Below are 142099 nucleotides of genomic sequence, written 5' to 3'. Positions count from 1 at the left end.
TATTCATCAGACAGCAATTATTCATCAGCTGATCTTTATCTGCCTCCAGTCTTTAACTTTTTTAGGAAAAAAAAAAAATGCTCTTAATTTGAATCTACACTTATACTCTAATTGTGTCATATAGAAGATATATTGGTTGAGAGTTCAAAAACTTATTCTAAAGCCACAGATTCTTATTTCCAGTAGGATTTTCTTTGCTTAGCGCTTGGGGTGGCTTAGGGTTGTGTGATGTGTGGTTGTGTGCTTTAATTATTTTTTTGTTATTTGAATAGAATTTCTACAGTTTGAATCTTAGGTTAAGTGCATGATCAGTTTGACAATAAATCTAATCTGATAATTGATTTGATTTGATATTATTGAACTATTGAATGACTGATTCAGTTTTGTCAGGTGTCCCAAAAGCCTCAGAAGGGAAAGTAGTTTATTGACTTTGTACAAATAGGTGAAATTGTAAAATTCAAGTTTCAGAAATGTACATTGCCTAGATATGTTGAACTATCATCATGTACAACTTTGTGCTGTTTGAAGTGTCTTAATTTGTACAGGAATCCAGATTCACAAATTCATACACTGTAGGTTTAAAATTTATAATTGTCCCAAATGCAATAACTTTAACTAAGATAAACTCACTTTCCCAGCAAGGCTTTAGGGATATCAGTGGCATCCTTCATAAGATGACACCTACCAATGAACCCCAAATTGTTTATTCTTTTAGGACCCTGTGGTTTCTAAAATCTGGGACTGATGACACACAGACAGCCAGCAGAAAAGAACAGGGTCTGTGTCCTTCATTTCTCACCATCTATCACACTGTCATGCACTAAACCACCCTGTGTGTGTGCATGTGTGTGTGGGTGTTTGTGTGTGCATGTGTGTGTTCATCTACGTGTTTATGTGAATTCTTGAATTTATTCAGTATTTTTTGTGTGTGTGCCTATTTTCAGCTGTGTGTATGTACGTGTGTGTGTATGTGGGTGGGTGGGTGTGCGCGCGCACGTGTGTGTGCATAAATATGCATGCACTTGAATTTTGTATCTATAATATTTGCTTCTGCTTGTTTTCTGCAAATGAGGCATAATAGAAAAAGCTAAATGTCACCATTTCATACTGTAGCTAGTTTACAGAAAGACACAAACACACACACACCAAGAAAGATGGACCATCTTTTCAGCAAATGGTCTTACAGAAATTAGAGTGTGAAAGAAAAGCAGCGACTCAGAAAACAGATATGAGAGTAGAAAATACAGGGAAGAAAGAAAAGAAAGAGAGGCATATATTGAAAGTCATCTTTCATCGGACTGATCTCATGTTTCTTCCCTGAGGCACTCAAAGAAAAATAAACCCTTTTTTTGTCTGCAGCTGAATCAATATAAGTACCATAACTGTCTCCCTGTGCAGTGTGTGTGTAAATGTGTAAAAAGGTATTAGATTTAGTAACAAAAATGGAAATTATGTACCAGTTAGTAGTATATGTCCCAGCCATTTCTTCTTACTGAATTGTACCTCCCTTTTTTCCAGCACCAAGGGCCTTATCACTTTACAAGACAAAATGATTAAACGTTTTTCAGCTTAAACTGTTAAAGCCCACAGTAAAGTAATAGCAGTTTATGTGAAGGTCAAGTAATCAGAACACATAACTATTTCAGCAAATGTGTGTATTTGTTTTCTTGAAGTTCAATATCACTCTAATGTCTGTGTGTTAAGTATGAAGCTGGAGCCTTTATGGTAGCTTAAAATCCACCTAACCTCTAAAGATCACCAGTTATCGTGCTGTTGAATTTGTTCAAATCTTGCACCAACATAAGGCTTAAAGAGTTCGTAGTTACAGTAGTCTCATTGGACATGTGCGGAGAAAAGAACCCTCCAAATGTTTGTTTAGTGTAGTACACTGGTAGCCTGTATAGAAAACTTGATTATTTAGATTTGGCCTACTCTTTACTTAGCATAGTTTACATTGAATTACTATTTCAAAAAAACAAAAACAGTAAGTTCCTTAAAATATACTGTGTGTATTTCAAACACATTAATTTGATTTGTTTGTTAAAATCATACAAAAACTAGTTGCCCTTAAAATATCATTTATGCATCTGCACAGCTAATGTTTCAACTGTACCCTGGCAGTAGGTTTGTGTTCATGGGTTTGTCTTGAGCTCACATTAGCTCCGAACTCACCAGAAAGCTCTTCTGATCTCTTTATGTCCTGGAAGTGTACATACATGTGGTTTGCATGTTGTTAAATCTTGCAACATTTTCATTTCCTACGGCTGCATCTTCATCTCACTTTGTGGCAGGCAATTTTACGTCTAATTCTCCCAATTGTTTGTTCTTTATATGCTGGTGCACTGCCTCTAAAAGTCACCGAACTTTATGTCTGAACAGTTAGAAAGCAGAGCAGTGTAACTGTTCATTGACTTTTATTGAGCTTTACAGGTCTTTATCTGCCTCCAGTCTTTATGCTAAGCTAACAGGCTGCCGGCTCTAGCATCAGACTAAACAGACAGATTTCTAAGGGATATTGATCTTCTCTGTTGGCAAGAAGGTTGTAAGCAGCAATTTAAAAGCAATGATTCAGTGTCCCCACAATTTGATGGATACTAGCCATAATCAGTAAAGTGAAATTTTAATTAATCAGTGTCAATAAAGTAGCTCTTCTTATTTTATATCAGGAATAAGATATGGAATATCCCTTTCAAAACTCTGCCGCTCACCTAGATGCATATAAATGAGGGGCAGCTGTAGATCAGTTGGTAAGGCAGTCATCCATGGACCAAAGTGTCAGTCGTTCAAACGTCACTCCCGCCTACATGTCGAAGTGTCCTTGGGCAAGACACTGAACCCCAAGTTGCTTCCAGTGGGTCAGGTGAGCACCTTGCATGGCAGCCACCGCCATTGGTGTGTAAGTGTGTGTTTGGATGGGTGAATGGGAAACATCATTGTAGAGAGCTTTGGATAAAAGCGTTATATAAGTGGCCATTTACCAAATATTTGTGACTGTGAGCCTGTCATAAGCCATTTCCTTGTTTAACAAGTTTGAAACATATGCCGTGTTAGAATTCCTCTTTTAAAACGTTGGAATTTTAAACTCGCAACCTCTCACAGTGTATAGACATATTTTGAAGCTTTAAAGGCTTGAATATATTTTGTTACCTGTTCATCGTTTACCTGTGCAGTTTAGTAATGTAGAAAGATTAGTGGGTTAATAGTCTAATGTTGAAGAATGTGGATTAAGTTACTTAAAGCTTCTTTTAATTCTGAATTAAAATGTGCCTTTTGTCTTGCACATGATTAGACAAGTTGCAGAACATACTTCACAACACAGTGTCCATATGAACAAAAGGTTTAAGTGTTAGGATTGATAAAAACAGCAGTCACAGCAAGGTCTCATAAATCTGCTCTAAGTTGTTTGGGTGTGACTGACGAGCAGTGCTGAATAGCTGCACAGATTCAGCCTCTGCATTTCTGTGGTCAGAACTCCACCTCTCCTTCTCTCTCTGTCCTTCTCTGCAACTCTGGTTAACTGGTGATTTAGTTATCTCTCTGCCTGTCTATACAGCGTGCCATTCAAAGACACAGTTAAGTTATTGTTCTGTTCATCAGAAGAATACTTATGATATTTAGACTGAAAGGGCCGCCATCTTAAAGTGAAACATTCTGTCACAATCTGAGTTTCAGAACATTTCAGAAACCTAATTTAAATTGTAAACCTCTCACTGAATGAGTATTTCTACATTATCAACACAAATTACGTTTTTTTAAATGCTGTTGGGGAAAATCCTGTCTTTCCAACTTCAATTTCATCTTAAACTGAAGCTTTTACTGGGTTGAGTAAATTTCATTACAGTAAAGCTCAGCGAAAAAGCACTGACATGTTTTTTTCTTTGGGTGCTCACTGAATAAAAAGCTTTTCCCCATCCACAATTCCTGAAACTTTGTCCTTTTGGCAGATACAACATTTTTCATCCAAAATCAGTGATATTCCAGTCATTTAAGTTCAAAGGTACCTATCAGAATGATGGATGGAGCAGCAATAGATTGAAAAGAAATGTGCCTTTTAACTCCAACACACACACATACAAACACTCACACAGTTCTCCAAGTGCTCAGCAGAAAGGGATTTGGTGGTGAATGATGAGCTGGCACTGAAAGCATTAATATATCATTAGTATCGATCGTCATCAGACCTCCCAGCTTCACACACACACATATTCATAGACACATTCAGACACTGTACAGGCACATGTGCATGTGCACAAACTCGCACATGCAGCAAATCTGCTGCAAGTTCATCACCTCATCACCATACACACACACACACACACACACACAAACACACAAACAAACACATACACACACACTACCCTCTCTAGTACTGAGTTGTGGTTAAGCAGCCTATAGTGGCCCATCAGACCTCCATCTGTGTGTGGATCAATACAGAAAGCTCTCCTCGTGCCCTTGTGATTAGCAAAGATCACTCGCTTCCGAAAAGACAAATGCTAAACTACTGGCAGCCGTGCTGCAGCAGCAACATCGCTGAGGGAAAACAGAGTTCTTCTTTTTAAGTTGGATTATATTTCAATTATGTCCATCATTTATGTTTATTTAAAATTTATTTGAAATCTCATATTAGAGTTTGCTAAATGTTAGACTGATTGTTGTAGATTTTGTCCCCCATGCCTTAGGAAGAGTTGTCTTCAGACAGTGTGAACAGAATACAAGATTACCAAAGCATTCTTCATTGCACAGGTGGACGTATGTGACCTGACACACACTGAAACAGAGAGGGTGCTGTATTGAACAGTTAGCGTTCATTCATTCATTCCCTGTGACTCCACTTTGATCTGCAATCAAGTTGTTCTACGTGAGCCACACATGAATATTTGATGGCAGCAGTTTTGATAAAATAACAGAGAGCTTTCCCCGGGAGACAGACAGAAGGTGGAGTCAGTCTGGCTGTGAGGAGTCAAAATGGTAGCATGACATACTGTATGTGTGTGCATGTGACTATGTGTATGTTTCTGTTATGGTGAGTCACTGAGATGAGACAAACTAGATTCCAGTTGACCTAAGCAACCCCTTTACTATCTCTGTCTGCATTTCTGTCTGCCCTGCTCTCCGCCTCACCTCTCTCCCCGCACATTCTCATGTCCCTCCCCTTCTCCCTCTCACCTGACCTCGCTAAATTCCCTCAGCTATCACTTAGCCTGAGTGTAAACATGTAACCACTTTTTTTTTACAACAGCAGCAAGTCATTTCAGGGGCACACAAAATCCCACACACATACACTACACCCAGTCATGAAATATATTTAAAAGTCTTGTCACGCTGATGGCTTATGACCTAATGATTCACTTTGTGTGTGTGTGTGTGTGTGTGTGTGTGTGTGTGTGTGTTTGTGCATGCATGTGTGTGTGTGTGTGTGATTTTCTGTGTCAGACTGTCTCTAACTCTGCCTATCTGTCTGCCAGCTACCTTGACTAAAATATCAACATTAGGAAAGTGTATAAACAGCAGCACTGAGCCTTGTAATGATAAAGCTCTCTGGCTTCCTCTAGTGACACTTTGGAAAAGTGCAGCTTCATTTTTTTTGGTTTTTAATTAGTCTCGCATCCGCTTGCAGTAGTTCATTTTACCTAGTGCTATTCTTACATGTGGTTCTCTTTGGTTACTATATGTTAAAAAAAAACTGTGGAAAAGTATGAAAGGAATGACTGTACTGATTTTGAACTTGCTTCTTTTGGTTCTAGTTTGAGTAGTACATATACATAAATGCCATTAAACTCACCTATGACTTCACTATCTCTAGCTGAAAAATGCCTCCAGATGACATCACTTGAAAGGAACCTTGAGTTCAGATTATGTCATCTCGTTTCTCATACTATGGAGGTTGTAATCATGGTCAACCTGCTTTTCCAGAGCTCCACCAGATGCCATCATCTGAACTCCTAATGAAGAAACTCCTCCAACTGATGTCACCTGGAGTAGTTTTTCAGCTAGGAGCAGAGAAGTATTTTAATGTAGGGAAGTCAGAGGGAAGTTTAAACTAAAGCCATAGAAAGCAAGTTGAAAATTGGTGAAGTCACCCTTTAAATGTTAATGTGGTAAATGTTTTTTGGATATATACTGTATATATTTTTTAAATATATACTGTATATATTTTTTAAATATATACAGTATAGTATAGTTCTATACTTTTTATTAACATGTACAAATTAATGGAGAACTGAAGGGGTCTATCAGACCCACAGCGGAGGAGCCCGAGAGGTCAAGGAGCCCATGAGCCAGAGTCTTTGAAGTTCCTGTTCACATTTTTTGTTTGAAATAGCTCAGGTTAAAGACACAAAATGACCACAAGGAAATACACAACAACAACCTAAAACTATCCCAAAGAGCCTCAAAATCACCAAGAATAGACACAAAACAGACACTTCATACAGGTTTTATTACTTTTGTTAGTTTTAAGTTATTTCAGAGAAAACTGCAGGCTTTTTTGGTGAATGGTACCAACACCTTGTTAAGGCTTGAAAAATTGTACTTAATGTATCGTGTCTTTTTCTCCAACTTCTTTCTTGCTGTCCTTCACAACTCCCTTTTCTTATCTTCTCATCTATATGATACTTGCTCTTCTTTCCACATCTCTTGTTATCAATCCCCCCCCACCCCCAACCTCTATCGTCTTTCATACTTCCATCCCTGTCTCTCCCCAGTCCAGACGACAGCAGGACCCCAGCCCTGGCTCAAACATGGCCAACGCTGATGTGGAACACAAGATGCGCTAAGGACAAGTGGAAAGAGGAAGAGAAGAAAACCAGGGCTGGCAGACGATTCACTTTCAATCCAATCAACTGAAAAAACTCAACCAAAAATGCAGCTGTTGGCTACAATTGTTCACCATTATTTCTTACAGGGCTGATAATATCATTTTCACTTGCCAAACACTTTTTAAATATTTGAATGTAGAAAAATATATACTTTCTGAGTTGATTGAATTGAAAGTACCTAAGGGCCCTCAAAAAGAAGGATGAAAAGACTCAATGAAACCACAGACCTGGAAAAAGAGTAGTTGATTATATTTAATGAGGAAGGAACATGAGCAATTAATTAGCATTACATTGCAAATGTGACACATTTTGAGTTGAAGTTGTTTCTTAACTCAAATGTGTGTTTTAGATACAGAATATAAAAATCAAGCCATTAGAAAGTTTTTATGTTTTTAAGGTCTAAAAAGGTTTATTAATAGGTGTAGTTTCACCTACCACAAATATATTAAATAGAGGGTTTGTAAAGGGGTATAGATGTTAGGCAGTATAGGCAGTGGTGGAAGAAAGAGAGATTTGTTTGGCTCAGGGTCACGGTCAGGGCTTGTCGGTCAGGATTACCAGTCAAGCATGCATCAAATGGGAGGTGTTGACAGTTTGTAAAAAAAAAAAAAGATTCAGCATTGTTCAGTGTTGTGCAACACTTCACATTTGTAAACATGCCTGTGTTACACCCCCACTAGAACTAGCTCACTTCCTAAAACCTGCTGTTTTCTGAGACCAAAGTTCACTTTGCTGGAAAGGGGAGAGGGCAGGGAGGGAGGATGGGATTCAAAGAATGGGAAACTGACATGTATTTGTTTTTTAAACAGGCAGGTGAGAGCATCCAAAGAGCATTCTGCCAGGTTTCAGAATTAAGAACAGTTTGCTCTAATATAAAATTCATTAACTCTTTAAAATATCACCATGGTGACAATGGATTCACAGGTTATGTAGCAACGGCCTCAAAGCAGCATGGTTAACAAAGAAAATTGCTAGAAACTTGGCTGTCTTTGGCTCTGGAAGCAATCTGGGAAATAATAGGGTGTTTATTTGGGAAGGTTGGGAAGGGGACAGGGTCAATTCAGAGGTCCTTTGTCTTATGAGGGGTTTTGCACTATGTAAAACAATACAGTGGGGCCGATGTAGCTCAGTTGGTACGGCAGTAATCCACGGGTAAGTGGTTCGACTCCTGCTCCTTCCTGGCTATGTGTCGAAGTGTCCTTGGGCAAGACACTGAACCCCAAGTTGCTCCCAGTAGGTCAGGTGAGCACCTTGCATGGCACCCACCGTTATCGGTGTGTGAATGTGTGTGTGAATGGGTGAATGAGAGGCAGCATTCTAAAGCGCTTTGCATAAAGCACTATAGAAGTAGACCATTTACAATCAGTCTTGTTCCCCACATTGATTTTCTTTAAATGCATGAACCCAAACATAGGTCTAACTATGTTCCCTATGCAGCCTATTTTGTTACAGCTCTTTGAGAGGAATAACTTGGTGATTGGAGGCTACAGTATGTCATTATGAAGCTAAATTGAGGTCAAGCAAAGTTTCATGTTTGACTTTATGTCAGGCCAGGCAGGCTGAGCACCTCTGGGTGGCTAATGTGTCACCTGTGATAAGCTCAAGTGCTGCTTCAGTGTGATGGTGAGCCAAAAACAATAATGGATTTTCATTCTCCTGGGATCATCATAAAAGCCCTGCAGTAATTATAACATAGCACTGCTGTCCAGTGGAAACATGTTTTCAAATCTTTGAAGAATTTACTTCATGACTAAATAAACTAAAATCCCTCAGCATTTTTAAAAAAATGCTTTGCCAAAAACTAATGAGCTATTGAAAAAGAATGACAGGTAACATACTATAAAATGCAAGTTAATAATCAATGATTATAAGCCGAAACACTACTACTATGAAAAAGTGGGAATGTGTTTAATGACAACACTTCAACAGCTCAGAACAGTCTATGGTACATCTATTGATCCATCAATCACCCAGATCTTCCTCATCAAAAAAAGATGTAAAAGACGAAATGCAGTCTGAATTCTATTCCCTGTCCTGTTACAGCACTAGCTTGATAAAAATGTTTTGTTATTTGATCGTTTTGTTTGTGTGAAAGTCATGATGTTTACTTTTTGTAATACTTCTCACCTCTGTATATGTATTCATTTTTGTTCATCTTACAGCTTTGTTATCAACTAGTGGCAATGTAGGTTATTTTATGTCAAGTTGAGATTTGGGAGTTTTAAGGACTTTTTGTTGCTTTTGTTTTTCATGTGTTCTTTTTATTATTATTTTTTTAAATCCACTTCCTGGGTTAAATACATTGAATGTGGATTGACTCATGACCTGTTCTTAGGAGACATAAATGTTTTTATATTGTGCATTAGACATTCATTTCATTTCACAGTGTGTTTTACATTTAACGGTTTTATTATAATTATTATAACCAAAAAAATTTTTTTCATTGATGCTTCTCTTTCTTCTCAGTCTGAATTATTAAGAATTGTAATCAGCTTTACATGGACTAAGAAAACCAATGACAATGACACATGAGATGAGGTTACCATTTCATAAGACATTGAAAAATGCATAAAATTAAAACTGCAAAGTGTAAATTTCAGAGAAAACTCAAACTGCATGATAAACTAGATGGCAGGGGCGTAGACAGGATATGTTACTTGTAAAGAAAAAGAAAAACCTCTAAAGGAAACTGTTTAAACTGCCGTGGTAGCAAAAAGTGTAACGTTTCACAGCTTCACAAGCAAGAACTCAGAAGGCCAAATCATTAACCTCAGGACATAAAAAATGCAGGATTTCCTTTGTGATATACAGTATGTTTAATTAGGTTGACCTAAGGAGAGGAATTTAACTTTCCCATTGGAAGCTTTGATTCATTCTTTTGATCAAAGATTTGGAGAACTGGGCAGAAAAGCCACAATACCACAAAATCAGCTGGCCCTGTGATTCTCCATTCAGTTAGTTCAAGGATAAGAAAAGTGAGAAAACTCTCGTTCTGTCGGAGGCCACCTTCTGCACAATATGGGGTGGCTTTTGTGATTAAGCTGAGTTGGATATTGTCATGTTGAAAGGTCCAGCAGATGAGATGCAGCAGTGAGGTGGCATTAAAGGGTTTAACTGAGGATGTGAATGGGTGGAAGGATGGAGGCCATCATTGTCCATGGACAAAATGGCTGGTGGCCCAAGATAATTCTCAGGTCATGTTAGTTAAAAATGTTGCAGGTTCATGTGAATGGTGTGTTTGATTAATTGAGTAGTAATGCAGATTGGGGAGCTTTGAATCTTTAATTCAGACAGTGTAGACATTTGGTTACCAGTATTAAGATAATGGGAAAATAAATTGGATATGAACCAGTACAGTAGTGTGAGAGGCAAATAGTTAGGTGGACCTTGGGATGTGTTTTGGGAAATCTGCAAGTTGAGTTAATTGAGTTAAAAGTGTTAAATGCTCACTTTCCCATTAAAATGTGTTGTTTTAAGACCACTAGTTGGTGGCTTCAAAGAATTTGTCATGTCTACAGAAACTGGCAAAACTCTATTGTGGGACCTTTTTATGCATTCAAATAATGTAAATGGTGCTCAAGGGAAGGTGATCTTAAAAGGCAAAATAGATCGAATTCTGTGATAAAGTAATGACTGTACCCCCCCAGTCCGACTGTTTCATTATGCCAATATTTAGATGTTTGCCCATGTATAGGTGATTTGCCATCCTCAGTTTTCTTAATGCAGGCATTAAGGCAAAATATAACACCAACACATTTCTCTTTTTTTTATCCTTCTTATTTGTTTAAGTTATTTATACTTTGGTTATTATTTAGAGATCCAAGAACTCTGTGATAGTTAGTGGTATGTACACACTCTCCAAGTGTCTAAGTTTCTCTTTCTTCCATGTGCGGCTTTTCTTTCCTTCTGTTTTAGGGCTGTGCTTGTCCTCTTTGGAGGAATTTGAAATATGAGATAATTCAGTTAAATACTGTTGAATGTTTTTCATAATAAACATGCATAAAGTCTTCTGTTTGTTTCAGTTCTTTACAGTGGAACAGGTACTTCACAGTTGCAACCACACAAGTGTTTTTACTTTGCCTGATTACAGACTGGGCTTAACCGGCATTTAGCTCACGCTTCAATTTGGTTTGTTTATCCTGTTAGAATGGGACTACTTATGGTTTTATAATATGTGGACTTTAATAACATGCTCATCTGCAATGTGAGCACTCTAATCAGCCAGAATAAATGAAAACACCTGTGTAAGTGTGCTGGACCTTAAATAATCACAGCTGTTTTCACAGTTTTGATTGTTACAGAAGAACAATCCCCGTTGCTGCTGATACCACATACAGCTGTTTCTAGTAAATACCACTATGATTATGAACCAGCCTTAAATAACACCCTGAAACTGTCATTGTTCATTTTATTGTATACATTTGACCTTTTCCTACTATAATAAGTCAAACTATAATGTGAAAAGGGTCCCTTTGAAAACAACTATCATTTCTATTTTAATTATATTTTGGCCTGTTTCAATGAACAAAATCGGTATAACAATTTATTCAAACACTGATAACTAAATTACAAACCACTAATTCAAAGCTGTTATGAGTGTATTCTATTTCGCCATTTGTAATGCCACAAGTGCCACTGTTGAAATCCTATGTACCACCACTGTGTAAGAGTGTTGGCAGAAATCTCTGAGTATCCACATGGTCTGACATCACTAAAGGTAAGAGAGAAAAAATTTCCGTGTTCTGTGTCTTACAGGACAATGTTTATGCTGGGGATAAACAGAATAACTGCACCAATAACAAGATAAAATAAAAAGAACAGAGCCCAACTACTCTTCAGGCTGCAATGGAGGACGATATTAAAAATATGATTGGAAAAGAAGGGAAAGAGGTCAGCAAAAAATAGATGAGTAGTGGCAAGAGAATAGCCAGTTCAAGAAGCAGCTAAAAACAAAAGGTGATTAGAATGGTCACAAAGATGAATAAAGATGACAGCTCACACATAAGTCGAGCATCGAAAATGACTCTTTCTCAGTGGGAAGAAATTAGAGAGAGTCTAGAGGGGGTGGGGGGTATTCAAATTCAAAACTCAACGAAGTACACACACACAAAAGACAAAAAGCTGAAAAAAATGTATACAACCAACTAATATCCTTTAATGTGAAAGTCTTACTGACAAACGTTTTAGGAAGAAGAAACTTGTGCTTTGGATTATGACAAATTACACATATTTAAAAGAATACGTACCTCAACAGCCATAATTTTTGTCTTTTGTTTGTATTCCTTTGTAGTTTTTCTAGAAGACACTGATAGAATTTTTACAAATTTTTTTTATTTAAAATTTTTCTACTAAACAAGGATGGCACCTCAGAAACGAATAATAACCTATCTTAAGAAAAACATGTGCAGCCTACAAATGTGGAAACTTCTAAACGAAGGCTCTCTGTAGCACCTGGATTGGTCGATTATATCAGCTGACCATGACGTCCTTACGTCTCCCTAGAGTTGGCGTCCACCACAGGAAGTTGAATTATCAGCTGATCCTGCTGGCTGTTGTTGATGCCTGAAGTTGCTGTTGTTTGGAGACGGTGTTGCTCTTATCAGCTTCTGACATTGACGGCACATTAAAAACGAGGACTGCACACGGTGGTCATTTACTGGACGAGGAGCTTAAAGTAACAAACGAAGTGTGCTGCAAAGAGGACTTTGTATTTACGCTCTAGCGCCAAGAGAGCTAGCTCCAAAGCTGGAACCTTCGGTGCAAGGAAGAAAGAAAAACAGCAGAAACAGCCGACGGCTTGGTGTGCTTTCTTTGTTTTTGTTCTGAAAGTCTGAATCGCGATATTAATTGTTTTGCTCTTGTTCTTTCTGCACATGCATTATTTATATTTACTTTATAACCATTGTGCAGAAGGCAGCTAGCACATCAGCTAACGTTAGCCAACGGCGCAAAGAAATAACGTTAGTTTTGTTGTAAAATCTTTGACGCTTTCGTAACCGCCCGACTGTGACCGATAACGACAGCTAACACTAAGAATAGACGGGTTTGATCAATTTTTTGTGCCTCTGTTTTTTGTTTTTTTTTTTAGCTGCTTGTCACAGGTTTGGTCGCTCTCTCGGTCCTCTGGAGACACAGGACAAAGCACTGTAGCCGAGCAAGTTTGATGTTCAATCGGTAATTGAAGCCTGTTAGAGACGTGACTGGCTGTTGAGCAAGTTTGACCTCTCTGTTTGTTTATCATGACTTTAAATTGAGTGTATTTAGGTTGTTTTGTATCCGCATCGATTTTAGACCACACAAACAAGTAATAGGTAAACTGACAGCTGGCCTTCTGCGTTTTAGATTTGCTGACAGGTTGCGTAAGTTGTTTGTGTGCAAGCTGTTTGTCTTTGCTGGGAAACCTGTTAAAGTGTTATTTAAAACTTTTATGTGCTTTACTAAGCCTTAGGTTTTTGGCCTCAGGTGGCACTGTGGATATCATTTTACATATTTAACGCAGTTATCAATCATTTTAATGTCAAGAACATATGACATGTGATTCATGTGTTGTTTTTTACTGTAACCCATAGACAAAGTATCTATTTGATGCAATTACCCATGCATTTTATAGGTTTAGAAAAATAAGTAGATAGTTATGAATTAAAATACCCTATTGTAGAAGAGTGTTGTGATCAGGGAGAGACAGGTGGAGAGAAAGGGTCCCTCTGAGGGTCCCATTGTGTCTTGAGGTGAGCTGCACCCTACTACTTGCCAATGCTGGATCTGGAGGTGGTGCCTGAGAGATCACTAGGAAATGAGCAATGGGAATTCGCCTTAGGTGGGTTTTACAATTTATAAAAGCACAATTTATTGAAGAAAAGAATGAGGCTGTGAACCATGCATTAATTTTGCAAGCCACATTTGAATATTGTTCTTTGAATGTGCCTGTTATGCCTGAGAAATACTGTGGCTTTCCTAATTTTTTGTGTCTGCATGTGTTTGCCTTTAGGGATGCCATTGGCCCAGTCCATCTCTATTTTACAGAAACACTGCCGCATCATCAAAAATGTCCAGGTGCTATACAGTGAACAGGTAAGATCTCCAGCTATTTTCATGATGACCTCTGTTTTTTTAATTTAAATTCCCATTTATGTGTACATCTGTACATGAGCAAATAGCAGTTAAAGAACTTGACTTGAGATATGTTGGAGATCATTGAGAAACAGCATTGTCATTACAGTTTTTCCACCACTAAATCTCCTGGTTAATATAGTTCTTACATTTAAAAACAAAATAAATGACCTGTATAAAAATGTTTAAAAAAATATTATATTGATGTATATAAAAAGGATATAGACCTACACACACACACACACACACACACACACACACACACACACACACACACACACACACACACACACACACAATAAATTTTGCCCTAGGCTCAGTAGCTATAAAAAAAACATTTCGGGATTGTTTGTGAAGTGCTTAGGCTCAGATATGAGGTCAATCTCAGGGCAACTGGAATCAGTCCTTTAAAAGGCATTTGTTGTCCATTAAAATATATCTTCAGTACTTTCTGTAAAGTCTTGGTGTATGTCCAATATCCTGTAGGTCATCTTCAAAATCAGCTTATTCTAATTGTTTCTTTACCTATCTGCATATCTGTGCATGCAGGCACATCCCCTTACGTCTCTGTTAATAAGTCTGTTTATCTCCCCCCCTTCAGACGCCACTCAGCCATGACCTCATACTGAACCTGACTCAGGATGGGATTAAACTGCTGTTTGATGCCACAAATCAGAGACTTAAGGTGAAAATTGTGGACTTCAGTTGAGATGAGGGTGGTTAAATTGTGAGCAATATAAAAGAAAAGCTGTACACCAAGCCAAACCAGGACCGTGTGGGCAATAAGACTCAAGCTCTAAGAGATTTGAGATACTCTTACAAAGACATTGTTAGTGTTTCTTAGTGTTTTTAAAGATGCTGCCTGTAAATATATTGGTAAAAATTTCCAAGAATTTCAGTGAATATTGCAAACCAGAGATGGTTTTGGTAACAGCAACTCAAATCAATTGCATAGCTTTGCTCCCATAACTAAGATTTAACACATAACTAATCATTTGCACTTTAACAGTTTATTTCTCTCTGTGTGACAGGTGATTGAAGTGTATGACCTGAGTAAAGTTAAGTTGAAATACTGGTGAGTAGAAATATAATGCCAATAAGAACTTACAGTCAACATAAATCTGTTAAATAACACTTGATGCAGCTAGAGAAAAAATCTTCTCCGCTTTCAGCTTTACAGTGGCTTTTTCTAGAAGCACAAATCTGTAATAACAAGAAGTAGTCATTACACCTCGCTTTGTGCTGTAGATTTAATTTTGAATGGATAAAATTGCCATTTTGTGTCTCCACAAGCTTCTCACAATTATGCAATTCTTCCGGGTGTATGATTTCAAGCATCCATCAGATTGGATAAGAGGTGTTTAAACTTTTCTCTCATCTTAAATATCACCTTTATTATCGGTGACTTCACCAAACTTCAACTCGCTCTCTATGGCTTTAGTTTATTGTATTGACAAACTCCATAGTATGAGCAACAAGATACTGTGAACCGAAGGTTCCTCCAAGTGATGTCATCTGGATCCATTTTTCAGCTAAAAGTAGAGAGATATTTTGATATAGGGATGTTAATGGGAAGTTTAGTGGAATTTATGTACATGTACTACCCGAACTAGTTCAAGTTCAGAATCAGTGAAGGCGTCTTGTAAGTGTACATTAATAGGCAAAATGCTAATTGTATCCATATAAAACAAGTGTGCAAAAAAATGAAGGTTCTGAATTCTTTCTGTGGTCACATTATGTAGCTGTTGAATGTACTGTATACAGTATATTATGTTGCCTTTGAGACCATGGCAAGTCACTGCTGCTGTTCACAGTCACACTTTAAGACTTGTTAATGTGTGTGTGTGTGTGTGTGTGTGTGTGTGTGTGTGTGTATGTATGTATGTATGTGTGTCTGTCTTAGTGGAGTTCATTTCAATTCTCAGGCCATTGCCCCCACAATAGAGCAAATTGATCAGTCATTTGGAGCCACGCACCCTGGAGGTACATTCCAAAGCACAGAATATTTGTTTGCACAAATTTCTTAACACCCCATAAATGAGAAGGTACAGTTTGCGAAAACACAGACACATTCATTGAATGTACTGAAATAATTTTTTTCTCTACCATTGGCCCTATAGTTTACAATGCTGCCGAGCAGTTGTTCCATCTCAACTTTCGAGGACTGTCTTTCTCTTTCCAACTGGACTCATGGAATGAAGCTCCAAAATACGAGGTGAGAATTTGATTGACTATCCTGTCAGCATCCTAAATAAGAGCTGAGTGGTCATTTCTTTATGTCCTATAGGATTTAGAGCAGCCTTCTGATTTAGTGAATCCCCTTCATATCGACAAGCTGAGGTCAAGCCCTCAGCCCCCTGTCATCCTGATGGTGCTTTAATAAATAATGCATGGATGTCAGTTACACAAACCACATAGAGAAGTGATCATCATCCAGCTTAAGCGTGCAAAACATTTGTGGGCGATTTGCTTGAACACCAAAATAATAGATCTCAAGAATGCACCAGATGTTAATTTCTGTCGTTTATAGCTGAGATGTCAAAGGCTTGTTGCAGTGTTATGTAAGCAGGAAAAATCTGACAGCAGGAGGGAGTCTAGAGACTCAGGTTAGCTCAGGAACAGGATTTAATAATTCAGTTCTCCCAGACAAGATAGACTCACAACAGCTAACCATTTTTCAAGAATAAGCAAAAACTGCATGCTTACATGTACTTTGTGATAATAGTACAAAGTACTATAATCCCAAGCCCCTGGGGGATTTTGGTTTGATGCTTGAATAATTAGTCCTAAGTGGATGTTTTGGGTTCTGCTTGTCCATCTGCTCTGCTGTTTTAAAGTAGTTATGTCTTTAATGCTCCCTTCCACTGGTTTACCTTAGTTGACTTTGTATCCAACTGATTATCACCTTGATGAAAGCAGGATTTACTGCGGGACTTATGTATAAGGCTGGATTTGTTCATCTATGTGTATCTAATAAACTGCCTTCATTGTGTGTATATATGTTGTAATAACAGTGTAGTCTGTTTTGCTTCTTTGATGGTTATGGAGAATTCACTCTTATGGCAACTTGTACTCAATCCTCATACATAGCTCAGTTGCAAACGCAATAGTTTTAGTCATTATAATGGCTGTAGATTTTTTTCCTGTTGCCCTTCTGAAGTTCACAGTGTTGTACGTTCTAATCTCTTTACTTTGTGTTTCTGTTTTTAAAGAATATTTCTGACCTAAAGCAACTGTTCCTTTTCTATTCAGGTGAAAAAATCTCCTCCAGAAACATTTGAAGATAATACATGCAAATCAATAAACTTTTGTGTCTGATGGTTTTTCCTGAAAACAGTTCAATTACCTGCTTAAAATTTTTTTTAAATGACATATATGCCTCCTTGCTCATTAAAGAAATGACTATCCAGTTATTTTTCATCTTAAATATGCAACTACTGGATAAACAATGTGAAAAAGTGATTACACATTTGCAAGAGAATACTTCTGCTAAGAAGGACTGGGCAGCTGTAGCTCAGTTGGTTAAGGCAGTTGTCCACGGACCACAGGGACCACAGGGCCACAGGGTCAGTGATTCAATCCCCGGTCCTAGACACTGACACTGAACCATTCCCCTCCCCAGCTGTGTAGTGCCGTTCCAAGCCCGGTATAAATTGGGGAGGGTTGTGTCAGGAAGGGCATCCAGTGTAAAAACTGTGCCAAATCAACATGCGGACAGTGATTCGCTGTGGTGACCCTGAACCCACAGGATAAGCTGAAAGGACCAAAAAATATATATTCTGCCATGCTAAGAAGAAACAAAGACACACAGTATATACCAACCCTGTACTACTCCCAGTTGTTTTGCCTTGGCAGCCTAACTTTGCCCTGGGTTTGGCCTCCCTGCAGATTCCACATGGGGCCATGGTCAAGAGGATGCACATCTACACTGGTAACAACCTCCAAGAAACGAGGTAACACAGCATTATTATTGTTCATGATGGTAGTTATTTTGTTATAGTTTCTGGTTTATTTTATTGGTCATTAAACACAATCATAATGCTCGCATGTTGCCGAAAGAGAAAATAATCTTATTCCACATAGTAAAATAACTTCTCAGAGCCAAAATGAAAGAGAAGGAACAGTAAAATGAATACACACTCTCCTCTCTCTGTCCTCAGAGCTCCTGTGATGCCGTTGGCTTGTTTTTTTGGCAACATCTATGCAGAGTGTGTGGATGTTCTGAGAGATCAGGCTGGGCCTCTGGGGCTCAGACTCCGCCTTCTCACTGCAGGTAGAGTACGTGTTGTAAAAATATGGCATATGTGGACAATGCACATATTTTGAACCCTTTTATACATTTGTGTATCACAGTACTTGTCACCAGTTGCACTAAATGTAGTGCCACTCTAGATTTTTCTATCTATATGTAATCTTTGTAAGGATAATTGCATACTTAGCTCCAGACACCTATGTTTTGAGTATTTTCCTGTGATTTCTTTACCTGCTGTTTTTTGTTTTTTTTATGCAGGTTGTGGCCCCGGTGTAATGGCTGATGCTAAAGTGAGGTCTTTAGAGAGGAGCATCTTCTTTGGAGATTCTTGTCAGGATGTTCTGGGTGCTCTGGGTTCACCACATAAAGTCTTCTACAAGTCTGAGGACAAGGTACGAAGTCTTGCACTGCATGTTTTCTTGTCATGCATTTATTGTCACGTAATGTTTTATTTGTTTATTTTAGATGAAGATCCACTCTCCGTCGCCTCACAAACAAGTCCCTTCAAAATGTAACGATTACTTCTTCAACTACTTCACGCTTGGAGTGGTACGTAAGCTCAACCTTAGCTTGATTGCATTAATCCTATGTTTGTATGTTTGTACTTTTTAGGGCATATTTTTAAGTAGTTTGTGTTTTCAGTCGTGGTTCACAAAAATATCCTCTTACCCGGTATCTTGGACCAAATTGCTGTCTAATATAGGCCTGTGTTTGTATGGTATTTGCTTCTAAATATATTTTAGTCCGTGACACTTTTTGGGGTCAATATCTATTTCCCAGACCTGTTTGGGTAATCTGGGCTAGGAAAGTAAACAATAAGAAATAGTCTGTCCCTCAGAGACCACTGTTTAGATTCTCTGAAGTTGAAGTCTAAGCTTTACTGTTCGGTTTCAAAATATAAATGGGTGTAGGCGGGTATACCCGTCTCTATTTGCACTTGCCTGCTGTTTGCGGTAGATATGACTGTGGCCAGCTGTTCTGCTTCAACATATGGCACAAAAACAGCATTGACACCGGTGTTTTTATTTTTCAGGATATCCTGTTTGACTCGACAACTCACTTGGTTAAGAAGTTTGTCCTCCATACCAATTATCCCGGACATTACAACTTCAATATGTAAATATGTTGTTGGCGTGTATTCTTTTTCTCTACCTTACTAGTCTTTGTCTACCACAGTTAATGACTCCAGAGCTGATTTTATGCTATACTTTAGCATGTTCTCCTCTACTGTTGCATTTGTGAGTTACTTAAATTGTTTGGTTTATGATAAGGTTTTTTGACTCATTACAGATATCATCGATGTGACTTTAAGATTCCATTAGTCATTAAGAAAGGTGAGACAGTTTTCACACCCAAATCTGTCAATAAAACATTTTTATAATCCTGTTGTCATTCAAAGTAACTTTCTCTTGTTTTGATATGTTTGACTTCAGAGGGACTTGATTCTCAGACAGAAGACTGTGTGTTAACCACCTACAGCAAGGTCAGTTCCACACAGAACTTACAATGATCAGCCACAAACTTTATTTGGTTGTAATGTTGCACTGAAGAGAGGTCAGCATGGGTAAAGTGTATAACTGGCTGTGGCCGACAGGTGTCAGAACACACGGTGTATCACAGCTTGATGAGTAGCTGCAGACTGACCCCTGTCCACCACCACAAAACCACCAGGTGGTGTTAATGTAATAAGTTATTAGTGTATATGAACATCATATACATCATCATTCACTAGGTGACAATGTTCTGTGAGTGTATGTATATATGTGTAAATATATATGTGTATATATATATATATTATATATTTATGTGTGTGCTCGCTGGGTTTAGTTAAAAGGCGATACAGCATTTTAATCCATACTCCAACCTCCATCTCCTGTCTGACACCGTGTATTGATCCATTGGAAACAGCAACAGCAGTATTATGTTTCTTTTAGTCTGGACAGCTACCTACTTATTTCATACCAACCTTCTGATTAAAGTCTGTGTTACATGTTACCTTTTGTTTTTCTGTCAGTGGGATCAGATTCAGGAACTGCTGGGTCACCCTATGGAAAAACCCGTAGTACTGCACCGGTAAAGTCCATTTATACGCACAGATGCAGTAAAACAGATCACATTACTGCACAATTGTTTCAAAAGTCAAAGGTCTCATCTATCTTATTTTTATAGTAAAGTCAACATTATTCAAATTTGTATTTTCTCTCACTTATCACCAGGTCCTCATCTGCCAACAACACAAACCCCTTTGGCTCCACTTTCTGCTTTGGACTCCAGAGGATGATCTTTGAGGTAAGAACACTGTCTCTGTAGCTGTAATTAGCATTAGGATGTGTTCAGTGTGTACAAATATAGTTACCATACAGTACACAAGCGACCTGACAGGACACATTGCACTGAAATAGCTTACCTTCTTATCTTAACCACTATCAAGATTTGTAGAGACATGGCTGCTGTATCAATTACTTTTTTTTTTTAACAGTGTCAACAATTCAAAATGCTATAAATAGCATAGCATTATATGCTTAGACTAAAATAACTAAAATCATAAATATGCAATTAAAATAATTTTGTCTTCATAGAGTTGTGGTTGTTTTAGACATGGACTCTGTTTTCTTCCTTAGGTGATGCAGAATAACCACATAGCATCAGTGACCCTCTATGGTGCTCCACGGACCACCAGTCAAACCCGACCTGAGTCCAGTAGTTGTTCCCACTGAACAAGTAACCAGAACCACATTTCATACTGGCCTTTCCGTGATCTAGTACCTCTACTCATTTCACTTAACCAGACCCAGACTCCAACCCGACCTTACACAGTAAAAAAAATGAATTCTCGCCCAGCTTAAATGCTACACATTGAAGAGAAACACAAGATAACGCTGAAACAACCAAATCAAATCAACATTAATCATTTTGTCCTTGTGGGTCCTAAGAGACACTCTTCCAATTAGAGGCACCCTGCTTGTCAGCACTCAACCCAACCTAGACCATACGAAGACGGTGACCAGGATTATGTGACATGGTCGTATTGCGCTTTGGAATAAAACCTGTCAAACTACTTCATAGTTGTGTGGAAAAATCAGAGCAGTGCTGCAAATTAACATAGTGATGAAATTTGCATTCTGCTAGAGCTTTTTCCTGTTTTCATCCAGTACCTGCATTTGCCCAGGATCAATGCTGAAGAGTTTGCCCACACTGCAGTTTGGATACTGTGATAAGATGTAAAGGCAGCCCATGAATGACAACAACCTCCATCATGTTGAGGTAGTGAGAAATGGCATCTTAATATCTGCAGCAAATCTCTAACTGTTTAACATTGAACTTACAGTTGAATCTTAAATCAAACTTTGTCTGACGGAAGGAAAACACATCAACCAACCACACTGCCAGCTTAACTAGTACCACCTGTCTTCCTGCCACAGCTTCACAAACACACCCAACTAGCTCAGTCAAAGCCTAAACCACAAGAACCAAACCAGCCCACACAAGAGCCACCAGAAGCTGCAGAGGACTGTAAACAAAAACTGTGAAAAAATGATCAAAATCCAGTTTTGTCATAAGTGAAGAACCAAACACTCAGGGTTTGGAGAAAGAGTTATCCAGAACTTAACCTACTTAGTGGCTGTTCCAAGCAGGTGTGAAGCATTGAACGCAAACGCCCACATTTACTTCCCTTGATTTATCATTATCCTCTTCATCTTTTTTCAGTAGTGTCCACACACACACAGACACAAGAACATTTAACAATGTTAAACACTCTATTAACCAAAATCCAAAGCTGCAAAAAACAGCAGCTGGGGATTTTGGCATGTCTGGCTCCTTGCTTGCACACATGCCCACATTTACATAAAGGAGCATGCTGTTTTTTGAAATTAAATTTCAACAGACTTGAATTCAAGCACACAGCATTTCAGTCCTTTCTCTAGTACAGTATGCTCTCGTGCATGTCTCATACACGAGAGCTTTCCAATAAGCCACACAAACGAAATAAGCAGGCATGACACAAGGATTTGCATGAACTTGGCAAAGACATTTCTCAGTCTGAGGAGACTTATTACAAGCACAAAATTGCAACCTGTTGCCATTTATTTGATCCAGCATGTTGTAAGGGGCTTAGATAGATACACCGTTTCTTTATTTTATTACTGCCCTGTTTCACTCATTCACACCTTGCCTGTTTTCATTGTGTTATTTTTTTAAAATCAAATTTTTACATGGGCACTAATGCACACATTTTTACTTCATTGGTTCATTGCACCTGGTCCTCAGAGATGAAGTTGTGGAGAAAGTTGGGGAGATAGTGGGGGTTGTGTGTGTTTATGTATATGTGAAGGTGTCATCCAGCCATATGTTTGGACAGAGCAGATGTTCCTTTGTTTGGTACATCATTTTCACTCTGTGTATTTATCTCTACAGCTGAATATTAATGCATTGCTATTCACCCTTGAGCCATGTTTGCATTCATTTCTTTGTTGAATTGCCAAACGCTACAGCCAAAGATGTTTCAGGATAACTTAATTTGATCTGCTGACATTATCATTGTAATCTCTTGTCTAAACTTGTCCTATGGAGAGAGTCATGTGTGGCACTTTTCATAATGTAAGTTTTGCTTTAAACTACAGGTCATTTCTGTGGTGAAGCCTCTAAATTAAACTCCTGGTCTCTGAAACTGCTGACAGTAATTACACCAGATGGGAATAGCTGTGTCCAGCCTATGTATCATCTGGATTTGGTTACAGCTAGAGACACAATGTTATTGGAAAGCAATGAAACAACTAGTGTTAGTGTCTAATTGTAAAGCAGTTATTGTTTTTAGATGGCTGCAATTTAAAGAATTACGTTTGTGTCTTTGCGGATTCAGTACATTTTACATTGGTCATTCCTTCACGATAACATCTGACTGCAGGTTGCATCTTCGCCCTACCGAAAAGCATTAGGGACACTATACAATTTTATAGTATTAATTTGAATACATTCTCTTGTATTTTCCCTTGATAGTGATGGCATATTTTTATTTTTTTATTTTCAACAATGAAAGCACCAGAGTTGAAGGCAGGGCCCAAATAATTGTCGTAATGTAAAAAGTACTTGAACAGAAACAAATTGATAAACAAAGCAGAAATTTTGGGGCAGCATTTTAAAGGCAGGTGGCAAAAGGAAAAAAAGTTTTTGCTGCAGGTCAGGGGTGGTGTTAACTAACAACTCTTATTGTACAACCCTAATTCCAAAAAAGTTGGGACAATGTGTAAAACGTAAATAAAACAGAATGCAATGATTTGCAAATCTCATCAACCCATATTTTATTCACATTAGAACATAAACAACATATCAGGTGTTGAAACAGACTTTATACTATTTCATGGAAAATATTAGCTCATGAATTTGATGGCATCAACACAACTCACAAAAGGTGTAACAGGGCGATGTTTGCCGATGTGTACCATCCTCTGTTCTTTTAATGACCGTAAACATCTGGAAAGTAGATGGGAGCATATGTTGCGCTAAAACCTTTATATATTTTTCAGCATTGATGGTGCCTTTCCAGATGTGTAAGCTACTCACACCATAGGCACTAATGTACCCCCATACCATCAGAGATGCAGGCTTTTGAACTGTCTGCGGATAACAAGCTGGATGGTCCCTCTCCTCTTTAGTCTGCAGGATATGTCCATGGTTTCCAAAAAGAATTTTAAATTTTGATTGATCTGCCTCAGACCATTTTAAATGAGCCTTGGCCCAGAGAACACAGTGGTGTTCTCTGGGATCGTGTTCACCTATGGCTTCTTCTTTGCATTATTTAGCTTTAACTAAAATTTGTGGATTGATAAGGAAACCATGTTCACAGACTATTTAGCTTTAACTAAAATTTGTGAATTGATAAGGAAACCATGTTCACAGACAAGTGTTCCTGAGCCCATGCAGTGATGTCCAGTAGAGAATCATGCCTGTTTATAATGCAGTGCAACCTGAGGGCCCAAAGATTACACTCCCCGACTTTGCCCTTGTCCCTTACGCACAGAGATTCCTCCTGATTCCTCCAATTTTACGTTCAGGAACATTTTTCTGAAATTGTTCCACAATTTCACAGATTGGTGCACCTCTGCCCATCTTTATATTCAAGAGGCTCTGCCTCTGAAATGCTCCTTTTATACCCAGTCATGTTACTGACTTGTTGCCAATTTACCTTTTAATTAGCGAATTAGTATTCAAAGTCTCCACATGTTCTTGATTTGCAGCAATTACTTTTCCTATTTTTGTTGCCCCTGTTTCAACTTTTTTGGAACTGGGGTAGTACTTTTTGCTAGGATCTTAACAACTCGAACTGATTATATTTGAGTAATGGACACATTTTTAACCCATTGAAAGGGCATCGGAATATCTTGTAGATTGTGATCAGCACCCATTACAAATACACTTGCCAACAAATTACACCAGGTTTTAACAAAAAAAACTAAATTCAGCATGAATTCAGAAGCTTATATATATATAAAGTGTTTAAATCAAAGGTAATTATATGGGCTTGTCTGAGAAATATGGTATTAGGGCCCTGATGCTTATAGTGTTTGTGGTGATGTACAGAGGTTGTAAATAGTTGCACTGCTTCTGGTGTTCTGTAACACCTACACTGTCCTCTTTACATGTTTACAAAGTATATCAATATTCCCTCCTTGTTTCTGATTATATTTAAAACTCAGGCGGAGGCTTTTGGTCACGACCAGCTTACAATCAATGGAATGTTGTTTTTTGTCTTTTTTTTCTGTACTAGACCACTCACTCAGTATTTTCATGCGCAGCGCTTAATGCTCAAGGCTGTGATGAAACAGAAATGCTTTAGCTCAGCTTTGCTTAAACTGCACAAAATCTCTCTCTCTCTCTCTCTCTCTCTCTCTCTCTCTCTCTCTCTTTCTCTCTCTCTTTCTTTCTTTCTTCTCTCCCCCCCCCCCCCCCCACACACACACACACACACATCCTACACAGTTGGACTAGAAGAGAGCGCAGATAGAGATGGCTTTTGTAGAATGGACGGAATCTGATTTGGAGTCTAGGTTTGACATGTTGCTAGATTTAGATTTCATGTTTACATTATAAAAAAACATCTCTTTGGCCACAGTTTTCTTGTATCTAAGATTCCTCCTGAAGTGACGTGATATGATTTCTGAAGCCAGGAGAGATTAATGTTCCACATCTTACCTTTTTCTTTTTTTAAGATACTGGGACCCCCAGTACCTACAAAATGTTTGAATTCCAGCAAAATTGTGCCTCATCTCCCACCGAGCCTGTCTTTGACTTTTATCTCCCTTGTAAAAAGAAATCTCCTTGTACATACAATTTAAGAATGCATTTTACCTGCATCATTGTACTGTGTGTGTGTGTGTGTGTGTGTGTGTGTGTGTGTGTGTCATTGAGCATTAGAAACAGGCTAACGTGGTATTATGGCCATCTCAAGTCATTTTAGTTTTCTTGTTACCTAAAGGTAAAGACATTTTGGGTTGGGTTTCCTAAAACAAGGATTTGGTTCTTTATTTTTGTATTTGTTTTTTTGCTAATCGAAAAGACTCAATTAAGGTGGAATATATCCTTTTAGAAATGGGTTTCTATTAAAAATAAGTTTAATAAAGTAGCTGCACAGAAAATTTGACTGACTTTAATTAAAGCCTAAAAAAACTATTATCTTTTCCCCTCTATTCTATGCTGGATTTGAATACATTTCAATAAATTGTTGGAGAACTCAGTGCTAACTTTGAGCTTTGATCTGTAGAAAGTACATCGGTCAAAGATAACAGCAAAATTGCGATCCTTTTTTGGGTAAATCCCCATGAAGGCTACATTGTTAAGGGAAACTGAGCCCAGGAATCTGGAACCCGGTTTTGGTAAACCCACCCAGCACTACAGATGGTCAGTGCCGTGATGATGCTATGTTGTCAAGAGAGACTGAGAGAAGAGCTGTAGGGTGCTGGGTTTTCATTTCTCACCCAAACTCAGGTGGACTTATCGCATCCTATCGCTGATTAGTTTTTTGTTTTTTTGGTTCTTTTTTTTTTTTTTAGAAAAACAAGTGAAAACTCAGAAATGGATCTCTGTGTGGAGATTAAATTTCACCTGTTTTATTATTTCATCGATTGGAGGAATGAGTGATTGTCATAATCAAAAAGATCAACAGCTTTCAGCCACAGTGGAATGTGATCCACACATTGATTTGGCATGAATTTTTACCCCGGATGCTCTTCCTGCTCTACCCTCCCATTTTTATCCGGGCTCGGGACCGCCACCCAGGTGGCTGGGTGGGGCCACACGTGGTGGTGGGATTTGAAGCCACTGCCTTCTGCATCCCAACCCAATACTCTACCACTGAGCCACAATCAGATTGTTGGAATTTATAATAGACAGCATCGCTTAAGTGTAAAGAAAATCTCATATTAATGCTTTGTATTGTCTGTTCTTGGCATCATATAATCTGTTGCCCATCTCCCTTATTCTTGTCAGAATATTTTTGTGGACTCATTTTAAGCCCATTTCTGGAAATAGGGCAGGTATACGTAATTAAAACTTGTTAAATTCATTGGAATGTGGCATTTTTATATTTTGAATACTATAACTTTGTGTATGAAAAAATATGTAGATTTATTCAGCATGTCCACTGAAAATGGCAATAACAATAACATTTAGTGCAAAGAGAAGGATTAGGTTGACTGAAAGCTTTGCTCCAGCAAAATATATGGACGGTGTTTGATGATGGCTGTTGACATGAGTGACTGCTGTGCACTCTAACAACTCCAATACAACATTTGGATGTTAATGAAATCAAATGCTCACTGTTCTTTGACATCAAAGTTCATTGTCTGTGTGTGCAACCAGGAAATTAAAAAATAATAAAAATGTGGATGTGAAAAAGATCAAGAGAGTTTTATTTGAATCATGAATCTCAAAGTTAAATTGCATGTTTGGTATTTAACTTGAGCCATAAACTGAACCTCATCATCTATAAGGTGTTTGTATGCTTGTCATGAACAACTTTGTTGAGATAAGGTAAATATTGATCCTCTAAACATTTTCTCTCCCACTCAACTCTGTTTCTAGTTTATTCTAAAATGTTTTTGTTTTGTTTGTTTTTTTAATACACTTTGAATTATTGGTTTCACTATTATGAAAGAAAGTGAGTAAAATTAGCAAATAATGAAACTTTCATTAATTGCTAATTTTACTTAGGAACCACAAAAGATTCTCTGGGTTTCTGGGTTATTAAGCTCAACATGAATGCATAGAAATCAGCAATGGGTCATGCAAACAGTATCATATCAGGTAACCCTGTGTGTCACAGAACCTCCAGAGAGGCGGTCTGGGAAAACATAATAGATGAAGGAAGGTAGTTAACATTGACTTCTCTGTTGATGCTCTAAAAAAAACTTTATAACAAAAAGCATATTCGGGATCTAAATTCAAATGAGCAGTTGATACTCAGAAACTTGCAGACCTAGAAGTTATAGTCATTAATAAATTGAAAATGCAGTATCTGAATATCTTTAAGTTCTAACTCTTTTTTTTTTTTAGAATGCTGTCTTTAAGAATTCTAAGAAAAAATGTCATTCATTTTGCACGCATTTTGTCATAATGGCAGAAAAATGTCATGGTGATGCCATCTGAAAAAGGGCATGAAAACTAATGGTCATATAAATCCATCTAGATCTCCAGTCGTGTTTTGCTTTTGAAATGCATTCGAATAGGTTTATAAATCTTGCAGCATTTTGACTGTGAACTATTAACATAAACAAAGTATGAAGAATTTTAAAGAAAAATACTATTATACAAATCAAAGTCATAAGAATTAAAGTTAAAGTTTACGTGAAAGAACACAAGCTGGACTTTTCCAGACACACTGAGCAGAGGTTTTGTTTATTTGTGTGTGTGTCTTTGTGTGTGATGTAAGGTCCCAGCTGGTTCCCCCTGTACAGCTGGTTTTCGTTTGAGGTTCATTTGTTGTTCCTCCAGGGAACAGATAATCCAACTGTCCCATTTCTGCTTCAATCCAGCATTAGGAAGAGGGAAACGTCCCTACTCTTCTCTTCTCACATGAGAGCCTGAACAGAACGCCAAACCATCTTCCCAGTAAGCCCAGTCTTTTCCAGTCTAGGCTGGGCACTGTGTCAACCGAGAGAGAGATAGAAGTCATCACACTCCTCTGTGCACAACATAAAATAATAGCTCTGATGGCTAAATTCTCTTTAGGCTTCCTAACTGAACAATCTGAACCAAATTTGATCTTAGCCAGTTCATTTCCTCAAAGATCATTTCCCCAGCCTCTAGGAAAAAGTCTGAGATGATTCAACTGTGCTTTTGAACACATCACAGGCCTTTCAAATTGCCAACAGATCCTATATTTTGCCTACTTTGTAGCCGCAAGGGCTTTTGTAGATCCAACTTGACGTGAAGAAAAACCTCTAATGCGCGGTAAAGATCTGCTTTTCACCATAGTCAATCTCCCCTTCTATTGTATGTCCCATCTTCTCCTTCCACTTAAAAGGCCAGGATGTTGGACTTGTCCTGTTCCGGCAGCTCAGTTTGGGATCATGCAGAAGGTTCCACATCAGCCAGATCTGAGGAACACTGAGGCTGTGAACAACCATGAGCTCTCGGTAGAAACAGGGATCAAATGTCTGAAGGTGGGGAGCAGCAGAAGGTCGGGGAATTCCAAAGGTTCGAAAGCCCTGGTGCCGTGATGGTTTGACGCCAATCAGCTGGAGGCACATTCCCAGAAAGACGTCATCAATTGGGAACAACTCCACCTAACAGAATTACAATAAAATCATTGTAAATCTCTAAAAACACAAATACAAACATGCTAAAACTTGTTTAAGTACCTGTTGACAGGCTGAGCTAAGTCTCCTAGCTGTATGTCCAGACATGACAAATCCTCCTCCTCCAGCATAATTTGGGTACAAACCCCCTCCATACATAAACTCTGGCACGTAGTACTTGGAACTGCGCCGGCGAATGGGTTTAGCATGGATAATAATATCACCAACAAACAGATCCTCTTCTGGCTTTACACCTTGTAGCATCTCCAGTATGTTTTCCACATTAACGTACACATCGGCATCACCCTTGAAGATAAACCTGCATGAGAAAAGAAAACAGGTAAAGCATTAGCTACAGTAGGAGTCACATACTTTGTGGCTTAAAATCAGATCAACTTTACTTTAACTTTATTAAAACTGACTTGACATCAGGGCAACTGCTGTTGACCCACAGCAGGAAATGTGTTTCCTTCAGTGTCAGATTGAAGAACGTGTCCTCAAAGTCCCACAGCAAGATATCCCCAAACATTTGACTCTCATAGGTCAGGAGTTGCTCCCACAGAGGCAGAGCAGTTCGATTCCTGGGAACCCCCAAGAGGAAAACAGTACGAATGGATACGTCATATTGGAAACGTCCCTCCTTACCCCATGTCCGACGTACCACCTAAAAGAATTAAGAGCGTAGAGAAACATATTAGCTTTAATTACCATTAGCATTTACACATTAATTTATTGATTAGGCTGTGTCTTTGGAGTCTAGTATTATATATTCCACCCCCACCCCCCTGTGGCTCTAAAACTAATTCTTCATTGTGTTCACAAGGTAGATGCTAACTTAATAAATGCGGCCACTTTATTTATTTTATATGGGCTGTTAAATACTCATTAACGCAAATATCTGATCAGCCAATCATATGGCAGCAGCTCAGTGCATTTAGGCATGTAGAAATGGTCAAGACTTCCTGATGTTCGAACCAAGCATCATTGGTGGCAGAAAGCCATTTCCGATGATTTTTGCTGATATTCTCTATAGACTGTGAATTCTTAGTCATCCAGGTTTGGTTATCCAGAGAGTGAATCATGTCAACTGGTGTCATGATTCACTCTTCGGATAATCATCTTTAAGATTAACAGACATATTCTTTGCACACTTTGGGCCTCTTTTTACCAATTGTCTAAATGCCACAGTATTGTTCCTGACCATTTCCATCCTTTTATGGCCACTGTGCACTGATGTTCTAATTGATACTTTCAGTGTGATAACATGCCATGTTACAAAGCTAAAAGAATCTGGTTTCTTAAACATGACACTGTACTCGAATGACCTTCAGAGTGAGCAGAAATAAATTTAATAGAGTGCCCAAATCATGTGTATGAGCTGGAGATTTGCATCACGGATGTGCAGTCAACAAATCTGCAGCAACTGCATGATCCTGCCATCTCAATATGGACCAAAATCTCTTAGGAAGTTTCCAGCAAGTTGTTGAATCTATGCCACAAAGTATGGCTGTTCTGAAGGCAAAAGGGGGTCCAACTAGGTACTACTACAAAGTTTACTGTAACTAATACATTATACACATTTATCCACTGTCACAGCAAAGGAAAACATAAAACTGATCATGTTTTACCTGACGCTTATCAAAATCAGCAGCAATAGATTTTACTGCAATGAGCATGTACGGAGCAGTAGTAGAATCTGCATCACTTTTTTCTTCTCCTCCAATGTGACATTTCTGTGGTTGATCTATGAGTAACTTAAAGTTTCTGTTGTCCTTTTCTCTCAGATAGCGCTCAAAGTCAAATGGTGGCATTGTAGGCAGAACATTGCCAGTAGGTTTTGTGGGTGCATTCTTCTGTCGAGACTTGGATTTCCTCTTAGACTTAACATGAGATTTGGACTTGGGCTGAGAGGCTTTAGACTTGGACTGGGACTTGCAAGATGGCAGCTGTGGCTCTGAAGGGCTGGTTGGGGTCTGCTGCATTAAAAAGACATCAGGTGAGATAAAAGGCATTAGTTATAACAAATGTCACCTTAATGAGAATATAGAGTTGCTCACATTTGTTTATGTATGCTTTTCCAAACTTCATAGTGATAAAAAGAAGTGTGAAAAATAAAATTATCCTGTTTGTACTGCCTAATGTTTATCTCTGGCTAGTTGATTTAAAAATGAAACAGCACAGATGGATATTCAACACAAATACAAACAGAATGTGTGTACATATGTGTACACATGCTTTCTACATATGCAGTATGAATATTCATTTGGCGCACAGAGAAACACACACATAGCATTCTGTTTTGCCCTTCACCGCAGCAGCTGACAGTAAGTGAAACACTTGGTCTCTGTGCAAACACAAAGTATTACATCCTTAAGTGTTATGTGAGCTTCTCGAATACTATAAATGAGAAACCAAGCTAACAATGGATAATCTTGAAGCAACTTCAGGTAATCATCCATCACGTTTTTGCTTTTTAGCAAAGCCTAGCATGCCAACACTCTAAAGTGAAATGAACAGCATAATAAACACTACACCTGCTTAAAATAGGTTTTGTCATACCTCTGGAGACTCAAGGCCCATTTTGGCCCTGTTGGTCCCTAGCAGGGTTCGACTAGAGCTGGTAGAGCTGTGGATCTCCAGCTTCCACATAGGTCTATCCCATCCAGAAGAGACCACAACCTGGAAATATGTGTACGACCCACCAGGTCATGTGAAGTAATACATAAATCATAAAACAAATCTCGTAAATGTAGTACAGTGTGATACCTGGTGGGCATAGAGCAGCAGACAGAACAGTATGAGTAGCAGCATTGTGCACATCACATCTCCCTTCACGTAGAGGATTCTCCTCAGCGTTCCCATCTTCCTTGCCATTTTTTTAAAAACATTGACTTCAGGAAAGTACAGAGAAAAAATGCATTTGGACTAAAGTGCTGCAGTTCATCCTGTATCTCACACAGCAGTCGAGACAAGTCAACCAGCTTGATTTGGGTTTGCAGGCAGCTGCAGAATTTGATGTGGGGATTTTCGTTCTTCATCTCAGCAGTATTAAAAGAAATCTCACCCCAAACTTCCCATGTTGTCTGCAAAAATACATCCCCACTTCTTTTTTTGAGTGATCAATCACTGGCTAAAATGAGAAAATCAACCTTAGACAAAAGTGGACCTTGGTGCATGTTACTCATATCACTGGATGTATGTCCACTTTGTCTGTCTCCATCCTGCCCTTGTCTTTAAGCACCAGTAGGTGGGGACAGCAAAGATCTGGGACTGAACTGGGACAAAATGACAAGAAAAAATAACCTAGAAAGTGACCTGAAAGCAAAAAGGCAATGCAATTAAAACATTTAGCTCATTGCTTGCCCTGTCTCTATTCTTTTGGTGTATTTTGGTGGAAAAAACAAAGTTTAAGCTATGATTGTGAAACCCTCTCTCACATCTCTTCCGTCTAAATGAAAAAAAAAAACGTACAATCTGATTTTTCTTAAAAAATGTTCCTGTGGCAAAGAAAACAAAAAATACACAGCCATTTATTTTATTAGTAAATAATGTCTTGGCATTTTTAAAACTGTTCATGTGGTGGCAATACGATGGGTTTAAAGTACTAAATGTACTAAATGCAATTCAGTTGCCCACATTTCAGACATTACATTTTGACAAATGTTTAGCAGATTTTACCTTATGTAAGTTTGTATTTAATACTGACGTATATGCACGACTTTGTGATTAATGCAAGACAGTCAAACTTACCAGACAAGACGGAGGAGGACGAGGAGAAACTGTGTCCTGTCGGAATCCGCTGTGCACACAAACCTTCAAATAAACTGACTGAAACACGGCGCTCAGAGAGAAGATCCAGTCAGAAAACACGAGAGAGAAGCCAGATGTTTCCACGAATGTGTGTGTGTGTGTGTGTGTGTGCAGAAGGGCAGAGGAGACACAACCCCATTGGCTCTCTGCGTTGCTGCGCTCATGTTGCCTTAAAGTGCTGTTGGAAATATGTCACAAAAGGACTGGAGAGAAAAAAGTTTTAATGGAGAAATAGGAGCTAGTGGGAATTCTTGTAGCTCTCAGCTTACATTAAAACTGCATCACCAATGAAACACAGGACAAAAATGATAATTTAAAATTTGAGCTAAAATGGTGAATCAAACTCAAAAAAGTTGGTGAATCAAACTCTAATGAATAAAATCTCAAATCTTTTTTTTCCATTGACTAAAGGCAAATACTAAATGGCAAATACTAAAGGCAACAAACAGTAGCATAACTCTTCTGTGTTATCATTGGGGCTTAACATGATAACTCAATACAACATATATAGCCAAATGTGGAGATATCCAGTTATTGGCTCAAATGATAAACCCAATCCTACATTTTCTACCACAGAAATACTTAAACACATCAATACTTTAATACATCTATGAGCCAGTGATCAAATGCAGGAGCTTACTAGAAGCACCTGAAGGCAGCATCTTCATTCTTTGGCCTGACCACATGACTCAAATTGGATAGGGGAAACATTAAGCCAGATGCCAGCACAGCAACAGAGGAGGGCAGAAATGAAGGGGAATAATTAAAAGTGAAGACCAAAAGTTATAACATGAATCATGTTTCTTTTTTGTAAGTACAGAGATAGGATACAGACAACAAATATGTGACAAGTATGATTCTGTTCGAGCATGACTTTTACTCTATAAATACAAAGTTCTATCTCACTAGTGTTACCTCTCTTTTCTTATTCTCTGAGATAGATCAATAAAGGTTTAGCTTCTAAACCCAGTAATATTAGAGTCAATATTTTGTAAAACAATATTTACTATAAATTCATCTGGAAAAACTTCCATGTTCACTTTGAATCACATATAATCACTCCTACTTAATTTTACTAACCTTGAACAAGACTAGGGGTGTGGTAGCAATAGGACAGTAACAACACTTAATATCACCGTTCACTGACCACAGCCATGTCAGATTACAGGTGAGGTGTCGTTGACCAAAGCACTATACCTTAAAGTGCACTAATGTCTGTCAACACAAAGAGTACACTGAGTATCACCTTTCAGATTGTTGTTTCTTTAGGTACTATCACACCGGCATGTCTTATTGAATCTGTAGAAACGTCACTGGGAGTGTGCAAAAATTACTGTTTAACATCAATTTCAGAGACAGATTGAAGGAAAAATTTAGACCATTAGAGAAAAGATTTCATGGGAAAAGCAGACTTACATGCTGACTGCCCTGTTTAGAGGACTGGCCTCAGTTTTTATACACAGTAATTCTAGCTTCCATATGGAAATCCAACAAAAGGTACAAAGCGAGAATAAAATCATTCCCTTATGATAGTGACAAAGTCAAACAAGAATTCTTTTTAAATATTTAATTTAAACAATTTAATAACAGTTTCTGCCACAAACATTTATGTTCTATGTTCAGTCTACAAAAGATAAACAAGTTAAACACACAGTGTTGGTCTTCTGTGACATTCATTAATTTCAAATGGTTTTCTTTGGTTATGAACGCCACACAATCGCAAACAGCTTTGAGAGGAGACTGGAGCTTGTGTGAGCTATTACACAGAAATTTGAGTGCCACCGGTGATTTCACTGGCATGACTCTTCACTGAGGCGAAGCTGCAACCTGTCTCACTCCAGCTGTGCTCTCTCTAAACGTCACTGTCAAGCTGAGGTAAACAGTCAAGAGCGTTGATCCAGCACATTTTGTCTTTTCCCCAAATGCTCACATCCTTGTGTACAGTTTGTATGCCTTTACTGAAGGTGATGAGAAAATGAGTAACATTGCCTGGAACCTTTTAAGCCTATTTAATGGACACCAGGCTTAACTCTTTATTTACTACAGATGCTATCAGAAAGAAATGTGGAAATATAAATCTTTACAGAGAGAGAATCTTGACAGTTACTTAAGCTGTAACTGCACTAAAGCAAGCTCATCCTAACATTCTTAGAACTAGACTGACATGGTTAACAGTTACACATGTACACTGCAGTAATCTTGTGGTAAGCATTTTGTTCCTGTGAGCTAGCAGAATTTCACATTGTAAGGAGCTGGTGCCAAATGTTGCTGCCAGGCTCTTGTGTAAAACTAAGTCATAAAACAAGATGGATTAAGGCTAAAACATTGTCCCCGGTCGAGACTCCTAAAATGTTTTGCTTCCACACTTAATTCTTGCACCAGGCCTATCACTCTGGAGACACATCCTTGCTGGTGCCATGCTCGAAATAGAAGAAATTTAATAATACAGTACTCATTAGTTGTGCCCATGAGCATCCCTTCCTCTTTTTATCTATTCTTAAACGCCCCTCCTTCCACCTTCAGGAGGATGCAGTGCCAGCTCTCATGATCCTGAAGAGTGCGGTGACATTATTGCTCTTGATGGCATCTCGACATGCAGAGATCACTTGGTTCTTAGGCTTACCCACTGAATACAAGGACAGACAAAACAAATTAGGAGACAGACACATATGCATGAAGTATTATCACTTAAAAGGTTGAGCCAAATATGGGTGAAGACTCTCAGTCATCCATGTTTGGTTATCCAAAGATTAAATCATGTCAACTTTCTTCTTGGTTAGACCCCCAATTCAGGGGTTTAGGGGGTCATAATTGTTACATCTTGATGACTCCCCCCTGTTCCCACCTCCCACCTTAATGGGCCTATTTATGCCAGATTGGAACAAAGCCTACTCTGGAGGATATAACAGGTTCCCTAGCCACTTTATTCAGGCTGAAGAAGATGCTTGGATATGTCGCAAAATGCTTCTAAAGAGAAAAAAGAAGTCTCGTTGTCATGATTCAATCTTCAGTTGATCCGAATGATTTTAAGCTCTGCGAATTGTCATCAACTGCAATCAGCACTGATCAATCAGTTCTCATAAAATACTGTACTTAAGAAACTGTGGTTACATTGCATCTTCTCACACACATGCATGCGCGCACACACAAACACACACACACACACACACGCACACACGCACACACACACACACACACAAACAGTGGTCTACCTCGGAGTCTACCAGCTCGCTGAATAGCCTGGTTGACAGACTTGAGGCAGGCCAGGAGAGCATTGTGGTTGTTAGAGCGGATTTTATACTCGTTGACAAGATCCCTGTTTAGATCGTACAGCTCTCTGTAACGCTTCTTCATAGTTGTTCTACAGAACACGTAGAAAAATTAACATGTCAGGGAAAATTAGAGGACGACAAACTACAAGAAGAGAAAATAACATAATAGTGACTTTGTTTTTCTGTGTGTTTCAGTGGTAAAAAGATCTAGGACAATTTTTTTACAATACACATCTATTCCAACAGTAACTCTTTCACTTAAAATGTTATTCACTTCTGAGGGTTATTTCAATACAGTGTATCTTTTTAAATAAGATAAACATAAAAAAGCCATACCTAATAACATTAAAGATGGCATTTGTCCATTTAGTCCCTTTCCTTAACCAAGGGTTACCAACAATCACAACAAATACAGCGCAGCCATAAATGTTGTTAATTAAACAATTACATATCAGTATTTGCTGAAAAAGCTCTAAAACACTTTGAGGGACAAGTGTTATATAGTTCATACCTATTACATGAGACCAGTTTAATGAACTCACATGTCACCCATAAGGCGCGCATCCTCTGCTTGCACCAGCATGTTCCTGATGTAGTTGGAGTGGTCAGCCATAGCTGCAGTTAACTTCTGATGGACGGAGTGGAACTCATCTACCTGAAAAACAGAAATGTAATGTTTAATATAAATTTAAGATTTAATATACCACATAATTAATATGTGTTTCTGGTGGACTCTAGAAACAAGTGTGCAAAGATTTATTTACAACAGACTAAAAAGACAGAGCTTGTGCATCAAGTAGAGACACCTATAGGTGAGTTTATGTTACCACAGCATGTGCCATTTGTGAACACACAGCTGGTAATAGGGCAAAAATGGGACACAATATTTGATTTTGGAAGAACGTTCCAAACAAAGTATAACTAATCAATAAAGATAGATTTAGTTATCAGAAAGATTACCGAACTATCTTGCAGATTTTGTGGTGCACCACTAACAGACAGTTGTTGTAACAGATGTGGCATGTGACCTCTGACTATACATAAAGGAACAAACCCTGGAATCCTGCTGTAGCTGTGCCTTTTATTGCTGAAAACAACAAATGTAGCACAAACTGATATTGACAATCTTTCCAGTGCCTCTTTATGTTGCTTAGCCTTGAAAGTAGCCTGTTGTCCTAAAGCATAGTGATAACTGTAAAAAAGGTACGAGTTGTTTCTTGTTTTAAACAGCATAAAACATCTATGATAGACAGGAATACATCCAAACCTCTGTGAGTGTAGAGCGTAGCTCCTCAAAGTATCCTGGGAAGTCTGCTTCTGCTGACAGGTCCTCTATTCCCAGAAAGGTGGCCAGTGATTGGACCAGATCTCCTGCCAGGTCAATGTCATCAGTTCTCAGAGTGATCTGGATGGAAATATTGGGAATGTAATTTTATACATCAGTTTCATCTGATTACACAGGAAATGTCTGCGATCTAGTGGGTAACTTTTTGCTAATTAAATACCAATTTGCTTATGCTTGATAACATGGGGAAAATGTGATTTTGCAAAAAAAGTATGCTAAAAAATGACTTTTATCTATAAAAGTCTGAGTTCAACCTACTCTGAATTTTAGTCCAACCTTGTATTATTACAGAAAAAGTGCTAATCTCTATAAATTAAATTTGTTCTTGCAATTGATGTTTCTACTGCAATAATTTTAACTACTTTCTACCAGACAAGTGGATTGTATCAATAAAATGATTCAATTACTCCTTACTGATCAGATTTCTGTTAATCACAGGGTTAGACTTACTCATTAACGCTCAGTTCTCAAATTCAATTCTTCAAAAAGTACAAGTCACAGTAATTTCATGTTTAATTTTTTTTTACTTTTGAGTCATTAAACTAAATTTAATTATCTCATCAATAAAATCAAAACTGACTGTAAAGATGTAAAGAAATTGTGTATTCTAAAAACAATTGTAATTCTAAATTTATATCAGTTTAGACATGTGTCTACCTGTCCATTGCTGGTCATGCTGATGGACAGCAGTCCCCCTCCTCTTAATGGATTAAAAGTCACTTCAGGACTGTCTACTCCCTCTGGAAGCAGGAAGTTCTGATTCAGCCACATAACTACCTGCACACACATGCACATGTAGGTAAAAGACTACATACCTAGATGCAGAGAGATCACATTTAAATTAAGACCACTCTAAGCACGTTATTGCTTGAACAATGTTCAGACTCCCAGACAGAACCTCTGTGACAGCCTACCCGCTGTGGTCGGTCATTGATGCTAAAAGTAACACATCCAGTAGATGGAGCAGCTGAGGCGTCGACTGTAATGTCATACAAGGAGAAACGAGGCAGCTGACGAGTGATTTCAAACACATGAAACTGGGTGCTGCAGTGGGCAATATGAGTAAAGGTTGGTTAAAGGTGAAAAGGGAACAAAAATCAATTATTCAGATCTATAATGCAATCATCTACAATTTATTTACTGTTCATTTGATTCATGTTTGACAGCATGCACTTACTTACACACATCCTACCTAGTTTTTCCTCCAACAAAGGCTTTTATGTGTAGATCTACTGGTATATCTTTTGGAGGGACAATGGGAACTCGGACACAGCCCGACAGGTTCTGGGAACTGGGGTGAACAACATGGCTCTCCCCCTCAAATATCCCTTCTGCGAAGATGAGAACTGCACGGATAATAGTTTCTAAAAATAATAAAGGATATATTCAAGCAATTACTAGTATTTTCTCAGGTCGATAAGCTTAAACATCTCTGCTAAACTATACCATTTGGCGTTGAAATACAGAGCTCAACATGAGCCTTTTGGGCCTCTGTAGCAGGTCTCACTGACAGAGCTGTCTGGAGCTGAGTGTTGGCGGGTATGACTCCCATCCCACTGTTTGCCTCTGACACACCCTGTAACAAAATTAGTCTGTTTGTCAGATCAGCCATAAAAATCATAAACAGCAAAACATTAATTAGGAATTCTGTGTTATCAAACTGTACATTGTGTGCTTCAATCTCGGACAAAAACAGATATACGGCAAAAAATAAAGTCAACATAGAAATCTAAATACAGCCCACACCAGGTGAGCACTTTTATTGACTAAAAATGTATTCCATTAGTAAATGACTAAATAAAAATACTCTCTTTACCTTGGCATTTTCTTCATAGTTGCGTAGCTCAAGCAGCAGATTCTGTCTGCGTTGGCTAAGCTCTCTAATGAGGTCCTGTTCAGCGCTCGAATCCATGAGATTTCCTTTAAGGTCCTTACTTGCTGGCAGGTAACCACGGACTGCAGCATACACACATTTAGAACAATTACAACATCATCACACAACTTCTAAGTATTTCCATAATCAATTTTAGAATGTTTGTAAGCTACAGTGTATCTGAACTAAGCTAGCACAGCTGAAGCTGATATGAATATGAAAATTCTTAAGGTCAACTAAAGTGGAAATATTTAGCTAGATAATACTTAAACATTTATGTGCAGTTTGAGTAATGTCAGTGATTATATAACACGACACCTTGTAACAAATACTGACAGACACTGTATTTGTCACAGACAGGCACACATTACCCTCTCCCTCTACGGAGGTGCAGATGAGTTGTTTCTGTCCATCCAACCTGTAGTCTCCCTCCACCACTCCAGCCACAGACGAAGACAGGTTGTCTTTGAAGATGACCTCACCTGTGCGGTCACTACGAGCATCAATCTGAAAGGGAATGATAAAAAGACTTTTAACAAAGCTAGGAAATAAAGGAATGAACAAACTCTAAAAATAAAACAACTAATTACATTTCTTAAGTGTCAGAAGTCATTTCTAAACACCAGGCCTATTAGTTTGATTGCAAACCTTTCCATTGGACCAGCCAGTGATAAGCTCCACAACACCATCAGCATTAAGGTCAAAGGCATGGATACTCATTGCATGATTTTTAGACTGAATGGGGAGAAAGAAATGCTTTATTTAAAAAAACTGAGACATATTACATTCACAATATGGCTGGCTTTAAAGATTTTTAGGTCAGCCAAGTAAAACACCATACTTGTGAAGGCTTAAAAGCTTAAGAACAAGTAAAATAAACACTTTGTGTGATAAAAGACATAGCAGGAGGAGAGACAGAGAGAATATAGATTGAATAAAGAGAACTAAGCGTTTTAGAAGAAAATGTTGAGGGTTAAAATATAATTAAAAATACTCAACAAATACCAAACATATTGTTGGTAATTACTAATATTGATTTGTACCATCCTATAAAGATCAAAGATTAAATAGTTACAAACAAAGATTGCACCTTAATCCTCCAGTAGCGGGCAGTGCGGTCATAGACTCCCACTGTGCCATTAGCCAAGGCATAGCCAAACCTGCTATCATGCATATGGCACAGTGATGTTACTGTCTGTGTGAAGGGAAAAGAGAGAGAAATCTTCATCATATCATCAGTTCGGCACAAAATAGAGCACACAACATAACATTGTTTCCAGTACAAACATGATAACAGTTGTTATCCTCACACAATTTAATTCTTAATATTTCAGAACATGGTCAGTGCAAATTAATATTCTTTTGAGTCAAGACATCTGGACAAAGTGCAGGACACTGCCACTGCATCCACTTACTTCGTTTTCAGTCATCTCAGACACTAGTTCATCCTCTTTGAATACCCTGATATCAAAGTCCTCAGATCCTACAAGGAGCTGTAAACGCAATATCCAATAGTCAGTTTCTTTAATCAACAAATCACCCTATTAATATTAAATAACTATTTAATAGTTTAATTAATATCATCAATATTTTTGACACATCTGTGAGCATTTTTAAGTGAAAGATGTATTGGTTAGGGAGAAAGAAGGAAGACAGGTGATCAAGCTCCCTACCTGGAGTCAGAATACAAACAATTAAGACATACCTCATTTTTCCCATCCCCAGTAAAATCACAGAGAACCAGAGACCTGACATTATCTCCAGTTACCTAAGAAAGAAGGAAATTGATAAAACTGGGATAAATGGAGGTAGAAATACACCAATCTAGTTAGTTTTTTTCAGTTTCAGAACTAATAAATATTTCTAAGGTTTTGCATATTAACCTTCACAAATCACTGAAAAAGCATAACATGTTTTACTTTTACAACACACTTTCACAGAAATTCCATTGTAAGGAACACAGATTAACGGATACTGCAATCTACTCAAGTGTCAAGGTTTTCTTTCCAATGAAACCAACCTACTGAATGTTAGACAAATTAAAGTTTTCTCACTGTCCAAAAGTGGTCATTTCCCTCATAGTCAAAGCCTTGCAAGGCACAGTTTCCTCCGATGATGGCAAGTGGAGTCGGAATGTCGCCAAGTTTCCCCAGCACAATAGCATTGGCTCCATCTGTCACCTACACACACAAATGCAAAAACTGAATTTAGCATAGATAGAAGGTTTTTATTAAGATTGTTTGGTTGTTTGCAGAGTCACTCAAAAAGCAACAAACAGACTGAAGAAATATTTTACAAAATCAACTGTTTAAAGTAATATATATTATACTGCATTATACATTTATCACTGTGATAAGTGGGACATCCCAAGTTAGCCTATCCCTTACTTTTCTCCACTCACCTCTCTGTAGAATATATCAGCATTGTCATGGACATCATAGGCCAGCAGGTTAGTCTGGGATCCAACTAAGAGGGTATCCCCTGTGGTGTTTGGTCCCAGCATTCCGGCTGTGAGACAAGTGACTGCCTGGTTGATGTTAAGCAGAGAAATGTCAGAATCCTGGGTGCTCTGGCTCAGTCGGTGGGCCGCAGGCCTCTGACCTCGAGTGTGAGGGTTGTGGATAAAAACCTTTCAAAGAGAAAGATTACAGTAGGTATTAAATAAAAAATTATATTTTATAAGCAATCATTGTGTTGAGTGTACAAGAAATGCAGTTAAGTACTGTTGAGTGAGGCAGTCCATATAAAATATATATCTGAGAAAATTACATAGCAATTATATCTCTCACCTTCCCAGCCTGAGTTGCTGCAGTAAGGCATGGATGGACTCCATCAAATTTCCCAATAGCCACCATGCGAGGGTTAATCTTGTGGTTCAGTTTAAGAGTGAATATGGGGACCAACATTGTGCCTGCTGGTATGTCCCTAAACAGACAAGACCCAAGCCGAGACAAAAATGAGGCAATTTATTTAATCTGGGTGTTTTTAAGTTATTTAAAGACTTTAAAGAAGAAATTTAGCACACAAGAAAAGTGTCAGTACGTGATTTTGCTACACTAATGTAATTACAGGCTTTACCTCAGACACCCAGTGGAGTGTTCTGTTGCCTAGCAACAGAAAGTGGCAAGCTAAAGCTTTACAACAAGCTAATCTCTTGCCCGTTTGCTATACAAGAATGACAAAATACAGCAAAAGCACATGTCCCTTTAACAATGGTAAGCCCCCTACCAGTACTAAGTAACATATTCATTTATATCTCGAAATACATATAACCGCCATTATTTTCCTTCAATGCTTGGAATGTTTAGCGAAAATAGCAGTTGGCTAGTGTAGTCGTTAATATCGCGGAGAAAAATAACACCTATTAGCGAACTAAAACAGGCGGCATCGTTGTTTTTAGAAAACCGTAGCAAGTTGTGCAATCTTACCTAACTCTCTTCTCAGCTATAAACTGTAGTTAAAATATGCAATCGTTAGCTGGGCAGTACGACAACACAGCGAGAGGAGATAGTGGAGTCCCAACAACAACTTCCTCTCTGCTGATTTCATAATAAAACACACCAGTTCATTACAAGTAGAGGGAGACTGACACTGAAGCGCAAACAGTTTTATCAAATGGTTTCACACTGCAAAACAAGCTCTGTACACCACCAGAACAATCATACTTTTATTGTTGTTCCCCCATATATGTCATTATAATTTCTATGCACCATTGTTTCCTGTTTGTACTATGGTTGGAATTGTTTAACGCTGCCGCTTTACAGCAAGCAGTTTGCGGGTTCGCAACCCCGGACGGATGCGTCCTGTTTTGTGTGGAGTTTGTATGTTCTCCTCGTGCTTGCGTGGGTTTCCGCCCACAGTCCAAAGACATGCATGTTAGGTTAATCGGCGACTCCAAATTGACGGTAAATATGAATGGTTATCTGTCTCTCTGTGTTGGCCCTTAGATAGACTGGAGGTTGAGGGTGTCCTCTGTCTCTCGCCCTGTGACAGCACTGATAGGTGGTTACAGATAATGGATGTATTATGTTTAACATTATGGATTCAAATGACCAACAATTACAAAATAACAGAATTACATGATGACTAATCTAAATTTGTTGTACTCCAGGCTAACTTTTCAAATCCTGTGTCTTTCAGGTAGTATTAGTGGATTGAAGGAGACAATAAACTGAGAGGAGTAAGCGATTGAAATAGCAAAACTGCAGCAGACACAGACTAAGAGTCAGGAGAGTGAGTATAAGAAGAAGGAGACAGAAGAGTGAAAAAGGGTTCGGAGAAAATAGGTGAAGGTAATGAGGGCAACTGAGATGAAAAAGAAAAAAAGAGGGGACAGAAAAACAAAAGTAAGAGAATATGGGAACAACTAAAGTGATTCCAGAGAATGGCCTCATTTCAAAGAAGAACCAGAGTAGCTAACAGTTTATGAAGCCTCATTGCAAAAGTTTGTTTGTTTGTTATTTTAAGCATTTTTTGCCTCTTTATAGTTAGTTTAGGCTACAATGTGCAGCTTTAGCTAAAGCTAGCATGAGACCTACAACACTTAAATATCTGCTACACTCCGCCACGTTGTGCAAAGCTCTTCAAGTGTTAGTTTTTGTTTTTTTTTATCAAATTACAACTTATACGAGTCTCGCTCAAAAATTGCTCAGTTCATTAGTGTGACTACTAGGCTGCAGCCTTGTTTTCCCTTTTAACTCAGCAATTTACAGTAGCTGTGTAGATTTCAGTGATTCCCTTAATATGAATAATTTTAATATAAACCATTTTACATAATTGCATACGTTTTAGACTTTGGCCTTTTGTTTGTGTCTGAATATTGACACAACTTTTAACTTTAAAAATAAATTGTTACATTTTCTGATGGTCCTTGCTTAAAAACCCTGCCCTACTGCCACTGCTGTTAATGAAGCTGACCTAACAGGTTGAAAGCAAAAATGCACGTTTTGTAGCATCACTTGACAAATAAATTGAAAAACATTGCATTGTGTGTTTTTTTTAGGGAGTCTTAGTGAGGTGTACATCACTTTTGCCAGATGGACCAGAAACCTACTGTAACACCTTCTTCATCTTAAGCCGTGTTCAGCAAGTAACATATAATATTATCAGTACATTCCCTGACCAATGGTTGAACATTATTTTTAATTAACTACACATTTTAGTATGGACAGGAGAAAAAATCTATCCATTATTTGTACTGTAGGGACTGATGACATTTAAGTGAGACTGCAGATGGCAAATATAATCATTCATCAACATCAGCTCAAAGTGCTTTTTTACTTTTTTGTCCATTAATAGCTGTCTACATTAGTTGCTGTTTGACATGCCTGTCATTTATTAATTGCAGTATTTATTTTTTATATGTGTAAATGGCAAGCTGAGGAAGGTTGAGTACAGATGAGGCCTGAACATGCATATGATCAGCTAAAACTCAGTCCAGATCAAACGTTACAGGTAAGTTCAGAAGTCATAGACTGAGTGTATGTGTATCGCTGTTTTCCCTTTACAAATATAGTAAGAGAATATGGGAACAACGTAAGTGATTTCAGAGAATGGCCTCATTTCAAAGAAGAACCAGAGTAGCTAACAGTTTATGAAGCCTCATTGCAAAAGTTTGTTTGTTTGTTATTTTAAGCATTTTTTGCCTCTTTATAGTTAGTTTAGGCTACAATGTGCAGCTTTAGCTAAAGCTAGCATAGAACCTACAACACTTAAATATCTGCTACACTCCGCCACGTTGTGCAAAGCTCTTCAAGTGTTAGTTTTTTTTTTAATCAAATTACAACCTATACGAGTCTCGCTCAAAAATTGCTGCCACCGCTGTTCATGAATCGGACCTTGGGAGTGGCCTTGACATTATAACAAAAATGCATGTTTTGGAGAATATTTGAAAAAAATTAGGAAAAAACAAAAACATATATTAAAAAAATATTGATGCCTTGTGCTTAATTTTAACAGCAACTCTTATTGAGATGCGATGTAGAAATTTGGGGCCCATGTGTCGTCTATTTGATAGTGACCCCAATAAGTTACTGTGATGTACCTGTAGTATTAAGTAATGTTAGACAGGGGTTTAGAAGGAAACACTCAGCCAACCTATTCGATGTGTATTTTAGAAGTTGTACTTATTATCTGTAAGGAGTGCACTGTAATGTAGTCATAGGATCAGCCTATGTGGGTTTCTGGTTTTCCCTTTTTCTTAAAAAATATAGTCTACTGTACTTTATTAAGTGTGTGTAACCCCTAGAGGTAAAAAATGAAGGGCTCGTCCGGGATTTGAACCCGGGACCTCTCGCACCCTAAGCGAGAATCATACCCCTAGACCAACGAGCCTTCTGTTCCCACTGTTCACGTCTGTTTTTATCTCCTATCAAGACCTGTGATCCAAACTTTTAACTGGTGATGTGGCAAGCTGGGACACGGCATCTGGTCTTGTCCGATAGCACCATCTGCTGGTCCAATGCGTTCATCATTTTGTATTTAGATGAATATCGTTTATTGGAGATGTGTGAGTAGACTGAAAGATTGTAGCCGCCTATGTTTTCACATATAAAATGGAATTGTACTTTCCTCCTGTGAATATGTCGTCTCATACTCAGCTGCTTTGTAGTATACCTTCCCTTGTCCACAGCATTAGTGTTGTGAGTTTCAGGCTCATATGATTTTTACAGCATCTGTAACTATCTCTTACTATATTGTAATTGCACTTTTCATGAGCAGGGCCCAATATGACAGTCTCTGCATTTCTGCAACGTACACATAAAGACTGCATCTTTTTGAAAAGCTAGATGTGTTCAGCTTTCAATATGTTTGTAACACATAGATTAAACTTTAAATTGATCAGATGGTACAGACTATATAGGACTATATATATGAAACCTAGAATGTTGTGCGGGTGTTCTGAAAGAGCCCATATGTTCTTTATGTGAACACGAGTTGTGAACAATGGTATTAGGGGATAACATTATTTACCTCAGTCACTTTTAGTTGAGTGGGTCATCTAACATAGTTTTAGGTTTTCTCAGTTCATTAGTGTGACTACCTGGCTGCAGCCTTGTTTTCCCTTTTAACTCAGCAATTTACAGTAGCTGTGTAGATTTCAGTGATCCCCTCAATATGAATAATTTTAATATCAACCATTTTACATAATTGCATACGTTTTAGACTTTGGCCTTTTGTTTGTGTCTGAATATTAACACAACTTTTAACTTTAAAAATAAATTGTTACATTTTCTGATGGTCCTTGCTTAAAAACCCTGCCCTACTGCCACTGCTGTTAATGAAGCTGACCTAACGAGAGAGGTTGAAAGCAAAAATGCACGTTTTGTAGCATCACTTGACAAATAAATTGAAAAACATTGCATTGTTACCTTGTGTGTTTTTTTTTAGGGAGTCTTAGTGAGGTGTACATCACTTTTGCCAGATGGACCAGAAACCTACTGTAACAGCTTCTTCATCTTAAGCCGTGTTCAGCAAGTAACATATAATATTATCAGTACATTCCCTGACCAATGGCTGAACATTATTTTTTAATTATTTACACATTTTAGTATGGACAGGAGAAAAAATCTATCCATTATTTGTACTGTAGGGACTGATGACATTTAAGTGAGACTGCAGATGGCAAATATAATCATTCATCAACATCAGCTCAAAGTGCTTTTTTACTTTTTTTGTCCATTAATAGCTGTCTACATTAGTTGCTGTTTGACATGCCTGTCATTTATTAATTGCAGTATTTATTTTTTATATGTGTAAATGGCAAGCTGAGGAAGGTTGAGTACAGATGAGGCCTGAACATGCATATGATCAGCTAAAACTCAGTCCAGATCAAACGTTACAGGTAAGTTCAGAAGTCATAGACTGAGTGTATGTGTATCGCTGTTTTCCTGTTTTCCCTTTACAAATATAGTAAGAGAATATGGGAACAACGTAAGTGATTTCAGAGAATGGCCTCATTTCAAAGAAGAACCAGAGTAGCTAACAGTTTATGAAGCCTCATTGCAAAAGTTTGTTTGTTTGTTATTTTAAGCATTTTTTGCCTCTTTATAGTTAGTTTAGGCTACAATGTGCAGCTTTAGCTAAAGCTAGCATAGAACCTACAACACTTAAATATCTGCTACACTCCGCCACGTTGTGCAAAGCTCTTCAAGTGTTAGTTTTTTTTTTAATCAAATTACAACCTATACGAGTCTCGCTCAAAAATTGCTGCCACCGCTGTTCATGAATCGGACCTTGGGAGTGGCCTTGACATTATAACAAAAATGCATGTTTTGGAGAATATTTGAAAAAAATTAGGAAAAAACAAAAACATATATTAAAAAAATATTGATGCCTTGTGCTTAATTTTAACAGCAACTCTTATTGAGATGCGATGTAGAAATTTGGGGCCCATGTGTCGTCTATTTGATAGTGACCCCAATAAGTTACTGTGATGTACCTGTAGTATTAAGTAATGTTAGACAGGGGTTTAGAAGGAAACACTCAGCCAACCTATTCGATGTGTATTTTAGAAGTTGTACTTATTATCTGTAAGGAGTGCACTGTAATGTAGTCATAGGATCAGCCTATGTGGGTTTCTGGTTTTCCCTTTTTCTTAAAAAATATAGTCTACTGTACTTTATTAAGTGTGTGTAACCCCTAGAGGTAAAAAATGAAGGGCTCGTCCGGGATTTGAACCCGGGACCTCTCGCACCCTAAGCGAGAATCATACCCCTAGACCAACGAGCCTTCTGTTCCCACTGTTCACGTCTGTTTTTATCTCCTATCAAGACCTGTGATCCAAACTTTTAACTGGTGATGTGGCAAGCTGGGACACGGCATCTGGTCTTGTCCGATAGCACCATCTGCTGGTCCAATGCGTTCATCATTTTGTATTTAGATGAATATCGTTTATTGGAGATGTGTGAGTAGACTGAAAGATTGTAGCCGCCTATGTTTTCACATATAAAATGGAATTGTACTTTCCTCCTGTGAATATGTCGTCTCATACTCAGCTGCTTTGTAGTATACCTTCCCTTGTCCACAGCATTAGTGTTGTGAGTTTCAGGCTCATATGATTTTTACAGCATCTGTAACTATCTCTTACTATATTGTAACACAATACACAACACAACTTTTAACTTTAAAAATAAATTGTTACATTTTCTGATGGTCCTTGCTTAAAAACCCTGCCCTACTGCCACTGCTGTTAATGAAGCTGACCTAACGAGAGAGGTTGAAAGCAAAAATGCACGTTTTGTAGCATCACTTGACAAATAAATTGAAAAACATTGCATTGTTACCTTGTGTGTTTTTTTTTAGGGAGTCTTAGTGAGGTGTACATCACTTTTGCCAGATGGACCAGAAACCTACTGTAACAGCTTCTTCATCTTAAGCCGTGTTCAGCAAGTAACATATAATATTATCAGTACATTCCCTGACCAATGGTTGAACATTATTTTTAATTAACTACACATTTTAGTATGGACAGGAGAAAAAATCTATCCATTATTTGTACTGTAGGGACTGATGACATTTAAGTGAGACTGCAGATGGCAAATATAATCATTCATCAACATCAGCTCAAAGTGCTTTTTTACTTTTTTGTCCATTAATAGCTGTCTACATTAGTTGCTGTTTGACATGCCTGTCATTTATTAATTGCAGTATTTATTTTTTATATGTGTAAATGGCAAGCTGAGGAAGGTTGAGTACAGATGAGGCCTGAACATGCATATGATCAGCTAAAACTCAGTCCAGATCAAACGTTACAGGTAAGTTCAGAAGTCATAGACTGAGTGTATGTGTATCGCTGTTTTCCCTTTACAAATATAGTCTAAAATACTTAACTGAGTTAATGTGACACCCAGAGTTTAAAAAGGAAGGGCTCGTCCGGGATTTGAACCCGGGACCTCTCGCACCCTAAGCGAGAATCATACCCCTAGACCAACGAGCCTCCTGTTCCCACCGTTCACGTCTGTTTTTGTCTGCCATCAAGACCTGTGATCCAAATTTTTAACTTATTCTGTCAGATGGTTTTGGACAAGATAAATTTCCCAATACATGATAAGGATGAAGACAATGATGTAACTTTGGAGGACATGTAGGAACATCTCATTCCTTCACACATTTATTGAGAATTGTCAGTTTTCTTGTACTTTCTTAATTTAACTGAAGAAAATCATGTTGGTCAAGAACACAACAGTAACAAGCCAAAGTACAAAATTAATTGTAGAGCTGTTGTTCACCAATCTCGCAGTTGTTGATTCAATCCCTGGCTCCTCCGGTCACATGTCTAAGTGTCCTTGAGCAAGACACTGAACCCCAGCTTAGTTGCTCCTGGTCATAGCAGCTCCCCCATCGGTGTGTGAGAGTGTGTGTGAATTAGAAGCAGTGTAAAGTGCTTTGAGGGCTATATAAGTGCATTTTAAATAGCATCTCCAAATATGCTTGGGAAACTTGTGCAGTTGTGGGGAGGATAGAATGTGCTTCCCAGACAGATGGGTGTTGAAGAGCAACTTTCCAAGGTCTTCTGCCTGCTTTCACCTGCTACAACTTCCAGGACATTGCAAAGAGTACAGTCTCTTTAAAGGAGACTTGCTTGCTATTATTTGGAGCACTGACACAGGGTTTGGAATGGTCTAAGGAGACTGTAACACAAATGTCATCCAGCAGTTATTTGCCGTTTATCTTGCTTGGCCTGCCAAAAACAAAATTAACTAATGTTTAGTTCTTTGTGCAACACTAGTGTAAGAGGGGCCCTGTGTATTCAATGAGGCAAATTTATTAAAAATTCCATCAATGCAATTCTATTGTTTTTAATTCTGTTGTTCAGAGCTGGGGAGCCTGTTTGAAGAGAGATACACTGATTTGACAAAAAAAATTAAAAACTTTATATTGTTACCTTGTGTTTTATTTTATCTGGGTGTCTTATTGAGGTGTACGTCTCTTTTGCCAGATAGACTAGACACCTAATATAACAGCTCCTTAATCTTAAGCTGTGATCAGCAAATAACATATTATCAGTACATTCCCTGACCAATGGCTGAACATTATTTTTTAATTATTTACACATTTTAGTATGGACAGGAGAAAATATCTATCCATTATTTGTACTGTAGGGACTAATGACATTTAGACTGCAGATGGCAAATATAATCATTCATCAACATCAGCTCAAAGTACTTTTTTACTTTTTTATGCATTAATAGCTGTCTACATTAGTTGCTGTTTGACATGCCTGTCATTTATTAATCGCAGTCTTTATTTTTTGTATGGTAAATGGCTTTGTTATGACAAGGTGAGAAAGGTTGAGTACAGATGAGGCCTGAACATGCATATGATCAACTAAAACTCAGTCCAGACCAAACGTTACAGGTAAGTGCAGAGGTTATAGACTAAGTGTGTATTGCTGTTTTCCTGTTTTCCCTTTAAAAATATAGTCTAAAATACTATATTGAGTTAATGTGACACCCAGAGTTTAAAAGTGAAGGGCTCGTCCGGGATTTGAACCCGGGACCTCTCGCACCCTAAGCGAGAATCATACCCCTAGACCAACGAGCCTCCTGTTCCTGCTGTTTACGTCTGTTTTTGTCTCCGATCAAGACTTGTGATCCAAACTTTAACTGTTGATGTGGCAATCTGAGACGCTGCATCTCATCTTGTCCAATAGCACCATCTGCTGGTCCAAGCTATGCATTTACCTTTGTGTATTTAGATGAATATCGTTTATTGGAGACGTGTGGGTAGACTGAAAGATTGTAGCCTCCTAAGTCTCCATAGCTTTCAGTGTGTTTTGATTTATGCTTTAAATTGATCAGATAGTACAGATTATATAGGTGATTCATATAATGTCGTGTGACTGTAGTTGTAGTCTGCAGCCTTTGGTTTTTTTGTTTTTACATGAAAAAAAGTAATATTCTGTTAGAAACATTCTCTACATTAGTTCATTGACTGTGTGCGACCCAGAATGATTAAAAAAACAGGGCTCGTCCGGGATTTGAACCCGGGACCTCTCGCACCCAAAGCGAGAATCATACCCCTAGACCAACGAGCCATCTGCCCTTAAGACGACAAACAACAACTCTAATCCACAGCATGACATTTTTAATAGTGTTCTATATCCATTGATGGCGTGACTACTAATTCAGAACACAACGAGGCCACTGTCTTGTCACTTCTTTTAGTAAGCGTGTAATCAGAGAATGTGATCCAATCTTTGACCAGAACCCTCATGACAGGATGAAATGGCCGCAGCGTGGGTTTTAACTGTGGATGGGGCGAGACCTCTGTTGAACACCACTTATGCATTCCCAAATGTTTATTTCTGAACTATTTATCATCTGTATGTATCTGTTACTAGATTAATAACAATGTATTTGTCGATATTAGGTGATGCGTCGACATTATCTGTAAAGAGACTGCCTAATTAATTTGTTCTGGATAATCAATGATTAACTGGTTTTAACACAGTGATCATCTCCTATAACTTATCTGGTGCCGTGTAACGAGGATAAATTAGTGAAAATGTGTACCTGTAAGGTCTGTTATCAATATTCATATTGAAAACTCCATATTGCTACACACCTACGGGCAATTTAGAGTCATCAGTTAACATAGCATGCATGTCTTTGGACTGTGGGATAAAACCCACACGAGCAGAGAACATGCAAACTCAACACAGAAAGCCCACAGTCAGCAGGTAGATTTAAACCAGGGACTTTCTAGGTGTGGGGCAGCAGCACTACCCACTGCACCACCATGCTACATATTCTGAATACATAAATGCACTAAACTGTAAATGTCCACTTACATAGCTCTTTCATCAAAAATGCACCGATGGTGTTGGCTGCCATGCAAGGTCTCGCCCGAGGACACATATCCAGGACTGAGGATTAAACCCATTGACCCTGTGGTCCGTGGAACAGAACAGAACAGAAGAGAAACTTTGTTTTTCTTAACGTAAACAGGTCTATGTATAAGCCGGTTTAAAGATTCAAGATTCAAACAACCCTATTGATTAAAGTAAAGTTCTCTATAAGTCATTATAAGGTGTACAACGAAATTGCGTCAGAGGATCAGATGGAGGGTTAGTCCTGATGTGTGATAATATATATATATATATATATATATATATATTATGACAAAATTTTCCCTTAAAACTTATGATTTAGGTCTTAAAGTAATTGAAGAATCCAATTTTTTTCAAAATATGTATGTTTCGTTGCATTTTGTAGAATTAAATCTGTATTCTTTAAAATACACCTGCATTAACACTTCTCCTTGATTAAACAAAATAATATTAAACTTTCATTTCAATAGCCTTTTCCATTCATAATTAATGCGCCATGCTGTCCCAAATTACCTTTATTCCCAATGTACTTGCATTCATTCCCATCAGGCATCAGGCACTGATTGAAGGAGTTTGTAAGTTTTTCAATGGGTGTGTTTGGACTTACACACTTCAGACTAACTGCCGATATGCATCATTTGGAAACGTCCACGGGTTCAAAATTGGGCTCGTCCGGGATTTGAACCCGGGACCTCTCGCACCCAAAGCGAGAATCATACCCCTAGACCAACGAGCCTACATTACATTACGTGTCATAACGTGACCCGGAGCGCAATTCAGCTCAATGACTATGTGGGATGTCGGGATGTAAACGGGTTAACGACGCCTGCTAGTGGTCATCGGGTGTTACCATATTTACAAACTAGCAGTACTAGCAGTACTAATCTCTGAACGCGAAAAGATTTGATGACACTAAGTGTCTCTAATTATGTAGCAGGATCAAATTTTACAGACTATACGTTTAAAATTACAAATAAAGCTGTAAATATTTTAACTGTGTATTAGGTTTTTGTAATCAATTTACTGCTATCACCTTCCATTTGCAAGTGCGTAAAATAAAAGTGGCTGGAGCACCGTTACACCTCCACCATCAACCACACCTCTAAGGGTTAATCGATACTAATATTTTAAGGTTTTAAATCCGTGTCAGTTAATTTTAGGGTTCTTTTTTATTAAACGTCATATGTTTTTCAGGCAGTCTTCTCCTAACCATCGTAAGCTGCCTGCAAGCCACTGCTCAGGTCATACTTAACCCACAACTCGCACGACACGTTAGGTGCATGCTTGAATTAGCTTTAGGCTAGTTTATCGGTATCTGGAAACTGCTGGGTTTCATAGTTGATTCAAAAAATGGCAACAGAGGCGAAACGACCAAAGGTTACAGTTTTAATCTAATAAGGAAAACATCACAAAACATGAGTCGTTGGTCTAGTTATGTGTATGTTTATACAGTGGGTTAACGCTATCGTTAGCTACACAAGACAGTCGCTATATGCGTAGGTTAACTAGCCATGCATGGTGTAGTGGATGTAAATGTAGGATTTACACATTAAATAATCATGCGTATATAGGGATAAGGTAGCAAAATGTATGTAAAATGTGAGTGTTCAAAGTACAAATAGCGGTAACTTCATCTAAGATAACTTAAAATAAAATGAATTCAGATCATTGTGTTTTTCACATGTTGTACTTTTATATTGTAACTAGTTTGTAATTAGCTAGAAAGTTGACTACCTCATATTAATAGTGTACGATAGTAAATAATAATTATTAGGGGGACCCATGTTTACTTGCCCTTGTTTATAAGTTTGTGTTACCCTGCTGCTGACAGGTAGACGAGGTCTCGGAGCTTACTCCCTTGCATAACTTTCTACTTTGGTGCGACCAAGTGGGTGTAGTACTCAGCAATAAGGTATGTTGGGTGTTACTGCAGCAAGCCAACTAATATTCTGTTGAAGGAACCAGTCTGTCATATTATTTACTAAGTTTGTGTCTGCATTCATCACATTTCTTAATACTGTCTATTCAATACTCAGTACACTCAATACTTCGTCTATTGAGTGAAAGTGATTCCATCCTCTCAAAGCAAAGACATTTAATAGTGGATGTGTGTCTCTGCAGGTGTATGTGAGTAAAGAGGGAACCATAGCTGAGTATGGGATGCTGGCTAAGGACAACATAGAGGAGGGGGAGGTTTTATTCACCATTCCCAGATCAGCTCTTCTGCACCAGCTAACAACCAATGTCTCTGCCCTGCTAAAGGAAGGTAACTGTTAAAAATACTAAGACATTTTGCAGTGGTTGGAAGAGTATAAATAATCTGTCTGTAGCTGCTATGTTTCTTTTATTTTTCCCTAACAAGAGAAATCATTACTGGAGAGCTCGTCTGGCTGGGTTCCTCTGCTACTGGCTCTTCTGCATGAGTATACATCCTCACAGTCCCACTGGAAACCCTACCTCTCGTTATGGACTGACTTCAAGACATTGGACCACCCCATGTTCTGGTTAGAAACAGCTTTTTGTCAATGTCTACATCTTATCTGAGATAAGCTCTTTTGTCCTGACTTTTCTGATTAATTCTAGTGTTCTTTACAGTAATGTACAGTTAATGTGTTCAGGTCTAAAGAGGAGAGAAATGAACTGTTGAAGGGAACAGGTATCCCAGAGGCAGTTGACACAGACTTGGCTAACATTAAGAAGGAATACACAGACATCGTCCTGCCCTTTATCATCAGGCATCCCAACCTCTGGGACCCAGACATACACACACTGGAGCTGTACACACAGCTGGTGGCCTTTGTCATGGCCTACAGGTACAGCCCAACATACTCTCAAAAAATTGTTACTCCATCTCTTTTCTCATTGTTCTGTTACCCCTTTGATTTCTGTTGTCCACCATCCACTCCTGTTTTTTCTCTTTTCTGTAGTTTTCAAGAGCCGCAGGAAGAGGAAGAGGATGATGATGAGGATGAGGAAGAGGAGGAGAAGGTTGCCAACCCACCCATGATGGTTCCAATGGCTGACATGCTTAACCACGTTTCCAGTCATAATGCTAATTTGGAGTTCACACCAGTGAGGAGACATGTCCACTACAATATTAAATCTCAGTTTACGTACTTGATGAAGGGATGTAGCTTAAAGGATAACTTGGGTCTTTCTCTATGAATCATATTTTTACCAGTCCTCATACAGAAACTAAAACCAACGATTGTCTCTACTCTCAAGATAATATGTCAGTTTCCAACGTGAGTTGGTTTGTTCGTCTGTGCTCCACGACAGCAGCACATCAGCCAGACACACTTCTCCACTAGGCAACATGTTTTTTTTTTTTAAATTAGAAACACTAGGAATGTGTTCCCAGTCTAATTTAGAAAATTACTGATGTTATCCTTTACAACCAATTCAATTGTAGGAGCAGACAATTCATGCGCTTCATTTTCACTTAGGACAGTTTGAAGATGGTTTGTGTGCGCCCCATTTGCAAAGGTGAGGAGGTCTTTAACACCTATGGGCAGATGGCCAACGAGCAGCTGCTGCACATGTATGGTTTCACAGAGCCATATCCAAGCAATAGTAATGACACAGCTGACATCCCAATCAGCAACCTTTACAAAACCATCAAACAAGGTGATTCACAAGTTTGACAGATTATTCATTAAAGTTTTAAGAAATGTTGGAGGGAAACAAGATTTTCTTGGGAGAATCAACTGTTTATCAATATTCAAAAATACTTTACCCTTCTTTTTATAGATATTCAGTCTGATTTGGACCAGCAGCTGGTGGAGGAGAAATGGGAAATGCTTTGTCAGATACAAGACAAAGGAGCATTCGTCTTTGGTAAACATGGCTGCCTTACAGACACAGAGCTTCATACTTTCCTCAAGGTGAGAGTACATTCATTTGAGTAATGTGGTTATTGAACACTGGTAACTCTAGCTTTGTTTATAATAAGGTGCTGTGCATGTCAAAGGAAGAGTTCTCAGAGTTCAAAGAAAATGAAGGATGGGAAGAAGATGAGGATGAAGAGAAGATCTCCATGGCTCTTTCTAACGAGGGTCTCCCTGAATTAAAAGTTTCATGGAAGCGGCTGATCCATGAAGCAGCACGTCAGACCCTGAGGTCCTACAGAGGTGGACAGGAAGAGGGTGTGGACAGTGACCAGGAGCTGATGCAAGACAAAGCAGCACTTTCAAAACTGAACAGACGGCAGCAGAATGCACTGCAGGTACGACATGGACAGAAGGTCATCATACGCAGATTGATGGAGCTCACCCTGTCATGAGTGGGACCCTGGGACAGGGACCATGATCGGTGATGAATCACTTATCTCCACGGGAAGACTGAAACTTCATATTGTCAATAAAATTTCCCCGTTCATGACTGAGCTTTGTTTTGTACTCCTGTTAACATTTGCTCCCATCTGTACATCAAACAAGGGTAATTGCATGTTTGTTTTTTAAATTAGTGCAAACAAATGTGCTTGCAAATTTAAGGATGAATCTACACGGTACAATCTAGTGATGCACACCCAGCCTCATGTCCCCTAAAGACTGGTCTAACAGTTGCTTGTTGAGGTTCTAAAATTATATAGTTTAGCAAAGATAGTTTTAGAACAAATATGAAACTTCAGTTGGTATCTAAAGAGAGGAAGTTTTCAACTTTAAACTTGAGGTGCCTTTTGTAATTGGGCTTATAAAAATGTTCTCTCTGAAGCAAGTGTTCAAGTCAGGGTGATGAAGGAAATGTTTAAAACCCAAAACCTATTACATGAAATCAAAATCTCTAAAACCCACTTTTTTTTAAACTTCTTGTATCAACACCATATCACCATTAAGATTGTAAAACACAGATGCATTGCAGTTTGAATGCTTTATTTTCTGTATGTATGCATACTGCAGGTAAGTAGCAAGAACTAAAGGCAAACTAGAAAGGACTACAAAATACAACACATGGACCAATACATTTACAAAACATTCAAAATGTTACAAAAAGGGCTGTATTGGTCCTTCTATTGTTCTTCAATTTGGATCTTTTGTACAAATCATCGAAATACGACGTCACTTTGCACAATTTTACAAGTGCCAGGGAGAGACTTCCAGAACCAGTTTTAAATGGACAAACCATCAACTGTTTGACACACCAGGATTACATGCCCCCCCCACCTAGGAGACCAAACTACATCTTCCTGTCCCACTCAAGGATAAAAAGGACTAAAATGAAAGTAGCAGGCAACATTTTTTCTTCAATCACCTACCATTCAGCCTCTGTAAGCAAAAAAAAAAAAAAAAAAAAGTCTGGAAAAGAATTTGTGTGGGAGGGAAGCAAACCAAGGATGTCGGTAGTGACTGAAAATATGTTCAGATGTCTTTACATGTCAGGATACACTTTGACATGGTCATTGTTCCCCCCTTATCTTACCCTCCCTGTCTCCCTTTATCCCCCCCCCCTCAATATTTACATCAAAAAAAAAAGTATATTAAACAGCATGTCCCAATTCATTCCGTCTCAATTCAACCCCAAAGCAATAAACAAATCTAACTCTTTAGATCTGTGAGCAGTAGTCCTTTCATCCACATTAAGTGACATGTTGCCAGTTTCTCCAGTGCCAACAGTAAAGAGGGAGGTGTGTGTGTTTAAGTGGAGGGGGAGTGGGTCAAGGCCACGGCATCTCTCCCGAGGGTTACAAGCAGGCTGGCAATGCAGGCTAGCTGGCTCCAGTGCCCTCCATCACCTGCTGAGCCTGCTTTTGTCCCATGCAGCATTGGGCTACTGACTGGAACAGCCTGGAGACCAGAGAGGTTAAGCTATTAAAATCTGTTCAAGGCTGAAGTTATTTTAGCTTTTAAAACATTACAGCCAACTTTTGTTTTGGGCTACATGTTTTAACTATTCCATCAGGTTACTCTGTAGTGCTGTGTATGCATTAGCATACTGTCAATATGTTGTAAAGTCGTCAAACAGAGAACCTACTTTTCAATCTCAGGGGCACAGTGCACAAAGTCATGACTCCAGAACTTGAAGGCAGGATTCTTGATTAGCTCAATGAAGGTGATTAGGAGACCCCAGGGGTGTGGCCTGTTCACTATCAGCCTCTCCAACAAAACCCTGTAAAAAAAAGACAAAAACATTACATAACCTTAACACCTAAGTCAACTGTTAGTGCAGTAACTGGATCTAACAAATGATGATACAAAACTAAAGTCATTCAAATAAACCTAAGACTTACCGTGTAATTTGCTCCTGGATGGCCTCTGTGTTGGCCTCAGCAAACAAATAGAGCATGGTGCAGCTGAAGTAGTGAGTGTGGCTGTTGGGGTAGCGCAGCTGATTGGCAATTGCATTCAAGAAAAGGTAACGCCCTGGGGAAACGAGAGGGCAATTTAAAACAGACACACACGATACTGAAAATCTAAAATGTGGTTTTGACTATACTCAAAAACATGCAACTTTCCAGGCTCTAGAGAACTTGTTAAAGTAACACCAATACTTTACATAGCAAAGCCAGACTAGGGTCAGTCAACGAATATCCACGTAAGGTCCAACTTTCTTTACCCCGCAAAAAAACGAACTTTGCTTTTGCCAACTCACCTTCTGTGTCCAAATCCACAGCTAGATTCTGGAATATGTCCATGTGCGCAGAGTGGGTGATTGTGCTCATGGAGGGGGTGCTACCCTTGTTGTGAATGTGAGCAATTGCTTGTGTCCCTACATACAACACCAGAGCATTGATCAGTTGGATGTTGTAGCGGTTGCCTGGCTCATTAGATACCTGGGAGACAAAAGATAAAAACTGTAAAATTATATTAGGATTAGACAACAACATCTATAAAACTGAATTTACTGTCATTGTCCTACCTGCAGGTTGCTGCGCAGCTCAGACAGGAAAGTGACTGGTGAGCGGGTCTTGAGATACGAATCCAGATCTTTCTTGAATTGGGAGGGCATAACCCCTGTAAAGTTTGTGAGGATGCGCGGAGCGATGTTTATCTCACTCAGCATGTCAACCTGTAGTAGGTGTTTTAAAAAAAAAAAATTTTTTTTAAGTTTTGAGATTAGGTCTCAAATAAATTTTACACTGCAGTTGACAGCTGAAGAACACCAACTTCAGTACCCCTCATTTCAAAATGCAAAATCAAATGTCTGCCAGTCACACACAACCCTGCAAACTCCAACTGTGTGTCTGAGCCTACCTTTAGATTAGGTGTGAAAGGATCAGGGAGCCTCATGTTGCGTGGAAAGGCACTGAGGATGAGGTTGCGGAGCTGGATGCAGTTGGGTGGGATAACATCACAGAAGCCATAATGGTAGTCACACAGGAACTCTGGGAAGTCATGGAGCAGGACCAGCAGCACTCGCAGTGTGCCCTGAAATGAATTGTAGGGAGGCCAAGAAATCTGTTTCAGGGGTTGTGTTATCAAAACATTTTGACATAAGTTATTAGCAGCTTATCTCAGTCGTAAAAGGAATGAGTATGAACCTTGTAGAGGATTTGCATAGGTTTGTTGAGCTCAACATTCCTCAAGAAAGGGGCCAGGTACTTGAACAGATCAATTAGCAGCTGTGCATACATTGGCCAACCCTAGAAGAAATCGCCACACAAAACCAAATTAAAAATATACTTTACTGGAGTTGCAAAGTTGCAAGGAATTTAATTATGAGCAAATTAGATGGGCATGTCATATTTTAGACCTTCTGCTGTGGTGTGTGTGCAAGCATCCTGGCAATAAAGATTCGATGGGAGATGAGCTCCAGCCAGGCGTACACAAAGCCAGGTGCTTTAGTAGGTCTCAGGATGTGAAAGGTATTGCTGTTGATAAAGGAAAAAAATAAATGAGTCCAGAGCCAGTATCTAAGCCATCCTTATTCTCTAAACATCGCTACCAAACAGGGGAGACACTGGTATAGTTGGGATCCTACCAGAAGGCAGTGAGTGTCTGGAAGTTAATGGTCTCGAGGACATGTTCAGGGGCATTGAGCTCCAAAAGCAGCATGATAAAAATGCGGTGGTATGGCAGCTGCTGAAATTCTGTCTGACGAACATCATGGTCTTGGATCAACACCCCAACCACAATGCCCAGCACCTAGAGGAACAGTAAGAAAGGTAGGAATAAAATTTTTTAGTTCACCAACATAGATGGTAATAGTTTAACAGAGTTTCATTGTTGCTCATTGTTGAGTTCCATTGTGCATAGTTGCACAATGGGGTCAAACTACTAAAAAACATCAACATTTTAATTGTGTTGCTGTACCTTGTTGAGGAGGTTGATTTTTGTCACTGTGTTGGTAGCCTCTCCAGAGTGTTTGACCAACAGGGCTATGAGCCTGACAAAGGCATCCAGGTTGTGGTAACACTTCGCTCTGATAATTGCTGCACTAGCAGCCGGATTGTGCTGCTGCTCAGCCTGTGCCCGGTAGCTTATCTCCACGCACATTTCTGTGCACAGCCGGAAAAACCTTGTGATCAGGTCATCGGTTTTCAGAATACCCTGCTGGTGCATCTGGAAGTGGAAAAGGAAAAAATAAATAAATAAATGATAGCATGAGAGAATTACTAAAAACAGTCTTTAATGTTTCTTGGACTCAACTTAATAAATAAGGGGTTACCTGGCCAACAAAGGCAGAAAAGGCTTTGGTGCTATCTCTGCCAGCAGCAGCTGAGTGATACAGGTTAACCCATTCTCTCAAGAGGTACTCTGCCTTCTCCCTTAGGCCTGGAGGATCATCATATTCTGAAGCCTGTGAAATCCCAGAGTGCATCATAAAGTTGGGTCCGCTGTGAGCTCTATCAATCATGGCCTCATAGTTGGAGCGGACAACATCCATCAGCTGGGGAAGGCTGGGGTTTAAAAAAAAACCAAACAAACACTTTTAATAAATACATTTAGTATGCAATAATGTTCCTTGCACATAGAAAGCCAAGACCAAAACAGGTTAGCAAAATATGCAATGAAGACAGTTATACGAAAGAAATGCACTAAAAATCATAAACCTAAATGTACAAGGAGTTAGAAAAGTGTTACAGTTGAGCCTACTGATATGACCTTAAGTTATAAACTCAGTGAACTCTAAACCACTGCAGTGTTAAATTGATTTTAATGTTGAGGTAACCAGAAAAAATGTCTCATTACTATACACTGGGACCACTAACACTTCCTGTGAATGCAACAAACCTGCCCTCTAAATAAAAATGTGTTTTTAATAATTCAGCATTTACCCCTCAGGTGCGTTGGCTCTAGAATGTGCACAGGTCCTCATCAAAGTTTCAATTGTGTGGAAGAGGTCAGCCTCTGTGACGTGGCTGACGCTTCGTTCATCCACCAGAAGCAGCTTCACCAACTGCATGGCAAATGCCACTGCCATATAATGCAGTCCATTCTCCATAGACTGGAAGACAACATGACATTAACACAACTTGACTGAGCCAGAATAATGCAAAAGTCACATGATCACAGGGGATCAAAAATAAAATACAGCATATGTGCACCTTTTCATATATACACACTAAACTATAGTGTTTTCCTTAAAAGAAAAATTATAAAAACACATTACTAGTTTAAGCAGAAATGTGCACATGTATATAGCAAGACTAGTATAAACACAATTCACCTGTGCCAAGTGCAGGTCATACTGCTGCATATTCACAAGATGGTTCCTGATCAGGAGCTCCACTGCCTCAACGTTGTATTTGTACTCATCACGGCATTCAATCAGACACCTGTATACACAGAAAATACCATATTTCTTTATGCCCACAGTCCATTAAGTTTGGAATAGACACTTTTCACAAAGACACTTTTTTCACAAAAAAAAAAAAAGAAAAAATACTAACACACACCACCAACTAGGTTGGGGGATAAAGGCTCAAAAAGAGCAACAGCCAAAAAATAAATAAAAAACAAATAATTTCAAATAAACCTGACTCACCTTGTGATCTGCTTATTGCACCATTGTGGTCCATAGGCACGTCCATCCTGTAGGGCTTTAAGCACCAGCAGGTGGCACTCTCTGTAGCGAAGCAGCAAATCTGCATCAGCCCCACTTGTAGCATCCAGAAGACCTTCCACTGCCTGGGGGGGGGGGGGTAGACAGGTAAGCCAATAAACCCTCATTCCCTGCCTTGCTCACACAATTACTTATATTGAACTGCAACCGCCTACCTTCTGCAGAAGCCCAAGTGCAGCAATGCCATCCCTGGAGTTTCTAGCCAAAGCAACAGCTTCCAGCAGGCTGCGCAGTGACTGGGTCAGATTGTTTATTCCATGGGAAGGAGGGATGGCATGAAGATGTTGCTCCAAATCAGCAATGCACTTATCATAGATCTGAGCCACATCATCTGTGGCCCATGCCTGTTGCTGTTAATACAGTGATGGAATCAGACCTGTGGCTGTAACACTATACTTCCATTTGTGATACAAATTGCCTGACATTAAGGATGCTTTCTGATAGTTTTAAGGTAAGGCAACATTTCCACCTAGGATTAAGATTGGCAGAGAAAAAAAAAAGAACCAAGAAATTTTAGGACAATAGGGAAGAAGAAATAAAAAAAACAACTCACCTTCATGGGCTGAGCTAAGAAGCCAGTGGGTTGGGAGAGATCGTTACTGGGTAAGAAACCTGGAACGTTCCTGGCAAACTCCTCATATACAGCCATTTGCTTAGGGTCAACTCCTCCCACCTAAAACACAGATTCCACTATTATTGTGGCAGCCAGAGACTGTCAAGGTAGCAAGAAATTACTATTCTACTGGACTGATCTATTGTTCAACTTTAAAAATCATGCTCAGTTTAAGATGGGCCTAGCAATAGAGTGGCTCAATGACTGCAGTTTTTTGCTTATCTGTTGCATAAAGAAAGGTTACAGTTATCTTACCTTAAGTCTGATCTGTTCAGGCATACGTTCAGCCTGATAAGTCAGAACAACAGGGTCACAATAGCGACGTCCCTCTTGGCGTGCATGCTTTCTCAGTTCAAACTCCTACAAGAGAAGAAACCCAATTAAGAAATTGGACACTGAAATTTTAAATGAAACAACTATGCAAGGAATAGCCAGTTTTAGTTACAATTTATATACTTCCATATAGTGCACCCAGGGTGGTACTGTAAACCCTGTAACCTACTGTAAACCCTTGAATGCCCCATGTACCTAAGAATGAAGTCTATGCAAATATATACTGATCTACAATTTAAAAAAAATAAAAAAAATTAAAATCTCAATAAGGTGACACTGTCATGAAGAGTAGCTACAGTTGCCATATTAGAAACACGTATTTGACTACTGTGCTAGTTACTGCAAAGTCTCACCGTGGCTAGTCGTTTGTCCATTTCAGGTCCAGCCTTCTCTACAGCAGTTTTCTGTATAAAACAGCAAGCCAATTCACAGTTGTCTTGAGCAATCCTGGCTGCAGCCTCCTCCATCATTTCCCTCTGTTGGGGTGTCGGTGCCTGATAAAGAGTATAAGTTAGAGAAGCAGAAATGGTAGAAGGTATACAACTGTTAAATTTGGAAATGGCTTATACAATTCTGTTAAGGTCATAATCCTTTAGCAAAAAAGGATTCGGCTTACTCTAAGAGCAGCAGCAAAACTGTTCTTAAGATTGGTGGCAATGCTCATGAGCAATGGTTCACGGCAGGTGATCATGGCCATGCCAGCAGTCAGGTTTCTCATCATGTGGTGAGCAGCTACACGCATGCGGGACTCCTCCGAATCCAGGGCAAAGTCTTTCCTGATGATCTGCTCACAAGTTGTCATGGCAATTTTGATAGACCGGTCAACCACAGGGTGCACCAGCTCCTGGACAGCCCGCTCCACCGACTGCCTTACACACTGCTTCAGCTGAGGATGTGCCTGTAGCAGAGGGATCTGAGAAATAAATTAAAAAAAATAAAATAAAAAAATGTTAGTTTATCAAAATATAATGAGGTAATAAAGATGCAAGACAGGTGGTATGTGGGCATATTTAAAATGAAACATCAACTCAACGTCTATTCCAATAGTTTACACTAGACCTTGTACTTACGTTGACATTTATATTTATGTGTGGAGCCAGGCCTGCCAAGGCATAAACATTGATATCGTGGTAACTGAATTGTGGGGTTGGGGGTCCTGTGGTTGTGCAAGTGGTGGTAGTAGCAGCTGGAGTTGAGGGAGGAGCTGCAAATGGAACAAAGTCTCCTGTTGGTCACAAAATGCTAATTTAATTAAAATCACAAGAAAAGGAATGTTATGTAAACATTAACAGAAGTTAAGTATTTATTCAAGATATTAAATAGTTTTGCATTACTAAACTTTGCAGTTTCTAGGGAGTAAAATCATAATGATCAACATATCACTATATATTCTTTAAAAAAAAAAAAAAAAAAAAAAAGCATCCACCTGTTGTAGAAACTGGCAGCATCTCCTCAGGGGGCTTTGCTTCTTTCTTTGGTGCAGATAGCTGCTCCTCCAGGTTCTTTAACTTCTCCTTATCCTTTAGCAGATTTCCTGGTTTGAGCTCATTGATGTCCAAAGACAAGTTCTTACAAAGAACTTCAATCTCAAACTTTAAGTTGAGCTGCAGTAAACAAGGAAACAATTACAAACCTTTTTTTAATTCCAGGTTCCTCTGTACTACAATTACACCTTAGCTGCATTTTATTGTAGATAAATGTATATATTCATATTGCTGAAACAAGTGACAAAATAGCAACTGGTTGATGTACATTGAAATTATGTGGTATTAGGAAAGCAATAAAAAAGGTCTGATTTATGTGTTTCAATATGATAGCCAATAAATTCTAATCCTAAAATTGGACTGTTATGTAGCAGCAGCGTCTTTACTAAAATGAACCGCACAAACTTAGGCAGCATTTTGAACAAAAGTTAAAAAGGCTCATAAGTAGGGTAATCAACTACCTTGAGGTCATGTTCCTGATGCAGCTCAGCCAGAACATTCATGATGGCCATGGTCCAGGGGTTCTGGGGTCTGAAAACCTACAACATTAGAGACAGTCACCATTTAATCTCTAGGAAAAAAGTCAAAGAACACAAGCCACTAAGGTTAACACTGGGCAGTGGCATGAGGTCACAAGCATGGCAACATCTCCATAGCCCCTTTCAGACATGCACTGGAATTCTGTTTCAGCCAGGAACTCTAGAAAAAAAGTGAATAGAAAATGATAGTATTTGTGAGATTAAGTTCTCACTAACTGTACTTTACACTAGGGAGCTAGCGGGGTAAAAACCGAGTAATGTCAGGGCCAATAGACATTGGTTTTTTACATTCACACATACCCCCACCTTAGATAAAGTCCGGACAATGTCTGAATTTCAGTGCATGTCTGAAATGGGCTTTTGTCAGCAGGGGATGCATGTGTGAATGCAAAGGTCCACCTGAGACCCAGCCAACATTATCCAGACTTTATCATTTGAGACCTCAAGTGCAATGTAAGGAGGACTTAAAATCGAGCTAAAGTGCATGTTGATGTTTCCATAACTTGATTGTGGTTGTAGTCGAGTGAAAGTACCTTATATGCACACCTATCATGTGCTGTAAGCAAAACCTTGTTTCTATCATGTGTCTCCTGTGTACGCTGAGCACACACTGAATTTGAGTAGAGTTTTACACGAGGATGCTTCTAACTGGGGCGATCTCCCGCTGTGTTAAATGGCACTCTGAACAACGTCAGAGGCGGAATTCTGCCAACACTGTTTGGAGGCTGAATTCTGCCAACACTGTTTGGAGGCTGTGTGTAAAACAGGCTTAAGTCTATGTCCATTACCCACCATGCTCCGCAGACTAGACTCCAAAACCTTTGCGACAAAAGGAACCACATAAAGTAACTCCTGCTGTCCTTTCACATAGGCCTCCAGTAACAGAGACTTGACTTCTAGATCCTAGAGAGGGAGAAGGAAAAAAAGTTAGACAAATTGAAAGAGCGCCCCCCCCACCATTTAAGAATCAAAGAACAGGTTCTTACTGTATAGAGGATAGGTTTGTTTTTGGCCAGTGTTATCATGCCCAGCCAGTGGCCCAGGTTCTTCAACAGGGAGCGATCAGAGAAATTGGCAGCTGCCTTGTCAGAGGTCAACAGGACCTGAAACAGATAATCAGTACTATTATGAGTATAAACAAGAAATAATTTGTATTGCTTGGTAAGGTGACATCAATTAATGGCATGCAGTTACTTAAGAGAATGAAGTTTGACTACTGTGCTTTTTATCATTCAAAGTTTATAGTAGAAGTCTTAAGCAAAAAAATGCACACAATGTAGTTTAAATTTTCAATTAGGCAAGTTGTATTTTTGAGGATTACTTTTGTTATTGTATAACTACAGTGCTCTTGGTCAATCCAAAATGTTAAATGTTCAGGTTTGATGTTTGTTAAGTAGTAAAAATGAAGTTTTGGTGTTCTTAGGAGAATATCTACATGTACACCATTATTAGGCAAAAAGCCTATGCTGATCTCCTAAGGCCACACCCTTGTTACACAAATACAGATCACCTGATATGCATTAAATCCAATAAGCATTCAGGTTTATACAGCTTGGACTTTCATATCATGGATAAACGATATGGTCAAAATAATCACTTGCCTAATAATTGTGCACAGTGTAAGGTGCTTTTGAAATATTTACACCTCAAGTGCATGTAATTGCAGAAATTAAAGACTAGAATGTTTACTTAAGTTAACCAGGTTACGCTAAGAAACCAGCCGTCTTTGGTAAGCATGGAACAGAGTTTATAAGCACTTAAGAGCACCTATTACTGGGAAACCTCATATACATGCTTCAGAAGGGTAAACAGTCTTGCACTTTGTACTCATTTTTAAAACACTGCCCACAGATTACAAATGTATAGTGACAGAAAACTAAAAGAAAAAAAATAAATAAATACAAATACACACCTAACCTAATTTTGAAAGGCAGCTTCCTATTTACATGACACTTAAGGAACCAGGTTACAAGCAGCTTTCCTGGGAAAACTGATTCGTTAAGTGCAAGTAAACGCACATATTTTTTTTTTTTACCTTAATATTCCTGTAGGTTTCATTAAGAACCATCTTGACAAACTCTGGATTCTTCAGTGTGTCCAGAAAGTTTGAGTATAGACTGTGGAAGTTGGGCTCAATGCTGACACGCTTCATCACAAGGTACTGAGAGACCCAAGGCATAAACTCCTCCTTCACAGTCTCTTTTAGCTCTTCAACCTGAAAGACAAATATAGTTCAACAGTCACATCTGTTACCACAGATGTGGTAACATTTTTAAATTCTTATACATAGCAACATTTTGTCTGTTTGACTTTACCTTCTGCGTCATGTTGGATTGTGAAAGGTTGTTAAAGATAAAAGCAATCTTCTCCTGTACATTCTCTGGAGGCTCTACAATCCTTTCCGTTTGGTCAGTGGCTACCAGCAGGGTGTCAATGTTGGTAGTGTTTATGGAGGGCTACATGTAGCAAAAGAACAATTATTTGAATGCCATACACATGCACGGAAAAAAAATATTTAGATCTCTCTCTCTCTCTCAAACAAGACCCCCCCAAAACAATTTAAATTAGATAGTTATGGTATCAGCAAAGCTAAACTCACAGGCACATCTTTTTTGAAGCTGCTGGGTGTTGGTCTTGTGATGGTGGTGGTCTTAGCTGCTGTGGTGGTAGTTGTTGTCGTAGTGACGAGAGTGCTGGTTTGACCTGGCTGTGGGGCTTTGGGGCCACTAACTTGCTGTGACTGGGCCTGAGCTTGAACTTGTGCCAGTGCCAGGCTGCCTGGGGTGGTGATTGAGCCTTGCATCTTCACCGGAGGGTCCCGTGACTGTTGACCATACTCGATATACTGCACACACAGGATATTGAAAGGAGCAGAGCGAGAGATTTAATTTAGCTGTATGTGAGATTCCTTGTCTGTAATCATGGAGGGGACAAGGAAAGACTCAAAAACACAAACAAAAAGTTAAATTAAGGAAACCTGATTACCTCTTGTAAATGGTGGGGGAATTGTAAGAAGTGTCCAATTGAAGCCAGGTGTTGACAATATTGAGGATAGTCCTTCAGTCTGCAAATATAGAAGAAAAGGAACATGTCAGATGAAAGACTATGGCTATTTTAATCCAAAAGTTGCAAAAGAAATAAAAAATAAAAAAAACAAACAGTACCTGTTTTTGAACCTATCTAGGGCAGCAATTCCAAAATAATACATTTTGGATCCGTAGGGTTTTCTTAAAGCTTCAAGAACATATCGGAGTGCCAAGCCCAGGGCCATGTAGGTGACAAGACCCTTCTCAATAATGCCACCAAAAAGACAGGCTGTGATGTGCAGCTCCTTGTCTGGATATTGGGGAAAGAATCGATATTCTTCAAACAAGTTCCGAAGCATACAATTGAACACTTCTCGCTCACGCTTGATGGTTGAATCCTTGAATCTCTGAAGCATCTCCAGTACCTGGACAGGGGCAAAAAAATTAAATAAATAAAAATTCCCCTCATTATCCACAAGAGCAACATGACAATCCACAGTCATCAATTTTAACAAAAGAATGTGTATTTAACACAAACACACTGATGTCACTACATACTTCATCCACAGACATTGTTGGGTGAGGTGGGTGGTTGTAGATTCGCTGGAAGTAACTGTTTGCTTCGTCGTCTATCTCCTTGCTAAAGTGCTGGTTTGCTTCAGGCCACACCTGAGAAAGGTCAGCTGAAGGAAAAAATAATTAAATCCATTTTAATTATTTATAATTATGGCTATTACTTAAATGTTGTAATACACCACTGGTTGAGAATGTAAGTCATGTGCATATTGTATCACATGATATATCAGGCATCAAAGCTTTAACTCAAGTCATGACAATTCTGATGCATATGAATGAAAATCACAAAACCAAATGACAAAAGTGGGCTGTAAGCATAAGCAGAAAAGGAATGGAAGACTGATCTGTATTTCCTCTATAATAATTTAAAGAGTTTGATATGAAGTCATATCCAATGTGTCAAATCTCAGAAAAGGTCATGTAGTGCACTGGTACATTACAATTTGATTTGGAGGGAGGGGAGAAAAAAAAAATAAAATCAAAAGGAGATTATTGCGATCACTGTAGAGGAAATACAGTGCTGAGCACGCAGGGCAGGGCTCTCAGTCACACCACTACCACCACCACTTACAGGCCTTCATCTTACTCTGCTGAAAGGTAGGCGGGTTGAGGCCCGGTGTGCTCATCTTCCTGTTGCCAAAAGGGTCGGTGCTTACTGGTGGCATCCCCAGACTAGAACCTATACCAGAGCCTATGCCCGAACCCAGGGGACCTAAAAGAAACAAAACTTCAGTCATTCCAGCTTCTAGCCATTTCATCATCTGAACTGCTGCCCAATGCACTCTGGACTTTTCACATTTTACTTTAATATGCAAAATAAATATTCAGCCAGATGCTATAAAACTGCAGCACAATTTGCTGATTTAGCATGATCCTTGATTATTTGTCTTCAAAGAAAATAATCAAGTAGCATAGTACCAGAGTCCATACCAGGGAGCTGCGAGGACAAGGTGCCAATGCCCCCAAATGGTGTGCTGGGGTTTGTGTTGGAGAGAGGCGGAAAGGCCTTTGCTGGGGACTGGGGATTACTGAAAGCTGAACTCAGTGAGGTTGGGAAACCCTGCATACTCTGAGTGTGTGAGGTGGCTGTGTTACCCAGGTTCAAGGAACCCATGCCAGACAGAGGGTCCATCTAGAAAACAAGAAAAGATACGTGAATAAATAAAAGCGAGACAGAGCAGAATGATAATGAACAGTCTGATGTTAATGAAAAATTACAAAATCCTCCATTTTAATTAAAGGTTTGCCTGTAAAGAGATGACTATACATGTGTGTGAATATATATGTAGGGGCACAATGGCGGCTGTGGTGCAGGAAAGTAGAGCGGTCGTCCACCAACCCGGAGTGGTTTGTTTCGATCCCTGGGTCCTCTGGTCACATATTAAAGTGTCCTTGAGCAAGACACTGAACCTAGCAAGGTCAATAACCCCAACTTAGTTGCTCTCATTGAGAGTCTGTGTGTGAGTGATTGCAAATGGGTGAATGAGAAGCAGTGTAAAATGCTTTGGGCGCCAACAGGTAGAAAAGCGCTATACAAGTGCAGATCATTTAAAATACCTGTACAGGTGAGATGGCATCGAGGCTGCTGGTGCTAGGGGCACGCCCTTTTGGCATTACTCCTGGTGGTGGCTGCCGTGCTTTATTCATTACATTGCTGCAGTTAGCAACCATGGTCAGGATAGTCTCTGACAGTTCCTGGGATACATTCCTGGGGACAAAAGTGAAAGAAAGAAAGAAAAGGAGTTGTAACAGGCATCTATATTAAAACATATATAGATATATAAAAATGTCTAGTCCTGGATGGACATTAGTTTTGGTATTTAATTATTATATTAACTGTGTAATAAAGAAGACCTAGCTAATCTTACCCAGCACAAGACTGCAAGCAGGCCAGCATAGTAGCTAAGGTTTCTGGGGGCAGCTGGGCACTTTTGGGCTGGTCCTTGTCTGGGGCCAAACCCCCCATAATGGATGGGCAGCGTCTCTTCAGGAATGTTACACATGCCTGGATAAAAGGTTCCTTACAAATAAAAACAGTTAGTGTTTAACACAGTATTTTGGGGTTTTAAACTTAATAGGAATATAAGCATCTTTATTGAACCTTTAAATGTAGCTGCATGTCAAAAAAACAAAAACTTACCCCATGCTCTCTGATTTTGTCAGTTAGCCATTTATCAAGTTTGAGGTATTCACGTCGAGAGGCAAGTGCAGCAAGGTCAATAACAAAGGCAAAGGGAGTACCATTCAGCAGCATGGACAGAGACTGGAGAAGAGTAAAACAATTCAGCATAAAGACATTACTTACGAGTAAGCATTTCAGATTATTATAAAAATTAGAAGTTTTATAACACTTTCTATCTTCAAAACTTCTCATTAACAATAGCTTTTGTCATGATAGTTTGCCCATTTACTGGAATGTTTAAAGGCTTTGCGAATTCAAACCAACAGCCAACAGGGCCTCAGCCTAGTTCAACTTAAAAAACAAGCATGAACAAACGTAAGTTTATAATATGTACTACATTACAGTTATCTCTTCATGTCAATGAAGTCTTTTCGGACAAACCTTCAAGTCCTGAGCTACATCCAGGATGCGAGACAGCTTGGCCTGATCATACTGCTCCCCTCTCATGTACCACTCAGCCATTGAATGCATAATTAACTGGCGGATGGAGGGAGACTGTCCCTGAAATAATAACCATTTTTTTTTTGTTTTTTTTATATTTACAGGCAGACAAAATCTTCACTTGAAATCAACAAGCATAAACAACAAGACAAATTCCAACACTAACCTGTCCATGCCAGGCATAGTGCAGAATGATGGCAGAGTTGGGGTGGTTGCCCAGAAAGATGGGCATAAGGGTAGAGATGAGCTCATGGCGCAGTGTGTGCCAGGAGGTGGAGATCTGCAATAATGCCAACACCAACATATCTGGGCAATGCTTGATTGGAAAACCAAACAGCTGCTTCACCTGCTCATACTGGCCCACCTCAGAGAGCCTCAGCATGCTCTCCACCAGGTCTAAACTTTTCCTGTGAAGAGTTATAGATTCAGTCACACACTATCATCTTTATACCATCAGCCCTGTAACTTCATGAATAAACCTTAAATCATATTAAGTACACTAATGAATAATATGCAACACATGCTAGATGAAGTACTGCTTAAAAATGTACACCTGAGGGACGTGAACACTACAAAAATACAACAAAACTCAATTTAAATTACATGAACAACTGCTACACCATTGTAACATAATGTCTAAGTGTTATACCAGGTGGCAATCTCCCGGTTGTCATCCTCTGGTGGGGCCTTAAGGATGTCAATTGCCACAGTGTGGCAAGGGTAGTCAGCAAAGCAAAACACCTCTGGGTTCATCAAAGAGTGCTGAATGAATGACAACTTTAAAAGAAAAGAAAATAATTATAGAGAGCTAAAGGAGATTCAATTTTGCATGATGTTATTCTGTATTACCTTTTAAACTAAGTCTTTATTATTCGTAACACCAGTTTTGGTTCTGTTTTTAATTGCATCAGCAATTACATTATCCTAATGAAACACTGTTAACTTACTTGTCCTTCTGCATGTTTCCATGGTCGATAGATGAGGTCAACAGGAAAGACTTCCACTCCCAACCCCCTCTGTATGCCATACACTACTATTTGTAGGCCTTTACTGTCACGGATTATAAAGCCCGGGTGGTCCAGTTCATATGTCACCTCTTTGAAGTTCAAGTTGGGATTCTAGGATGCAGACACACGAAAAACAAAAAACACCCACAAGTGAACCATCTGTAGCTCTAGAAAATTGTGGTTCTATGACAAATGGTATATATTAATTTATTGCTGCAAAACTTGTCAATGTAAAACTACAACACTGTGAAAAGTGTGGATGCTTTGCATAAACATGTATGGCCATTTAAATGAACTGTTTGGTGGTGATATGCAATGAAATCTTGATTGACTCCTAAAATAAAAGTAGAGTTGTACAAATTTAGGGGTGGATGTTGTTTGCTCAGTTGTTAACCAATTATGGAGTCAGTGGTGAGGTCAGCTGCAGGCAGCTCCATCAATGGACAACATAGATAATGTACCAATATTGTAGATAATATACAGTTCAGACCATTTACCCTCTAGTTGTAACTGGACAATATGTTCCAATGCATTTAAGCTTACTTCGGTTTATTTTGTTAACAAACCTGAGGCAATCTGAAAAATAAAAGCTACAGCTAACAATTAAAAAGGTAAGCTCACTCTCCACTTACCACTTCTTTGACTACATCAATAAGAACCTCAACATTCCATGTGTGTGCCTGCGAGCCATCGTTCTTATCCTTGCCGTCACTCCAGATACCACTTCCTGGAGCTGAAATAGACTAAGAAAACAAAAGCACAGAAGAATTGGCTATTTAAAACAGAAAAAAAATATAAAATAAAAATTACCTACACAAACCCAAACCCTATACACGTTTTAAACAGATCCCATTTCCTTTAAAAATTCTAGACTTTTACATTGAGAAAGAAAGCCTACACTGGCCAAGTATAGTTTCACTGCTTTTATCTGGTTTGTTGTAAATCATTTTGATCAATCAGAACCAGATTAACTCAAATAAAATCAAGCTGACCTTAGGCAGGTCATGGCCTGGGAGAAAAAAATAAAGCAACTCACCTGTAGTGGGATCCCGTCAGTTAGACCAGAATGTGTACGAGCCATCATGCCCAGGACCCTGGCTACCTGGCTGGCTGTCACTTCCCTCACCCCATACTGGAGGATTATGTTTCTGCACTCATCCACACTGATGACAAATACACAACAGACATGTGAGAGAGTGTTTAAAAAGATCCATCCATCATTAACAGCTATATAGCAAATCACCCAGGCATCTTATGGTTAGTAATGTTACATGTGCTTATTTGTAAAACTGTAACAGTGGTGTTTATTAAACTGTCTTTGACATTTGGCTTAGTCATCTACTATGAAAACAACAAATTTGTTTTAACAAACATGTAGACATTACAAATTATGGACGCAGATGCAATTTAATTTAGATATAAACTCACTTAGCACAGAAGCCATAGCCAACTTCTTGCATGAATTCTGCAAGAGAACTCTCCATTATGGTCTTAGCGAACTCCCCTGAGTCTGGCAGGATCCTGTCCATCAGAATGTCCCGTTTTTCAGGGTAAAGCAGTGGTGCAAGCACCACAGGACAACGCTCTTGGGGGAAATCTTAAAGAATAATAATAAAAAAATAATATCAGACACAAATAACTGCAGCACAGCAACAGACAGTCAACTTATGGACAGGACTGTCAGTCATTTTTAGCCTGAAAAAGCCACGAACAGTCTACTGTAGATATTTGTATACTTTCAGATCTAAATTTGGAAGCTGCAACAAATTTGTGTTGATCCCCCTACCTCGGCAAAGTGTCTTGAGGAAGGCGTCAATTTGCTCTTGCCCTACTCCACTGGCTCCCTTCTGGCCAAACAGTAGATGGGAGAGCAGTAGGTGCAAGACTTCTATGGCAATGTCTTGGAAGCCACCTTCCTGATTTCCTCCGAGATCTGCGTCAACGTATGACCTCAGAAGGTCTGGAAGTTTCTGTTTAATAAACTGTGCAGCTGGAAACGGTCAAAAACAAATTGTTATGAGTACAGGCATGCTTTTACACATTTATGAACAGGAAATTCAACAGATTTCTGATCCCATGCAACAATGGTCTTAAAGGGAGTCTTCACCATTTTTAAACTTCCTTTCTATTCTTTCTTAGTCAGCTAGAGGTAGAGTGATATTTTGAAAAAGGTAAGTTTAATGGCATTTATATACGAGGCAGTCTTCCACGGACCACAGGGGTCAGTGGTTCAATCCCCAGCTATCCCGACTATATGTCGAAATGTCGCCGGGCAAGACACTGAACCCCTAACAGCCCATTCCCCTCCCCAGCTGTGCATGCCGGTCCAAGCCCGGCAGAAACTTGGGAGGGTTGCGTCAGGAAGGGCAAAAACTGTGCCAAATCAATATGCGGACAATGATCTGCTGTGGCAACCCTGAACGCAGTTTGTAATACATTTCTATTTAAAATGTCTGTTAATTAACTTAATTGTTTGTTACTGTTTGGAAGTTGAACACTTTTATATAACAATGTTTAAAGCTATACTACAGTTACTTACCAAAACCACGAAGGTCTGCGTTACTGGAATTGAGCAAAGCAAGGCCAAATATAACCTGAAAAATAAAAGATTCTAAAATAAAAATATTTTATAAAAATTGTCTATTATAGATGGACAGGTGAAAACATGTGATGGTTGGGTTGATAGTCAAGGTCTCTACACAGTCAGTGAATGGTAGTCAATGAAGGCCACTGCCAGACTGGCTTACCTCCTGGACCTTGCTGAGCTTAAGAACTTTACTTAGTTGAGTAAATAAGTGTGCCGATGGCTTCAAACTCTGAAAGACAATAAGTGCTATATCTTAATAAAAAAGATAAATATATCATAAGATTGAGACTAAAACAGTAATATAAATATTCTTGCATGTGCACATTACCTTCTGGTAGTGCAGGGGATTGTCAATGGCGTAGCACAGAGTAGAGATAAAGTTTGGCTTTGATATCAACGAGACACACTCCTGGATCAGAAACTGTGTCTTGGGCAAGTTGAAAGGCAAATCATACCAAAAAGAACAAAAGAGTAAAGAGAACACAGGCAGGTGAAGAGCAAGATATGACTTCAAATCTCCCATAACAATGATTGACAGTACGGGATAAAAACTCAAACATGAGATTTACTGGAATAAATTACAGAAAGAATACTGAATCTGTATATTAAGGACCTATAAATTTATATAAAAAGGTAAGAAATAAACTAGAAAAATAATTTCCAGGAAAATGCACTGTGATTGCTTTAGCACTGAAATGATTTTCCCAATCAAAGCTTAAAAGCACTGAACTGTTTTTTGTTGAATTAGCTGAAAGGAAAAGTATGAGATTTTAAAAAGCCGTATAATAGCAATAATGTCCTTCATAACCTAAACGTTTTGAAGTTTGAAGTGTTTCGAGCTGAAAGTATTCAAGGTAGTTAGACACTAAACGTACCGAAGACGGAAGTCTCAATAATAATAAATATTATTAGGCTATCATTACTATGGATCCTCCAGTAACAATGGATAAAGATAAGGATATCATTACCAGGTATGCTGGAACATTCATGGTAGTGATAGACAAGGGCAAAAAACCTAATTGCAGACAGTTATGACAAAAAAACATTGGGGAATTGGCGGAGGGTAAACCGTGCCAAATCTAAAAGTGATTGCCACCAAGTGATCGATATGGCCAGAGGTACATACTTTCACTTTTAGACCATAGTTAATGCATCCAGTGATAAATGTGTACACAGTCTCTTTCCAATGTACCCACTAGGCTTCTGTCAGATACAATGCAAACCATCTTTTTTTTTTAAAAGATAATAACAACTGCTTATTTTATTATTACTACACTTAATTTATAAAAGCTTTTTTCTAAACATCTTAATGTTGCATTAAAGTCACTTCTGCCACCTGGATGCAAACACATCCTTGGCAGCAAAAAGGGAAAATTGTAAATGCTCTATGAATTTAGCTTAAAAGGAAAAAAGCTAAACTGTTCAGACAATTAATAAAATCAGTCAATAAAACTAACACACGAAGACCTTGATTGAAATTACCTGGTGAAAGTCCTTGCCACTACTTTTACCATCGCCACTAAAATCCACATGGGAGAAGAGACAGCGTAAAAGATGCCTGTCTGCCTCAGGTCCGTGACGATTTAAAATCTAGAAGAACATGAAAAGATTACTACATACCAACACAAAAGGTGTTCAAGGAAATGTTGAAACCATAACATATCTGCATATAGAACATAAGAAGACTTTCTCACTACCACTTACATGCTGTATTTCTTGCTGGCTGGCTCGGTAGTTTTTCTTTGTTAAATTGTCCACCAGATAGCTGATTTGAGACAAAGCCAGCGAAAGCGAGTCAAGATTCATTGCTGGTTGGGGCGGAAGCAGGCGGCCGAGCACGGCGCAAAATCACCATTATTCCCCTTTAGTCACTTCAGTGATAGGTTACTTCTGCTCCCCCCCCCCAAAAAGGTGTTAATTGTTTGTTTCCAAATGTCTTTTCCAATAAGTTTCCTCCGGTGCTAGATAGAGTCCCTCAGTTTAAAATATAGTTCAGCATCTGTAATGATACAAAGAAAATTCATATTTAAACTGCACAGAAAACATTTCTTTACAACAGAAAATGAAACCAGCAAGAGGACCAAATATTTTGTAAACTGGTATCAATTTGACACTGTTGTAGTTTTAGCAGAACTTTCAGTATGTAGAATAGATGGGGGATTATGCTGGAATAAGATATTTTCATTTAAAGTATTTTTTGTTTTTACTGCATTTTGTAATCTAGCAACTTTTTTTTTATCTTTAGAGTGATTCTGTCGTATCCTTATATGAAGTAGATATTTACATTACATTTAATAACTGTGCTTTCTTCTGATTTGCAAATGACCATAATCTTCAGAAGCCCACACCTGTTGCAGAACATATAATAAGCAATCCTTAAAGAGCCACAATGCCCAACCCCAATAATAAAGATTCAGACATCACTTCTGTGGGCTGGAAACCATACTACTAATCTCTGCAATTTTCTTGCACCCTGATAAACGAAAGAGAACCATATTTACTATTAATTTATGACACAAAGTTCTGCAACAGGCTTTGAGGCCTACGTGCACGACAGACCCCAGGGTGCAGTAAGCATTTTAGCATATTGTTTTTCTTTGCGTCCATCTGGTAATACATTGTGAAGCCACGGTCAACATGCGTTAAAGTGACGTAGTTCACCATGTACAGTCTACTGAGGTCTTCCAGAATTGTTTTTTATTTTAAAATTTTAAACTTGTCATACCAGCAGTGTGTGCTAGGCCGCGACTGTACCCTAATATCTATACGGCATTCACAGCTAGTTAGGTTGCTCACTATACTAAACCAACCAACCAACCACTCAGTATGCAAAAGCATGGCTATCGCAGCTTTATGGGCTATAAGCAAAGTAGTTAGCACAGTAAGCAGCGAGCCATGAAATTTTGAGTAATGTAAGGAGTTTAAATCCATTATTTGAAACAAAGAACAAATTAGTGTTGACGGTAGTTAACGTTAGCAAATAGTAATGGTAAGCCTACTCGCAAACAATCTAGTTAACGTTATACTTTTTAAAGGAGGATTTTTTACAAACGTTAAACCTATTAACCATAGATTCGTCCATTCAATCATAGGTAAACATCACCTTTCAGGAATTATACCATTACTCCTGTAGAAAGTGGAGAAACCTAGCTAACTGCTAACAAGAGAACGCCAAGTTAGCCAACATGTTTAACTACACTAAATACACCACCTACCGATAATGTTAGCCAATAAATCAGTCATAACCGTCGCTTGCGGTCTTACTTTAGGCCCATTTGGATATATTCATACATCTAATGTTAGCATAAATTGGATGTGGCCAGTTTTTAAATGTAAACCTATGAAACGTTACAAACTCCCAGTAGGCTAAACGCTAACGCAGGTTATTGCTATCGTATTAGCATTTTCAAGAAGCTAACATTAGCCACATGAGCTCATTTAAGCTGGTGTGTATGAATCGGCAAAACTCACCATTACACATTTTTGTGATTTTGTAATAATTCTGATTATGGAATACTAAAACTATAAGACGATCAATGTGCCTTGTACGTGAGCCCGAAGGCCCCGTACATTGCGGATGTATTTTTGCGCGATCGTGCATGCTAACGTTAGCATTATCCTTGTTAGCGCTCGCTTATACCTACGGGCTCCGACTAGTCCATGGAGCCGCGACATACTAGTTGGAAATACTAACGTTAATTATTCTGAAACGACGCGTAAACGTTTCCCAGCGCCAATGTCAATATAGTGTCCACCGGCAACACGACTAATAAAATTAAACTACACAACTAAATCCACAGAAAAGACACGTCATTAAATTAAGGAATTGCTCATTTCTTGGTGGAATCAACATGACAGCTGCTTTTCAGCAAATATACCTTCCTCGCGCTGAAAGCTAACGGCAATCCCCCCCGCTATTAAAATCGTTGCTGGTATGTTTTACATACACCTGTCGACGGCTGTCTACCGAATATATTGTAAACCTCACCGTGCTCCCAAGAAAGTAATTCAGATGATCATCCCTTCCAGTTTCTTACAACAAACTTGACGAAATGGAAGGATCTCTGTGGCTCCAGTTTAGTTTGATTTTCAAAATAAAATGGCGACTGTCACCACCACGGCGCGCTCACGATCCGAGACGAGTGCGTGCGCTTGTCCGCGCTACAGAGGAGCAAGATGCTCGCCCATAGGCACCTGATGGTCCAGGCTTCCCTATATCCTCCTCCTTCTTCTTTATTGCTTTTAGCAGCTTAGACGCTGATGAGCGTATTGCGCCCCCTACAGGACAGAAATTACTAAGTTCGATCACATAAATTGTGGTAAAATGTCTATGTAAACAGATGATTTAACACATTTAACACATTATACAATGCTTATAAGAAACAAAGACTATTGAAATTTGATATACATTTTTCCTCATTGATTGTTATTTGCAGTCATACTACTAACAGTCTACTAAAGTAATTTTAGGTAATATACAATAAAGCAATAAAAAATATTGATCGAGATCACTAAATGATCTAAACACCAAAGTAAATTTGAGAAAAGTGCAGTTTTATGTGAATGATATTTGGGTGCTAAACATTGCAGTCCTGTAGGAGGCGGAAGTGGACGAGTCTGTTGGATAGTCCCCTGCAAGAAGAAGAAGTCCTCCTCCACTGCGGGGAGGTTTGTAGGCGAGAGTAAAGGGAGGAGCAGGCTATATTTCTTATGTCTATGTTATTAGAAGCGTTGGTTAATTTGGGTTAATTTATAACGCGGATAGAATGTCGTCTTGGGCGAAATCATCCGCAGCTAGCAGGCGACCACCCGTTAACCCAAATGGAAGGTAAGCTGTATGGTTCTCTGTAGCAAGTGTAGCATTAGTGGCTAATGTGGACAACATGCTAGGCTGCAGCCATAGCATAAAAAATAAAAGAGTACAAGCTCTTCCCAACGAAACTATCGGTTTAGCACTAGTTAATTTCAGTAGACGTCAGTCACATATAAAAAGGCTCATTAAACCCCTTCTTGTGTCACGCAGTGCGCAACAACTGCGTCTGTTTCGGAGAGCGGCGCCGTACCCCACAAGAGAGGAGAGAACCGAGGAGCTCAAGGATGCTCTGGACAGGTACCAGCCCTCACATTCACAGAGGTCAAAGCCACTTTGGTTATTTTTATATTCTGACATTGGTTTGCAGTGTTTGTTTAGTAGATGGTAGATAGTATACCGATTAATAACAAGTTCATATCTTGGAAGCTTGGTTTTATGTTACGTTTTGGTGTTGAGGCCCGTTTTATATGAAACATTTTCATTTTCCTGTGGGAAATAAAATTGACAAGTGAGTGACATTTAGTGTGGTGTGTATCAGCTGCACACATCTGTGTTTCAGTGAAGCTTGACTAACTGTTCAACTATTCACACCTGAACCTTTTAGCACAATGGGTAGTAAAAAAAGTAAAAATGTTTGTTATGGTAACCCATTTTGTGTGTGTTGGTGGTTGTGGCTTTTGATACACACAGTTCAGTAGGACTTACTTCCCTTAGGGTTATATTGAAAGATGTTATTTTTCTTTCAGCTATGAAGAACTAGAGCAAATGCAAAACTACAGTGGAAGTGTGAAATATGAAGGATACAAGCATCAGCCAAATGGTAAGATTGTAGTTACAAGCAAACAAACAAAGGGCTTTTTTTTCTTTATCTTTTCTTGCAATAAATTCTCAATGAAAATGCAAGCTTCTGATTGTGCTGCTGCTAAGTAAATGTGATAAGGTTTGTTTGCAAACTGTTATTCCATTGGTTCGAACTAACTTCTGAATAACTCCCCTGAAATTATGTTTCTGATCTTTTTTTCTACTCCACTTATCTTTGAGCAAAAACATTTAAAATGTCATACCCAAATTAAAATAACTGTAGCTCCTGAACCACACTGCTGCTTGAACCGATAAGGTTTTGCCACAAAGGAAACCCCCACCCCCTCCCTATAAAAAGTTCTGAACTTTTGTAAGTGTCAGAAACAGGGCAACAGGTGTGTGTTAGGAAAAATGTGGTCTGCCTAAAAAAAGTTTGCAATTGTGCGATACTCTTGAGTAACTGCCTGTGACTTTATAATTTTATATAAATGCCACTAAGCTTTTCTGGATGAACTGTTTCAGATTTGAGAACGATGTTAAAGTAGTACACCAGCCCACAGTGCACTGTTAAAAAATTGCTCTTGTGTCTTTCCCTTCATATTTCCATCTCCCTTCTATCCTTTGCCGACGCACTTCCCTCCCTTCAATTTCTTCCTTTTCCTTTGTCCTTCTCAAACCCACAGCCAAGCAGGAGGGTGGAACCCCAGCAGACAGACGAAAATCCCTGTATCAGAAGTTCTACCGACAGGTGCAAGAAGAGAGGAAGCCCGCTGATTGTGTGGTCCTCTCTGTCACCAACAAGTGCCTGTGAGTACTGGTGTCAGAAATTTAAACCATAAGTAGATGAAGTAGGATTTGGAGGGATTGATAGTTCTACTTGATGGGACTGACAAGATGACAGTGCTAGAAGCGACTTGACTTGAAGTTTATTTATTACGCTTTGATAAATCACGGATGCATCTTGTTTTTAATGAATTATTTATTTAATTGTTGTGTTTTTCAGGTATTCACTCTCTCTATTATAATTAGAACCTTAGGCTAGTAATTCTTAAATACGACTAATTTTTTTAAATTCTAACTGAAAAGAAGTCATTTCACACCTGGACCTGATTTTTCTTAGTTTTCCATATCCTGGTGTTTCTCTAGGACTGGCAGGGATTTTATAGTTTAAAATCCTATTTCACACAGTGATTGCACATTTGATATTGAAGTTTGCTCTCATGTTTTAGGTCCTATACATGGTCCACACAAGTATGCAAATGCAGATGTATTAGGATATGTTATCTTTTTCTTTTATGTGTTGTTGTGTTATTGAGTGTGTTGCCTTAAAATTCATAACTAGCAATGCAAGCACAGGATTCGTGCATTAAATAACAAGAGAAATTCTTTGGTTTGGGTCACTTAACAATCATGAAAACAATCATGCTGACTAGTGGCAATGAACTGTGCAAACCCTGCATAAAAACAGGAAGTAGGGGGCTGCTGTTTAAATAGTCACCAAAGAACCGCAAGGTCTTGGCCACATTTTGAAGTGCTCTTGCACAAAACACTGGACTCAGAGCACCTTAAATGTCGAAAAGAATTCTTTATCCACCACAAGCTGGGGCTAGGGATAAAGGATAAAGACATTTAAGTTACATTAAAGTCACAGGATAAAGAAATTTGAGTCCACAGAGCTAAAGGCAATTTTTTCCTCCATTTTCAATTTATTTGTATGTGACGGAGAATAATAATAATAATAATAATAATAATGACAGAAGAATAACTAGAATTTTTTTCAATCAATCTTACACATGATCATTATAGGTTACTTATCACAGGGAGTTATTTACTCAGAGTTTATGATAATTTGGCTAATACTTTCAGTAGTTGGGTGAGTGGGATCAAGTGATTTTGACGTTGTAGAAACAGTTGCCTCGTACCGCATTATAGGGTATTCAGAGAGTTAGTTCTGTGACTGAATGCATATAAAACATGAGAGGCAAGCTTCTATTATGAGATTTAACACATTTACGTCTATTGATTTGTCTTTGTGTTTCTTTAGTGCAGCAGCACAATAATGCCTATTCCTCTGTGGACATCATAATTATTTGCTACTATGGTTATGGAAAGGTTGAGCTTTAACTAGCTCATATCTCCTCTTTCAGGGCTAAGATTGATCATCTTCACTGGTTCGTGAGAGCATACAATAAGTATGTTTGTCACAGTTGCACCTTTGTGCTAGTTTGGCAAGGTGTTATTTACATTTGTGTACTTGCATGGATCTTTAATCTTTAGTTTTAAGGTCAGACTGCTAGCGTAGAGAGCCATCACTGAATTTACAGATTCCACTGTACTCAGAAAATCACAAAAGCATTATTTTGTTCTTTGAGTCAGTCAAACTGTTGTGCAGTAACTCAAGGCAGCAGTTTACTGGAAGGTGTTTCAGTCTGGGTTTTATCAGATGCACAAGTTAAGTATGAACAGTTCACCCTGCATAAATGTAGGGCTCTACAATTACTGGTTATTAAATCACAATCTAGATTCACACTTGTGACAGAATCATTATCATTTAATATTTGTTTTAGTAGGGAGGTCAATTGCATCAAACTAAGCACTCCTGTTTTCTCCCTAAGATGTTTTAACCGGTGGTAGTACTGTGTCTTTCTTCTTGATAGCAATACATGGATTATGTTTATTGTCTTTAAATGTTTTAAACTACTTTTTCTTCCTACATTTATACTACATACCTTACTGTACCATTAGTATCATCTGTACTAGAGGTAAGGTGATATAAAAGTAGGAGATCCACAAACGTCTGAAGCCCACTTCACTGATGTCATTTAATATGCTTTTTTATTACTGCAAAAAATGCAGAGGTCACACACTTTATTTACCTATCCACCAAAAAATGCATATCACGATTTATAGTAAACTCTGCATACTATCAATATGTACCTACATTACAAAATACAGTCAAAGTAGAAATGGTTTGCCTTCAACAATATCTCTCTCACAAACGTACACAAACGCACACGCCTACCTCTTTCCACTAAAACATCAATGATCAATGTTTCTAAATAATATCTCTTATCTACATCTAATTAAAACATTCCCAAACACTGTATTCCACATATTAAATACACTTTGGACTGCACTCATATTAGTTAAACATGCTTGACACACAATTTTGTTTTTGTTTTGTTTTTTTGTTCCGCAACGGATGCTTTAATGACTGCATGAATAAGTACCTTACAATTAATCGCCCCTCCCCTGTTCATTTAAAACTGCTACGTTTTATGAACAAAGTTGCACTAGACATGCACAAAAACATATACAATCCATACACACTGTAACATTAAAAATGTATTAATCCAATGTACATCTATACAAACATCAGAAATGGCAAATATAGCACCTTTGGCCACACTAATATCACTGTGACACAGTGAACTAACCAGCACATAAACTTGAAAGTAGTAAAAGTGCAAATGCTTGTTTAACTGACAACACTGGTTTCAGAAAGTAATCAGAACCCCTCGCTTTTTTGCACAGTTTACTATGTTGTAGATTTAATCCTAACATTAACATTTTTGACCATCAATTTGCTCAAAATAACCAATGACAAAGTAAGAACATGTTTTTAGACTTTTTTTGCAATTTATCCAAAAGCAAAAATGTATTTCATTTACAGCAATATACAGACCATTTAAGGTAACACTACCAATTGTGGTCAGATGCATCCTTCGCTTGAATTTTTCTAAGAGTCTAGATCGCAATTAAACTGTGGCAAACTGAGACCCACAATTCCCACTGCATGTCAGGACCAAAACTAAGCCACAAAGACCAAGGAACTCTTGCTTAACAGAAGCACAGACAAAAGCTGTGTCTCAAAACAGGGGCTGTATTCAAGATTCAAGATTCAAAGATTCAAAGTGTTTATTGTCATATGCACAGATAGAACGCATGTTTCCCTGTACAATGAAATTCCTACTTTGCCCTCCACTCTGACTGTCACACAGTAAGTAAGATGAGAATTTACAAAAAATAGAAATAAAATAAAAAAGGAAAAAAATAAGAGCAAACAAAGAAGAGCAATAAGGTGAGGTAGTGCAGTTCTTTTAAAAAAAAGGCAATAAAGTATCGTTTATAGGTCACAATCCATTCAGTTTTTGTGGGCATGTTGCCTGTATAGACGATGAAAGCTTAACCAAAACAAGACAGTGTGGTCTAAGAATGATTTTCCATTTACGTAACCAGCTGTTCTGTTTGGATGCAGGCAATTTTGCATCTGAGCTACCTAGTTAATATCAAAAATTCCTGTAACTTAACTTTTCTTGTGAAAACTTTATGGTTTAAGCCCCTGCATTTTGTTATTCAGTTAACATGGGGTATGTTGAGTCGCAAAAACCCTTTGAAGCCTTCATTGCCAGGTGGTTGCCAGAGAAAAGTTTGCTTCCTTTGGCAGGCACCTTTAAGGTAGTCTTCACAAGAGGACTGTGTGATGCAATTGGTCTTTAAATGCAGTCTTCTAAGGATGCAGTCCCCAAATTAAGACACAGCTATTGAAAACACTCAGAGTTTAAGAGAAAATAAAGCAGCCTAGTACAGAGAGGTTTTTGTATGAAACTTTTTAGCACAGGAACCTAAAGCATACAGCCAAGACAATACAGAAGTGACCTTAGGACATGTCTCTGACTTGTGGTGAAGAGAGCCCCAAAGGTTGACGTTCTCAGATGCACTGCCACTCCGACAGAGTTTGAGAGGGTCTTAAGTCTCTCTTTCAAATATGTTTTACCTGTAGTACCCAAACCTTAATACAATAGTGTACACATTCATCCAAAAACTTGTCACAACTACATTAAGCTTTACCTTAAAAATCCATACACTCAAGTTAAGGCAGGTATATTTTTGTGATCAAAGCACACTTTAAATCACTAATTTAGGTTTCTCTATTTGCCAACTGAGTCACTTAATATAGAAATGCCAAGTTAACAAAGTGTTTCTCTTCCTCTCAAAGGGATTACCCCAAATCGCTAAGCCAGTGCTTGCAGGAGCGTGGTCTGTCAGTGGAAATGCTCTATCTTCAGGAGGAGTCGGGCCTGACCCGGGCCCTGCAGGATATCCGAGCAGAGGGCTCCCCCTTATGTATTCTGGTGGAGCAGACAAACATAGCTCTGTCCTCCTGCACTGTTATCATATTCTCAGAATCCCTCAAAAGTAAGTCCCTACCCCTCATTCAAGCTCAACCAAACTTTAGTTACAACTCACCACCTACAGTGTTTTAAGTACCAACATTTTGAAAACAAAAAACTGAAATTGTTAGTGTCAAAACCAAAACACAAAGCATGCACACTATACATTAAAATGCAAATATTTTTCACCAACCCAGAATTCTACTTTACACTTATTTACTTATTTCTTTTTAAAAACAATTTTGGTTAAAACACTTAAAAACATTAACCCCAACTCCACCTAATCTATAAATATTTATATCAATATAATCAATATACACAATAATGATACGCTGTTGGCAACTGACTTTTGGTATACATTTTAACATTACATGATATTATATAATTAAAAAAGCCCAAAAATATCCAAGTATTTATGTAAAAATGACACTTTTTGTTTGGTTTCTTTTAACACAGAGATCAGTACTACTCTCATATCCGTCTGATCAATTAGAAGCTACCAACGACTCAGAAGCTCTAAAGTTTCTTTCAGAAACTCCAACCTAAGTCAAGTGTAATTAGGTAACGTGTTTACTTGCACTGTAGTATCCTGGTCAATCTAAGCACATGTAGACGCAGCAGGTCACGAATAATACTAAACACAAGTGATCAGACCATACAGTATGTAAGCAATTCCTCAGATCAGTCAAACTTTTTTAGAAGAAAAAACAAAGGTGAACTTTAAGTTATGACCTAAATATGGTCATCTGATTGCTTGTACATTCTAACAGTTGGTCATTAAACTTTAAAATATACATAAGGACTAATGGCCAACTTCTGGAAAAAAGAAACCAAAAAAAACTATTTCAAACTGTATTTACTATTGTCCAATTCCCACTGTCAGACAATGAGTCTACCACAGTCTATACCAACGTCTTTTTGCAACTCACCAGAAATCATCAATATCCCAAATTTTCATTTCTATACTCATAATGGAAACTTTCATATGGACATACATGTACGTAAGTAATTAAGCAACATGAATGATTTACAGGCCCTAAAAGAACTGATATTTCTTAACATGTCATGTCCAAACAAATCTACATAATACACAATATACATTATTTGAAGCCTGGATATCAAAACTGTGCATAGCAGAGCAATTGTTATACAATGATGCTACTCACAGAAGAAATACAAAAAATGCAAATACATTTTTAGTCTGTTATACATTACCAAAATAAAAGTTTAATTAAAGCAATTAATGTATGCTCTTGAAGCAAAAGCAATTATTCAATAATTTATTTCAACAGAGAGGTGTACAATTTGTTCATGCCCAAATAATCTAGAACTTACTAATAGTTTCTTATCGGAATCACATCTTTAAATGCACATAAGGGAAAAAAAACAATCTAATCTTTATTTATTGTTATTTATTTTTTTTAGATAGTTGATGTTCACAAACACATGCTATAAACAATAAAGGTGCTTTACACAAACAGCTTATTTCTCATCACCTACATTCACCTCCGAAAAGCCACGACTCCTAAAAGAATTTTTTCAAAAGCAGTACCTACCTTGGTACTAATTTATCAGCTCTACTTGCTGATCCCAACATAACATAAAAACAAAACTAAGATGAGTTTTTTCTGTAGGAATAATAGAATATTTTACTGCTTTATCTACAGTTGTTGGTCTTAAAACCATTTTCCTCTGCTTAACTCTGTTCACAAAGTTTCTCATTTCACTTTCTAGTTCATCGCAACATGCCCAAAGACCAGGCCATGGACTTTGTTGCAGCAGAGTACAGTCGTGGACTGACCAAAGAGCGCCCACCAAGGGAACCTGCAGACATTGCAGCACAGGCATCACAGCTGCTGGATGATTTTTTAGATCGAGAAAAGATAGAGCGGCACAGCGTTCCCTCCGAAACCCGCCAGCTCCTCATGCTGTTGGCTGAGGGCGTACATATCTACCCTGAAGAGCTTGAAACCATCTCAGAGTATGTCCATTCTCGGCAGGAGCACATACAAGGTTGGAATGCTGATTATGATTCTTTAAAAAACCTAAACACACGAGAGATGGTAGGAACATATTGTATGAGTTAGGAACAGAATGGTTTAAAAGATATATTTGTCTGGATGATGTTTTTGACAGTGTGTGTGGGTGGGTGCACACAACAAGTGGAGTAGGCTGCAATAAACCCTAGAAAAGCACATTAATTGAGAAAGCCAACAATTTGGTGATGTCTTTGAGTCTCAGGCTTGATGCAGTTAAATACAAATGCAAATATTTACTAAAGCTTTATTTACTTTAATTAACTTTAACTCCAAAGCTGTTGTTTAATATAACTAGATGTAAATATCAGAAAATAAAAACTAAAATTCTGAAATTTTATCTCATATTATCAACTTTTATTCTTAAAACCCAAAATCTATAGTGTACCAAAATGAATTGTGCCCTGCAATTCCAATACTTTTAAAGGGGACTGTACTAAGTCAATTAAATTTAAACTATATTAAATTGCCCTATTAAAACAACCAGGAGTTGACCAAAGTGCTTTACAACAGATAAACAATATTTAAGCAAGCAATTACAAAAACGTAAATGCATAAAAGTAAGATTAAAAACAATCATAAAATACATGATAAATGATTAAAAAAATATATGATTAAAATAATTTATAACATTACAGAAAATTAAATTACATAAAAAAAAAAAGATTTAATTGTTTTAAAAACATACAAAATATGTCCTCACTATTAAGAATCAAAAGCCAGTTTAAAGAAATGTGTCTTCAGCTTGGTTTTAAAACATGCCAAATCTGTAATGTGGCAGATGTCAGGTGTTCCACAGTTTTGGAGCAGAAACAGCAAACACACGATCTCCCTACCTTTTACACTTGGATCTTTGAACTTCTAAACGAAATTGACCAGATGTCCGAAGTGCTCTGTCATGTATGCAGAGAACTATTAGTTAACTTAAGAACAGCGGGGCTAGACCATAAAGAGCTAATGTGGTTCTGAATTATATTTTTTTCTTTCTAGCCTCTAGCACTGAGGGGGAGAGGGGTAACATGTTACCTCCAGGACTGGGGAAACCACCTCCTCTACTTCCCACTCCACCTGGGCCTCCTCAGCTTCAATCTGCAGCTGGTGGGGGACCTATGGTGGATCACTCGCCACCTACACCTGCACCTCTCTTGCCATCACCAGGTTAGACTGCATTTATCACATTACTTTTCATAGTTAATCCAGATTAATCACAAATTAACATTCATTGTAAATGGAGATTGTTGAACTATTAACATTCATATCAACATAGGAGTGGACACACGGTACTGATAGTACTGACTTGGTGAACCTAATAAACCATAATTTCTGCAACAGTTGAGACAGATAGTCTCAATACCTCACTTTATTTAAATGTAAAATCTACAAATAAGCAATAGTCCTTAATCAGTTGTTAAATTATGTGAGAAATTGTTGCAGATATTGTTTTAACAAAGCAATTATCCATTAGTCAACAAAGTCACAATGGTTAACACACATACAGATTGTGGAGAAGACAGGTAGCAGGTGTTTTAACAAACTAATTTTACTGGGGTTTTTTTTTTTCATACTGCGCACGTTAACAAACATAGACATTGTCGACCTGAGTGTTTCACCTCAGGTGTGGTCTGTCTCCCCTCCTGCTGTTATTTAATACACAGCTCGACCGTGCATGGGAGTAGAGCTGAGCCCCTCACTCTGTTAGAGACAGAGAGCAGAGTCAAACCATGGAGAAACTGCATGAAAACACCACAACTCTAACTTCACATCATCACACTCAGTACGCTCTTCAAATAAAATGCTGAGAATCGGTCGACAGTCCTACTCCGAGTCTCTTGCACCAACGCATGCTCTAATTTTAGCTTTAATTTTTAATTGCATTTGTAAGTTAAATGCTTGCACTGCTGATACCTGTACCAGTTAGGCAAACAAAACTTTGCATTGCCGGCATTAAAAGGAACATTGACAGCCCTGATAGTTACATTTATGCAATTACACACACACAATTTTTGTTTTGTGGGCAAATCCATCTAAATAACTTATTCACATATGTCTTCTGTCTCTTTTAGGCTCTTATCCCAAATGCAAACCACCTCCTCTGTTGTCCTTGCATCGACCTCCTGGTCTGTCAGTAGGGGCCCCACCTTTACGAGGTCCACTGTTGTCTTCACACAGTCCATACACAACCCCCCCATCTCGTGGACCACTACTCCCTCACACTCCTTCATACCACCCAGGCCCTAGGGGCCCACATGGGCTTAGAGGAGCCCCTCCTTCTCTAAAGAGTTCTCGCCCTCCACTTCTATCTGCTCCAGGTTCACTGAAAATTTCTTAAAATACATTTTCTGGCCTTGTATTAGATTTATAAGGCTTCAGGTTGTTCTGAAACAAAGAAAAAAGATTTCATTTAAACTTGATGTGTAACTTTTTTCCCCTTCCTTTCTCTCTCTAATCAGGTCCCCCTCTTACACGACCAAGTGGCCCCCAACACTAAAAAGTGACACTACGTACGCTGTAACACATGCAGGCAAGGAGTCCCAGCAGTGTTTGACTATATCATCTAACTCTAGAGGAGAGGATTCTAGGCTCCTGTGTAGGATTCCTTTTTTTTAAGTAATTAACCACCTTCAGTGGTAACTATTGTTAGATATCATCTTACTGATGAAGATAGCATGAGGATTCTGATCATTTTAAGTATCTTTTCCGGGGTTGATTTGTCATTGTTCTTTTTATTTCTTTATAATGCACCTAGTATTCTTAAACTGTTCATGTAAGACAGTGACAGAATAAACATCAAACACAAAATTCTGGGGGTCACAAGTGGACAAGCTGGTTCATATTTAAATCAAGAAGAAAAGGAAGAGGTTTAAAGAGCCATTTTCAACCATTGAGATCAGTTTCTTTACAATAAGTAGTTTTTCCAACTTTGTTGTCAAGAATACTGAAGACTTCTTTTTTTTAAGAGAGAACACAGCTGTATTTTAGTAAAAGAGAAGTACAGGTGTGATTTCCTTGTGAACTGGAAAAGGTATGAGTTATTGGTGTTAATATGATGGTAATAAGAGGTTGTACTGTTTCTGTATATAAATAATATAGCAAGTAGCCTAACTACTGTATATTGTGTTTCATGATGGTGCTTAAAAATTTCTCTTTGAGGAGAGAATTCAACAACTAATTGAAAGTATGCTTTTTTTTTCTCAAGCTTCTTTCTTAGCTCAAATTTAGTTTTATCGATATATACATTTATTTTTTTGATCTAGGTAGAATAATCCAATCTCAGAGTTTGTACCTTGCATGCACAACGTTTGGCACCTTTAATGATCTGGCCTCATAAACACATGAGTGGTTTATTTACTCAGAACACCTTTCAGGCATAGTTCAAGTGAGAGTAGTAAAACTTGGACCAAAGAACAAAATTTAATACATAACTATATATGTTGGGAGTACAAGCATGGACCTGACTACATCTTGATTTATTTATTTTTATTTTTTTTAAAGATATTTTTCCAGCAGGTTAAAAAAAAGCATTTGCGTTAATAGATAAAAGCACAAGAGGCAGCTTAAGATCCTTGGATAACAAAGGATTATGAATCCATTTGTACGCTCTTTTGCCAATACAAAATTAAGGTATAAATAGATTGGATTTTCTTAGCATAATATCCAATAAATACAACCTTTGGATACAAATCAGCTCTACAGGAAAGCTCTATAGCAAAACACCAAGCAGGTTGTTCGAGCAACCAACTGTTGCAATTAAATTTCCCTGTTAAAATTTGATGCAGTCAGCCAGCGGACAGTTTAAAAATCTGTTTTACATGTAATAATTAATAATCATATTTATTTACTGTTCTTGAGGAGAAATGTAAAAGGACAACTTTTACAGGTTTACACCATTAAAAATGCAGTAAAATAATTTCTATGGCTGTATGATGTTTGATTTTAGTTCTTTTGGTTTATTACTACATACTGTAGAATACTCTGGTTTATATTATTTTGCAGAACTCATGTGGTACTAGCAAAATTTGAATAAGCTAGCAACCCAGCCTCAGTTAAGTTCAGTTTATATTTCTTGTACATGTGTCACTGTGGCTGTGAGAAATCCTCTTAAAATGGCTAAATGTATTGAGACTGATGAAAGTGACAGTAAATGTTTGGGTAGCCTAATACAATTAGATAGAACCATTAAAAATTACGCATCTAAAAGTGATAGTTTCTTATTAAAAAACATTTTAAAACTGCAAAATATTCTTGTTTTGTAGATAATGTTTATATCGTGTACTTTTTTTTTAAGAAATATATTGTAAATGTTCAACAACTTTGCGCTGTGAATTTATTTTCTTTGATGTGCAGCTGAGGGGAAATTCTATTCAAAGAAAATATCTACAACCATTTAATGATTTGGAGAAAATTTCAATGGTTTTACTTTTGTTAAAATGGGAATTGACCATAAATAAAAAGACATCAATTTGTGGATAATGTCTCATTTGTTTGTTACAGTTAGCAGGAACTCTAGTACTTGGCAAATCATAAGGTGAAAAATCCATAAAAGTTCTTCTGAATCTAGTTCAAATACAAACCCCATAATGTGTTCCACTGGTATATTGAACTACAGGTTATTTTCTTGTTAAAAGGTGATCAACACCACGTTGTCAGATTGCGGCAGCAGCAGGGTTTTTCTATGTATATGGCCAGTCCCCCTGTCCCTGCCACTGAGATGCACCCCCACAGCATAATGTTGCCATCACCATGCTTATCCAGGTGATGCAGGAGCTTTTGGAGCTCTGCTACAGTGACCGTTGGGTTCCCTTTCACATGCTTTCTTACCATTTTATAATTATTTTGAGACCAGTGTGATCATTTGAACACTCAAAACTTTATTATTTTTCCCATAACTAATGAAGGTTGCTTGGATTTCATGGCTTAGCTTTTATCTGGACATAATGTGAGTTGTGGGGATCTTTTATGCACACAGTTGTGCACTTTGTATTTTCTATAAATTCAATTTGCCACTAATGGACTCATCTCAAGAAAAACTAAGAATGACATGCAAACTGCTTGAAAGATTTTAAGCATTTTTAACATTTAAAAAAATATTGTATTTTTCATTATAGGGCATTTCATATAGATTTGTTAACTGATTGATTGGTTAATTTGTCCCATGTCAAAATAAATGAACAATTGAAGTGTGCAAAATGACCCTTTCATTTTTATTTTTAATGGAACTACACTGTCCTATCTCTAGATGGCGATCTGCTCTTTCTCTTCACACAACCCCGGAGGATAAACAGGCAATGTGGAAATAAAGTTTGTACTCACAAGTCCTCCGTTTATGATTTTAATCTTTAGTGTGAACACTTGCATGCAAAGTGCTACATATGCTGTAAAGTGGGGATGAGACCCACCCAAACTCCTGCAAGTAACAATTTCCATGCACAGTCCTGTTAGTCTCATCCTCCTGTCTATGTGAGTGAGTGGTGGAGGAAGGAAGAGAGAATCAAATGTAAAAAAAGTGACCTATCCATAACCTCCTGCAAGTAAAACCCATCAGACAGTGAAGACAGGTTATGTCAATGTCAAAAACACCTCTAACTAAACGAAGACCAAATGACAAGCTGGGTATTTTAGATCAAATACAGAAGGAACAAAAAAGATTAATATCCATTATGAGCTTCATTAAGTCTTTTTCAACCCAAATAGTTGAAAAAAAAAAACTATTACAACCGCAATTCCAAAGAAGTTGTGAAACTGTGTAAAATGTAAATAAAAACAATGCAACGATTTGCAAATCTCATCAACTCATATTTTATTTACTATAGACAAGAAACAACATAAAAAATGTTGAAACTGTCATTTTACCATTTAATGTAAAATATTAGCTCATTTTGAATTTGATTGCCACAACACATTCTTTTAGCAACTGTAAATGTCTGGGAAGTGAGGAGACCAGTTGCTGGAGTTTAGGAGAGGAATGTTGTCCCATTTTTGTCTGATGCAGGATTCTAGCTGCTCAACAGTCCTGGGCCTTTGTTGCCGGATTTTTGTTTTATGAGGTGATGAATATTTTCTATTGGTGAAAGGTCAGGACTGCAGGCAGTACAGTTCAGCGCAAGGCCCTCGCTGAAAGAGACGTCTCTCTCCTCTTTAGTCCACAGGACACGGAGTTCATGGTTTCCAAAAAGAATTTCAAATTTTGAATAATCTGACCACAGAACAGTTTTCCATTTTGCCTCAGACCATTTTAAATGAACTTTAGCCCAGAGAACATGACAGCATTTCTGGATTTTTCTCACATATGGCTTCTTCTTTGCATGATACAGCTTTAACTTTAAATTTGTGGATTGCACGGTAACCATGTTCACAGACAGTGATTTCTGGAAGTGTTCCTGAGCCCATGCAGTGATGTCCAGTAGAGAATCAGGCCTGTTTTATTGCATTGCTGCCTGAGGGCCCAAAGATCACATGCATCCACTTTTGACCTTTGGCCTTGTCCCTTGGCGCAGAGATGTCTCCTGATTCTCTGAATCGTCAAAGTCTTTGCAATTTTATGCAGAGGAACATTTTTCTCAAATTGTTCCACACTTTTTTGGTGTTGTTTATGTTTTATTGTGAATAAAATATGGATTAGTTTAGAGTATTTGCTTTGTTCTTCTATTTACAGCAACATTGACCACCTTTTTCTGTATGAGTCTGAGTACTTGACTTCCACACAGTACTCTAAACTTTTCAGAGGTCACATTTTACTTTTGGGATAAGGCTATTAGCACTATAATCCCACAAGCTCCTTGAAGAACTGAAGTTAACAAAATCAGCATAAATCTATATAGAACACTGCATGAAACTCATTCTCACTCAAACATTAAAAATCTATTAAAGAAAACATTTTCCTGTACATTTCTCTCCAGGTAAGGTATTTTTCCTGTCTTAGAGTTTAAATTGTTTTTACTTTTTGGTGCTTTCTGTATAAATGCGATTAAAAATCTTATTTTTTTAATATTGGCGTTGCATTAGAGTTTCGAGTTTGAATATGTCTGAGTGTGCCTGGTATTAGAAATGTTGGTGCCTCCTCCTCTCCTCCAGCTGTGGGTGCACTGCTGCGAAGGGGCCATAAACTCAGGAAGTAATGGACAACTGTCTCCACCTCATTACACCAGCCTACACACACACTTTGATTGGACACCATGTGCGTGTGAAACTTGTTTGTGTGTAAAATTAAAAAAAAAAGGGCAGTAAACTGCTGGTGTTCAAGTATCAAATAAATTAATACGTTGGGTACATCATATTTTCTTGCTTTTATAGCAATGTCTTTTTAAAGACATTAATGAATTTCTAAAATTATTTCATTTGCAAAACACTGATGTATGTTTTATAAAGGACATATGTATATCTACCTAATGCAGCAGGCAATAATGTTCCGTAATTATTACTTTCCACCCTTTTTCAGGGCTCTCCATATTCTGTGTTATAATAATCAGCATTTGTATGTGAAATATACCAGCTCTGATTTTTGTTCAGGTTGTCTTTGTCTGGATGTTAGTTCAATGCAATATAACCAGCAACAGTACACTAAATATGACATAATACCAATACTTCACTGAACTCAGAACAGTACTGCTGATTTGTCCTCAGGTGACTGAAGATGCATTAATGTTAATTAAAAACAGATTTTTCTGAAATTTCTAAATCACTACAAAATTACCAGATTCCAGCTGGAAATGCGGGCAATTTTCCACTTTTGTCTTGTTTTGGTTGGATTACCCACCAACAATTATGAAAAAAAACAGCAACTGGTGCAGGATGTACCCTGCCTCTCACCCAATGACAGCTGGGATAGGCTCCAGCCCCCCTTGACCCTGAACAGGATAAGTAATTACACATAGTCAATGGATGGATAAATAATATCTAACATATGTTCTCTTCAATCAGGTTTCTTTATGATTTTTTTGTAGTGCAAAAATACAGTGCATCCAGAAAGTATTCCCAACTCTTAACTTTTTCCACATTTTATTTTACAGCCTTATTTTAAAATGGATTAAATTAATTATTTTCCTCAAAATTCTACAAACAATACCCCCTAATGACAAAGTTTGTTTGAAATCATTACAAATTTATTAAATAATAAAAGAATTGTACATAAGTATTCACTGCCTTTGCTTAATATTCTGTTGAAGCAGCTTTATCACCAATCACGGCCTCAAGTCTTTTTAAGAATGATGCTACAAGCTTGGCCCACCTATTTTTGGGCAGTTTCTCCTATTCTTCTTTGCAGTACCTCTCAAGCTCCATCAGGCTGAATGGGGATCGACGGTGCACAGCCATTTTCAGAATCCTCCAGAGATGTTCAATCAGGTTCAAGTCTGGGCTCTGGATGGGCCACTCAAAGACATTCACAGAGTTGTCCTGTAACCACTCCTTTGTTATCTTGGCGTGCTTTGGGTTGTTATCCTGTTGAATGATTAACCGTCGCCCCAGTCTGAGGTCCAGAGCGCTCTGGAACAGGGTTTTATTAAGGATGTCTCTGGTGGTTCCAAACTTCGTTCATTTACAGATGATGGAGGCCACTGTGCTGATTGGGACCTTCAATACGGCAGAAATTTTTCTGTACCCTTCCTCAGGTCTGTCTGTCCAGACATATCCTTGGACTTTGTGACATGGCAAAGGCTATGAAACACTACATGTGATTTGTTTAATTTTTTATTTTTTAAACATTTAAAAAGATTTCAAACAAACTAATTTAACGTTATCATTATGGGGTATTGTTTGTAGAATTTTGAAGAATTAATAATAAATTGGATCACTTTTGGAATGAGGCTATAACATAACAAAATATGGAAAAAGTTAAGCACAGTGAATACTTTCTGCATGCACTGTTAAATGTACACTGTTGTGGATTTAAAACTACAACTGTCATGCCTGAATGTTTGAAATACCAGTGAGAAAGAAAAGAACTACATGCTGACAAAAGCAGGTAAATGGTGACTTTAATGATGCAAAAATTAGCTTACATTACACCTGCTAGCAAAACTAGGCAATCGACAAAAAGATTGTGGCCTGAATTCATCAGACTTGAAAATTACAAACACAAGTAAGGTCTAGGGAAGTGGGTAAACAGGTGGCTGGGTGAACTGCCAAACATGCAGGTAGAACAGTAATCAATGAGGCTGGCAAGGTCCTGGCTCTGGGTTCATACAGAAACAGATGAATGGGGACGATCTGGCAGGGGACAAGGGTTTCCACTATATACAGCTGTTTTGGAAAGACCATACACACTTTACTGTGTTGTAAATATAATTTGAAATCCATCAGCCATTTTGCCCAACAATCTACCAGCAACAACAATGACAAAGAGAGAACATTTTTTAATCTTTTGCAAATTTATTACATTTAAAAAACTGAAATTCCTTATTTAAAAAGGTATCTAGAGCGTTTGATGTGAGTCAGGTGCTTCACGTTTGCTTTCATTTGCTTTGAAATGAGTCCAGATGTGTCTACAGTCAATTTGTGTCAAATTGACTGACTGGACATAGTTTAGAAAGAAACACACCTGTGTACTGGTTCTAAAAGGACATAAACGCAAACGACAGGTATGCAAAAACAAATCTCAAAGAACATAAATTAAATGAAAATAAACGCTGGCAATGTGCAATACAATACAAAAGTCAATGTGATGCATCAGCTGCCCGTGTGTGGGACAAGAATAGATGTCTATTAAAAGATTAACTATTTTAGATTAACCAAAACTGAAAACCCTGCACCAACAACTAAGTGAAGTCTAGTGAAAATGCATTTTATTATTTTCTCTCTCTCTCTCTCTCTCTCTCTATATATATATATATATGTATATATATATATATAGTTCACGCGCCTCCATCTACTTGTCCTCCATCTATTTGTCTTGTCTCTGTTGTGAGGCTCGAGTCACTTCAGCAAAAACTGTAATAAAAAGAGTTAGAGAGTTTAGATTCATGATTAAAAATAAAACAGTTGAATATTATTTTCCACACAGTCCAGCCACACCTTTGACTTCTCCCCTTTTGTCTCCGACTCACCTGTCATTCTCCCTCTTTTTACCTTCTCATCTTCCCCTATCCCCCACCACACCCCTCTCCTTCCTATGCTCCCCACTGGATATCAATCAGAGCCTATCACTCCAACTATTCCTGCTGTTGTTGTGTCAGAATTCACAGGAACTTCATCAAATGGGAAACTGTTTCATTGTTACATCGGACCCTCGCTGTGTGTGTGTGAATGTCTGTGAGAGCGCATTTGTCGGGCAGAATTGATGGAATGCACGCACGCTTCCTCACCAGCCGGCATCACGTGAAGGCTTGCACACACACGCACACACGCACATAAATGACAACCAGAACCTTCCCTCCCGTTGCTGCCATTGCACACACAAACACACACACACACACACACATTAGGGTGTTAATTGTTGTGATAACACCTTCCAATAACAAGGCTCTAATTATCAACATGTTTGGCTGTTGGAGTGTGTATCTGGCACTTGTGTACAGATCATGGGGTGAGGGTGTTTGCGTGTGTGCCAGTGTGAGGTGTGGCACCAGGGGAAGAAGGTTTGATGATTTTGAAATCTGCTGCTGTGTGTGTGTGTATATATATGTGTGTGTGTGCCATGTGTGTACAGTCTCATGCTTTGGGTGATGATGTCTCAGTCTCAGTCCAAATTTGCATATAACAAGGGGTCTTTTGTCCTTTGGTTGATTGCAAATTCTGTTTTTGAGACATGACACCATTACATCGCATCTATTGCATTACACAAACACACACGCACACACACAATTCTCAAATGCTTTGCAGATAGCAAATAAAATTCACTTTAGCCTTTTGAGCCTCGTTTCCACCCTGGGATGCTGGATTTCAATAAATGTGTTACCATTTAAAGCTATCAGAGGTGCAGAAACATAAATAAAGAACACTCTGAAGAGCACATGTGTAAAACCTTTTAATAAAAATATGTTTTATTAAAGCTGGAATATTTGACTTATTTTAATATATACATTTATTAATATTTATGTATATGGTGTGTTTGATTCACCCCAGTCTTGTGGGGGAAGTCCCAGAGATTTCTTGCAGGACAAAATTAAAAGTTGAGCAATGTTTAATTTTATTATCTGGATGACCCTGTGCTTGTAATTCACTAATGCACTGCTGTAGCCAATCAAATGCATGCAGGTGCACATTAATGGCAGATTTCTTTGTAATAGGAATTCTGTATTTCTAATGTTCACTTCATGATGCCTCGTGATTGTTGTAAAAAGGGACATAATAAAAAGGGACGTATCCAGTCATAAAATCCAATCTTGTAATATAGGAGGCCACTGTGGCACTTTGGTGATGCAGCAGTGGTGGCAATACAGAAGACAAAATGCAATAATGTCTGGCAAAAACACTGAACCTGGCTCATTTTTTTGCCAAAACACAATGTGACATCATCCAACGTTTTTAGCGCTGGCTTCTGGTAGATTTTGTTAACACTTTATTTCTACTTTGCAATTGCTAGAACAACTGTCACTGTGAAAACATTGTAGACCTGTTCATTTCTCTAATGTACCTCACATATTCAAATATATATATTTTCATTCTGAAAGCATGCCAAGAAATGGAGTTCTCATTTTTAAAAGTGAATTACAAGGTATCTTGTGGATTTAGCAATTACCATCATCACTCTTAAAGAATTTATATCTCTGTTAACCTGAACGGTGTTTGTTTGCTGATCTATGGTAGAGGAAAACAACACAAGTTCAACACAAGTACATTTTCATACTTTGACCCTTGCTGTCTCACAATAAATACCCACAAATACCGTATGTATACATACAAAAAACAAAGAGGCTGTCTGTCTGACAAAATGCCTGGCTTACCTTTAAACAGGCTGATTTAGTGGCTGGTTATATATCAGTTTGCCAGGCTGTTGTACTGAGTAGGGAGCTGGTAGGTTTCCCGGCTGGCTGTCTGTTTGACTGGCTGCTGGCTGACATGAGAAAACGACTGGCTACTTGCCTGTCTGTGTGGCTGGTTGTCTGGCTGACTGGCTGGCTGTGTGCCTGGTTGGCAAGCTGGCAGCCCCAGCTGTGTCCCAAGCCAAGGCCCTACGCCCCACCAGATCTTAATTGGGTTAAGTTTGTCCGCCACAGATAACACTTCCTCTTACTTCTGAGAGTATGAAAACAAAAAGTGGCCTGGCACTAATGACACTCTTTTCTTTTTAGGTGGAGGGAAATTAGGATGAAGGGGGTGGTTTCCCTGCAGAGAGAGATCGACAGGGGAAATGTGGCATTGTTAGAAGCCGAGCGCTCAATGAGAACGGAGAATTCTGAGAAAGAAAGAGAGTGAAAGAAAGTCAATTTGGTTTATGCTGTGGTGCTGTCACATTGCCACTGTTCCTTTTTAAAAACCCCTTATGACTGAGGTAGGCAGGGCCCTGAAAGATTGAGACACACACATACAGGCAGACACAAAGGAATACACACATAATTTATACACACACCATTTCTTGCTCTTTTTTTAAAAACAAGCACAAAATGTAGATATTGTCTAATGAACTCCAGAAACAGTTACGTGCATTTATAGATTTCACTGTGTTGGGCTCTTAACTAAAAAGAGCCAACAAGCTGCACAAGTCAAAAGGTTAGGGTGGTCTGTATGTAGTTTGAGAGGTGAAGCCCTTGGAAAAAAGTCTATAAAACACACCTTCTCCTTATACTGGGTTATTGCTGTAATAACTGAAAGCAATTCTCATATCAATTCATACCTTATGTCTTGTAGAGAATGGCAACTGGATAGAACATGTAAGAGATGCCATTTCAAAAACTGTATTTTGAAATCATTTATATGTATGAAATCTAACATAATCATCGATGTTCATCTACCCCTCATCATTATTATCCCAACAATAAATTCAAAGACTAAATAATTGCCATTTAAATTAATGTGTTCCCCAGCAAACTCCTAATTATCACAAGCATGATCATCATCATCATCATCATGATTAGTACCATGTTTTGTTGTTTCAGAGATATTGATGTTGAGATGATGTTGCTGCAGATGGGATGCTCTACTACTGCTCTAACACACACACACACACACACACACTATCAAACACACACACCTCAGCAAAGACACACACAAATCTCAGCAAAGACTTGCAGTTTATATGTGATGACCAGGTAGGCTTAAATAAGACCCAAAACTAATTTTAAAAATAACGTTGATTTCTTTCCTATTTTTTAATGCTAAATAGTTATTAATACATAACTGCAGGCTAGTGGTTCTTCCTTGTTTTCACCTTTAGTTTAGATAATGAATGCATCCTACACACCCACCCAAACACACACACGCTACCCCTTGTGAGAAAACATACACATTTGTGAAATGTGAATACACTATGCATCCACAATTCTGCTAAATTAAAATTGACATTCACATTAGTTTTACAAAAAATACTGAACATAAACACATCTTGTAAATACACAGTGCACTTACACAACTACTAAACTATACCTGCATACATATAGCAATTACACACAGCTAATGCATACATGCTCACGCACCCATTTTACCATGGTGCACTAAGGCAATATTAAGTGCAGACAAAAGAATAAGGCTCTGCAGTATTTAAATCAGTTATGTGTCTAATTATTCCATGTAAAAATAGTCAATATCTAGGGCAAAAGCAACGAGATGGAACACTGTTGTCTGCAGAGGGGAGACCTAGTGGAGCTGGCGAGAGTTCAACACAGCAGAAGACAGAAAGAGAAAGAGAAAGAAAGAGAGATGGGGAGTCACGGAGGAAGAGAATGAAAAAGGAAGATAGGGAGAGAGTGTGCTTTAGGCTACATAAATATCACATGAACTCTATACGCTAGTGACAGACAAGCAGGCAGCACAGTGGACCCGCTTTGTGAGGGTGTGGAGAATACATTGTGCTACCTCTTCACCTCAGGAAGTTCAGGCTTTGATACCTGGGAGATGCACATAGTGGTACAAGAGAGACTGTCTGTCTGTGTGTGTGTGTGTGTGTGTGTGAAAAAGTAGAGTGAATGCATGAAATAGATGCAGTTATTCTGCAGTATCAAACTGATGTGATGTCTCCACAGTCAGATCTCAACAGTGTGTGACCCTGACGCTGTATTCAGCAGACTTTGCTTCTAATGAGTCTAATTTTCGCTAAGGATGCTCAGACCCTGTGCTGTGTTGATCTCACCTTTTGTACTTGTGTCATTACTGTGGACTTAATGGGTCCTCATCACCGTGCAGTTTAAAATACTTGTGCCACGTCTTATTGCAAAAGGCCTTGAATGTATGGGGAATTTTAAAAAAACAGAACTGCTGAATGAAAAACGCTTGATTAAGATTTTTCGCTGGTCAAAAAAACATTTGCACCCCTCCCACCCTTTTTTTACCAAATAAAATATACATTCCAATGTCTATTCCTTTTTTGGAAATATAAAAGATCAAAAGTGAAAGAGTTTGTCCCAGTCATTAAAAGCAGCTGCAGTATTTGGGCATTTAAGTCCACCCTGACTCCTGCTTTACTTATATGTTTTACAAACGTCGCTCAGCCAAATCTGATTCCCATTCTTCTGACTTTTTTGCTTTTTGGTTCAAGATATAAGTAGAATGTTTAGCCTCTGCAAATAGGAATGTTAAAACAATTGTACCTGTGCAAACACAGGTAAATTAGAAATGACTGCCTTCACAGTTAGGAAGGAGAGTTATAGCCCTCAAGAATCCTAATTGACCAAGAAACATAAAAATACTAGCATTACTACTATTTGGAAAGAAAAGAAAAATTAAATGGTTTTATTGTTATTATAGAATAATTGTAAAAACAAGTGTAAATGCACAAATTGACAAAAGCACAACAATTACTGAATCACCCCATTTGCCATGAGAGTCGATAGCTTGACTGGCAACTGAATAATACAATAAAAATGTCAGTTTCACACATGAGAACTCAAATTGATGTGACAATGCCCTTTTATAGATGTAAACAGTAATAAGGACGATAGTTACAATTTGGTTTACATTCAATTCATGAACAGTGTGATCTTCATGTTTGCGTCAGAAAGACAGCTGGATTTTCTTTTTTATACTATGTGTCTCATTTGACACAGTTTGACAAAAAAGAGCAAAGGAGATCAACTGACACTGGGCCTTTCTTCCAGCCATTGTGGTAACAACTACAGAAAGTGTCTCTGAGCACTTAGAAAATCATGTTCAGTTAAGGCTCAGCTCCAGTGTATACTGCATCACCCAATCAAAACCACCGCCACTAAAATCTGCCTTTTAATATCAAACACTTATCCTTTGTGGACTGGAAAAAAGCTGTGTCAAGTTTGCAGTTTTTCTGTTCACATAGAACAGCAGTTGTGGACAGGTTTGAGTCACTGCCAATGAGGTCTCACTACAGATACATTTGCAGTATTTATGCTGTATTTATGAAAAGACATACACGCACACATGTGCACACACACACACACACTTCAGGCACCTCTTTATCCTAATCTCTGTGCTCTCACATTCCACATCACTGTAAAAGTGACTGCTGTCGAGGTATGAAATCTTTAAGCCAAATCCCCATTTTTGGGGGCTGTAATTCTACATCTGCCCCTGTTTATTCCATTGATGTCCTGTCTGTATCAATTCCCACTGCATGTCTACTGGCCGACTTATTCAGTGACTGCTACTTAATGTTCTCTTGTTGTGTGTATAAAAAAGCCAAATCCACACAGAGATGACAGAGGGTGTAATCGCAAGCTATGTGATTCAACAATACGATTCTTAGAAGCTATTCAGATTGGGGCCTGTCCTTGACCCTTAAGGAGCTTGTAATATGGGCTTTTTTCCCACCCTTTGTACTTACCGGCAGAAACTGGGAGGGGGGACAGGGGTAGGGGGGGGACCAACCACTGAGTGAGGGCTTTTGCCCCTCCATGCCAGCAACAATCATGCTGAGGAAGCTATGCACACACACACACACACACTTACTGGGCTCCTGGCGTGCACTCATTTCACAGGGAGGGAGAGGTGAAGCTTGGAGGGTGAGGCAGGGTGGACAAGGGAAGGGCATAGAGACAAGAGCCCCCTGACTTCCCAAAACCTAGTAGGGGGGGTCAATCTTAAAGGCTGCTCTGTCTCTCCATGGGAGAATGGGGTGAGTTGGGGGGGCAGTGGTCCTGCTGGTCAGCACAGGGAGATCCAAGTTACCCAGTTATCCATGACAACCAGAGACAGAGAGACAGAGAGAGAGGAGAAAGTCAGAGAGAGACAGCAAAGAGAGAATGTGTGCGTGTATGGGGGGGCATGTAAAAGCTCAGCTGTGGTCAGAGAGCGCTCAGTTGGAGCAGAGAGTGAAGAACAAAGCACCCAGTGATTTTCATTTTTTCCCCTCTTTGTCTCCTTTATATTGTCCACAGACGTTTCCCTCTTTTCTTTACTGGAAATAAAGGAGCTTTGAACAATACACACAAATGCACACACATACACACTTATGGACACACACTTGTGTAGCTAATTAAATTATGTTTATACAGATAGTCAAATAGTTTATTTTTAAAGTGAAAGAAAGTGCCCACCAAGGAAAAAAAGGTTTCTTCGTGAATGGACATATACAAAGCAAAACGGGCAATAGAGGAAACAGAGGCATTTGTTAAGGAATTGGCTCTGCAGATTTTAAGCCACTGATGCTACCTCAACATAATCTATGGTCTGGGTTCCTGCATGCTCAAGAACAGATAGAAACAGACGTTTCTTGTGGCCTCAGTCTGAAGTCTGGAAAATAATCATTATGTACGGAGTGGATTCGCTCAGACAGAAATGATAGATGCTCATAAAACTGAGAGAATTTCAAAATTAGAAATGTTTGACAATTTGTAAACTGCGTACAAGTCCACTGAAGATATCTTGAATCCATGTCTTTTTTTCCAGCAAGCTTAGAACTACTATTATAGAACTAATAATATACTATTTTTACGGTACACAAATACTAGATTTAAAAAATGGATTCACTTTCAAAACATTGAATTGGAACATGTCTGCATGAGATTGTAGCGGGACGCTGCATTTTTTGAAGCTCAGGAGAAATCAAAACAGATTCATATTTTATTAGTCAGTCTTACATTATACTCTGTTACCAAAACACTGAAAAAGATACGATAAGCTCAAACTCATCCCAAAGCAGTGAAATTCACTTGTTATGCAGCTCACAGGGATGGTGTACAGTGCAAAAAGCAAAGTTTTTCAAGTATTCACAAAAATTGAAAAATGGAATACAGTGTTGTTTGTTTTAAAACTAAAACAAAGAAACAAAACCAAAACCAAAAAGGGAATTTACAGTAATCAAGGATGACCAGAAATATTCAGCTGAACTACTGAGTTGTACAGCCTTACAGCAGTGGGAATGAAAGACCTGCGGTACCGCTCCTTCCTACACTGAGGATGTATCAGTCTGCCACTGAATGAGCTGCACAGAGCCTCCACTGTCAGATAGAGTGGGTTAGAGGTATTTTCCATAATGGATGTCAGCTATAACAGACGGAGGTGTACTTTGCTGCATCCACCCATCCTCAACTCTGATCACTGTCACTGCCACTAAGATAAATTCCCATAGCATGATGCTGACACAATCATGCTTCACTGTAAGAATGTTATTAACCCTCACCAGACAAAGTGCTGGGGCTTCTCCCCAAAGAGTTCAGTTTTGGTCTCATTGGGCAAATTATCCTTCCTTATCATGCTCTAAGAGTTTACCAAACTTAAAGTAGGTTTTTTAACAGCACATCTACAACACAGAGAAGTATACAGAAAGTGAAACAGTCTGAGGGCTTTCCGAAGCCACACTGTCTCAAAACTGCATGGGAAGGATGTGCAGTGACACTGGCTGTTGGCCTAGTTAAAAAAAATACGCACCCAGTGTCATCCTCATTCATTCATAACATGGACTGATCAACTGATACCAATAGTAATTTTGTTTTATCGACATAAGCACTCTACCTTTAGAGACTCCTCCACAAACCGCTTTATTCCAACTCCACATTTTCCCTCTGTCTCCAACCTCTGTATTCTCACAGTCCCTGCTGTAGTTGTGTTAGTTGGCCACAGCTGGGCGCTGTTGCCTAACTGTCCCCCTGTTCCCCTCTCTCTCTCCATCAACCCAGCCTGCCTCTCTGTCTCAACCAACCCGGGCTGTGCCGAGCTGCTCCCTGCGGGATCAGAGCGCTCCCCCGCCGGGACCCTTCTCTCACATCCCCCTGCTGGGACGCGGCTACATTTCCAGCCAAGCACTGCCTGCCTTGGCTTTATTATGTGTGTCTGCGCCGCAGCCCCGCCAGCAGAGGCAGGCAGAGGAGGAGGGAGACTGGTAGCCAGAGTCAGGACAAAGAAAAAGCAGGGAGACAGAGGCTAGCGAAGGGTTAGACTGGTAGAAATATTAGGCTGCTATTAATACCGGCGGTAGGACACTGGGAAATATTAACAATAAGAAAGCGTGGGTAGTAAAAGCAGTATTCCCCTCGGGGTGGAGATGCAGGGGAAGAGCGCAATGTCCATGCCACAAGACCACCACCACCACTGCCTAGTGTAGAATAACGGGACGGAACACGGGAAGCTGGTCGTTTCGAGTCGGTGCCGCTCACCTGGAGGGGAAAGAAAACAAAAACAAACTGGAAATAGTTTTGATAAACTAAAAAAGACGAAGACTCGAAGGAAGAAACCACGTTTCGTTTTGAGCAATTTCCCCTAAACACTCTCCGTCTCCTCTCTTCACCTGGACCGTCACGTACAGCGGTGGTACCGCCGCCTCGCTCTCGGACGGTGCCGCTGTCACTTCTCCTCAACAGAGCGCGGGACCCACTCAGGTGTTTGCCACGCGCGTGGCTGGCAACTCGCGCCGCGGTCAGCACGAGCTGGAAGAAGTCGAGGCGGCACGAGCTGCCGGACTGCACAGGAGAAAGCAAAACGCGTGCCGGGGAGAAGACGAGCAGTGGGAAAGCTCGGTCGGCTCGCTGTAACGAAGAAGAAGTGAATTTCCGCGGAAGTTGTTCCCGTTTATTCTACAGGTTGCGCGAGTCCCGGTGACGGCTGAAGCAGAAAAGGTATCAGAGGAGCCTCAGAGCCGCCTCTCTCCCGGTGTTTGGTTGGTGGACGTTGGACTAACGACGGTCGCTTCCCTCACACAGAGACTGAAGCTGCCGCATTGCAACAGGCGAAGAAGCAGCGGCGAAGTGGTGGAGGAGGAGGAGGAGGAAAGATAACCTAACGGTGTCTGCCTGTATGGTTAGCTGAAAACGCGGAACGGAGCAAAAACAATTAGAGAATAAAAAAAAATTAGGAACAGTTCGAGACCAGACATGTCGAGGCGAAAACAGGCCAAACCACGCTCGGTAAAAGGTAAGAAACCAATCATTTCTGTAGCTCTTGTGAAGAGACGCTTCACTCAGGAGTGTGTAAACACATTTCATGCTCAACTCTGGTGGCTTGCGTTAGCTAATTCAGTTTTATTTTCTCCCAAAGGGTTGCAGGAAGTCAATGTATAGTTTGACAAAAGAAGCACATTTATTCTTACCTTAACGATTAGTGTGCTTGCTCGCTGTTGACTGAGTGTTTGTCGCCACGACACTTAAAATAGCCTAACATGTAAAATGAAGTTTAATAGCAGGCTACTTTCTACTAATTGTTTCAATTGGGAACAACCTGGTCAGCAATGACATTCCAAAGAGCTTCAGAGTCATTTGTCTTTTCTTTGGTTCAGAAGGGTAATTGTTTTCACTTAGCTGCCACACTGTCAGAACATGAAAGATGATACACAGGTGTATCGTTTTTCTGACAGACTGGGTTATGCCTTTGGATCAACTTGTTGTAATTCACTTGGTTAATGGGGCCATTAAATGTGGATTATTCCCATGTTGTAAAGTAGCCTATTGCACTTGTTCCAAAGAGCCCACTGCTGCTCTAGTGTAGTGAATCTGTGTGATCCCAAATCAAGCCACTTAAATGTCACAGTTTGTATTTCTTTGTTATTTTTTACAATAATGATAAATTGTGTTTTTGAAATCTTTTCTTTTCAGCAAATTTTACATGCTAGACGTTAAGGAAGACAGTCATGGTACACAGCTGTACACACATGCATATGATCTGATCTTTTAAATTACACATGAATATTTTCCTAAAAACTGCCCCCATGAAGATTTACTTTTCCAAATAAAAGTAAGTCATCCAAGATGAGGGGACATACACTACTGGAAATGACAGATTAATTTAATTTTAAGTATACATAAGACCTTATATGGCCTAAATACTATCTCAAAATATTAAAAATGAGAAATATTTTTATTTAAGCAAGATTCAATTTCTCTCAGTGTCATAGAATATTATTCGTTGCAGCGCATGGGTGAGTGGGCATCATACATGAGGGCATGTGGTGGCCCTGGCCTCCATGTTTTCTTTATGGGACCCAGATGGGCAATGGGACTGGCTGACCATGTGGTCGCCACCCCCCTCCCCCATTGCCTCCACCATGTATGCTTTCCTTGTTTGTCACAGTCTGGGAGATGACCAGGTTTCTGACAGTGATTTAAACTGGATTGATGGTTTGATTAGCTACATAAGCTTCATCAGAGGTTTTCAGCCTCTTCTACAAGTTCTTAAGTTTTGTGTCCTTCACCTCTGATGTGGTCAGATTCATTTTGTCAGTAGTAGTACTATGTGTTATTACGGGAATATGTTTGTCTGTAAGTGGGCTATATGTGCAGGAAACCTGGCAAATTCTAAATAGCGTTTTTTTTAGTTCAGTCCAATACACAGTGGACCGAACAACAGTGTTGTCGTAAAGAAGGGGATGTGATTTCTGCGTGATATGGTGGCCTACAGATTTAACTCTCCCCCTCAGGAATCTACTGTGAAGCTGGTCTCACTTTCAGTTGACACATACAGCCCATCTTTATATCTATAATTAAATTTGACTTGGTGTCAAAAGAATAATGACCGTTGCCATCAATGGATTCTGTATCTCATAAAATGAAAGTTGAGGTTACACTAAAAGAGATTCCTAAATTATAACTACTCTAGCTATCAATTTTATTTGTCATTTATAAAGTATTATATGGAAAGAACTACAATTTTAATATTATGTAAATGGTGGCTTATAATGTCTTACGTTGGGTCGCTCATAATGCTTGCAAGGCAGTCTCACCATCTACACTCGGATGAACTGTAAATATGTTGAGGAATGCACACACACTGAAATGGAAACATCTGTTTTGTAGACATAGTAGTTTGACTCTATATCTATATCTTGACTCTATAACCAAGCATTTATTATAGAATTTATTTTTCTGTAAACTGATTATTGAAATGTCCATCAGTATTCCAGTGTGAATATTTGTTTTCCATGTAATTAGTATTAGCTTGTTATTGCCCCCTGCTGTAGTGTGTTTATTGCTTGGTGCAGTTTTTAAGTGAACAAATCAGCTAATGTGCACCAGTGAATTTGTCCAGTGCTGCTCTGCCATTGGCCCTGTCATTGTGTATTTGTGTTGGTGCGTGCTTATGCTTGCAAAGTCTGTATTCTTGCAGCTGAGTTTACATTCAGCATAAACATGCATGGTGTGTGTGTGTGTCACTAAGGCAGCCTGGTCTCAGCAGCCTGGATAACCAGAGCTTAGCTTTAGTTAGGCAGCCAAGCGAAGCAGAGCGAAGCAAAGCCGAGGCGGACAACCTCTACTGTGTGTGTGTGTGTGTGTGTGTTTGTGCGCAGCAAAGGTAACCCAGCCCTTGTAGCTGAACTTGCATAAGCATCATGTGTTTTGTCTATGTGTACTCATGCATCTGTGTGTGTACATGTATGCTGCTATCACCTCACCACACCTTGCCCAACTGACAGCTTGGCAAGACTTGGCATTAGGGGAAGATGGAGAGAGGGATGGAGGAGAGAGAGTTAGAGTTGGAGGAGGAAAAAGGTGCGAAGGGTAAAGGGGAGAGTGAGGAGAGGTGTTTGGGGGCAGCACAGTGGCACACAGCATGTGAGTGGGCAAGGGGGAGGGAGTGATGGAGTCCAGGATGAAGTGAGTATCGCCGGGGGATTATATGTATTTTCATGTTCTTCTGTCTTTCACCTGCTCACCCAACTCTGACTGGCTGGCAGGCTTACGGACTGCCAGGCATGCCAAACCAACAACAAAGGAGTACGTCCCACCTCATGTATCTTCTGCCTTAGATTTTCATTCACTGAGAGTGGCCCTTGCATGGAAAGAAAAATATTTTCTATAAATGGAATTCATAGCTCGTTGGTGATATATTTATTTTTTATTGCCACATGACTTAGTCAAAATAAGGATATTCATAATGGTACAAAGTCACCTCTGGTCAGGTGGCATTTATTTCTTTTAGCCACCCCCAATAAAAAACCAAGCACTTCTGTATATATGGGAGAGTTATGTTTTTTCAGATATTTAGAACTTGGACAGCACTTAACTGTCCTTTCCTTAACTTCCATGTGAACTTAAAAAAGTTACATCAATAGAAAATAAAATTGCAATATGTTAGGCAATTTTCTCTAAATCTCATCTGTTTGTTGTTATCTTTAATGTAAAATAATGTTTCTATGTTTTATTCAGTCTAAAGGTTGCAAATCCAATATGGTGCCGGCACCAATTAACTTCAACAAATTACAGATATTGCAATGCAGTGTACAAATGACAATATAAATGCAGTTAAAATTTTAAGCAATGTACAATATAATTATTTAATAAGGCTATTTGATATCTATCCGTCTAATCCGGCAACGTCACTCAAGTCTAAGCAAAGCAGCTAACAAATGTGAATACTAGTCTTCAAACTGCTGCTACTCAAAGTTCCTCTGATGGATTTCCTTGACCAATCTAGCCTTTATAGTGATTAGGCCGTGTTAGCAGTAGGCAGACTTAACTAATTGCAGTGTGTTAATTGAACATGGACTAATAGCGTGATGATGGGCCATGAAACTCGCTGATGGGGTGAGAGAAAAAGGAGGGGTGAGCAGGAGGCAGCAATGAGCGTGCATGGCTTCCCTCTTATCAAAATAATATTTCACTGGATTAATCCGTTTTTAATGTGTGTCTTTAGTGAGGCGAGACAGCAGAAATCTCCTTCTCTGTCTGCTCCAGCAGCCTCGCTATCCTGTCTTTTCTCTCTCTGTCTCTCTCAGCTCTTAGCCCCTTGAGTCTCTCATGCATTATGTAGTGATGATTATTACTTAATTACACATTAATAAATCCGCTTCATTTGCAGGACATTAAATTGGAGTTGAGCGCATATGACAGGGACACGGAGGAGAGCTGGGAAGATTGGAAGAGGAGGGAGAAGAGGGAGCACTTTATTCTAGTGTTTATTTTGTTTGTTTAGAGTGTTGTTTATAGTCAGTGGAGCCAAATGAGCCCTTTGACCAGGAGGAAGATAAGGGGAGCTTTGGTTTGTTGTTAGTGTGTGTATAGTTGAGCTCTTCTGGGTTAATGGCATCAGAACCACTCGATCTCCTCCTTTCTTTATCTTTTGATCTCCATCCGTGTGTGTCTCTCTCTCTCTTAATCCCTCTCTTGCCTCTGCGTCCCTTCACAGTTTATGTGGTTCTGTCACTTTGGTTCAGCTGACTGTTATTCGAGATACTGTACCTGTTTTTTACACTGGTCTTTGTAGTCCCATAGTCACATCTGTCCAACCTTGTACAGCAACGTTACCATATGTGTAGGCTTTTGTGTCAATATGTGGCACTGATCATGTAAAACTGCCAATTACTAGATGCTGCCACAAAAGGTTTCCCAGATAACTTATTTTACATCGTATTTTACTAGTAATGATAAAAAATGCAGTTCAGTTGTTCTTCTTAGTTGTTGAGTTAATATTAGGTATATGATTTAAAATCTGATTCTTTCTTTACTGAATTCTGTATTTTTTCAATCTGTATGCAAGGTTTGCAGCTGCTAGCATTTATAGCCAGGGCCCTGTATAGAGTGCAGTCTTCTACTGCATAAGCAAGTAAAAAATTCTCTGTGTGACTATGAATATTTTCTTGTGCACACCAGCAACTGAGTATGTGTTTAGACACTGAGGTTGACATAAATGCTGATGCTATTTATCATTTGCAGATGGTAGTGTATGAACAGCATTTGCTCATTTTTAGCAAGTGCTGTAGGTTTCATCTTTTGAATAAAATAACTGAACTTCGACCATGGCAGATGGCTTAGCAGTCAACAATGAACATAGCTCTGCTAGTTATTTGTTAGTTCAAGTGCTCTCTTTACTCAGGGTCTGTAAGCAGTCAATGATAGTTTTTGAAGTGAGGTTCTCTAGTCTGTAACACAATTGTACTGCCAACGAACCGTTCCAGAAAATCAAATGGTTGATTTTGATATGTCAATTTCAGAAGTGAGTTATTTCTTTATTCATATAGTTTAATATTCATTCTGTAATCTAAGCATTTATAACAATGGTAAGTTAATAATAATAGTATTACTTAATAGTAAGCCTTAATCTACCTTAATAGTATTTACACAAGACTCCCAGTATTTGGTTTAAGTAGGTTCTGGATTTATTAATTTTGAGTTCAGGGTTGCCACAGCGGATCATTGTCCGCATGTTGATTTGGCACATTTTTCATATTGGATGGCCTTCCTGACGTAAGTCTCCCCAATTTCTAATGGGCTTGGATCGCCACTGCACAGCTGCAGAAGGGAAAGAGGTGCTGGGGGTTCAGTGTCATGCCCAGAGACACTTCGACATATAGCCGTGACCGGGGATCCAACCACTGACTCTGTGGCCCGTGGATGACTGCCTTACCAACTGAGCTACAGCCGCCCCATTTAAGTAGCTTCTGGATAATATGGTGTATTAAAAAAGTAGAATACTGTTGTTATTTCAGTGTCTGGGCAACAGCCTCAAACCCAATGATATTCTGACTAGGAAGCAAAAAGTAATAGAAAAGCAGCAAATAGTTGCAGTTTCTATTAAATAATAGACTCAACAGATAATTTCAGCTGCATGCTACACCATCTTACTTTTTAACACTGGCTGGGACTGCGTGATAATTCATGTAAGTGTGATTTAAATGTAATAAGAGACTTTGAGATAGTAATTATTCATTGCCTGGAGTAAAAGTTATTGTCAATTAACTGTTCGAGACTAAAATTAACAACAGCCAACCAGCCGAATGTGGTTAAAAATTAATTGTTACAGGAAATGTCATTAAGTTACAAGCCATGGTATGGTGGTTGCTGAATCTAATGCTTCTACAATGGTTGAAGCGAACCTGACCAGTGCAAACAGACAGGTTATGTGTACATAGACGGTGTGTCCAAGCAGCATGATATTTTTGTTTTGGTTATTTCCTGTGGAAATGGTATCGTGCCGTTTTGACAGTTGTCTCAGTAAAAGTGTATAGTACAGTACAGTTAATCTCTTCTTTCACACTCTTCTGTCTCTCTTCCTCTTTTTGCATCTCTTTCCATTTGGCTTTACCATTAGATCAGTTTAATGTCACTCTTTAGCATAGCACAGACTTTCGTAGGGTGACTGCTTCTTATAAAACTCTGAAACCCTTAACATGTGGCCTGGATTAGTTAAAGACAATATGCTCTTTTGCATGTAGATCTGAATATATAAGTGTTGGAAGCCACAGTAAAACACTAAATTATTTCACAATTATACAAACAGCCACATTGAGTAGCTCCTGTATGAAAGCCTCTATTAGCTTTGCATCAAGGCTTACTGAAACATTAAATGGCTTTTTGAGAGCTGTGTTAGAAATTCCATTGACTCCTCTGCAGGGGGTGGATTTGAGTTTTTGGTAGTTGTTTTTTTTATTTTTCTAATAGGACCAAACAAGCTAATGTAATTGGTTATTGGTGGAGCCCAGCAGTACCGTGCATTGAACACAACAAGACTCATGTTGATCTGCACTCAATTAGAATGAAATCACTCCACAATTTAAGGCTCAGAGAGTACAGCAAATCTAAATAAAACAGAATGGAAGTCAACATATGACATAACACAGAGTAGCAAAAGCAAAGACATAAATGGGGTATGATCTGTATATTTAGGTTATTTTGCAATACAAGAGACATTTATTGATATTTCAAATCCCCCGTAAAGCATTTTATTTTATTAAAAAAAATGTTTTTTTGGTTTTGCTTTCTTGTCTCCTCCTCTCTTTATTTACTCTGAAATCTAAAACCTCAGTTTTTAAAATCTGACAGTGCATTAAGTAACGGTACTCAAATGTGCAAGATGGATACAGGTTAGTCAAGCTAACTAATATATAAAGAGTGAACAGTGTGACACATTGAACATTTAATAAACACTATGTACAATAACTTTACACTCAATTAAGGACTCACAACTAAGTACACACGACTTGTAATGTTTTATTCAACATGTTGCTCTTATCAATTAAGACGTTGGATCTTTCGTCTAAATTCTTTTGTCCATGACAGCAGCCCCTTCAACAGTCTCTTCCCTTTAGCATAGCATAAAGGATGCGTTTATTTTAAATCTTGAATAATACGAGTAAGAGGTGGATTGATAGTGACACCATGTTAAAAAATAGCAAATAGGTCCTGAAGTTGGGGATATATTGTTCCTAAAATGAACGCTCCCAGAATTCGAGAAAGAGAGAGAGACCACAGCTAGTTTTATACCAGTGGCTAAAAAAATTGGGATTGGGTTTGCGATTTACCTTATTACATCCTACAGAGATCAGGCCATGACACATTAAGTACATTTAAGATATTGCAAATATATATTTGTTTTTATTTGGTATAGTAGATGTTGAGAAGGTTGCATATATAGTGTGGGCGTGTGTGTGTGTTCAGAAGGCCGAGGTCCCTGAGTGAGGTGTGTGTATGCCAGGAATAACTCCTTATCAGCAGCCAGCATGGTGTGGTTGTTCATATCTGTGTGCGTGTGTGTGTATTTGAGAGAGTGTGAGAATGTGTGAGAGAGACCGAGGCATCATGGGCCAGGACTGTGCCATTGTAGCGGCTTAGCTAGCCTCCTTTATCAGCTGCAAACTCACTGGACCTTAACACACATTCACCCCTCTGGAGTACTGGACACACACACCCACACATACACACACACACACACACACACACACACACACACACAAAGTGTAGCTGAGCTCTGTGCATGCCCATGCCCTCGGCTTTTAAGAGAAAGATGATGCTGGTGTGACTGTACACACACACACTCACCCACCCACCCAGTCCACACATAGCTTGCCAAGCCCATATCCCCCCACCACTACAGTAGATAGTCTCGGTGGACATGGGCCCTTCTAAGTTTCCTACAAGGCTATGTGAGTGAGCATCTCTTACAGTCTCATACTAAGCGATTAGGCTTTTTTCTTTGTTCAACTCTTATTTGCCTGCAGTGTATTTGTCTGTCTAGACTAGGGTCTTTGATTAAATCTTTTTTCCTGCGTTTGTGTTGTTTTCAGTGGCGGTTCTAGACCATTTTCACAGGGCTGGCCAGACTGGGGACAGTACCTCTTTTTTAGTTACGTTTTGAGGGCTACATGTGGGACTGCTCATTGTTTTCTTATTTAATAATTATTAGATATTAGTGTATCAGCTGCAGATTTTTTTATGATGTTTAGTCTAGTTTTTCGTATAAAATATGTCAACATATACACCTCACAAGTTATTCTAACACAGTGATATTAAAGAACTCTTACTGTACATCTGTAAAAGCAAAAAGGATATGGTGTTTCATTTGTAATTATTCCAGGGTAATCTGAACTCCATGTACTTCTTTTAATATTGAAAAATCTTTATACATTTAATAAACATTGTAGCTTCTGAAGAAAAGGATTTGCCGTTAACTCTTGGGAATAAGATTTTATTGACTAGATTATGACATGTACATTACCACTAGGTGTCCGTATCTATGATAAACTGGCTAGAGAGTAGTATTGCTATTGCACACCTGGATGGTGCATAATATATCTATTGGGCTTCTCTCCCTCCCTCTTTTTAATACACATACACACACACACACACACACACACACACACACACACACACACACACACACACACACACACACATACACAGCTATTGATTAAGTGGTGACTTTGGAGAAACAAAAAGTGCTTGAGGCCTCATTTAGCTTAATGCCTTATCTGATTGTGCATAACCACTTAAATTTGAACTTTAGGCTAAGTCAAAAAATTTCAGAATTTGAGGCAACAGTGTTGATCTTTCTGAATTTGTACATCTATTAATTTGTTCTCTAAAAATATATTTTATGCAGCTAATTGCTGTATTTGAGCTTAGGTACAGTAAACTTTGAGCATATGTCTGTCTTTTTGACTGCATTGTGGTTTATTGTCTGATATATACAGTAGTATATAGAGATCTTTAGAACATCTTGCTCTCTCAGTGAACCACAAAATCCAGGACCCACTAAAAGTTTTTTTGGTCATTCATTCATTAGTTTTTTTTCTGTCTGCATGCCTTTTGCCTCCTGTGCTTGCATGCACACACGCAGTTAAACACACAAACACACACATACCATGGACCTAGACTAATGTGCATTGTCCTCATAGTGTGGAGTCATCCAATGAACAAGCTGCCTGTATTGTGTTCCTTTTTTATTGGACGCTCTGCTGGGTCTTTGTAGTGCACCCCACTATAGTCCTACCCAATGGATGCTTTTAGAGTTTGAGTTTTCTGTTGGTTTTTCTAACTCTTTTTCATTCACCTCCCAGTCAAAAGGCAAGGGTGCCCTGCTGAGAGACATTCAATTGAGCAAGCAAGAGCAGAAGAGTGTGAGAGTCCAAGAAAGCCACAACCGGAGAGGAGCTTAATGTAGAATACGAAAAAAAAATTGTAAAATAAATTATAGAATTTTGACATTCATTTCTTCTAAATGATCAATTTAAATTTGACTTGTTTTTGTAACTTTCAACTTTTTTTATGACACTATACAAAGATTGTGTATGAAAATTACATATTACATTGGAAGTATTGAGACACAATGCCCGTAGGTTATTATAAAGTAATGTTTAATTATAGGCATTTTTTAACACCTGAAAGTAGTAAATATGATAAAAATGTTGATGTAAATGTCCTACATACACATTGTTTCTTGATTAAGTTGTTTTTGTTAAGCACTAAACTAATGATGTTTGTAACATCTGTACAATATGCTTCGGGCAGCAATCTATTAGTAGTCTGATTGTAGAATATGCCAACTCAATAGGACATATGTTAAATGTATTTCTATTTTTATAATCTGATGATTGTCAGTGGTTAAGCCCTTTTATTGACATCAAGTGTTCATTTCTCTGTGTATTCTCAGGATACCTTGTATCGGTTTTTGGATAGACTTGCAAATGTGCCCTTCTCTGACAGTAGGCTTAAAAAGCAATGGAGTGCCTTTACTTGTACTTTGCTGAGACAATAGCAGAGAAGGATAAGGTGGTCTCTTTCTTGTACTTCTGGTTCCTAATAATAGCTTTATGCTTGTATCAACTCAGAATAAAATAAGGAGACAGTGGTGGAGGAAAAAGGGTAGAGCAGAAAGAGAACAAGATATTGCCTGGTGAGATTGCTGTGTGTGTGTGTGTGTGTGTGTGTGTGTGTGTGTGTGTGTGTGTGTGTGTGTGTGTGTGTGTGTGTGTGTATGTGTGTGTTGGTCAGTGCAGGCCAAGTTTAAAAGTGCAGAACTACTGTCTGCGTTAGATTTACAGTTGATAGGCAGTCTGGGGACTAGCACACCCAGTCTCCTCTCCTATTCTCACCTTGTCTGTTGTTAAGGAGAGTAGAGGTTTTTCCTTCCTACTTATAAAACTAATTATATTTGTGAAAGTAGTTAAATAAATAAGGAAAAGTGGGGAGACCAGTGATGTTATTTGGCTTAAACAGAGTGGCACTGAAGAAGAGATAGCAGGCTGTGCTGGAGATGGCAGACCTTAAGATGTTAAGGTTCCCCCAAAGAGAACCTCAACATCTTAACAACAGTTTTCTGACATTTGAATGCTGAGCGAAAGTCAGTCACATTTATTGTTTTTGGTTTGCATGTGGCCTAATGTCTTTACACAAACATAAAGAAATTGTAAACTGTGCTGCTATCAGTAGATATTCTAGATATTGATTATTTTGTGCTTTGCTACCACCTTTTCTATAACTGAGTAACTCCTACATTTTAAGTCTTAGCTGATTTTTTTTCATCCTTGTTACTAAAATCTGTTGCTAAGCAATATTAGCAAAAACTCTGCTCAACAGCTATGGTTGTTTTTGTTGCCAGGCAACATTAACTTATTTAACATTTTTTTAAGAAACAGTGGGGAACAGTTAGCATGATTAGTAGTTTCTAAATAGCTGGAATCTTGAATTTTTATTCTAAAACAATACATAAATATGGTTAAAACTCTAATTTTTCTTTTTCTTTGTATTGTTATTATTACAACAATACACAGAAAGGTTTAGTTTAAAAGTTGTCATTTTGAATTATTTAAAAAATAAAAAGTCCTTTTTGTGTTTAAGATATGATGCTTGATTATACCTCTACTGAAACAAACAACTAGCCATTATCCAAGCACACAAATGCTACTGTATACTGCTCTTGGCACCCCCATAAGGACTGTGATGAGCGAGTTACTCTGTCCACCAGCCATGTGGCATGACATGGACATATTTGTTTCTCTTTTCCTCACTGTCTCTCCTTATATTTCTCTCTTTCTCTGTTTATCCCTCTTTTTGTAAAGCCTAAGTTTGTTTCAAGCTAAACAATGCCTTAGTGTGAAATTGGTATCTGCAGTCAGAATGCACTCCCCAGCCTGTACTACAAGAGAAGGCAATTATGTTCCCCCCCGCCCTCCAGCCCTTATTGCTCTTTTTGTTTGTGTACATATTTGTGGGTGTGTGAGTATGCATGCCCTTTAACAGCTATACTTTATAACTTGTCTCTGCTGTTTTTGACAACATTTGAATTTTGTTCATGTTTGAGATTAGTCTACTGATTGTGATCTCAGTGCCTTTATTTGACTTTTGTGTGTCCCAGTCTGTAATGGGGGTCGGAGGGGGAACTTCTAGTTCAGTTATTTCTGGCACCTTCCCCAGAGTCGAGGTACTCCAGAGGAATGCTTTCCCTCTTCTTATCCTGCCCTCTCTTTCTGTCTCTGTCCTACTGTCCTACTCCTTAGTGCTCTTCTTGATGCCCTCCTTCACCTCTCATTTTTCTCACTGCTGCCTTGATTTTCACCTCTGGTTTACCTGTTCCTGACTTTATTGGACTCCCCTTTCAACACTCTTTTTATCATCGTTTTGCTTTCACTCATCACTGTCCTTACTTGGTTTTTTGCTCCTTTCCACTTCTGTTCTGCTATTGATTCCCCTTCCCTCTACACTCTCTGACAGACAGGAAAACAAATGTCAGATCAGAGAGGCTCTTTAATCTCAAGCTGTGTTGTTTGGCCCTGAACATCAACTCTGCGCTTGTTTGAGTGTGTGTGTGTGTGTGTGTGTGTGTGAGAAAATGTTTTGCTCTCTAGATGTTGAGAGGTGAATTTGTTATGTGTTAAAAAGCAGGTCCCAGTTTCTTGTGGTTGTACATGTGTTTCCTCTTTAGTAAACAGATTATGTGTATTTGTGCATGTGTGCTCGAGTAAGAAGTACACTAGAAGAAGGGCAACATTGTAATTTTACACCTATACTGTGTACTTTCTTCCAGGCATACATTTTACATGAATGATTTTCTTGACACAAGCTGTTGTATGGGAAAAACCAAAGATGTGTTATGTTGTTCTGTGGGTAATGTTGTTGGCGGTATGTTAATGGATATTGCATAGCAACTCAATTGGACAGCAAGTGAAAGTAAAAGAGAAGGTGTGAGGGACAAAATGGGTGAGAGAAGAATGAAAGAAGTAGCAATAGCTGGAAGTTATAAATGACCAAAATTATGAAAACAAGATCAGATGGTAGAAACAACCAGGATGAAAATAGGAGACAGAGAAAATGATGAGGGAGGAAGCGATTGGAAGAGTAGAAAGGAAGCGGAGAAAGGCAGCAGGAAGGGAAAGATAGAGAGGGCGATGAAGCTTGTCAGCCAGGCCTTGTGTGGTTGTTGTTCTTTCTCTCTGCCATCCATCTAAGCCCTCTGCTACCTCTTTCCCTTTACACAGTCTCACAAACAAAAGCATGCATGGACTCATACTCACACTGTCCCAAGTCCCAGACGAGGCTGATGTTTCTGGCCAGGGCCTGAATGCTTGGGATGTGTGTCTGCATGTGTGTTTATGTATTTTAAGGCTGTTTTGTTCAGAATGCAGACAGGCAGAGAGAGCGGTTTTACTGCTGATAAAAGTATTTGGTTAATCAGCTTCTGTCCCTGTCCCCTGACTAAAAGTGTTTGCATGTGTGGATGTGTTTGACACAGACCATTGAAGTTTGGGGTCTCCCGGGGAGTGGGCTGGGATGGAGATTGGCATCAGCCCTTGGCCAGTAGCGTCACAAAGTCATTCCTGAGGGATAGGAAGGGCAGCCAATGAGAGAATTCCTCTGTAGCTATAGGGAGAAAGCAGGTTGGGGAGGGGAGATGGCACTAGGAATTGGGTTGGAGTGGGGGAGCAAGAGGGATGTAAGAGAGGGAGAAGAATAAAAGGAGTGTCTAGGATGAGAAGAAGAGATAGAGAGAGAAAGAGAGTCGGATGACAATTACCCTCCTGACTTTTGTCCAGCACAAGTTGTCAATCAGCCCATCCCTCTGGGAAAAGAGCTGGTGTATCATTGGCTACACTGACCTACATCCCACTTCTCTGGGCCTCATGGCCAATGCATGATTGGCCACAGTGACCTGTTCATCAAAGAAACCAGCGAACACCAGAGCCTTGGGCCACCTCGGGAATAAATGGACCTGATACCATGCATGTATGTATTGTTTAGGCGTTAAAAAGATAAAAGGCCTTTTTTCTGAGGCTATGACTGCCTGTACCTAGCATAAATGAAGGACAGACACGGGAATGTGATATAGGAGTGGAAATACTGTGGGAAATGAGAAAGAAAGAGAAATGGAGAGACATAGGGACAAAAAAGAAATGTAAAAATTGGTGATGGAGGAAGATAGATGTTAGAATAAAGGATAATGGATGAGCAAAGGTGAGCAATTCAGAGATGGGTGGAGTGAACCTGCAGTCAAGAATGATGATGGGAGATAGGCAATGAACAAGGGATGGCAGAACAAAAAAGTGAGGGAGGTGGATGGCAGTGGAGAGGAGACAATGGAGAGAGTGTACTTTTTTGTAGTTAAATGTGAATGCGTGTGCTTACATGTGCACATGTATAATTAATCACAACAACTGGGTAAATATTTGTTAATGATACCATCATGATGTGGAGGCATACATTCAGCCTTTAGCCTTTTCTGTTTCACTTAACAGCTCCTCCTCTCCTCTGCTCCTGCTCCTCTCCTCTCGCTGCATGCTGGGAGTTTGGGTGTGAGCTTGTGTGTGTGAGTTGTTGTGGAGTGCGTAAAGCTATTGAGTGAGTTTGGCACACTTTCACTGTTTTTCTGTTGGTGTTTTCACCCTTGCAATCTGACCTATATGAGAAGTCAAGACGAGTTTCATTTATTTGTTAGTACATTAGAAGAGAAGAAGTAGTTTATTGGTGAATTGTTTTTGGTGAATTATTGCATCACTCGTTAGTGAGGGGTCAGCGGTTCGGGTCAACAACAGGCTTCAACTGGTGCTGTCAATAGCAGCCCACCACCCCGCAACCTGAAACAAAACACAGGGACAGAGGATTAAATTCCGTGCAAGATAATAGTAATTGCAAAAGGCCTGCAAAGGAAGTCAAAAGTGGTGGACAAGAAGTGTGTGGCATTCAGTCAGTAGAGACTTGGAGTAATATTTAGAACAGGTGAACTAAACAGAGATAATACTGAAAATGAAGATGATCAAATGTTAGATGATGATTCATTAATAGTTTTTGGACATTGTGTCACAGCATGAGCAAAGATCATATATTTATTACAGGAAATTAATGATTTCCTAGATGAAATATTGGGCAGCCAGTTTGTAGAAATAGCAGATTTTTTCTCACAGTGAAACGGATTCATTAACTCTGTCATAAAACTCATGAACGGGACTGGGCATGAACAGGTAATTAAACAGGAGAGATGCTGATTGAAAAAATACTGACTAAACTTAGGAAAGAAAAGAGGGTAAAGACTCCACTAAATGCACAAAAATGAAGATGGTTGAAGCACTAAGGGGTGTCCTTCAGTCTTGGAAAGGTCTCACTGTCCACAGTTTCCTTCTTTCTTCTCTGTTCTTTTTGTAGAGTTTAAGAACAGGAACTTTGAGCATAAATGGAGGGAACTGAGGATGTAACTGAGTTATGCAAAACTAAAAACATAGGTGTGCTATGCTATAGGTGTTCTTACAGGAGACATACAGCTCAGCAGACAATGAGGTGCAATGGGGTATGACTTGGAAGGGGCAGTATTTTGTGAGTGGGTGTAGCAGGTGTAGCTGTCATTTTCACAGCACCTCATTTTTACTAATATATTAGCATGTGAAATTCAGTAGGGAAGAATTCAGATGGCGCAATCCACAATTAGAAACATATCCTTCATTTTCATGAATATGTATGCTCCTAAGATGCTGAGTGCATGGAATTGTTTCAGAGACTAAATGATAAATTAGACAGTTGGATAACAGCTAAGTAATAGTGGTAGGAGGAGACGGCAACTACAATACACAACCTTTAGTAGACAGAAATGCAGGTGAGCATCACCCACCATAAGCCTCACTTCTGTCTTGTGTAGAAAAATGTCTAGAAAATGTAACAGATGTTTGGAGGAAACTTCATCAAGCAGTTAGATAATAAACATGGGTGAAAGACAGTGAAGGAAAGACAGTGAAGGAGCCAGTTGGGCTAGGTTAGACAGGATTTACATAAATCAGATATAAAATATCAGGTTAATGAAGTCTATAATATCACCGGTAGACTTCACAGATCATAATCTAGTAAAATGTTTTCTTTCTTAACACAGCAGCAACGTTGTCCTTACTGGCAGTTTAATGTACGACGACTCCTTTATTTCAGCTGTTCCCATTCATGGGTTGCCACAGCGAATCATGTGCCTCCATCTAACCCTGTCCTCTGCATCCTCTTCTCTCTCACTACATCCATAAATCTCCTCTTTGGTCTTCCTCTTGACCTCCTGCCTAGCAGCTCCAACCTCAGCATCCTTCTACCGATATATTCACAGTCTCTCCTCTGAACATGTCCTAACCACCTCAGTCTGGCCTCTCTGACTTTATCTCCGAAACATCTAACATGAGCTGTCCCTCTGATGTCCTCATTCCTGATCCTGTCCATCCTCGTCACTCCCAAAGAGAACCTCAGCATCTTAAGCTCTGCTACCTCCAGCTCTGCCTCCTGTCTGTTCTTCAGTGCCACTGTGTAAGCTGAACAACATCACTGGTCTCACCACCATCTTGAATACCTTTCCTTTCATTCTCACTGATGCTCTTTTATCACACAACACACCTGACACTTTTCTCCGCCTGTTCCAACCTGCTTGCACACGTCTGCTTACTCTGAACCGTTGACCCTGAGTACTTAAAGTCCTGCACCTTCTTTAACTCTGCTCACTGTTCCACCTGGGTCCCTCTCATTCACACACGTTTTCTGTCTTGCTGCAGCTAATCTTCATTCCTCTGTTTTCCAGAGCAGCCCTCCACATCTCTAGATTTTACTCCACCTGCTCCCTGCTCTCACTACAAATCACAATGTCACCTGCAAACATCATAGTCCTGTCATAGAGATTCCTGTCATCCGACAGCCTGTCCATCACCATGATGCCTAACCACCTCCACCTCCACTCCTGTGTCACACCTACAGCACATCTCACCAGGGTCTTACAGCTCTCTTACATGTCCTGCACCACCCTAACATACTTGTGCCAATCCAGACTTCCTTATAGTTTAATGTACGACTGATACATGATACATTTTTCTGTCAGTTATTCACTTATTTCTAGAATCAGTGGAGATTGATAGAAATTATTTTGAAAACTTAGCGATTGGTGGGAAATGGAAAAGACACAAATCAGAAATTTTTGCCAACAGTACACACATCATGCAAAGGGTATAGAAAAACATTACATAGAAGAATTAGAGAAAGAAATTGGCATATTAGAAGATACAATGAATATGGATATGATTATGATGATGGAAATTACAGTAACAATAGAAACTGGGAGAATAAAAGGAAAGCATAAAGTAGGTTCCTACATCATAAAGCCAAGAGGGCATTAACAGGAATGTGGATTTCCTCCATCAAAGACATTGATGCTCCAGCTTCTTTTTTTTTAACCTGGTAAGAAAAGTGTGAGAAAAGTATCTGATAATGCACATTAAACTCCTGAATGGAAACATAACTGCTGACACATCAGAGATGAGCCATAGATTTTTAAACCAGTCTCTCTAGCGCTGAGAATTGTGGAGAGACTTCTTCAGCTGGAGGAAGCACAATCTGATCTGTTTGAGTCCACCATATTCTTTGCTAAGAGATCTGCAGTGGTGAAACAACTGAAAATTAACTGCTATTCTGGAATTGACGGACTTCCTTCAGAGTTTTACAAGCTTTTCTGGACTCTGCTGGAAAAAGACATGTTTGAAGTGAACACTGCTTGGACTAAGGCTTTACCACTTAGTTGCACCAGGGCTGTCCTGACACTCTGACCCAAAAAATGGGATCTTGGTCTGTTGAAGAACTGGAGACCAGTGTCACTGCTTTGTACAGAATATACTATATAGTCTAGTACAAAGCAATAATACTAGCATATAATACTAGTATATAATACTAGAAAAATGTCTTTCACACAGGCTGAAGGAGGGTATGGACACAATTGTACACTACAGTCAGACGTACTGTGTCCCTGGATATACAATTATTGACAATTTTTTCTTGATGAATATTATTGACCTGTCCAAATTTCAAGATTTGTGTGTGGGACTCTTTGATGGGGTTGATAATGGTTACTTATTTAGGACATTAGATGCTCCTAATTGTTTATCAGGGCCAGGGGCTGGCCCCAGGGCAGCCCTTGATGGCTGGTGGGGTAGGACTTTGATCCTGAAGACTTGTCCGTCCCAATCTGTTGCTGTACCCATTGAGCCACCAGGTTCCCTTAAACGCCTCATACTGTACATTCTACAAATACATGTGCATCATGCAATCACTCCAGTCTAGCTTAGTCATATTATAAATTCTAAATAGCAATCTGTCAAAATCTTGTGAGACTGCATTTCAACATCTATGTTGTTCTCATTAACAGTATGTACTTGCTGAAACACACCTTTGATAGATTAAGGTGTCTCAGGGGTTAATGAAGGCAACAGCAAAATTCAGGCTTAACTATTCTGTGTGTGAAAATGTGTATGGATGCTTCAAGGTTTCCCACTAGCATTTTGCTTACTTTGTGTCGCATGCACTCACACATATAGTATATTGTGCAAATCCAATGTGATGTTGAGGCACATTGTTTAATCTCATTATTAGCCTTCCTGCAGATGTGTTGGTCCTGTGTGTGTTTTTGTGTGTGTGGGGGGGGATCAACTTTATTGATCCCATAGGGAAATTGTGTTGCCTTGTTACAGCTGCTTTCCATGTGAAAAGTAGAAAAAGAAAGGAAAGAACTTAGGTAACTTATATATTATATTTGTCAGTTTTTGACCATTTAGTCCCCCTCCTTTTTAGAGAAGGCGGATGAGTTGAACAGTTTAATGGCCACTGGGAGAAAGGATCTCCTATGGCGTTCTGTGGAGCACTTGACTGTGATCAGTCTCTGGCTGAAAGCGCTCCTCTGTGCAGCCAGCACACAGTGGAGTGGGTGGGAGGGGTTGTCCAGGATTGAGAGGATTTTGGACAACATTCTCCTCTCAGCCACAACATGCAGAGGGTCCAGCTTCTCCCCCAGAACAGAACCAGCCCTTCTTATTAGTTTGTCCATTCTGTTACTGTCTGCAGCATGGTGCTGCAGATGTTGATGGAGCTTAGTATCCTTAGAAAATACAGCCTACTCTGTGGGATTTCCTGTATATTGATGCTGCATTAACTGACCAGTCCAGTTTATTGTCCAGGTGGACAACCAGGTATTTGTACTCCGAAAGTACTTCCACCCCCTCTCCCTGTATAGAGACAGGATTGACGGAAGTCCAGGACTTCCTGAAGTCCACCACAAGTTCCTTTGTTTTACTGATGTTGAGCTGGAGATGATTGTGCTCACACCAGTTTACAAAACTGTCCACCATTGATCGATACACTGGGATATCTCCATCCTGGATAAATCCAACAACTGCAGAGTCATCATAAAACTTCTGAAGGTGGCAGGAGAATGAGTTGTACCTGAAGTCAGAGGTATACAGGCTGAAGAGAAAGTGAGATAGGGCTGGTTCATATCACCTAAAAGAGGTATCTGATTTTATAAATATAGTTTTGTATCTGTAGACATATCTTACGTGTTTGTACTTTTTGTTGAAAAATAGGGCGTTGAAATCCCGGGTCTTATACAATTAATTAATATTTATAATGAATTTGTAATTGCTAATTAAAACTTTTAAAGAACAAGGTAAGGACAATAAATGTATGCAAATCTTTCAGCTGTCAATTTTTTAAAAACATTTTGGAAAATAAAGCATTAATATTACATCTTGGAGCCTGAAGTATGGCTTGGTTTCTACTGACTTAGTAATTGGAACAAGAAAAATCAACCACACCGTTGTTTGAACTTTTTCTTTCAGACATTGTATTTTCTCTGCAAAAGCAGTTAGAAATATTATTTAGAATCTTCTTGCATACTCTATTTTGTTATTACCTGGCGTTTTCAGACTACTTTTGTGCCTTAAAAATGATAAATTAGACTTAGAAAATATTTTGTTACCTAAATGAAATTATGGTAGTGCTGGGTCATTAACTGGCTTATTGTGCCAAATTTAATTACTGAAACTTGAAGCCCAAGCGTGAAGGAAATGTGAGTGTACCAAAGGCAGCAAAGAGATGGAACAACATATTCTTTGGGAAAGAAATAACAATTGGACAACTACAATCTAATTTCTTGTCTTTTATTTATTTAGCACACATCCTTTCTCCACATATACTGACATTACATGTAGGTCACTCTCTAAGTGCACAATGTTTCTAATGGTGTACTATGGGTCCACACGCACACAGCCACGCTAATATAAAAACTTGTAGTCTCCCTCCTTTTATTCATAGAGGTAAGTGTAAGTATGCGCCAGCCTTCCCCATGCAACCCCCACCCTCCTCAACAACCCCCTGGTGTGTGTATGTTCCCAGTAACAGTGTGTGCGTCTCTGAGGGGGGCAGAGAAAGGATATGGGAATCTAAATAAAGCTGTGTGTGCTTGGCGAATGAAACACACTGTATTCCCTACAGTCTCATCAGGAAAAATGGGATTTTTATCAGTCAGTGCTACCAGTATACTCATAGTACATTTTCTAACTAAAAGAATATGGTTTTATAATTTTCATATTGTTTGCTTTTCGTATTTGAAAAGTACACTAGGACCCTAATAAAGCAAGATCTGGAAAAGGCCAAGCAGTGTGGTGAAATCTGTCACAAAGTGAAACCTTTAATTCAGATCTTCTTCCACAAGTGAGAAATGCTCCCCTTCTAATGGAGCTGGGTGATGTGATTTGTTCTGATGACATATAACACTGTAAACAAGATGTTGGTGGCAATGTGAACCGGAGGAGATATCTGGAGATATGATAAGGTGTAACGAAACCAGAAAATAGGCCTTTTATTGACTTATCATACAATAATTGAAAATAACTTTAAGTTATTTCTGACATTGATATTGTTTTAGTTGGAACGCCACAAAAACAGTATTTTAAACAATAAGTCAAATGCTGTGTACAGTTGACCAAGCTAATCAAACACACTGACTGAATATTTCTTTTTACTTTAACTTACTCGATGGTAATTCGAGTAAACATTTCCTCTCTTCTTAATGTAACTGAATCATTTCCCTTTTGTGCCTGGGCTTTACATTACATAAACACTAACATAGCATCTGTTTCTGTTAAAAGCTGGGGGTCTGCATTGAAGTGCGTTCAGGGACACTATAAAGTCTAAGTCATCTGCTTTGTCAGAAAGCAGCTCTGTGCGAGGTTCCCCCGTTCAAAACACACATACAGTAACATCATGCTGTACTAGCTGTAGAATGTATGGTGGTCAAAAGCACAAGGGGGACTCTTTTGTGGTTGGAACAAGCAGTTTTATAGTATCTCAAAATCCTGGCCAGTGAAAATGCTGAATGGCTAATAACTTTAAAAACCCACTAGCCACAGTGCTGTTAACAACCTCTCCTAGAGTAACCAATGGCTTACGGCGTGTTTTTAGAGTTGCAAACTTTCATTCCAGTTGCGTCTAAGGACATTGTCAGGTCTCCTGCTGTTTGTTTTGGATTTGAGAAAGTTTCCTAGCACCTCTTTTAGTTATTTTTTCTTGTTTTTTGACAGTCTTGGTGTGTCCACGTTTCTTCCATTTCTGGATTATGGTCTTCACAGTAGGTACCAATATTTTAAAGATTTTTATATTCCTCTTCAGCTTTAGAAAGATTTTACCAGTTGAATTTTGATGTTTAAAGTTCAAATAGAACCTAACATACCTGTTACCGCACATCAAATATTACATGTCAGTTTTTTAACGATCAGACACTTGATTTTTAAAAACAGTATTTAAGGTAATTAGAGGATTATAAAGGGGAATGTACTTATGTAATTTCATAATTTTTCTAAAACATTTTTATATAATGACTATTGACCATTTTTGTAACCACTAATGATGAAAGAGCATTTGTTCTAACTGTGCATTAAAAATAATTTTGATGAAAAGAACATGTTTTGTTTTATTCTTTTTGTACCTTTTAACATATATGAATATATTTAAAGAGATGCAAGCTTTTTCACTCTACTCAATGTGTTTTTCCAGTGACTTGCAGACTTGCATGAAAACCACAGCGTTACTTCAGGTACTTGTGAGATGGTTAAATACAGTGGGGAACATCCTATTCGAGTGTTTGATTTATAGTATGTAAAGTTTATTAAATACAAGAAGGAAGGTTAGCATGGTGTCATCAGTTTTTTTTTTGAGAGCAGAGGAGTTGAGAGCAGAAATTCAGTATACATGTTAAACAAGTGATCCTCTGGGAATGCACAATTGTATGTACATGATGTAAGTACAATTCTGTGTAAGGTGCTTCACTGGCTGGTCATGCACAGTGCCTATAAAAAGTATACACCCACTTGGAAGTTTTTACTTTTTGTTTTTATTCTTTTTCTTTCTTTTTACAAATACCAACATTCAGGTCAAAATGAAAGCCAGTCTCTACAAAGTAATTGAATTTTATTAAAAATAAAAAACTAATTCATTCTGAGTTTGTCAGAAGGTATCTGGGAGAATTGGAAGAAGGTTTAATGGACAGAGGAGAATAAAATGCTTTTTCACCATCAGACTAGACGCTAAGACTGGATAAAAAAACGCCACATGACACTTTGTTGTTTTTGCAGGCCCACCAATGCTCCCTCTCTCCACTGCATGTTTTTTTCATGCGTAGTGAAACTCTGTGAACTTGGCCTTTTCTGTCACAGGCACATTTTACTCCTAATCTGAACCTTGGGACCACCTCTAGATACAGATACTCGAAAATGAATTTCAGACTTGATCCAAACTCCACCTGCTCCCTGTTCTCACTACAAATCACAATGTCATCTGCAGACATCATAGTCCATGTAGATTCCTGTCTAACCTCATCTGTCAGCCTGTCCATCACCAGAGCAAACAAGAAGGGGCTCAGAGCCGATCCTTGATGCAGACCCACCTCCACCTTGAACTCCTCTGTCACACCTACAGCACACCTCACCACTATCTTACAGCTCTCATACATGTCCTGCACCACTCTAACATACTTCTCTGCCACTCCAGACTTTCCCACAACTTCATTGTTTGGCTCATCAGCTTTATTCTTCTGTAGTCACCACAGCTCTGCACATCTCCCTTGTTCTTAAAAATCGGCACCAGTACATTTCTCCTCCATTCCTCGAGCATCCTCTCACTCTTCAAGATCTTGTTAAACAAACTAGTCAGAAACTCTACTGCCACCTCTACTAGACACTTCCATACCTCCACAGGTATGTTACCGGGACCAACTGTCTTTCCACTCTTCATCCTCTTCAATGTCCTCCTCACTTCACTCTTACTAATCTTTGCTACTTCTTGCTCCACACCAGTCACCTTTTCTACTCTCCGTTCCCTTTCATTTTCTTCATTCATCAACTCTTCAAAGTACTCATTCCATCTTCCCATCCCACTCCTGGCACCTGTCAATACATTTCCATCCTTATCTTTAATCACCCTAACCTGCTGCACATCCTTCCCATCTCTATCTCTTTGTCTCGCCAACCTATACAAATCCACCTCTCCCTCTTTAGTGTCCACCCTAGCATACAAGTCCTCATTTGGTCTTTGTTTGGCCTTTCCCACCTCTACCTTCACCTTACGCTGCATCTCTCTGTACTATTCTGTATTATTTTGATAGATTTCCTTGCTCTTAGTGTCACGAAAAAAATATGACACCCCTGAGAATATGGCAACTCTAAAATAAACTCACTCTGGTTTTGTTTTATGACATGTGCATGAACAAAGATTATAAATTATTGAAAAATGTTACGGGTTGTGCCTCAGCATCTAATTTTTCTTACATAGTGTAGCCTTGAAGAACCCTGTGTGTGTGTGTGTGTGTGTGAGGGATTTTATTTTCATATCTTTCTACAGTTGCCTACAACTTATGGGAGGAGCAACACTTAGCTTGTGTATGTTTTAGTGGTGAAGAATAAACAAAGCTGTTGACTTTGCAGTATATCAGGATTTTCCCAGTATTTTTGTGGAAGAAATTGTTGCGGTTTTTATAATTATTACAGCTGTTGGTCAAGTTTAGTTCTACTTTAGCTACAGCACTTACTTTCTGTTTTATAACATAATAATGTAAGAATGCACTATATGCTCATGTTGTAAGACTTCTCTGGAGTGTAATAATACAGGTAAAGTGCTACAGTACTGTTAGGATGTTAACAAAACAGTGATTTTAATAAACTAGCCTTGTAACTATATGGTATTTCAGTTATGCTAAAGTAGATTATAAGCATTGCCTGTCAGTAATAGTTCTGTGATAGCAGATATTTTCCTAAAATCAAATTGTATATGTAATAGCGCCACAATGAGCCATGTCTGTGCATGGATGGAAAAACCCTCCTGATTTTAATTTCACTCCACTACATTGCCATTGAGACAATGCACACCTCACAGATTTGTTTTCCTTTTAAAAAGAAAACTCTTCTCTCATTTATAATTTCATTTCAATTTTGGTGCAGGTTTAAAGTGAGGATGGGGTAGGTCAATTTGAAGTGAGGAATACAAGGAGAGGTACATAGAGTTTGAGGGTGGGGGTCACTGGTGGTAGCAGGATGAGATGGATCAGGTGGTGAGTAAGTAAGAAGTGAGGAATCATGTAGTGGGGAGGAGGCGAACAGGAAACCCCATTGTGTGGTAGCTCCAGCCATTTCCTGTTTGTGTGCCAGCTGTACTTCCCTCCTTCCTGCTGTACCCAGGAAGTTATTGTCACATTCCAGCTCTGTGTGTGTCTGTCAGAAAGTTCTCAGGACATTGCCATACCTGTATGCTTGTTGGTTTGGTCTATTTTAGGTGTTAAAGAACATACATTTATAGAGGAAGAAAAGATAGATGGTATCTTCCAAAAATGCATGTAGTGGTCCTGGTTTGTTGAAAGGGCTTTCAGACTCAAAACTGAGAATGTATAATGGGAACTAAAAGGTTTATTATGAAAAGGCTTTTTTTTTTTACAGTTTCAAGACTTCTGATTCCTTAATTTTGTTAGTAATGCTAATTAATGTATATCTAATACATTTTTTGTATTTGGTCATATAATATCACTGACAGGATTGAATTGAATACTTTAAAAGCCATCCATAAAGATCTGTGGTGTCAGACAGTTTTTGGCTGGGTACTTACTGTTTCCCCCCCATCTTTCTAAACTCTTTCTCTACCGTGTATCCAGCAATGTGCTAAAATTCAGACAGTAGCAACCGATAAACAATTTCTACGTTTTTAGGAATGCTGGGCAGTGTCTCTTTGCCACAGTGTCTTTTTCCTGTGCTTATTTTGTTGGACTAGCAGTTGAAAACCCAATCATATTCATTGTACTATGTTACACAAAGAGACCAAGAAATGCAGCAAAACATTAAGACTTTGACGCTAATTTAAAGGAATTTAAGAATATAGTTGCTGATTGACTGTTGGTATTGGTTGTGGTCCTATTCAGTCCGATAGACCTGAGACACATTTAGCTTGGTGTAATAAACATTAATTTACATTTGTCTTTCTCTCCCTTGTTCTTTCTTTTCAGCGGTCGAAGAAGGGGAGTCTTTGGAGTGTGGAGGAACCTGGGATGAATCAACTGTCCAGACAGGTTAGTGTACAGACAGAGGGACACACACTGTTAATGTAAATGGTGTTCCAGCAAGCTATCTGATGCACATGAAATCTACATGTCTCTCTCACGCAAACACAGTAATATCAATTCCAAATGGTTTATAATGATCTTCTCATAGGGATTTCATCTAGAAGGAAAGATGGCAAAATGAGGTAAACTTACTCTAAAACAGAATTAGGATAGTAAATGTAAACAAATTCATATTAAAGAAAAGAGAAGATTAAGAGAAAGAAGGAAAGGGAGACAGCTTTTGCCTGTCTCAGTAGTCAGACTGAATGGAAAGAGAGATGACAAAGGGGATATGGAGAGAAAGAAAAAGAGATGCATGGAAGGGGGACAAGAGAGAGATCTGTGTGCTTTTTCACTACTCTGTGGTCTAGTGATATCCTGGGAGGAAGTCAGAGAAATGGTAGGGCTTTTCTTTTCATTTTGTTCTTTTCTTGGATTTTGTTTTTCTTTGCGGTTTCTCCAGACCAACTGCTCCATTTCTCCCCCTCTCTGTATCTCCCTCCCCTTTTATATCTTCTCTGTCTTGTTTCCACCCTGAGATGGAAATTTAAAATTGTCCTCACTTGCCCTTTTTGCTGGAGAAAGAACAATTGAACCAGGCGTTCTAGATGACGAGGTAATTTAAATTGTGCATGTTCATAGAAACATATCAGTTTATTAGGATTCACTAGATGTCTTTTAGTTACTTTGTTTTGTAATTTTGTGGCCAAAATACAGTAAAATCTTTACAACTACAGATGAATCACTAAATAAAGCAACAAGGAACAAATGAATCACAGAGAACAAAGCATGATTTGTTAATCTGTTTATTAGGGCATATATTTTCAAAATAAATAATAATAAAGCATAAACAACATTTGGTTGATTAATTTTACTGTGATTATATTATTACTGGTCGAGTTTTTAAAATGTTATCATAGTTTATTAATGTATGTTATAATTTTTTACTAATTACCTTGTTACAGATACCATACTAAAAATGTACGACCTAATGTTAATATTTAATTACTGTCTGGATTATGTTCAAAGACAACATAGTTTTGAATGAGTGAAATTATTAAGCAGCTTTGGGGTGGACACATTCACAGTACAGGACTATGACTCCAGAGACCAGACATCATATCCACATTCTCGTTTTGGGTTGTGTTTAGGGAACAAAGCCCTTTTGTTAAATTTTTGGAAAAAAATTGAATTCAGCTAGAAAGAGGGTCATTGTGGATCATAAGGATGTTTAATAAGATATATATAATAAAAACAAGCATGTTTTTAGTCAACTTAAAAGTCAACTTAAAAGTTTTTTTTCCACAAACAGTACTTCCAAATCTAAAAGTGTGTGGTTTTTATATTTTAGTTTAAGACATGCCTTAACAAATAAACAATGAATTATCCATTTGTTGTTGATTAACTGTGTCAGCCAACTAATGGTTCATTTTAGAATTTTCATTTGCATTGGTATAATAACTGTTAAAATGAGTCAAACATTCTGGCTCCTTGTTATAGTTCTCGTAAAGATCATATTACACATTTTTCAAACCATGGCAAAAACAGTTTGACTTCTGTAGGTGTTTGTCAGATGTAGCTAGTTTTCTGCTCTGGTTTGCAGCCTATCAGAGAACAGTTAAACACTTCCTCTGACTCGGCCCCACCAGGGAAATAAGATACTGCTGAATGGGGTAAATATGTAGTTATCTCACTCTCTCTACCTTTCCTGCCTCGTCTCTCATTCAGCTCCGTAGGGATAGAAAGAGGGGAAAGTAAGACCCTTGGGGTATCTATGGCGCCTATGAACTCTCCCGTCCTTGTAACCTCCTTCCCCCCTTTCCTTTTAAACCTGTGCTAACTCTACTCCAGAGGCCACAATATGGGTCTACATTTGTGTGTGTGTGTGTGTGTCTCTCTGTCTGTATGTGCGTGGTAATACGGGGTGCTGACTGAGGTCCTGGGTGGCTCACCAGAACTGCTGTTTGTGTCAGTTCCTGCAGGAAGCTAGAGTCCCATGACACATACACACACACACACACTGAAACACACACACACACACACACACACACACACACACACACACACACACACACACACACACACACACACACACACACACACACCATAATAACTCTCTTAATCATAGTCACTCTCTCCATCCCTCTTCTGTTCTTATTTCCTATTGCAATGTGTGTGATCCCTTATTTAAGCATTATAAAGGGACAAAGACCTTATTTCCTTTACTCCCTGGGAGATGGCATGTACAAGGTGAGAATAAGAAGGAGAGAGAGACTGGAGAATTATTTCCCTGTTCTGTTTTTCACAGTTCAATTCAAGTTTCGCCCTCCTCTATCTGTTCTCTCTTCTCTCTCTCTCTCGTTTGCTTTCTCTGGAAAATGTGTGTTGAGTTTGGAAAGACCCACGGGAGGGAAGGCAGTGGGAGGGTGACGTGAAGGGAATTACATTGAGCCAACCTATTCTTCCTTATTCCTACATCTCCTCATTTCCTTTCCTCCTCTTCCTCTTCCTCCATCTCAGTGCCTTTTCTAGCACAAAGTATGAACCCTGAGAGGCCAAAGGTGCTCGAACACTCTCTGCATATACCCCCCACCACCCCTTAGTGGGACAGAAAAACAACAGTTTCTTGTTCTCTTGCTCCCCCAGTGTCTGGGAGAAGAAAATTTGCCAAGAATGACAGTTTCGAAGGTTAGACTCAAAATGGCCCTGTTACGTATAGTGAGATTAGTCTGCTCAGACTACACGACGACATCGTGTTATAAACTAGTAAGGAGTGAGACATGTGACCAACAAGTCAAGAGAAGACTTTTAGACACATGTGTAAGTGGGTCTGTAAGAAAATCTTCCTTTCTTTCTCAGGAGTCTTGCTTTGGTCAATTTTGGTCTTACAGTTTACTATACATTACCCACACACACACACACTTATACACTCTTACTGTTTCTCTTGGACAGCATACACACAGTCGTAGATGGAATCACACACAGAATGGGCCAGTGAGTCATCATGGAAAAGGTTTGTCAAGTTCCTTAGCTGAAACTGAGAAACTGAGACCTACTGCATTATTGTCATTCACAACTTAAATACTGTGTGTCTGGGTGCCGTGTGGGGTCACAGACAACACTGGCCAGCCAGTTAGTTGCCTTCAACTTTCAGATGACAGAAATTGTTAGGAGCAGGCTTCTCTGCGTTAGCTGGATCAATTCACTTTATGTGAAGGACATTTTAAAAATGAAATATCCATGAAACTCTAACCAGAAAATAAGAATAACACGTTTTGTCATTTTCTTAGCACTTTAATTATAATAATTTAATTTTCAGCTGTATTGTTTTTAAATGTGGTGCAGTGTGATTTGTGATTTAGTGTCTTGTGAGAATATTTGCCATTTTATTAATATACTGGTAAAATGACCCTAAATCTTCTTTTTAACACGGCAACATATCTTTATCAGTAGGTTGTAGTGTAGTAGGATAGATGGATAGATATTCCAAGCACCTAGCTTCTTTAAGTAATTTCATATGCAAGTAGTCTGACCTTTGACCCTAGGTCTTTGTCAAGAAACCTTTTACATTTGCTTTATTTGTCGGGTGATTGCAAAATGCAATGATTTCTTGTTCACACAAGTAGACAAACTTGAACTTGAAACATTTTGCAGATTTGAAGCACATTACACATATAAACACAAGTGTGAATTTATGCCTCTTTTACCTAATTAAACAAATTGACAAAACATAAAGTCCAAAATATTTATAATGAAAGGCACATCCACATAATCTCAGCTGTATGCATTTGTCCATCAATCCATCTATTCATTTAAGAAAATGTTTCAAATGAGGAGCAAAAAAAATGAAGGGAGATTAGAGGCAATCTCCTGTCTTGTAGTTATATTTTTATGATGGCCAGAGCTGAGGAAAACAGGACACAGGCCCTTCTCTCTCCCTCCTTCTCTAGCTTCCTCTCTCTCTTTTCCTCTTCCTCTATCCCTCTCTCACCGCTACCCTCTAGAGGTCCATAATGTAGTTTTAATTTCCCCAAGGCTACCACAGGAAAACAGTTCCTGTGTGTGTGTGTGTGTTTGTGTGTGTGTGTGTGTGTGTGAACTATTATTGCTTGCTTGTGACAGTGCACAGTGCATCTGTGTTTTGTGTTTTTGTCTGTATTGCAGCATTTAATCCCTTTGTTCGTGTGTGTGTGTGTGTGAGAGAGTCATTTTTGTTGGAATGCGTGCACCAAAAAATCAAATAAGTAAGCAGCTGTCAACTTTGTGAGTATGGTTTTCTGCCAGTCTGTGTGAGTTTGTGAACTGCATGTCTGGCTGTTTTTAATGTGTTGTTGTGTATATACACTGTGGGTGTCTTTTTTGCTTCCTTCCATGACGTGAATAGGTCTTTCATCATCCTGTTTCCAGACATTAGTGTTGGGTGCTGCTCTCCCTTGCCACAGCAAGTCCCAGGGGTCTGTGTGTAGATGTGTGCAATACCTTTTAATGTGTGTGTATGCATCTATGTATGTGTTTTGGTGGAACTGGTACTCTGGGGCTCAGCATATCACCCAGGGGAAAAAGGCCTTTGGTTGTTAAAACATACATGCACAGGCTATTGTGTGTGTGTGTAAATTATGAAATAAGTCTATACAATAAAAGAAGGAAGCAGAGGGTTAGAGAAGTGTGGGGGAGTCACTCTCCTGAGAGACAGAGAGCAAACTTGTGCTGTTGTGTCCAGCTGCACCTGTTCAGCATGTGTGTGTCAGTGTACTTATGAGAGTGCATTCAGTGCCACCAATTTTACCATTTTAAGCTCAAATCGGTAGGCTGATGTGCTTAGAGTTACCGTCTAACCAACAGTGTCTTCTCATTGTAGTAGTGTGTCTAGATGAAGGTATTATTAGTAACATTGCGTAATTTAGTATTTACTGTATGTTACACTGAGTGCCAGATTATATGGCATACCAATGAGGCTACAGTAAATATCAGAAAAACCTTGTGTAACACAGTGAGTTCAAAGCAAAAACTACAGTTTCCCAAAATGAACCTAAAGCACAGCGAATAAATTGATGCATACTAGACGCTAAATGGTCTGCTTATACACCACTTTTATCCGAAGCGCTTTATAATGTTGAATGAATCTTTCAAATTCATCTTTTCAAACACACACCCACAGACACCCACCCACCCACACACACACACACACACACACACACACACACACACATACAAACACACCAATGACGGCAGCTGCTTGCAAGTTGCTCGCCTGACTCACCAAAAGCCACTGGAGAACCAACGTGTCTTGCCCAAGGACACTTCGAGATGTAGCCAGGAGGGACCAGGAGTCAAACCACTTACCCTGTGGTCTGTGGACAATTGCCTTATCAAATTAGCTACAGCCACATAGTGTAGTTCTGAGAGGACATTTGTCTTCTGAGTGTGTAATTTGCATCCTTGCTATTAATATGTGACTAATCTTGACAAATTTGCCACTTTAGGCAAGCCATGTGATTCAAATAGTTTTTTTTTTAACCCCATAACTGGTTCCTAGCTCTGTTGAATGTAGTGGTGCCCAGCCAGGTTCCTTAGAATTCTGGTCCAGTATGGAGTGCAGTGTGGAGCAGAATGAAAGCCTTGTGTTGACTGTTTGGTTTCTAAACATGGTGCTGGAAGCTCCACACACACTTTTCCTAAACACTTAATGCCTGATTTAGGCTCACACAGACAGAGATCTGTGTGTGTTTTTCGCATACTTGGCCAGCAACTGTACATCTCTCTTACCCACTGAGTGTGTCCTAGACAGGCCACAGTACCACCAGCTCCTGGCTGCCAAGTCCAACACTTGAATAACTACCTTACCTTCGCAGTATTACAGTATGTTTTATTTCATTTTAACTCTCACTGTAGCTCTGCAGTGCACTCACCTTGGGGCAGTTCAAAAACATTTCCAGAGTTCATTAGTTGCATAGTTTTCCTCTTACAGTATATATAGATGTGCATGGTGGTCATGTTAACTATGTGTGTTTGATTTTTGGTCTTCCAGTTTGTTTCTCTAGTAGCTTGTCTTGCCTGCTGCAATGCCATATAACGAGTCAGTCTGAGGGATAGATTGTATCCATCCATCCAAGTGTTTTTGATTGTTGGGGGTCTCTTTTCCACTTTTTTTTGAAAGGAGAAGGGGACAAAATCTTTGTCTGTGTCTCTGTGTGTCTGTTTCCCTCTTCCATCCTGTAGATTTAGGGCTTAGTATCATTTGGCTCACTAATTACCTCAATGAACTCATTTTAACGTGGGTAATGAGAGAACACACACACACACTCACTCACTCACTCTAACAAACACAGCAATTGCATAAACACACAAACATCAACACATCCTCTTCTGTGAGCCTAACGAGTGGTGATTAGTGGGTCTCAGCTAGGCGTGGTTAGGCTATGTAACATCATTCTGCACTGTGTACCCTGCTAATTCGCTTCTCTTTATCTAATTACCTAGGGTGCGCACAAATACACACATACACACTTGTTCAGAAATACACCACACACACAGCACCTGCATGTATCTTTCCTGCAGATATGCAAAGTGACCTCATTATTCCTGAGGTATCTATTTATATATTTATATTTTTATCTGTTAATAAACACCCCATTGTCCTCGGGTTACTGAGGATCTTGGATACAGCCAAGAATATTGCTTATTATGTTTACTCTAGAGAACCACAGTGTTAAAAAAGTGATTTTCTCTGCATCCACATGAGATGTTGGGTACTGTCATACACCCATCATATGAATTATGAAAATGTAGAAAAGTTAAAAATAGGCTGTAATGTTTAATATGCTATGTGTGGAATGTCATGGGGGACAATTCGTTGTCCCTATGTTCAGTTCAAACCATCAACATCAATATAGCAACAATTAGTATATATAAAAGCAGATGTGCTGTTGTTTTTTTACAATATCTTTTAACCCACGGATGAAATGTTTTATAGATTAAGTATTTAATTTTCCAATTTTCATTAAAGTACTTTCAATTTTTCTGCACATATACATATTTCTTTTCTACAGATCTGAACAATGGTTTTCAAAAGTAGTCTTTAGGACCCAGACTACTGCTGGTTTTCTGTCTTACCAGCTAGTTAATTTCCTTTAATTGCGTTCACTCTGCATCCCGGGTGTATTTCAGCCCCTAATTACTTGGCTAGAATAAAACTCAGTATGGCTCTGTGACTCAAGGACTGGTCAAAAACAGCTTTTCTGTGACACATGCTTTTAGCTGAAAAATATAAATCTTATTGTTAATGTAGCTTTAAAATAAGTTTTTTATATTTTCTTTAGTTTATTTTTGCAGGAAGTAATTTTGACTTATTGTTTTTGTCCGTGGATGACGTAAGAATAGTGTTTGGGCTTGGGATTGGAGGGTTTGGATTTGTGCATGTTTGTGTGTGTGAGAGAGAGAGAATGTGCAGTTATTCCTGGCATTGGGACAGTCTGTGACTCAGAGATAATGGTTCTCTGTAGAGCGAGTGTGTGTATGTGTGTTTGTGTGTCTATGAGTAACTGTAGATACATCATGCTAAAGTGTGTCTGTGTGTTTTATATCAAAGACAGAAGATAGTGCACATATGCTATTTGCTAGGGACCACTGTCATACTGTTCAATCAATACCCCATTACACACACACACACACACACACACCTCTGCACCCTAAGTACCCATGGGAGATGCCTGCTTTCATTAAGTAGGCCTGCTGCTTCTTTCTGGTATTGTTGGGGTGGGGGTTGGGGTATTGAAAAGAAGGGAAAAAAGATATGTGGAGTTTATAATATGAAGGTTTGATTTGCTCTATAAAGTTATGTCCAGCTAGGTTCATGTAGATACATCTGACAATGTTGTTTACATGTGTAAGCCACATGCATTTGCATTGTCAGGTCATCTATGGTATATGTAAAATACACTCAATTGTTGGCTACATGGGTTGGTCCTTATCATCATGAGGTAATTTTGAACAAGCTTTTTTTGCCTAGTCTATTCTAAATTTTAAGACCAGCTCTTTCACACTTATTCACACTGGAGAGTGTCTTCACAAAGGATGCACAGTTTTAAATGTTACATACAATATCCTTAGTGTAATGGCTTCATAAAATGATGAGGACAAAAGAGTGCAACCCAAACACACACACCCTATGACCCTAGTTTTTAGGGGGTCTGTTGCAACAGTTTGAGAGGAGTAAGGATCATAATAGCTACAGTGTCTTGTGGGGCCACACTTCCTCTTTTTACGGTCTCCCATGTTCTTCTGCTTAGATCAAATAGAGGACACGTAATTATTCTGTTTATGTGTGTCTATAGTGGTGTAGCGAGGTAGATGGTTAGAGGGTACCACATCTATGTGCAAATAGAAACTGTGTTAGCCTCTTTCATTCTGAAGTGCTCCTCTGTTCTGACACCCATCTCTCTTTCTTTACCTCTAGTCACAGAGCTGAAGTTCGAAGAATAAACAAAAAAAGTACTCAGAGCACTTAAAAAAAGCAGGGAGAGATGGGGACAGAGGGGTGCAAGATGGAGAGGTCTCATCATGCTCCTCCCTTTGTTGCTATGACAGCAGGTTGTGTTGGCATGCAATAGAGTTGGCACTGCTCTCACCTCTGGCATCAGAGCACCCTGGGGAGTATGTGTGTGTGTGTGTGTGTGTGTGTGTGTTATGACATGCACATTGTTTGTATCTGTATGCTTGCTTCTAAAAAAGCATAATAGAGATGCCACACTGAAAAAAAAATCTAGAAATCCTTTTAGCTAAACCATTAACTTTTCATTAAGAAAGCTTTACTGTAAATATGTTGCACATTTGAATTTTTGTACAATAGAATATAGAGTAGTAGGAAAAGAGAGGCTAAAAATATATTTGACTGGATATAATCATTTGTCCATGTATGTGATTTTTGCCATTGACTTTGAGTAAGTGATGCTTACCCTTTAAGCAGCAAATATATACCGACGAAAAGGCATGAAAAATTTGTATTTTTATTGTGCTGAAACAACTCTGGTACATAATCTTATCCTCTGCATTGAATGAGCTCAAGTTATTAGAGAAACATTCTGATCAAATCCTGGCGACTCTGCTAGATATTACCACATATCCAGGTAGTGTGCATCTGTGTTTTTGCCTATGCACATTATGTGTATCAGTGTATATTTTTGTGAATTGTGCACAATAAACAGCATGCATATGCGCAAATACTGTATGTTCATGTGTATGTGAGCACATACATGTGTGTGTTTTGTCAGCCAAGGGGCCAGTTTCTCTCCCTGGCCAGACGGTGCTCTCACCACTGGACAGATGGCCAACACCCTCCCTCTTTTCTTCCCAATCCCTTCCTCTATCACTCCTTCTCTCCTTTCATCAGTGTCCTCCTCTCCTGCAGCCCCCCAAACACCCCATCACCTCAACCCCTTATTCCCCAATTCACAACATCCTTCTATGCCTCTTTCCCATCAGACCTCTCCCTTAATAAATCAAGGTGGCATGGAACCTTTGCATCTCATTCTAATCTGTCTCTCTGTCAGCACATACACTTTCATTATTTAAGTTATCGACACTTAACTAATGTTTCTGTTTGAATAGACCCGAAATGATGACTTGGAAATTTGTGAACTGCTTTCTAATTGTACCTTTTGAGGTATTCTAATGCTGGTCAGGCAGGCAGGCTAAAATATGTGTTTGCTGTTCACTTTTTGGTCTTATAAATGAGTTGCAGAGGACAGGGTATCTTAACAGAGATGTATTTCCTTCCA

General features: G+C 38.8%; 8 protein-coding genes and 6 non-coding genes across 57 annotated transcripts in view; 5 read left to right on the top strand and 9 right to left on the bottom strand.

The window, feature by feature from the left end:
* Window positions 1-10828, top strand: part of cbfb (core-binding factor subunit beta) — a 32758-nt gene extending 21930 nt beyond the window's left edge. For 2 of the 5 annotated variants that reach the window (XM_067501375.1, XM_067501379.1), the window contains exon 6: window positions 6705-10828. In XM_067501375.1, coding sequence (XP_067357476.1) covers window positions 6705-6776 — 72 coding nt within the window. In that variant the 3' untranslated portion in view covers window positions 6777-10828. Of the gene's footprint in view, window positions 1-715; window positions 778-6704 lie in introns of all 5 variants that reach the window. The other 3 variants (XM_067501378.1, XM_067501377.1, XM_067501376.1) reach the window with 3 other exon arrangements.
* Window positions 10829-12331: 1503 nt separating this feature from the next.
* On the top strand, window positions 12332-27074 carry phaf1 (phagosome assembly factor 1). 3 transcript variants are annotated; one of them, XM_067500530.1, is made up of 17 exons: window positions 12332-12618; window positions 12907-13635; window positions 13807-13889; window positions 14530-14613; window positions 14960-15003; window positions 15832-15911; window positions 16049-16143; window positions 17784-17881; window positions 18089-18201; window positions 18439-18572; window positions 18646-18729; window positions 19214-19296; window positions 19471-19514; window positions 19614-19663; window positions 20195-20253; window positions 20397-20469; window positions 20802-27074. In XM_067500530.1, the coding sequence occupies exons 2-17, from the start codon at window positions 13572-13574 to the stop codon at window positions 20895-20897; spliced, it is 1284 nt and encodes a 427-aa protein (XP_067356631.1). In that variant the 5' UTR covers window positions 12332-12618; window positions 12907-13571; the 3' UTR covers window positions 20898-27074. The 3 variants fall into 3 exon arrangements, with proteins under 3 accessions (XP_067356631.1, XP_067356632.1, XP_067356630.1); XM_067500531.1 differs by having other exon boundaries at window positions 12332-13635; window positions 17817-17881; XM_067500529.1 differs by having other exon boundaries at window positions 12332-13635.
* Window positions 27050-32888, bottom strand: b3gnt9 (UDP-GlcNAc:betaGal beta-1,3-N-acetylglucosaminyltransferase 9). Of its 7 annotated transcripts, none has more exons than XR_010914118.1 (7): window positions 31740-32712; window positions 31533-31652; window positions 30602-30949; window positions 29396-29637; window positions 29037-29292; window positions 28566-28961; window positions 27050-28317 (listed from the first exon to the last, which is right to left on the bottom strand). XR_010914118.1 is itself a non-coding variant. In XM_067500522.1 (7 exons), exons 2-7 carry the CDS (start codon window positions 31845-31847, stop codon window positions 28617-28619), a joined length of 1419 nt encoding a protein of 472 aa, XP_067356623.1. In that variant the 5' UTR covers window positions 31848-32470; window positions 32724-32888; the 3' UTR covers window positions 27050-28616. The 7 variants fall into 7 exon arrangements, 6 of the variants coding, with proteins under 6 accessions (XP_067356623.1, XP_067356624.1, XP_067356625.1 ...); XM_067500522.1 differs by adding an exon at window positions 32724-32888 and having other exon boundaries at window positions 27050-28961; window positions 31740-32470; XM_067500523.1 differs by adding an exon at window positions 32724-32888 and having other exon boundaries at window positions 27050-28961; window positions 31740-32288.
* Window positions 32889-34343: 1455 nt separating this feature from the next.
* On the bottom strand, window positions 34344-42837 carry bbs2 (Bardet-Biedl syndrome 2). The gene is made up of 18 exons (XM_067502705.1): window positions 42702-42837; window positions 42063-42198; window positions 41675-41902; window positions 41328-41453; window positions 40979-41041; window positions 40689-40766; window positions 40364-40468; window positions 39922-40008; window positions 39645-39780; window positions 39217-39356; window positions 38847-38976; window positions 38593-38764; window positions 38315-38444; window positions 38058-38177; window positions 37323-37460; window positions 36598-36710; window positions 35996-36144; window positions 34344-35409 (listed from the first exon to the last, which is right to left on the bottom strand). Exons 2-18 carry the CDS (start codon window positions 42177-42179, stop codon window positions 35303-35305), a joined length of 2139 nt encoding a protein of 712 aa, XP_067358806.1. The 5' UTR covers window positions 42180-42198; window positions 42702-42837; the 3' UTR covers window positions 34344-35302.
* Window positions 42838-45534: 2697 nt separating this feature from the next.
* Window positions 45535-45606, bottom strand: trnap-agg (transfer RNA proline (anticodon AGG)). The gene has a single exon. It is a non-coding gene; the product is annotated as a tRNA-Pro (tRNA).
* Window positions 45607-47931: 2325 nt separating this feature from the next.
* On the bottom strand, window positions 47932-48003 carry trnap-agg (transfer RNA proline (anticodon AGG)). Its single transcript has one exon. It is a non-coding gene; the product is annotated as a tRNA-Pro (tRNA).
* Window positions 48004-49138: 1135 nt separating this feature from the next.
* Window positions 49139-49210, bottom strand: trnap-agg (transfer RNA proline (anticodon AGG)). Its single transcript has one exon. It is a non-coding gene; the product is annotated as a tRNA-Pro (tRNA).
* Window positions 49211-50745: 1535 nt separating this feature from the next.
* On the bottom strand, window positions 50746-50817 carry trnap-agg (transfer RNA proline (anticodon AGG)). The gene has a single exon. It is a non-coding gene; the product is annotated as a tRNA-Pro (tRNA).
* Window positions 50818-51238: 421 nt separating this feature from the next.
* trnap-ugg (transfer RNA proline (anticodon UGG)) lies at window positions 51239-51310 on the bottom strand. The gene has a single exon. It is a non-coding gene; the product is annotated as a tRNA-Pro (tRNA).
* A 1459-nt stretch (window positions 51311-52769) lies between these two features.
* Window positions 52770-52841, bottom strand: trnap-ugg (transfer RNA proline (anticodon UGG)). Its single transcript has one exon. It is a non-coding gene; the product is annotated as a tRNA-Pro (tRNA).
* Window positions 52842-53356: 515 nt separating this feature from the next.
* On the top strand, window positions 53357-56485 carry setd6 (SET domain containing 6, protein lysine methyltransferase). The gene is made up of 9 exons (XM_067500521.1): window positions 53357-53482; window positions 53937-54017; window positions 54227-54371; window positions 54468-54609; window positions 54724-54918; window positions 55033-55177; window positions 55552-55732; window positions 55856-55989; window positions 56058-56485. Exons 1-9 carry the CDS (start codon window positions 53456-53458, stop codon window positions 56385-56387), a joined length of 1380 nt encoding a protein of 459 aa, XP_067356622.1. The 5' UTR covers window positions 53357-53455; the 3' UTR covers window positions 56388-56485.
* Window positions 56486-56959: 474 nt separating this feature from the next.
* Window positions 56960-79048, bottom strand: cnot1 (CCR4-NOT transcription complex, subunit 1). Of its 18 annotated transcripts, none has more exons than XM_067500508.1 (49): window positions 78884-79048; window positions 76600-76894; window positions 76378-76485; window positions 75224-75322; window positions 75056-75124; window positions 74848-74902; window positions 74095-74298; window positions 73737-73905; window positions 73345-73471; window positions 72941-73051; window positions 72249-72419; window positions 71951-72078; window positions 71468-71708; window positions 71242-71361; window positions 70819-70941; window positions 70547-70698; window positions 70236-70386; window positions 69597-69810; window positions 69250-69390; window positions 68661-68785; window positions 68241-68527; window positions 68063-68140; window positions 67676-67931; window positions 67392-67532; window positions 67112-67291; window positions 66063-66179; window positions 65869-65979; window positions 64999-65076; window positions 64480-64657; window positions 64124-64257; window positions 63670-63966; window positions 63407-63547; window positions 62976-63080; window positions 62661-62780; window positions 62263-62457; window positions 62030-62172; window positions 61712-61820; window positions 61320-61489; window positions 60710-60941; window positions 60355-60603; window positions 60023-60186; window positions 59795-59912; window positions 59583-59684; window positions 59296-59469; window positions 58961-59110; window positions 58694-58895; window positions 58332-58464; window positions 58076-58210; window positions 56960-57888 (listed from the first exon to the last, which is right to left on the bottom strand). In XM_067500508.1, the coding sequence occupies exons 2-49, from the start codon at window positions 76699-76701 to the stop codon at window positions 57810-57812; spliced, it is 7188 nt and encodes a 2395-aa protein (XP_067356609.1). In that variant the 5' UTR covers window positions 76702-76894; window positions 78884-79048; the 3' UTR covers window positions 56960-57809. The 18 variants fall into 18 exon arrangements, with proteins under 18 accessions (XP_067356609.1, XP_067356611.1, XP_067356605.1 ...); XM_067500510.1 differs by having other exon boundaries at window positions 67676-67921; window positions 68062-68140; window positions 78884-79047; XM_067500504.1 differs by having other exon boundaries at window positions 64124-64278; window positions 67676-67921; window positions 68062-68140; window positions 78884-79046.
* A 483-nt stretch (window positions 79049-79531) lies between these two features.
* si:ch211-216l23.2 (uncharacterized protein LOC565061 homolog) lies at window positions 79532-92000 on the top strand. Of its 3 annotated transcripts, none has more exons than XM_067502332.1 (9): window positions 79533-79723; window positions 79919-80005; window positions 80455-80528; window positions 81193-81316; window positions 85509-85708; window positions 87418-87696; window positions 88710-88877; window positions 89783-90028; window positions 90170-92000. In XM_067502332.1, exons 1-9 carry the CDS (start codon window positions 79662-79664, stop codon window positions 90205-90207), a joined length of 1278 nt encoding a protein of 425 aa, XP_067358433.1. In that variant the 5' UTR covers window positions 79533-79661; the 3' UTR covers window positions 90208-92000. The 3 variants fall into 3 exon arrangements, with proteins under 3 accessions (XP_067358434.1, XP_067358433.1, XP_067358432.1); XM_067502331.1 differs by having other exon boundaries at window positions 79919-80029; XM_067502333.1 differs by lacking the exon at window positions 88710-88877 and having other exon boundaries at window positions 79532-79723; window positions 79919-80029.
* Window positions 92001-105607: 13607 nt separating this feature from the next.
* Window positions 105608-142099, top strand: part of znf423 (zinc finger protein 423) — a 138154-nt gene continuing 101662 nt past the window's right edge. For 4 of the 13 annotated variants that reach the window (XM_067501304.1, XM_067501303.1, XM_067501302.1 and 1 more), the window contains exons 1-2: window positions 105613-107126; window positions 132228-132290. In XM_067501304.1, the coding sequence (XP_067357405.1) occupies window positions 107087-107126; window positions 132228-132290 (103 nt within the window). In that variant the 5' untranslated portion in view covers window positions 105613-107086. Of the gene's footprint in view, window positions 107127-132227; window positions 132291-135275; window positions 135337-142099 lie in introns of all 13 variants that reach the window. The other 9 variants (XM_067501312.1, XM_067501311.1, XM_067501309.1 and 6 more) reach the window with 5 other exon arrangements.

Source organism: Channa argus, chromosome 4 (genome assembly GCF_033026475.1).
Source record: "Channa argus isolate prfri chromosome 4, Channa argus male v1.0, whole genome shotgun sequence".
Classification (NCBI taxonomy): domain Eukaryota; kingdom Metazoa; phylum Chordata; class Actinopteri; order Anabantiformes; family Channidae; genus Channa; species Channa argus.
This window is presented reverse-complemented; position numbering and strand designations above follow the sequence as displayed.

Bases quoted from the DNA above. Each gene is read 5' to 3' on its own strand.
- bbs2 (XM_067502705.1), bottom strand. From the start codon at position 42,179: ATGTTGGTCCCCATATTCACTCTTAAACTGAACCACAAGATTAACCCT. The intron at 40,767-40,978 runs GTATGTCTTAAT...TTGCGTTTACAG, and splicing joins CTGGGGATGGGAAAAATGAG to CTCCTTGTAGGATCTGAGGA. The intron at 36,711-37,322 runs GTTTGGATGTAT...TCTGTTTTTCAG, and splicing joins TACGCTCTACACTCACAGAG to GTAGATGAGTTCCACTCCGT.
- phaf1 (XM_067500530.1), top strand. From the start codon at position 13,572: ATGCTGGATCTGGAGGTGGTGCCTGAGAGATCACTAGGAAATGAGCAA. The intron at 18,573-18,645 runs GTACGAAGTCTT...TGTTTATTTTAG, and splicing joins TCTACAAGTCTGAGGACAAG to ATGAAGATCCACTCTCCGTC. The intron at 19,664-20,194 runs GTCAGTTCCACA...TTTTTCTGTCAG, and splicing joins TGTTAACCACCTACAGCAAG to TGGGATCAGATTCAGGAACT.
- si:ch211-216l23.2 (XM_067502331.1), top strand. From the start codon at position 79,662: ATGTCGTCTTGGGCGAAATCATCCGCAGCTAGCAGGCGACCACCCGTT. The intron at 80,529-81,192 runs GTAAGATTGTAG...TCAAACCCACAG, and splicing joins ATACAAGCATCAGCCAAATG to CCAAGCAGGAGGGTGGAACC. The intron at 87,697-88,709 runs GTTGGAATGCTG...TTTTCTTTCTAG, and splicing joins TCGGCAGGAGCACATACAAG to CCTCTAGCACTGAGGGGGAG.
- cnot1 (XM_067500502.1), bottom strand. From the start codon at position 76,701: ATGAATCTTGACTCGCTTTCGCTGGCTTTGTCTCAAATCAGCTATCTG. The intron at 66,180-67,111 runs GTAAAAAAAAAA...TATCTGTTTCAG, and splicing joins AAACCTACAGGAATATTAAG to GTCCTGTTGACCTCTGACAA. The intron at 58,896-58,960 runs GTAGGACAATGA...ATAATTTTACAG, and splicing joins AGCTGCGCAGCAACCTGCAG to TTTTTATCTTTTGTCTCCCA.
- setd6 (XM_067500521.1), top strand. From the start codon at position 53,456: ATGGCAACAGAGGCGAAACGACCAAAG. The intron at 54,018-54,226 runs GTATGTTGGGTG...GTGTCTCTGCAG, and splicing joins GTGTAGTACTCAGCAATAAG to GTGTATGTGAGTAAAGAGGG. The intron at 54,919-55,032 runs GTACAGCCCAAC...TCTTTTCTGTAG, and splicing joins GCCTTTGTCATGGCCTACAG to TTTTCAAGAGCCGCAGGAAG.
- b3gnt9 (XM_067500522.1), bottom strand. From the start codon at position 31,847: ATGGCAAGGAAGATGGGAACGCTGAGGAGAATCCTCTACGTGAAGGGA. The intron at 31,653-31,739 runs GTATCACACTGT...ACATATTTCCAG, and splicing joins TGCTGCTCTATGCCCACCAG to GTTGTGGTCTCTTCTGGATG. The intron at 29,638-30,601 runs GTAAAACATGAT...TAATTCTTTTAG, and splicing joins CTGATTTTGATAAGCGTCAG to GTGGTACGTCGGACATGGGG.